The following is a 142,528-nucleotide window of genomic DNA, read 5'->3' as shown; positions in this document are numbered from 1 at the left end:
ACCAAGGTGTTTGTCAGGCAACTTTGCAAGATACAGAAACTATGTATATTAACCGCTCTGTTTTCTCTAAGTTTGTGGCTATACAATGATATGCAAAACAGAAAATCACATCTTATCCTGTTGCCCTAGCATTGACACGAATCAGATGAATATATTTCACAAAGCTTATATCCATAATAGTGTGTTGGGGGGAAAAAACCCTGAAATCAACCTCATTAGTTGAAGAGAAAGCTGGTAGTCGTCCGTAGTGACCTTAGCCTCCTGCTCTTGAGCTTTCAGAAGGACACTGAATTTTATGAGAATTGTGATAAAAATTTTGAGTCTTTTCCAAAGCGCCGTTGTTTTTGTGTGGTTGTTCACAGTGGATACAATCTCACCTAACATTAATGGGAGGCAGGTCATGAACTCAGAGGCTGGCGTTTGCAGTGCTCCCGTCTAAACAAGGCTTCAGATCCCCTCACTGTTTTGTGGAATTGCTCTTCCAAAAAGGAACATGCGTCTGCTCATAACAAATAAGCATTTATACTGGGCTCTGGCTCTGTCATTGTTACTGTCCCCGTTGGGTATGCATTGCTAAGGTCCCCAGAGCTCTCCTTCCTCCGGGCTGAAGGGGCCCAGCTCTCCCAGTGTGTCCTCACACAGGAGATGCTCCCATCCCTTCGTCATCTTCATTGCCCTTGGCTGAACTCCCTCCACCATGCCCCAGATTTCTGTAGCGTGTAGAAGCACAGGCGCTTTGCTACTGGCCGTGACAGCGGCGCAGGATTTCATGTGAATAAGCCCGAGGCCTTGTGCGGGGCAGCGGCTCCAGCAGCCGGCTCTGCTCCAGAGCTGCGGCTCCGCTTGCTGAAAGCCCTGCTTCAGGGCTGCGTCCCGCCACGGCCGTGCCCCAGCCGATCCCAGCGCCAGGAGGTATCGACTGCGGCCGTGGGGAGCCCGTGCCGGAGCAGGGGGAGCTGTGAGAGGGACGGAGCGGTCGAGAGACACTGGCAAGTGCTGCCGAGCCCCGGCCCTGCGGTGCCTGGTGGGTCTGGGGGAGTCTGGGGCAAGGGGGCATGGAGGAAGAGGAGGAGGAGGAGGAGGAGGAGGAGGAGAGGGGGGCCAGGACAGGACAGGGCAGGACAGGGCAGGGAGGTGGGGTGGCTGGAGAGGGATGGCAGATGGACAGACAGACGGGGAGAATGAGTGGGGGGCTGGGCAGGGAGTGGAGGTCGGAGAAGCTGGAGCTGAAGGGTCGGCAAGGAGCAGGAAAGGAGTCCCTGGCTCCGTGGGGAACAAGGTGTGAGCAAGACAATTTTGGCTTCTTGTTTATGAATTTCTGCTTTTTTTTACAGTTTCTATTAAGGATCATGGCATGTTTTAAAGCCTAATGCTCATATTACTTACAAAAGCTCATAAAACTGTGTATTTCTCCTTTTTAGGAAGTGGCACTTGTGTCTTATGTTTTTAATCAAAGTCTTCATTAACTAAGTCAGTATTGAGCGATGCTGTAAACGGCATTTGATGTCTTGACCTGAAGGCTGAATAATGTTGCTAAGGATCAGACTAGGAAAAAATTGAGAGTTAACTATCACTGTACAAAAATGGTAATTTAAATAACGATCCACTTTTACAGAACATGTGGTACTTTCGGATTCAAATTCTGTTGTTGACCGGCTTGTCGTGGATTCGAGGTGAATGAAAGTTATATCATGACTAATGTTGAAGGAGGTCTTTGTGTTATGAAACCTCTTTTTTTAATTTTATGGATAAATCATCATCACTTGAATGAAGATATCTGCCTTTTTGGGGAAAAAGCAGTGACTGGAAAACAAGTGCATACCTCTGACCCCCACCTAGCTTTGGCCTTCATATCTGGAAGTTCTGGGGAACTTTCTACCCTTTCTGACATTTTGGACCGTATTCTATGTTATGTTGTATTCCATTGTCATGCTTTAGCCTGGCTGGAGACCAGGTGCCCACCAAAGCTCCTTTATCCCTCCCCCTCCTCACCTGCAGAGGGGAGAGAAAACACAACTAAGGGCTCATGGGCTGAGGGAGGGACAGGGAGAGATCACTCACCAGTCACCATCATGGGCAAAACAGAGTCGAGTTGGGGAAATTAGTTCAATTTATTACCAATCAAGTCAGAGCAGGATAATGAGAAATAAAAAACAAATCTTAAAAACACCATCCCCCCACCCCTCTCTTCTTCCCGGGCTCAACTTCACTCCTCCCCCTGAGCAGCACAGGGGAACAGGGAATGGGGTTGTGGTCAGTTCATCACACGCTGTCTCTGCTGCTCCTTCCTCCTCAGGGAAGGACTTCTCCCACATCCACCTGCTCTGGTGTGGGGTCCTCTATGGGCTGCAGGTGGAGATCTGCTCCACCATAGACCTCCATGGGCTGCAGGGGGACAGTCTGCCTCCCGATGGTCTTCATCACGGGCACCTGGAGCAGCTGCTCGCCCTGCATCTTCACTGACCTTGGTGTCTGCAGAGTTGTTGCTCTCACATCATCTCACTCCTCTCTCCTGCTGCAGGATTTTTTTTCCCCCATCTGAAATACATTGTCACAGAGGCGCTGGCACCATCACTGTTGTGCTTGGCCTTGGCCAGCAGCGAGTCTGTCATGGAATCTTCCAGTAAGATACAAGAAGATGTAATTCAGCGAGCTATTTAAGCTCATAGGGCAGTTTGTAAATGTCTTTGTTTAAAGAGGAGGTTTTTGTCTTAGGCAACATGAAATAAAGATGTACAAAAGAGACGGCAGTGATATGATTAAGATTGTGCTTGGTGTGCGGAGCTGTCAAAATCTTCCGTTCCTACGGCTTCAGCCTCTTCAGTCCCTCGGCTCTTCCCCTGCTGGGGATGGTGGAGGAATGGCTCGTGGTACGAGTGTGACCAGGAAGGCCCTCAGCATGTTCTGAAACTCTCCATCCAGTTCAGACGTCCCGGTACAGACTCAGCAGCTGCTGGGAAGAGAGGGACCTGTGCCACGCATCCCACACCGGGGTGGCTCTCGGGAGCTGGAGCAGGAGCTGCTGCGTACGGAGCAGCTGAAAATGCAGCCGTGTTGTTTGAACACCCCGGCGACTTGACAGGCAAAAATTGTAGCGTAGTGGTTCTGAGTCTTTCCTAGTAGTCCTAGATTTCAGTCCCTTGACTTCGCAGCAGAAACTGCACTTGTGCCATCCGTCCTGGTGTGTGTGCTGAGGATGGCTAATAAGAGTCAGCTGAGCAGAACTGTACTACTTTCCTTCTTTAATGCAGAGAACCAAAATGAAGTTGTTAAGAATGGATTCCATACACAGCTCAAGTGCTGTCACAGAGTCCCAGGAAGGCTGAGGCTGGAATGGGCCTCAGGATGCCATCCTGTCAGGGCTGCCTGCTCCAGCAGAGAGACGGCTGGAGCTGCTGCCCCAGCATCATGTCCAGACTGCTCTTCAGTATCCCTTCTCCTGTGTCTGGGCACCAGTGGAGAGAGCCTGGCTGTGTCTACTCTGCAGCCTCCCTTCAGGCCTTTTCTTTGCGTTGATGAGATGCCCTCTGAGCCTCCTCGTTCCCAGGCTAAACAGTCCCAGCTCACTCAGCCTTTCCTCAGAGGAGAGATGCTGCAGTGCCCTAATGATCTTCACAGCCGTTTGCTGGGCTCTCTCCAGTACGTGCCTGTCTCTCTGCTTCTGGGGAACCCAGAAGCGGGCGCGGTGCTCCGGCTGTGGCATCACCAGTGCCAAGTGGAGGGGAAGGCTCACCTTCCTCACCTCAGTCCTCCTGACGCAGCCCAGGACACGGTTAGTGTTCCTTGTGGCAAGGGCGCGTTGTTGGCTCCCGGTCAGCTTGGTGCCCACCGGGACCTGCAGGGCTTCTTCTGCCAAGCTCCTTTCCAGCCAGGCAGCCCAGCCCGCCGGCTGTGCTGGAGCCTGGGCTTGTCCCTCCCCAGGTGCAGGACTTTGCGCTTCCCCTGGCTGAACTTGCTGGGGCTCCTGCCTTGGCAGGGCAGGGGCCTGGGGTGATGCCGAGAGCAGCCCCAAGCCGTGACTCCGTGCAGGAGCAGGGATTTGGGCGCCGCCGTCGCGAGGCTGCAGCGGGCAGCGCAGGCTGGTAGGAGAGCAGAGCCCCGGGCCGTGGGGCAGAGGGTGCGGTGGGGAGGGGGACGGGGCTGGGGAGATGAGCGGTGGGGCACGGGCTGGCCCTGGAGACCCCCCGGCTGGTGACGTGAGCCTGGGTCTAGAGCAGGGAGAGCCTGGTGATGGAGTCGCGGGCCGGCAGGTGCCCCAGCTGCTGGCCCGGCCCTGGGTTTGGCAGCCCCTGGGCCTGGCTCTAGCGGTGCCGGCGGAGTGGCCTCTTGCGGGGCTGGGAGGGGTGGTGGGAGCTGGCGGCCCTCCTCTTCGGGGCTCGCCGTGGCCCCGCAGGGCGCTGGTCCCTGCCCCGGCTGGGAGAGGAGGGCCCTGCCACGGCCTCCCCCGGCCCCTCGTGCGGCCCCTCCTGCTCCCCGTGGGTGGGAACGGGGGCGTTCGGGGGGCTGCTGGGACCCCCGCGAAGAGCAGCGGTGGAGGTGCTGGGGCGCTCCTCTTGGTGGGCTGCTGCTGGGCTGCCGGAGGGGGCCGGGCCGGGGGCGGGAGACCCCCTTCGGGAGGCAGCAGGACGAGGGGCCCCCGCGGGGCTGCCCTCCCGCCCCTCGGCAGCGGGGCCGCCCTCCAGGCCCAGCAGACGATGGGCCTCCCGGCTGCAGCGCTGCACGGCGGCATCGAGGAGGTGTTGCACGAATGCCGCCGCGCGGTGCTGCAGGCTGGGCTCCAGCATCCGGCCCAGGACCTCTTCGTCCAGCCCGAAGAAGCTCAGGACGGTCACGATGAGTTCCTCCAGCATGGCTGCTGCTGAAGGCTCCTCCGCAAACATCTGCCCCAGCTGCTGTTGCAGCCAGGGCAGAAAGCGCTGGAGGAGAGCCGGGTGCTCATCGAAGAGGTCCGCCCAGGTGCTGGGCTGGAGGCCACCCACTGCAACCCTGTGCACCGACTCCACCACTACTCTCTGGGGTCTGACCGGGCGAGGGGGGCTCTGGGTGGCTGGGTCCCGGGGCGCTCCTCCTGCCTGCCAGGTGCCAGCTGCTGCCAGCCCGGATGGTCTGACGACGACCTCTTTGAAGTCGTCATCCGCTTGCACCGAGTGTATGATGGACTGGGTCCCCCTCTTGCAGAGGGGGCACTCGGGCTTGCTCTCAGCCCACCGCAGGATGCAGTGGTAACAGAAGCGGTGGAGGCACGGCATCACGTAGGCGGCATCATCCCAGCTGTCCAGGCACACTGGGCAGCGGTCCCCCACCTCTGCGGCCATGCTCTCCACCCGCTGCAGTCGGCTGGGGGAGCTGGAGATGACAAAATGCTCCCTCTCACGGGCGATGCAGCAGCTGGTGTCCTGCTGGAAAAGGAAGAGAGGCCACAGTCACTGGCTGGCCTGGGGAGGGGTGGAAGAAGTGCCCAGGTCCCTCAAGAAGGAAACCCTCCCAGCTGCCCAGGGTAAGGTTTCCCCCCCAGCTCACCTCTGCTGCCACAATCGCGGCTCCTGGGTGCCCCGGCTGCCTGAGGCTGGCAAGGCTGGGGAAAATCCTTCAGCAGCTCTGGGGTCGGGTGCGGAGAGCACAGAACAACTCCCCACGCAGGACACCAGCACCAAAGCTGTGCTCAACGCTCCAGCCTCGCGAACTGCTCAGCTGGAGTGCGGGCACGAGCCAGCCGGCTGGGGCTCGGTGCCCAGGGATAGGCTGCGAGAGGCTCCTGGGCACAATCCATCGCTAGGTGACATCGGAACCATCCGTTGCTGACAACAGAACCCATCCAGAACCCAACTGACGGCGGAACCCTTCGCTCCAGGACATTCCAACAGGCCATCGCCACCCCCGACACGTGTGCTGGGGCCACAGCGATGCTGGGGCGAGCATCGTGGGTGACGCCACGGCCCACTCCGTCCCCTCACCTCTTGCCCTGGGCTCGGCATTGGTGTTTCCCGCCAGGCACCGAGGCTTCGGCCATGTCTTCCCAGGGCCCCGTCAGGTCGCTCTGGCCGGGGCAGAGTCTCCAGGCACCTATGGCAAGAGGTTCGCTGGGTAACACCTCGTGCCTCCCTGGGGGGCTGCAGGACAAAGTCCCGTTGGCTCTCCCCACACCCCAGCACTGCTGGCCAGCCCTCGGGGCTCCCCTAATTTGTCCCCTGGGGAGTCACAAGCAGCACTTGTCTTGGTCTCTTGCATTTTCTCCCGTCTCTCTCCCCTAGCCACAGGGCACAAGGGTGATCCCCTCTGCTCAGCACCCACCAGGCCTCCTCTGGGCACCAGGACCTATTTGGGGTCCCGCAGACAGGCTGACAAACCAGAGGGGCTCAGGGCAGGCAAGAAGGCTCTGTGGGGATGGGGCTGGTTCAGCACGGAGCAGAGGAGGGGTCGGGACACCTCACAGTACAGCGCAGTGGCTGTGGGGAAGGCGTCAAGGGGATGGGGACAGGCTCTTGCCAGCACTGCCCGGAGGGAGGGTGACAGACGGTGGCATCTCCTGAAACGAGAGAGATTCAGGCTGGAGATAAGGCATCAAAACCAAAATCCGTGTGAGGATCATGAAGCACTGGAGAGGGTTGCCCAGAGAGGAGGTGGGAACCCTCAGCCTGAGGTCAGCCTTCAAGTGCTGAGTGGCCACTGACAGGCGATAGAAGAGGAACATCCATTCCCGAGGGCGCCGAAAGCGGGATGACTGCCGATGAAGCACCAAGTTCACAAAAATCCAGGGCAACTGGAGAAAGGTAAAGGCGGCAGGGGGAGATGGCGACCACCACCTCCATTCAGAACCAAAAAGGCTGCACCTCCCCAGCGCGTGAGCACGTGCAGTTAAGGAAGGCAGGAGTATACCTCTACGGTGAGCTGTAACGCCACGAACCGATCGGAATGTAACGAGGAATTTCTTCTGGTTTTTGGTAAGAGTACATGGTCCGTGGGCCTCTGCTGAGCGGTGTGCTGGCTCTGTGGAGAGATCACCCAGCACCCGTACCTACACCCTATAGGCTTCTCGTACATAACACCATGTGGTTAGCGACAAAACTGGTTTAAACTGGGATACCAAGGTGTTTGTCAGGCATCTTTGCAAGATACAGAAACTATGTATATTAACCGCTCTGTTTTCTCTAAGTTTGTGGCTATACAATGATATGCAAAACAGAAAATCACATCTTATCCTGCTGCCCTAGCATTGACACGAATCAGATGAATATATTTCACAAAGCTTATATCCATAATAGTGTGTTGGGGGGAAAAAACCCTGAAATCAACCTCATTAGTTGAAGAGAAAGCTGGTAGTCGTCCGTAGTGACCTTAGCCTCCTGCTCTTGAGCTTTCAGAAGGACACTGAATTTTATGAGAATTGTGATAAAAATTTTGAGTCTTTTCCAAAGCGCCGTTGTTTTTGTGTGGTTGTTCACGGTGGATACAATCTCACCTAACATTAATGGGAGGCAGGTCATGAACTCAGAGGCTGGCGTTTGCAGTGCTCCCGTCTAAACAAGGCTTCAGATCCCCTCACTGTTTTGTGGAATTGCTCTTCCAAAAAGGAACATGCGTCTGCTCATAACAAATAAGCATTTATACTGGGCTCTGGCTCTGTCATTGTTACTGTCCCCGTTGGGTATGCATTGCTAAGGTCCCCAGAGCTCTCCTTCCTCCGGGCTGAAGGGGCCCAGCTCTCCCAGTGTGTCCTCGCACAGGAGATGCTCCCATCCCTTCGTCATCTTCATTGCCCTTGGCTGAACTCCCTCCACCATGCCCCAGATTTCTGTAGCGTGTAGAAGCACAGGCGCTTTGCTACTGGCCGTGACAGCGGCGCAGGATTTCATGTGAATAAGCCCGAGGCCTTGTGCGGGGCAGCGGCTCCAGCAGCCGGCTCTGCTCCAGAGCTGCGGCTCCGCTTGCTGAAAGCCCTGCTTCAGGGCTGCGTCCCGCCACGGCCGTGCCCCAGCCGATCCCAGCGCCAGGAGGTATCGACTGCGGCCGTGGGGAGCCCGTGCCGGAGCAGGGGGAGCTGTGAGAGGGACGGAGCGGTCGAGAGACACTGGCAAGTGCTGCCGAGCCCCGGCCCTGCGGTGCCTGGTGGGTCTGGGGGAGTCTGGGGCAAGGGGGCATGGAGGAAGAGGAGGAGGAGGAGGAGGAGGAGGAGGAGAGGGGGGCCAGGACAGGACAGGGCAGGACAGGGCAGGGAGGTGGGGTGGCTGGAGAGGGATGGCAGATGGACAGACAGACGGGGAGAATGAGTGGGGGGCTGGGCAGGGAGTGGAGGTCGGAGAAGCTGGAGCTGAAGGGTCGGCAAGGAGCAGGAAAGGAGTCCCTGGCTCCGTGGGGAACAAGGTGTGAGCAAGACAATTTTGGCTTCTTGTTTATGAATTTCTGCTTTTTTTTACAGTTTCTATTAAGGATCATGGCATGTTTTAAAGCCTATTGCTCATATTACTTACAAAAGCTCATAAAACTGTGTATTTCTCCTTTTTAGGAAGTGGCACTTGTGTCTTATGTTTTTAATCAAAGTCTTCATTAACTAAGTCAGAATTGAGCGATGCTGTAAACGGCATTTGATGTCTTGACCTGAAGGCTGAATAATGTTGCTAAGGATCAGACTAGGAAAAAATTGAGAGTTAACTATCACTGTACAAAAATGGTAATTTAAATAATGATCCACTTTTACAGAACATGTGGTACTTTCGGATTCAAATTCTGTTGTTGACCGGCTTGTCGTGGATTCGAGGTGAATGAAAGTTATATCATGACTAATGTTGAAGGAGGTCTTTGTGTTATGAAACCTCTTTTTTTAATTTATGGATAAATCATCATCACTTGAATGAAGATATCTGCCTTTTTGGGGAAAAAGCAGTGACTGGAAAACAAGTGCATACCTCTGACCCCCACCTAGCTTTGGCCTTCATATCTGGAAGTTCTGGGGAACTTTCTACCCTTTCTGACATTTTGGACCGTATTCTATGTTATGTTGTATTCCATTGTCATGCTTTAGCCTGGCTGGAGACCAGGTGCCCACCAAAGCTGCTTTATCACTCCCCCTCCTCACCTGCAGAGGGGAGAGAAAACACAACTAAGGGCTCATGGGCTGAGGGAGGGACAGGGAGAGATCACTCACCAGTCACCATCATGGGCAAAACAGAGTCGAGTTGGGGAAATTAGTTCAATTTATTACCAATCAAGTCAGAGCAGGATAATGAGAAATAAAAAACAAATCTTAAAAACACCATCCCCCCACCCCTCTCTTCTTCACGGGCTCAACTTCACTCCTCCCCCTGAGCAGCACAGGGGAACAGGGAATGGGGTTGTGGTCAGTTCATCACACGCTGTCTCTGCTGCTCCTTCCTCCTCAGGGAAGGACTTCTCCCACATCCACCTGCTCTGGTGTGGGGTCCTCTATGGGCTGCAGGTGGAGATCTGCTCCACCATAGACCTCCATGGGCTGCAGGGGGACAGTCTGCCTCCCGATGGTCTTCATCACGGGCTGCAGGTGAAAGCTCTCTTCTCTGGCACCTGGAGCAGCTGCTCGCCCTGCATCTTCACTGACCTTGGTGTCTGCAGAGTTGTTGCTCTCACATCATCTCACTCCTCTCTCCTGCTGCAGGGTTTTTTTTCCCCCATCTGAAATACATTGTCACAGAGGCGCTGGCACCATCACTGTTGTGCTTGGCCTTGGCCAGCAGCGAGTCTGTCATGGAATCTTCCAGTAAGATACAAGAAGATGTAATTCAGCGAGCTATTTAAGCTCATAGGGCAGTTTGTAAATGTCTTTGTTTAAAGAGGAGGTTTTTGTCTTAGGCAACATGAAATAAAGATGTACAAAAGAGACGGCAGTGATATGATTAAGATTGTGCTTGGTGTGCGGAGCTGTCAAAATCTTCCGTTCCTACAGCTTCAGCCTCTTCAGTCCCTCGGCTCTTCCCCTGCTGGGGATGGTGGAGGAATGGCTCGTGGTACGAGTGTGACCAGGAAGGCCCTCAGCATGTTCTGAAACTCTCCATCCAGTTCAGACGTCCCGGTACAGACTCAGCAGCTGCTGGGAAGAGAGGGACCTGTGCCACGCATCCCACACCGGGGTGGCTCTCGGGAGCTGGAGCAGGAGCTGCTGCGTACGGAGCAGCTGAAAATGCAGCCGTGTTGTTTGAACACCCCGGCGACTTGACAGGCAAAAATTGTAGCGTAGTGGTTCTGAGTCTTTCCTAGTAGTCCTAGATTTCAGTCCCTTGACTTCGCAGCAGAAACTGCACTTGTGCCATCCGTCCTGGTGTGTGTGCTGAGGATGGCTAATAAGAGTCAGCAGAGCAGAACTGTACTACTTTCCTTCTTTAATGCAGAGAACCAAAATGAAGTTGTTAGAATGGATTCCATACACAGCTCAAGTGCTGTCACAGAGTCCCAGGAAGGCTGAGGCTGGAATGGGCCTCAGGATGCCATCCTGTCAGGGCTGCCTGCTCCAGCAGAGAGACGGCTGGAGCTGCTGCCCCAGCATCATGTCCAGACTGCTCTTCAGTATCCCTTCTCCTGTGTCTGGGCACCAGTGGAGAGAGCCTGGCTGTGTCTACTCTGCAGCCTCCCTTCAGGCCTTTTCTTTGCGTTGATGAGATGCCCTCTGAGCCTCCTCGTTCCCAGGCTAAACAGTCCCAGCTCACTCAGCCTTTCCTCAGAGGAGAGATGCTGCAGTGCCCTAATGATCTTCACAGCCGTTTGCTGGGCTCTCTCCAGTACGTGCCTGTCTCTCTGCTTCTGGGGAACCCAGAAGCGGGCGCGGTGCTCCGGCTGTGGCATCACCAGTGCCAAGTGGAGGGGAAGGCTCACCTTCCTCACCTCAGTCCTCCTGACGCAGCCCAGGACACGGTTAGTGTTCCTTGTGGCAAGGGCGCGTTGTTGGCTCCCGGTCAGCTTGGTGCCCACCGGGACCTGCAGGGCTTCTTCTGCCAAGCTCCTTTCCAGCCAGGCAGCCCAGCCCGCCGGCTGTGCTGGAGCCTGGGCTTGTCCCTCCCCAGGTGCAGGACTTTGCGCTTCCCCTGGCTGAACTTGCTGGGGCTCCTGCCTTGGCAGGGCAGGGGCCTGGGGTGATGCCGAGAGCAGCCCCAAGCCGTGACTCCGTGCAGGAGCAGGGATTTGGGCGCCGCCGTCGCGAGGCTGCAGCGGGCAGCGCAGGCTGGTAGGAGAGCAGAGCCCCGGGCCGTGGGGCAGAGGGTGCGGTGGGGAGGGGGACGGGGCTGGGGAGATGAGCGGTGGGGCACGGGCTGGCCCTGGAGACCCCCCGGCTGGTGACGTGAGCCTGGGTCTAGAGCAGGGAGAGCCTGGTGATGGAGTCGCGGGCCGGCAGGTGCCCCAGCTGCTGGCCCGGCCCTGGGTTTGGCAGCCCCTGGGCCTGGCTCTAGCGGTGCCGGCGGAGTGGCCTCTTGCGGGGCTGGGAGGGGTGGTGGGAGCTGGCGGCCCTCCTCTTCGGGGCTCGCCGTGGCCCCGCAGGGCGCTGGTCCCTGCCCCGGCTGGGAGAGGAGGGCCCTGCCACGGCCTCCCCCGGCCCCTCGTGCGGCCCCTCCTGCTGCCCGTGGGTGGGAACGGGGGCGTTCGGGGGGCTGCTGGGACCCCCGCGAAGAGCAGCGGTGGAGGTGCTGGGGCGCTCCTCTTGGTGGGCTGCTGCTGGGCTGCCGGAGGGGGCCGGGCCGGGGGCGGGAGACCCCCTTCGGGAGGCAGCAGGACGAGGGGCCCCCGCGGGGCTGCCCTCCCGCCCCTCGGCAGCGGGGCCGCCCTCCAGGCCCAGCAGACGATGGGCCTCCCGGCTGCAGCGCTGCACGGCGGCATCGAGGAGGTGTTGCACGAATGCCGCCGCGCGGTGCTGCAGGCTGGGCTCCAGCAGCTGGCCCAGGACCTCTTCGTCCAGCCCGAAGAGGCTCAGCACGGTCACGATGAGTTCCTCCAGCATGGCTGCTGCTGAAGGCTCCTCCGCAAACATCTGCCCCAGCTGCTGTTGCAGCCAGGGCAGAAGGGGCTGGAGGAGAGCCGGGTGCTCATCGAAGAGGTCCGCCCAGGTGCCCGGCTGGAGGCCGCCCACTGCAGCCCTGTGCACCGACTCCACCACTACTCTCTGGGGTCTGACCGGGCGAGGGGGGCTCTGGGTGGCTGGGTCCCGGGGCGCTCCTCCTGCCTGCCAGGTGCCAGCTGCTGCCAGCCCGGATGGTCTGTTGATGACCTCTTTGAAGTCGTCATCCGCTTGCACCGAGTGTATGATGGACTGGATCCCCCTCTTGCAGATGGGGCACTCGGGCTTGCTCTCAGCCCACCGCAGGATGCAGTGGTAACAGAAGCGGTGGAGGCACGGCATCACGTAGGCGGCATCATCCCAGCTGTCCAGGCACACTGGGCAGCGGTCCCCCACCTCTGCGGCCATGCTCTCCACCCGCTGCAGTCGGCTCGGGGAGCTGGAGATGACAAAATGCTCCCTCTCACGGGCGATGCAGCAGCTGGTGTCCTGCTGGAAAAGGAAGAGAGGCCACAGTCACTGGCTGGCCTGGGGAGGGGTGGAAGAAGTGCCCAGGTCCCTCAAGAAGGAAACCCTCCCAGCTGCCCAGGGTGAGGTTTCCCCCCCAGCTCACCTCTGCTGCCACAAGCGCGGCTCCTGGGTGCCCCGGCTGCCTGAGGCTGGCAAGGCTGGGGAAAATCCTTCAGCGGCTCTGGGGTCGGGTGCGGAGAGCACAGAACAACTCCCCACGCAGGACACCAGCACCAAAGCTGTGGCTGGGGCTCGGTGCCCAGGGATAGGCTGCGAGAGGCTCCTGGGCACAATCCATTGCTAGGTGACATCGGAACCATCCGTTGCTGACAACAGAACCCATCCAGAACCCAACTGACGGCGGAACCCTTCGCTCCAGGACATTCCAACAGGCCATCGCCACCCCCGACACGTGTGCTGGGGCCACGGCGATGCTGGGGCGAGCGTCGTGGGTGACGCCATGGCCCACTCCGTCCCCTCACCTCTTGCCCTGGGCTCGGCATTGGTGTTTCCTGCCAGGCACCGAGGCTTCGGCCATGTCTTCCCAGGGCCCCGTCAGGTCGCTCTGGCCGGGGCAGAGTCTCCAGGCACCTATGGCAAGAGGTTCGCTGGGTAACACCTCGTGCCTCCCTGGGGGGCTGCAGGACAAAGTCCCGTTGGCTCTCCCGACACCCCAGCACTGCTGGCCAGCCCTCGGGGCTCCCCTAGTTTGTCCCCTGGGGAGTCACAAGCAGCACTTGTCTTGGTCTCTTGCATTTTCTCCCGTCTCTCACCCCTAGCCACAGGGCACAAGGGTGATCCCCTCTGCTCAGCACCCACCAGGCCTCCTCCGGGCACTGGGACACATTTGGGGTCCCGCAGACAGGCTGACAAACCAGAGGGGCTCAGGGCAGGCAAGGAGGCTCTGTGGGGATGGGGCTGGTTCAGCACGGAGCAGAGGAGGGGTCGGGACACCTCACAGTACAGCGCAGTGGCTTTGGGGAAGGCATCAAGGGGATGGGGACAGGCTCTTGCCAGCACTGCCCGGAGGGAGGGTGGCAGACGGTGGCATCTCCTGAAACGAGAGAGGCTCAGGCTGGAGATAAGGCGTCAAAACCAAAATCCGTGTGAGGATCATGAAGCACTGGAGAGGGTTGCCCAGAGAGGAGGTGGGAACCCTCAGCCTGAGGTCAGCCTTCAAGTGCTGAGTGGCCACAGCCCCGAGCAGCCAGGTCTGTGTTCACTGTTGACCCTGCCCTGAGCCAGTGGTTGCACAAGAGTCCTCATCCTTCCAGACCTCCTTCTGCTAGGAATGATTTTGTGGTTTGGTGAGTGGTATGACCAAGCATGGAGGGAAACATCTGAGCGTGGAAGACTCGGGACTGGCAGAAAAAGGGCCATGAGAATGGCAGGGTCGATGGCACTCGCAGTGGCACCTCATCAAGATCGCATTGACGTGCAGCTTCTGAGGACACCCAGGCAGGGACAGTCCAGGAGATGTGAAGCAGCCTCCAAAGGTTCTGTGTCTTGTCCTGTGTCTCACCTCAGGTTAATTCTCTCCAGACTGGGTGCAAATACACATTTAACTGACTTGCTGGTGACTGTGATAGCGGGCAGAAACATTTATAGCATAATAATGCTTAGGTCGTAGTGGCATTTTTTAATTTAGGCCTGGCTACTTTGTGTAAGCAATGCGTGCCTTCCTAACAATTACGGCTTGGAGAGGAGCTGACAGGCGATAGAAGAGGAACATCCATTCCCGAGGGCGCCGAAAGCGGGATGACTGCCGATGAAGCACCAAGTTCACAAAAATCCAGGGCAACTGGAGAAAGGTAAAGGCGGCAGGGGGAGATGGCGACCACCACCTCCATTCAGAACCAAAAAGGCTGCACCTCCCCAGCGCGTGAGCACGTGCAGTTAAGGAAGGCAGGAGTATACCTCTAAGGTGAGCTGTAACGCCACGAACCGATCGGAATGTAACGAGGAATTTCTTCTGGTTTTTGGTAAGAGTACATGGTCCGTGGGCCTCTGCTGAGCGGTGTGCTGGCTCTGTGGAGAGATCACCCAGCACCCGTACCTACACCCTATAGGCTTCTCGTACATAACACCATGTGGTTAGCGACAAAACTGGTCTAAACTGGGATACCAAGGTGTTTGTCAGGCAACTTTGCAAGATACAGAAACTATGTATATTAACCGCTCTGTTTTCTCTAAGTTTGTGGCTATACAATGATATGCAAAACAGAAAATCACATCTTATCCTGTTGCCCTAGCATTGACACGAATCAGATGAATATATTTCACAAAGCTTATATCCATAATAGTGTGTTTGGGGGAAAAAACCCTGAAATCAACCTCATTAGTTGAAGAGAAAGCTGGTAGTCGTCCGTAGTGACCTTAGCCTCCTGCTCTTGAGCTTTCAGAAGGACACTGAATTTTATGAGAATTGTGATAAAAATTTTGAGTCTTTTCCAAAGCGCCGTTGTTTTTGTGTGGTTGTTCACGGTGGATACAATCTCACCTAACATTAATGGGAGGCAGGTCATGAACTCAGAGGCTGGCGTTTGCAGTGCTCCCGTCTAAACAAGGCTTCAGATCCCCTCACTGTTTTGTGGAATTGCTCTTCCAAAAAGGAACATGCGTCTGCTCATAACAAATAAGCATTTATACTGGGCTCTGGCTCTGTCATTGTTACTGTCCCCGTTGGGTATGCATTGCTAAGGTCCCCAGAGCTCTCCTTCCTCCGGGCTGAAGGGGCCCAGCTCTCCCAGTGTGTCCTCGCACAGGAGATGCTCCCATCCCTTCGTCATCTTCATTGCCCTTGGCTGAACTCCCTCCACCATGCCCCAGATTTCTGTAGCGTGTAGAAGCACAGGCGCTTTGCTACTGGCCGTGACAGCGGCGCAGGATTTCATGTGAATAAGCCCGAGGCCTTGTGCGGGGCAGCGGCTCCAGCAGCCGGCTCTGCTCCAGAGCTGCGGCTCCGCTTGCTGAAAGCCCTGCTTCAGGGCTGCGTCCCGCCACGGCCGTGCCCCAGCCGATCCCAGCGCCAGGAGGTATCGACTGCGGCCGTGGGGAGCCCGTGCCGGAGCAGGGGGAGCTGGGAGAGGGACGGAGCGGTCGAGAGACACTGGCAAGTGCTGCCGAGCCCCGGCCCTGCGGTGCCTGGTGGGTCTGGGGGAGTCTCGGGCAAGGGGGCATGGAGCAGGAGGAGGAGGAGGAGGAGGAGGAGGAGGAGGAGAGGGGGGCCAGGACAGGACAGGGCAGGACAGGGCAGGGAGGTGGGGTGGCTGGAGAGGGATGGCAGATGGACAGACAGACGGGGAGAATGAGTGGGGGGCTGGGCAGGGAGTGGAGGTCGGAGAAGCTGGAGCTGAAGGGTCGGCAAGGAGCAGGAAAGGAGTCCCTGGCTCCGTGGGGAACAAGGTGTGAGCAAGACAATTTTGGCTTCTTGTTTATGAATTTCTGCTTTTTTTTACAGTTTCTATTAAGGATCATGGCATGTTTTAAAGCCTATTGCTCATATTACTTACAAAAGTTCATAAAACTGTGTATTTCTCCTTTTTAGGAAGTGGCACTTGTGTCTTATGTTTTTAATCAAAGTCTTCATTAACTAAGTCAGTATTGAGCGAGCCTGTAAACGGCATTTGATGTCTTGACCTGAAGGCTGAATAATGTTGCTAAGGATCAGACTAGGAAAAAATTGAGAATTTACTATCACTGTACAAAAATGGTAATTTAAATAACGATCCACTTTTACAGAACATGTGGTACTTTCGGATTCAAATTCTGTTGTTGACCGGCTTGTCGTGGATTCGAGGTGAATGAAAGTTATATAATGACTAATGTTGACGGAGGTCTTTGTGTTATGAAACCTCTTTTTTTAATTTTATGGATAAATCATCATCACTTGAATGAAGATATGTTTTGTTTTTATTTTATGGATAAATCATCATCACTTGAATGAAGATATCTGCCTTTTTGGGGAAAAAGCAGTGACTGGAAAACAAGTGCATACCTCTGACCCCCACCTAGCTTTGGCCTTCATATCTGGAAGTTCTGGGGAACTTTCTACCCTTTCTGACATTTTGGACCGTATTCTATGTTATGTTGTATTCCATTGTCATGCTTTAGCCTGGCTGGAGACCAGGTGCCCACCAAAGCTGCTTTATCACTCCCCCTCCTCACCTGCACAGGGGAGAGAAAACACAACTAAGGGCTCATGGGCTGAGGGAGGGACAGGGAGAGATCACTCACCAGTCACCATCATGGGCAAAACAGAGTCGAGTTGGGGAAATTAGTTCAATTTATTACCAATCAAGTCAGAGCAGGATAATGAGAAATAAAAAACAAATCTTAAAAACACCATCCCCCCACCCCTCTCTTCTTCCCGGGCTCAACTTCACTCCTGAATTCTCTAACTCCTCCCCCTGAGCAGCACAGGGGAACAGGGAATGGGTTGTGGTCAGTTCATCACACGCTGTCTCTGCTGCTCCTTCCTCCTCAGGGAAGGACTTCTCCCACATCCACCTGCTCTGGTGTGGGGTCCTCTATGGGCTGCAGGTGGAGATCTGCTCCACCATAGACCTCCATGGGCTGCAGGGGGACAGTCTGCCTCCCGATGGTCTTCATCACGGGCTGCAGGTGAAAGCTCTCTTCTCTGGCACCTGGAGCAGCTGCTCGCCCTGCATCTTCACTGACCTCGGTGTCTGCAGAGTTGTTGCTCTCACATCATCTCACTCCTCTCTCCTGCTGCAGGGTTTTTTTTCCCCCATCTGAAATACATTGTCACAGAGGCGCTGGCACCATCACTGTTGTGCTTGGCCTTGGCCAGCAGCGAGTCTGTCATGGAATCTTCCAGTAAGATACAAGAAGATGTAATTCAGCGAGCTATTTAAGCTCATAGGGCAGTTTGTAAATGTCTTTGTTTAAAGAGGAGGTTTTTGTCTTAGGCAACATGAAATAAAGATGTACAAAAGAGACGGCAGTGATATGATTAAGATTGTGCTTGGTGTGCGGAGCTGTCAAAATCTTCCGTTCCTACAGCTTCAGCCTCTTCAGTCCCTCGGCTCTTCCCCTGCTGGGGATGGTGGAGGAATGGCTCGTGGTACAAGTGTGACCAGGAAGGCCCTCAGCATGTTCTGAAACTCTCCATCCAGTTCAGACGTCCCGGTACAGACTCAGCAGCTGCTGGGAAGAGAGGGACCTGTGCCACGCATCCCACACCGGGGTGGCTCTCGGGAGCTGGAGCAGGAGCTGCTGCGTACGGAGCAGCTGAAAATGCAGCCGTGTTGTTTGAACACCCCGGCGACTTGACAGGCAAAAATTGTAGCGTAGTGGTTCTGAGTCTTTCCTAGTAGTCCTAGATTTCAGTCCCTTGACTTCGCAGCAGAAACTGCACTTGTGCCATCCGTCCTGGTGTGTGTGCTGAGGATGGCTAATAAGAGTCAGCAGAGCAGAACTGTACTACTTTCCTTCTTTAATGCAGAGAACCAAAATGAAGTTGTTAGAATGGATTCCATACACAGCTCAAGTGCTGTCACAGAGTCCCAGGAAGGCTGAGGCTGGAATGGGCCTCAGGATGCCATCCTGTCAGGGCTGCCTGCTCCAGCAGAGAGACGGCTGGAGCTGCTGCCCCAGCATCATGTCCAGACTGCTCTTCAGTATCCCTTCTCCTGTGTCTGGGCACCAGTGGAGAGAGCCTGGCTGTGTCTACTCTGCAGCCTCCCTTCAGGCCTTTTCTTTGCATTGATGAGATGCCCTCTGAGCCTCCTCATCCCCAGGCTAAACAGTCCCAGCTCACTCAGCCTTTCCTCAGAGGAGAGATGCTGCAGTGCCCTAATGATCTTCACAGCCGTTTGCTGGGCTCTCTCCAGTACGTGCCTGTCTCTCTGCTTCTGGGGAACCCAGAAGCGGGCGCGGTGCTCCGGCTGTGGCATCACCAGTGCCAAGTGGAGGGGAAGGCTCACCTTCCTCACCTCAGTCCTCCTGACGCAGCCCAGGACACGGTTAGTGTTCCTTGTGGCAAGGGCGCGTTGTTGGCTCCCGGTCAGCTTGGTGCCCACCGGGACCTGCAGGGCTTCTTCTGCCAAGCTCCTTTCCAGCCAGGCAGCCCAGCCCGCCGGCTGTGCTGGAGCCTGGGCTTGTCCCTCCCCAGGTGCAGGACTTTGCGCTTCCCCTGGCTGAACTTGCTGGGGCTCCTGCCTTGGCAGGGCAGGGGCCTGGGGTGATGCCGAGAGCAGCCCCAAGCCGTGACTCCGTGCAGGAGCAGGGATTTGGGCGCCGCCGTCGCGAGGCTGCAGCGGGCAGCGCAGGCTGGTAGGAGAGCAGAGCCCCGGGCCGTGGGGCAGAGGGTGCGGTGGGGAGGGGGACGGGGCTGGGGAGATGAGCGGTGGGGCACGGGCTGGCCCTGGAGACCCCCCGGCTGGTGACGTGAGCCTGGGTCTAGAGCAGGGAGAGCCTGGTGATGGAGTCGCGGGCCGGCAGGTGCCCCAGCTGCTGGCCCGGCCCTGGGTTTGGCAGCCCCTGGGCCTGGCTCTAGCGGTGCCGGCGGAGTGGCCTCTTGCGGGGCTGGGAGGGGTGGTGGGAGCTGGCGGCCCTCCTCTTCGGGGCTCGCCGTGGCCCCGCAGGGCGCTGGTCCCTGCCCCGGCTGGGAGAGGAGGGCCCTGCCACGGCCTCCCCCGGCCCCTCGTGCGGCCCCTCCTGCTCCCCGTGGGTGGGAACGGGGGCGTTCGGGGGGCTGCTGGGACCCCCGCGAAGAGCAGCGGTGGAGGTGCTGGGGCGCTCCTCTTGGTGGGCTGCTGCTGGGCTGCCGGAGGGGGCCGGGCCGGGGGCGGGAGACCCCCTTCGGGAGGCAGCAGGACGAGGGGCCCCCGCGGGGCTGCCCTCCCGCCCCTCGGCAGCGGGGCCGCCCTCCAGGCCCAGCAGACGATGGGCCTCCCGGCTGCAGCGCTGCACGGCGGCATCGAGGAGGTGTTGCACGAATGCCGCCGCGCGGTGCTGCAGGCTGGGCTCCAGCATCCGGCCCAGGACCTCTTCGTCCAGCCCAAAGAAGCTCAGGACGGTCACGATGAGTTCCTCCAGCATGGCTGCTGTTGAAGGCTCCTCCGCAAACATCTGCCCCAGCTCCTGTTGCAGCCAGGGCAGAAAGCGCTGGAGGAGAGCCGGGTGCTCATCGAAGAGGTCCGCCCAGGTGCTGGGCTGGAGGCCGCCCACTGCAACCCTGTGCACCGACTCCACCACTACTCTCTGGGGTCTGACCGGGCGAGGGGGGCTCTGGGTGGCTGGGTCCCAGGGTGCTCCTCCTGCCTGCCAGGTGCCAGCTGCTGCCAGCCCGGATGGTCTGACGACGACCTCTTTGAAGTCGTCATCCGCTTGCACCGAGTGTATGATGGACTGGGTCCCCCTCTTGCAGAGGGGGCACTCGGGCTTGCTCTCAGCCCACCGCAGGATGCAGTGGTAACAGAAGCGGTGGAGGCACGGCATCACGTAGGCGGCATCATCCCAGCTGTCCAGGCACACTGGGCAGCGGTCCCCCACCTCTGCGGCCATGCTCTCCACCCGCTGCAGTCGGCTCGGGGAGCTGGAGATGACAAAATGCTCCCTCTCACGGGCGATGCAGCAGCTGGTGTCCTGCTGGAAAAGGAAGAGAGGCCACAGTCACTGGCTGGCCTGGGGAGGGGTGGAAGAAGTGCCCAGGTCCCTCAAGAAGGAAACCCTCCCAGCTGCCCAGGGTGAGGTTTCCCCCCCAGCTCACCTCTGCTGCCATGAGCGCGGCTCCTGGGTGCCCCGGCTGCCTGAGGCTGGCAAGGCTGGGGAAAATCCTTCAGCGGCTCTGGGGTCGGGTGCGGAGAGCACAGAACAACTCCCCACGCAGGACACCAGCACCAAAGCTGTGCTCAACGCTCCAGCCTCGCGAACTGCTCAGCTGGAGTGCGGGCACGAGCCAGCCGGCTGGGGCTCGGTGCCCAGGGATAGGCTGCGAGAGGCTCCTGGGCACAATCCATCGCTAGGTGACATCGGAACCATCCGTTGCTGACAACAGAACCCATCCAGAACCCAACTGACGGCGGAACCCTTCGCTCCAGGACATTCCAACAGGCCATCGCCACCCCCGACACATGTGCTGGGGCCATGGCGATGCTGGGGCGAGCATCGTGGGTGACGCCACGGCCCACTCCGTCCCCTCACCTCTTGCCCTGGGCTCGGCATTGGTGTTTCCCGCCAGGCACCGAGGCTTCGGCCATGTCTTCCCAGGGCCCCGTCAGGTCGCTCTGGCCGGGGCAGAGTCTCCAGGCACCTATGGCAAGAGGTTCGCTGGGTAACACCTCGTGCCTCCCTGGGGGGCTGCAGGACAAAGTCCCGTTGGCTCTCCCCACACCCCAGCACTGCTGGCCAGCCCTCGGGGCTCCCCTAGTTTGTCCCCTGGGGAGTCACAAGCAGCACTTGTCTTGGTCTCTTGCATTTTCTCCCGTCTCTCACCCCTAGCCACAGGGCACAAGGGTGATCCCCTCTGCTCAGCACCCACCAGGCCTCCTCCGGGCACCGGGACCCATTTGGGGTCCCGCAGACAGGCTGACAAACCAGAAGGGCTCAGGGCAGGCAAGGAGGCTCTGTTGGGATGGGGCTGGTTCAGCACGGAGCAGAGGAGGGGTCGGGACACCTCACAGTACAGCGCAGTGGCTGTGGGGAAGGCATCAAGGGGATGGGGACAGGCTCTTGCCAGCACTGCCCGGAGGGAGGGTGGCAGACGGTGGCATCTCCTGAAACGAGAGAGATTCAGGCTGGAGATAAGGCATCAAAACCAAAATCCGTGTGAGGATCATGAAGCACTGGAGAGGGTTGCCCAGAGAGGAGGTGGGAACCCTCAGCCTGAGGTCAGCCTTCAAGTGCTGAGTGGCCACTGACAGGCGATAGAAGAGGAACATCCATTCCCGAGGGCGCCGAAAGCGGGATGACTGCCGATGAAGCACCAAGTTCACAAAAATCCAGGGCAACTGGAGAAAGGTAAAGGCGGCAGGGGGAGATGGCGACCACCACCTCCATTCAGAACCAAAAAGGCTGCACCTCCCCAGCGCGTGAGCACGTGCAGTTAAGGAAGGCAGGAGTATACCTCTAAGGTGAGCTGTAACGCCACGAACCGATCGGAATGTAACGAGGAATTTCTTCTGGTTTTTGGTAAGCGTACATGGTCCGTGGGCCTCTGCTGAGCGGTGTGCTGGCTCTGTGGAGAGATCACCCAGCACCCGTACCTACACCCTATAGGCTTCTCGTACATAACACCATGTGGTTAGCGACAAAACTGGTCTAAACTGGGATACCAAGGTGTTTGTCAGGCAACTTTGCAAGATACAGAAACTATGTATATTAACCGCTCTGTTTTCTCTAAGTTTGTGGCTATACAATGATATGCAAAACAGAAAATCACATCTTATCCTGCTGCCCTAGCATTGACACGAATCAGATGAATATATTTCACAAAGCTTATATCCATAATAGTGTGTTGGGGGGAAAAAACCCTGAAATCAACCTCATTAGTTGAAGAGAAAGCTGGTAGTCGTCCGTAGTGACCTTAGCCTCCTGCTCTTGAGCTTTCAGAAGGACACTGAATTTTATGAGAATTGTGATAAAAATTTTGAGTCTTTTCCAAAGCGCCGTTGTTTTTGTGTGGTTGTTCACGGTGGATACAATCTCACCTAACATTAATGGGAGGCAGGTCATGAACTCAGAGGCTGGCGTTTGCAGTGCTCCCGTCTAAACAAGGCTTCAGATCCCCTCACTGTTTTGTGGAATTGCTCTTCCAAAAAGGAACATGCGTCTGCTCATAACAAATAAGCATTTATACTGGGCTCTGGCTCTGTCATTGTTACTGTCCCCGTTGGGTATGCATTGCTAAGGTCCCCAGAGCTCTCCTTCCTCCGGGCTGAAGGGGCCCAGCTCTCCCAGTGTGTCCTCGCACAGGAGATGCTCCCATCCCTTCGTCATCTTCATTGCCCTTGGCTGAACTCCCTCCACCATGCCCCAGATTTCTGTAGCGTGTAGAAGCACAGGCGCTTTGCTACTGGCCGTGACAGCGGCGCAGGATTTCATGTGAATAAGCCCGAGGCCTTGTGCAGGGCAGCGGCTCCAGCAGCCGGCTCTGCTCCAGAGCTGCGGCTCCGCTTGCTGAAAGCCCTGCTTCAGGGCTGCGTCCCGCCACGGCCGTGCCCCAGCCAATCCCAGCGCCAGGAGGTATCGACTGCGGCCGTGGGGAGCCCGTGCCGGAGCAGGGGGAGCTGTGAGAGGGACGGAGCGGTCGAGAGACACTGGCAAGTGCTGCCGAGCCCCGGCGCTGCGGTGCCTGGTGGGTCTGGGGGAGTCTGGGGCAAGGGGGCATGGAGCAGGAGGAGGAGGAGGAGGAGGAGGAGGAGGAGGAGAGGGGGGCCAGGACAGGACAGGGCAGGACAGGGCAGGGAGGTGGGGTGGCTGGAGAGGGATGGCAGATGGACAGACAGACGGGGAGAATGAGTGGGGGGCTGGGCAGGGAGTGGAGGTCGGAGAAGCTGGAGCTGAAGGGTCGGCAAGGAGCAGGAAAGGAGTCCCTGGTTCCGTGGGGAACAAGGTGTGAGCAAGACAATTTTGGCTTCTTGTTTATGAATTTCTGCTTTTTTTTACAGTTTCTATTAAGGATCATGGCATGTTTTAAAGCCTATTGCTCATATTACTTACAAAAGCTCATAAAACTGTGTATTTCTCCTTTTTAGGAAGTGGCACTTGTGTCTTATGTTTTTAATCAAAGTCTTCATTAACTAAGTCAGAATTGAGCGATGCTGTAAACGGCATTTGATGTCTTGACCTGAAGGCTGAATAATGTTGCTAAGGATCAGACTAGGAAAAAACTGAGAGTTAACTATCACTGTACAAAAATGGTAATTTAAATAACGATCCACTTTTACAGAACATGTGGTACTTTCGGATTCAAATTCTGTTGTTGACCAGCTTGTCGTGGATTCGAGGTGAATGAAAGTTATATAATGACTAATGTTGACGGAGGTCTTTGTGTTATGAAACCTCTTTTTTTAATTTTATGGATAAATCATCATCACTTGAATGAAGATATGTTTTGTTTTTATTTTATGGATAAATCATCATCACTTGAATGAAGATATCTGCCTTTTTGGGGAAAAAGCAGTGACTGGAAAACAAGTGCATACCTCTGACCCCCACCTAGCTTTGGCCTTCATATCTGGAAGTTCTGGGGAACTTTCTACCCTTTCTGACATTTTGGACCGTATTCTATGTTATGTTGTATTCCATTGTCATGCTTTAGCCTGGCTGGAGACCAGGTGCCCACCAAAGCTACTTTATCACTCCCCCTCCTCACCTGCACAGGGGAGAGAAAACACAACTAAGGGCTCATGGGCTGAGGGAGGGACAGGGAGAGATCACTCACCAGTCACCATCATGGGCAAAACAGAGTCGACTTGGGGAAATTAGTTCAATTTATTACCAATCAAGTCAGAGCAGGATAATGAGAAATAAAAAACAAATCTTAAAAACACCATCCCCCCACCCCTCTCTTCTTCACGGGCTCAACTTCACTCCTCCCCCTGAGCAGCACAGGGGAACAGGGAATGGGGTTGTGGTCAGTTCATCACACGCTGTCTCTGCCGCTCCTTCCTCCTCAGGGAAGGACTTCTCCCACATCCACCTGCTCTGGTGTGGGGTCCTCTATGGGCTGCAGGTGGAGATCTGCTCCACCATAGACCTCCATGGGCTGCAGGGGGACAGTCTGCCTCCCGATGGTCTTCATCACGGGCTGCAGGTGAAAGCTCTCTTCTCTGGCACCTGGAGCAGCTGCTCGCCCTGCATCTTCACTGACCTCGGTGTCTGCAGAGTTGTTGCTCTCACATCATCTCACTCCTCTCTCCTGCTGCAGGGTTTTTTTTCCCCCATCTGAAATACATTGTCACAGAGGCGCTGGCACCATCACTGTTGTGCTTGGCCTTGGCCAGCAGCGAGTCTGTCATGGAATCTTCCAGTAAGATACAAGAAGATGTAATTCAGCGAGCTATTTAAGCTCATAGGGCAGTTTGTAAATGTCTTTGTTTAAAGAGGAGGTTTTTGTCTTAGGCAACATGAAATAAAGATGTACAAAAGAGACGGCAGTGATATGATTAAGATTGTGCTTGGTGTGCGGAGCTGTCAAAATCTTCCGTTCCTACAGCTTCAGCCTCTTCAGTCCCTCGGCTCTTCCCCTGCTGGGGATGGTGGAGGAATGGCTCGTGGTACAAGTGTGACCAGGAAGGCCCTCAGCATGTTCTGAAACTCTCCATCCAGTTCAGACGTCCCGGTACAGACTCAGCAGCTGCTGGGAAGAGAGGGACCTGTGCCACGCATCCCACACCGGGGTGGCTCTCGGGAGCTGGAGCAGGAGCTGCTGCGTACGGAGCAGCTGAAAATGCAGCCGTGTTGTTTGAACACCCTGGCGACTTGACAGGCAAAAATTGTAGCGTAGTGGTTCTGAGTCTTTCCTAGTAGTCCTAGATTTCAGTCCCTTGACTTCGCAGCAGAAACTGCACTTGTGCCATCCGTCCTGGTGTGTGTGCTGAGGATGGCTAATAAGAGTCAGCTGAGCAGAACTGTACTACTTTCCTTCTTTAATGCAGAGAACCAAAATGAAGTTGTTAAGAATGGATTCCATACACAGCTCAAGTACTGTCACAGAGTCCCAGGAAGGCTGAGGCTGGAATGGGCCTCAGGATGCCATCCTGTCAGGGCTGCCTGCTCCAGCAGAGAGACGGCTGGAGCTGCTGCCCCAGCATCATATCCAGACTGCTCTTCAGTATCCCTTCTCCTGTGTCTGGGCACCAGTGGAGAGAGCCTGGCTGTGTCTACTCTGCAGCCTCCCTTCAGGCCTTTTCTTTGCGTTGATGAGATGCCCTCTGAGCCTCCTCGTTCCCAGGCTAAACAGTCCCAGCTCACTCAGCCTTTCCTCAGAGGAGAGATGCTGCAGTGCCCTAATGATCTTCACAGCCGTTTGCTGGGCTCTCTCCAGTACGTGCCTGTCTCTCTGCTTCTGGGGAACCCAGAAGCGGGCGCGGTGCTCCGGCTGTGGCATCACCAGTGCCAAGTGGAGGGGAAGGCTCACCTTCCTCACCTCAGTCCTCCTGACGCAGCCCAGGACACGGTTAGTGTTCCTTGTGGCAAGGGCGCGTTGTTGGCTCCCGGTCAGCTTGGTGCCCACCGGGACCTGCAGGGCTTCTTCTGCCAAGCTCCTTTCCAGCCAGGCAGCCCAGCCCGCCGGCTGTGCTGGAGCCTGGGCTTGTCCCTCCCCAGGTGCAGGACTTTGCGCTTCCCCTGGCTGAACTTGCTGGGGCTCCTGCCTTGGCAGGGCAGGGGCCTGGGGTGATGCCGAGAGCAGCCCCAAGCCGTGACTCCGTGCAGGAGCAGGGATTTGGGCGCCGCCGTCGCGAGGCTGCAGCGGGCAGCGCAGGCTGGTAGGAGAGCAGAGCCCCGGGCCGTGGGGCAGAGGGTGCGGTGGGGAGGGGGACGGGGCTGGGGAGATGAGCGGTGGGGCACGGGCTGGCCCTGGAGACCCCCCGGCTGGTGACGTGAGCCTGGGTCTAGAGCAGGGAGAGCCTGGTGATGGAGTCGCGGGCCGGCAGGTGCCCCAGCTGCTGGCCCGGCCCTGGGTTTGGCAGCCCCTGGGCCTGGCTCTAGCGGTGCCGGCGGAGTGGCCTCTTGCGGGGCTGGGAGGGGTGGTGGGAGCTGGCGGCCCTCCTCTTCGGGGCTCGCCGTGGCCCCGCAGGGCGCTGGTCCCTGCCCCGGCTGGGAGAGGAGGGCCCTGCCACGGCCTCCCCCGGCCCCTCGTGCGGCCCCTCCTGCTCCCCGTGGGTGGGAACGGGGGCGTTCGGGGGGCTGCTGGGACCCCCGCGAAGAGCAGCGGTGGAGGTGCTGGGGCGCTCCTCTTGGTGGGCTGCTGCTGGGCTGCCGGAGGGGGCCGGGCCGGGGGCGGGAGACCCCCTTCGGGAGGCAGCAGGACGAGGGGCCCCCGCGGGGCTGCCCTCCCGCCCCTCGGCAGCGGGGCCGCCCTCCAGGCCCAGCAGACGATGGGCCTCCCGGCTGCAGCGCTGCACGGCGGCATCGAGGAGGTGTTGCACGAATGCCGCCGCGCGGTGCTGCAGGCTGGGCTCCAGCAGCTGGCCCAGGACCTCTTCGTCCAGCCCGAAGAAGCTCAGCACGGTCACGATGAGTTCCTCCAGCATGGCTGCTGCTGAAGGCTCCTCCGCAAACATCTGCCCCAGCTGCTGTTGCAGCCAGGGCAGAAGGGGCTGGAGGAGAGCCGGGTGCTCATCGAAGAGCTCCGCCCAGGTGCCAGGCTGGAGGCCGCCCACTGCAGCCCTGGGCACCGACTCCACCACTACTCTCTGGGGTCTGACCGGGCGAGGGGGGCTCTGGGTGGCTGGGTCCCAGGGCGCTCCTCCTGCCTGCCAGGTGCCAGCTGCTGCCAGCCCGGATGGTCTGACGACGACCTCTTTGAAGTCATCATCCGCTTGCACCGAGTGTATGATGGACTGGATCCCCCTCTTGCAGAGGGGGCACTCGGGCTTGCTCTCAGCCCACCGCAGGATGCAGTGGTAACAGAAGCGGTGGAGGCACGGCATCACGTAGGCGGCATCATCCCAGCTGTCCAGGCACACTGGGCAGCGGTCCCCCACCTCTGCGGCCATGCTCTCCAGCCGCTGCAGTCGGCTGGGGGAGCTGGAGATGACAAAATGCTCCCTCTCACGGGCGATGCAGCAGCTGGTGTCGTGCTGGAAAAGGAAGAGAGGCCACAGTCACTGGCTGGCCTGGGGAGGGGTGGAAGAAGTGCCCAGGTCCCTCAAGAAGGAAACCCTCCCAGCTGCCCAGGGTGAGGTTTCCCCCCCAGCTCACCTCTGCTGCCACAATCGCGGCTCCTGGGTGCCCCGGCTGCCTGAGGCTGGCAAGGCTGGGGAAAATCCTTCAGCGGCTCTGGGGTCGGGTGCGGAGAGCACAGAACAACTCCCCACGCAGGACACCAGCACCAAAGCTGTGCTCAACGCTCCAGCCTCGCGAACTGCTCAGCTGGAGTGCGGGCACGAGCCAGCCGGCTGGGGCTCGGTGCCCAGGGATAGGCTGCGAGAGGCTCCTGGGCACAATCCATCGCTAGGTGACATCGGAACCATCCGTTGCTGACAACAGAACCCATCCAGAACCCAACTGACGGCGGAACCCTTCGCTCCAGGACATTCCAACAGGCCATCGCCACCCCTGACACGTGTGCTGGGGCCACGGCGATGCTGGGGCGAGCATCGTGGGTGACGTCACGGCCCACTCCGTCCCCTCACCTCTTGCCCTGTGCTCGGCATTGGTGTTTCCCGCCAGGCACCGAGGCTTCGGCCATGTCTTCCCAGGGCCCCGTCAGGTCGCTCTGGCCGGGGCAGAGTCTCCAGGCACCTATGCCAAGAGGTTCGCTGGGTAACACCTCGTGCCTCCCTGGGGGGCTGCAGGACAAAGTCCCGTTGGCTCTTCCCACACCCCAGCACTGCTGGCCAGCCCTCGGGGCTCCCCTAATTTGTCCCCTGGGGAGTCACAAGCAGCACTTGTCTTGGTCTCTTGCATTTTCTCCCGTCTCTCTCCCCTAGCCACAGGGCACAAGGGTGATCCCCTCTGCTCAGCACCCACCAGGCCTCCTCTGGGCACCAGGACCTATTTGGGCTCCCGCAGACAGGCTGACAAACCAAAGGGGCTCAGGGCAGGCAAGGAGGCTCTGTGGGGATGGGGCTGGTTCAGCACGGAGCAGAGGAGGGGTCGGGACACGTCACAGTACAGCGCAGTGGCTGTGGGGAAGGCGTCAAGGGGATGGGGACAGGCTCTTGCCAGCACTGCCCGGAGGGAGGGTGACAGACGGTGGCATCTCCTGAAACGAGAGAGATTCAGGCTGGAGATAACGCATCAAAACCAAAATCCGTGTGAGGATCATGAAGCACTGGAGAGGGTTGCCCAGAGAGGAGGTGGGAACCCTCAGCCTGAGGTCAGCCTTCAAGTGCTGAGTGGCCACTGACAGGCGATAGAAGAGGAACATCCATTCCCGAGGGCGCCGAAAGCGGGATGACTGCCGATGAAGCACCAAGTTCACAAAAATCCAGGGCAACTGGAGAAAGGTAAAGGCGGCAGGGGGAGATGGCGACCACCACCTCCATTCAGAACCAAAAAGGCTGCACCTCCCCAGCGCGTGAGCACGTGCAGTTAAGGAAGGCAGGAGTATACCTCTAAGGTGAGCTGTAACGCCACGAACCGATCGGAATGTAACGAGGAATTTCTTCTGGTTTTTGGTAAGCGTACATGGTCCGTGGGCCTCTGCTGAGCGGTGTGCTGGCTCTGTGGAGAGATCACCCAGCACCCGTACCTACACCCTATAGGCTTCTCGTACATAACACCATGTGGTTAGCGACAAAACTGGTCTAAACTGGGATACCAAGGTGTTTGTCAGGCAACTTTGCAAGATACAGAAACTATGTATATTAACCGCTCTGTTTTCTCTAAGTTTGTGGCTATACAATGATATGCAAAACAGAAAATCACATCTTATCCTGTTGCCCTAGCATTGACACGAATCAGATGAATATATTTCACAAAGCTTATATCCATAATAGTGTGTTGGGGGGAAAAAACCCTGAAATCAACCTCATTAGTTGAAGAGAAAGCTGGTAGTCGTCCGTAGTGACCTTAGCCTCCTGCTCTTGAGCTTTCAGAAGGACACTGAATTTTATGAGAATTGTGATAAAAATTTTGAGTCTTTTCCAAAGCGCCGTTGTTTTTGTGTGGTTGTTCACGGTGGATACAATCTCACCTAACATTAATGGGAGGCAGGTCATGAACTCAGAGGCTGGCGTTTGCAGTGCTCCCGTCTAAACAAGGCTTCAGATCCCCTCACTGTTTTGTGGAATTGCTCTTCCAAAAAGGAACATGCGTCTGCTCATAACAAATAAGCATTTATACTGGGCTCTGGCTCTGTCATTGTTACTGTCCCCGTTGGGTATGCATTGCTAAGGTCCCCAGAGCTCTCCTTCCTCCGGGCTGAAGGGGCCCAGCTCTCCCAGTGTGTCCTCGCACAGGAGATGCTCCCATCCCTTCGTCATCTTCATTGCCCTTGGCTGAACTCCCTCCACCATGCCCCAGATTTCTGTAGCGTGTAGAAGCACAGGCGCTTTGCTACTGGCCGTGACAGCGGCGCAGGATTTCATGTGAATAAGCCCGAGGCCTTGTGCGGGGCAGCGGCTCCAGCAGCCGGCTCTGCTCCAGAGCTGCGGCTCCGCTTGCTGAAAGCCCTGCTTCAGGGCTGCGTCCCGCCACGGCCGTGCCCCAGCCGATCCCAGCGCCAGGAGGTATCGACTGCGGCCGTGGGGAGCCCGTGCCGGAGCAGGGGGAGCTGTGAGAGGGACGGAGCGGTCGAGAGACACTGGCAAGTGCTGCCGAGCCCCGGCGCTGCGGTGCCTGGTGGGTCTGGGGGAGTCTGGGGCAAGGGGGCATGGAGCAGGAGGAGGAGGAGGAGGAGGAGGAGGAGGAGGAGGAGAGGGGGGCCAGGACAGGACAGGGCAGGACAGGGCAGGGAGGTGGGGTGGCTGGAGAGGGATGGCAGATGGACAGACAGACGGGGAGAATGAGTGGGGGGCTGGGCAGGGAGTGGAGGTCGGAGAAGCTGGAGCTGAAGGGTCGGCAAGGAGCAGGAAAGGAGTCCCTGGCTCCGTGGGGAACAAGGTGTGAGCAAGACAATTTTGGCTTCTTGTTTATGAATTTCTGCTTTTTTTTACAGTTTCTATTAAGGATCATGGCATGTTTTAAAGCCTATTGCTCATATTACTTACAAAAGCTCATAAAACTGTGTATTTCTCCTTTTTACGCAGTAGCACTTGTGTCTTATGTTTTTAATCAAAGTCTTCATTAACTAAGTCAGTATTGAGCGATGCTGTAAACGGCATTTGATGTCTTGACCTGAAGGCTGAATAATGTTGCTAAGGATCAGACTAGGAAAAAATTGAGAATTTACTATCACTGTACAAAAATGGTAATTTAAATAACGATCCACTTTTACAGAACATGTGGTACTTTCGGATTCAAATTCTGTTGTTGACCAGCTTGTCGTGGATTCGAGGTGAATGAAAGTTATATCATGACTAATGTTGAAGGAGGTCTTTGTGTTATGAAACCTCTTTTTTTAATTTTATGGATAAATCATCATCACTTGAATGAAGATATGTTTTGTTTTTATTTTATGGATAAATCATCATCACTTGAATGAAGATATCTGCCTTTTTGGGGAAAAAGCAGTGACTGGAAAACAAGTGCATACCTCTGACCCCCACCTAGCTTTGGCCTTCATATCTGGAAGTTCTGGGGAACTTTCTACCCTTTCTGACATTTTGGACCGTATTCTATGTTATGTTGTATTCCATTGTCATGCTTTAGCCTGGCTGGAGACCAGGTGCCCACCAAAGCTGCTTTATCACTCCCCCTCCTCACCTGCACAGGGGAGAGAAAACACAACTAAGGGCTCATGGGCTGAGGGAGGGACAGGGAGAGATCACTCACCAGTCACCATCATGGGCAAAACAGAGTCGAGTTGGGGAAATTAGTTCAATTTATTACCAATCAAGTCAGAGCAGGATAATGAGAAATAAAAAACAAATCTTAAAAACACCATCCCCCCACCCCTCTCTTCTTCCCGGGCTCAACTTCACTCCTGAATTCTCTAACTCCTCCCCCTGAGCAGCACAGGGGAACAGGGAATGGGGTTGTGGTCAGTTCATCACACGCTGTCTCTGCTGCTCCTTCCTCCTCAGGGAAGGACTTCTCCCACATCCACCTGCTCTGGTGTGGGGTCCTCTATGGGCTGCAGGTGGAGATCTGCTCCACCATAGACCTCCATGGGCTGCAGGGGGACAGTCTGCCTCCCGATGGTCTTCATCACGGGCTGCAGGTGAAAGCTCTCTTCTCTGGCACCTGGAGCAGCTGCTCGCCCTGCATCTTCACTGACCTCGGTGTCTGCAGAGTTGTTGCTCTCACATCATCTCACTCCTCTCTCCTGCTGCAGGGTTTTTTTTCCCCCATCTGAAATACATTGTCACAGAGGCGCTGGCACCATCACTGTTGTGCTTGGCCTTGGCCAGCAGCGAGTCTGTCATGGAATCTTCCAGTAAGATACAAGAAGATGTAATTCAGCGAGCTATTTAAGCTCATAGGGCAGTTTGTAAATGTCTTTGTTTAAAGAGGAGGTTTTTGTCTTAGGCAACATGAAATAAAGATGTACAAAAGAGACGGCAGTGATATGATTAAGATTGTGCTTGGTGTGCGGAGCTGTCAAAATCTTCCGTTCCTACAGCTTCAGCCTCTTCAGTCCCTCGGCTCTTCCCCTGCTGGGGATGGTGGAGGAATGGCTCGTGGTACAAGTGTGACCAGGAAGGCCCTCAGCATGTTCTGAAACTCTCCATCCAGTTCAGACGTCCCGGTACAGACTCAGCAGCTGCTGGGAAGAGAGGGACCTGTGCCACGCATCCCACACCGGGGTGGCTCTCGGGAGCTGGAGCAGGAGCTGCTGCGTACGGAGCAGCTGAAAATGCAGCCGTGTTGTTTGAACACCCCGGCGACTTGACAGGCAAAAATTGTAGCGTAGTGGTTCTGAGTCTTTCCTAGTAGTCCTAGATTTCAGTCCCTTGACTTCGCAGCAGAAACTGCACTTGTGCCATCCGTCCTGGTGTGTGTGCTGAGGATGGCTAATAAGAGTCAGCAGAGCAGAACTGTACTACTTTCCTTCTTTAATGCAGAGAACCAAAATGAAGTTGTTAAGAATGGATTCCATACACAGCTCAAGTGCTGTCACAGAGTCCCAGGAAGGCTGAGGCTGGAATGGGCCTCAGGATGCCATCCTGTCAGGGCTGCCTGCTCCAGCAGAGAGACGGCTGGAGCTGCTGCCCCAGCATCATGTCCAGACTGCTCTTCAGTATCCCTTCTCCTGTGTCTGGGCACCAGTGGAGAGAGCCCAGGCTCTCTACTCTGCAGCCTCCCTTCAGGCCTTTTCTTTGCGTTGATGAGATGCCCTCTGAGCCTCCTCGTTCCCAGGCTAAACAGTCCCAGCTCACTCAGCCTTTCCTCAGAGGAGAGATGCTGCAGTGCCCTAATGATCTTCACAGCCGTTTGCTGGGCTCTCTCCAGTACGTGCCTGTCTCTCTGCTTCTGGGGAACCCAGAAGCGGGCGCGGTGCTCCGGCTGTGGCATCACCAGTGCCAAGTGGAGGGGAAGGCTCACCTTCCTCACCTCAGTCCTCCTGACGCAGCCCAGGACACGGTTAGTGTTCCTTGTGGCAAGGGCGCGTTGTTGGCTCCCGGTCAGCTTGGTGCCCACCGGGACCTGCAGGGCTTCTTCTGCCAAGCTCCTTTCCAGCCAGGCAGCCCAGCCCGCCGGCTGTGCTGGAGCCTGGGCTTGTCCCTCCCCAGGTGCAGGACTTTGCGCTTCCCCTGGCTGAACTTGCTGGGGCTCCTGCCTTGGCAGGGCAGGGGCCTGGGGTGATGCCGAGAGCAGCCCCAAGCCGTGACTCCGTGCAGGAGCAGGGATTTGGGCGCCGCCGTCGCGAGGCTGCAGCGGGCAGCGCAGGCTGGTAGGAGAGCAGAGCCCCGGGCCGTGGGGCAGAGGGTGCGGTGGGGAGGGGGACGGGGCTGGGGAGATGAGCGGTGGGGCACGGGCTGGCCCTGGAGACCCCCCGGCTGGTGACGTGAGCCTGGGTCTAGAGCAGGGAGAGCCTGGTGATGGAGTCGCGGGCCGGCAGGTGCCCCAGCTGCTGGCCCGGCCCTGGGTTTGGCAGCCCCTGGGCCTGGCTCTAGCGGTGCCGGCGGAGTGGCCTCTTGCGGGGCTGGGAGGGGTGGTGGGAGCTGGCGGCCCTCCTCTTCGGGGCTCGCCGTGGCCCCGCAGGGCGCTGGTCCCTGCCCCGGCTGGGAGAGGAGGGCCCTGCCACGGCCTCCCCCGGCCCCTCGTGCGGCCCCTCCTGCTGCCCGTGGGTGGGAACGGGGGCGTTCGGGGGGCTGCTGGGACCCCCGCGAAGAGCAGCGGTGGAGGTGCTGGGGCGCTCCTCTTGGTGGGCTGCTGCTGGGCTGCCGGAGGGGGCCGGGCCGGGGGCGGGAGACCCCCTTCGGGAGGCAGCAGGACGAGGGGCCCCCGCGGGGCTGCCCTCCCGCCCCTCGGCAGCGGGGCCGCCCTCCAGGCCCAGCAGACGATGGGCCTCCCGGCTGCAGCGCTGCACGGCGGCATCGAGGAGGTGTTGCACGAATGCCGCCGCGCGGTGCTGCAGGCTGGGCTCCAGCATCCGGCCCAGGACCTCTTCGTCCAGCCCGAAGAAGCTCAGCACGGTCACGATGAGTTCCTCCAGCATGGCTGCTGCTGAAGGCTCCTCCGCAAACATCTGCCCCAGCTGCTGTTGCAGCCAGGGCAGAAAGCGCTGGAGGAGAGCCGGGTGCTCATCGAAGAGGTCCGCCCAGGTGCCAGGCTGGAGGCCGCCCACTGCAGCCCTGTGCACCGACTCCACCACTACTCTCTGGGGTCTGACCGGGCGAGGGGGGCTCTGGGTGGCTGGGTCCCAGGGTGCTCCTCCTGCCTGCCAGGTGCCAGCTGCTGCCAGCCCGGATGGTCTGACGACGACCTCTTTGAAGTCGTCATCCGCTTGCACCGAGTGTATGATGGACTGGATCCCCCTCTTGCAGAGGGGGCACTCGGGCTTGCTCTCAGCCCACCGCAGGATGCAGTGGTAACAGAAGCGGTGGAGGCACGGCATCACGTAGGCGGCATCATCCCAGCTGTCCAGGCACACTGGGCAGCGGTCCCCCACCTCTGCGGCCATGCTCTCCACCCGCTGCAGTCGGCTCGGGGAGCTGGAGATGACAAAATGCTCCCTCTCACGGGCGATGCAGCAGCTGGTGTCCTGCTGGAAAAGGAAGAGAGGCCACAGTCACTGGCTGGCCTGGGGAGGGGTGGAAGAAGTGCCCAGGTCCCTCAAGAAGGAAACCCTCCCAGCTGCCCAGGGTGAGGTTTCCCCCCCAGCTCACCTCTGCTGCCGCGAGCGAGGCTCCTGGGTGCCCTGGCTGCCTGAGGCTGGCAAGGCTGGGGAAAATCCTTCAGCGGCTCTGGGGTCGGGTGCGGAGAGCACAGAACAACTCCCCACGCAGGACACCAGCACCAAAGCTGTGCTCAACGCTCCAGCCTCGCGAACTGCTCAGCTGGAGTGCGGGCACGAGCCAGCCGGCTGGGGCTCGGTGCCCAGGGATAGGCTGCGAGAGGCTCCTGGGCACAATCCATCGCTAGGTGACATCGGAACCATCCGTTGCTGACAACAGAACCCATCCAGAACCCAACTGACGGCGGAACCCTTCGTTCCAGGACATTCCAACAGCCCATCGCCACCCCCGACACATGTGCTGGGGCCTAATTTGTCCCCTGGGGAGTCACAAGCAGCACTTGTCTTGGTCTCTTGCATTTTCTCCCGTCTCTCTGCCCTAGCCAGAGGGCACAAGGGTGATCCCCTCTGCTCAGCACCCACCAGGCCTCCTCCGGGCACTGGGACCCATTTGGGGTCCCGCAGACAGGCTGACAAACCAGAAGGGCTCAGGGCAGGCAAGGAGGCTCTGTGGGGATGGGGCTGGTTCAGCACGGAGCAGAGGAGGGGTCGGGACACGTCACAGTACAGCGCAATGGCTGTGGGGAAGGTGTCAAGGGGATGGGGACAGGCTCTTGCCAGCACTGCCCGGAGGGAGGGTGACAGACGGTGGCATCTCCTGAAACGAGAGAGATTCAGGCTGGAGATAAGGCATCAAAACCAAAATCCGTGTGAGGATCATGAAGCACTGGAGAGGGTTGCCCAGAGAGGAGGTGGGAACCCTCAGCCTGAGGTCAGCCTTCAAGTGCTGAGTGGCCACTGACAGGCGATAGAAGAGGAACATCCATTCCCGAGGGCGCCGAAAGCGGGATGACTGCCGATGAAGCACCAAGTTCACAAAAATCCAGGGCAACTGGAGAAAGGTAAAGGCGGCAGGGGGAGATGGCGACCACCACCTCCATTCAGAACCAAAAAGGCTGCACCTCCCCAGCGCGTGAGCACGTGCAGTTAAGGAAGGCAGGAGTATACCTCTAAGGTGAGCTGTAACGCCACGAACCGATCGGAATGTAACGAGGAATTTCTTCTGGTTTTTGGTAAGCGTACATGGTCCGTGGGCCTCTGCTGAGCGGTGTGCTGGCTCTGTGGAGAGATCACCCAGCACCCGTACCTGCGCCAATGCGCAATAAAGGCAAAACCTGAGCTCGCTGTGTGTTTTGGCGTACGGCACAGCGCGTAAACGATCCCGCCTCTGGGACAACAAAAGGATTGATGTGAATGGGTGAAATCCATTTTATTTTGAAATAAACATCTCCCTCCCCTCCTTGCTTTGCAACTCACAGCATCCTTGAGATTTCTTGATGCAGTTCACAAGTTGTTGATAGGGTTCTCAACAAAGGGTTTGGGCTGGAATGCCCAGAAGGCCCCCGTGGACCCTCACCAGCTCTGCCCAGAGACCAGGGGTGCAACACAATCGAAAGAACTAAAGGATAAGATTATTTATCGTACTTCATGGCCCTTCTCCTGGCTCATGTGGATTTGGGCGGGGGCAGATTGCTGTTCAGGGTTAAAGTCATTACAGTTATGAGTGAGCACAGCGTGCTGCAGGGAGGCTGGAACAAGAGCGTGGCCTCTCATCATCCGTATGTCCCCAGCTGCTTTCCTTTCATCGGATATTCAATGTAAGTTTCCTCACGTCATCAACAACCAGAGAAAAAAGACCCTTGAGTGCATTACATTGTCAAAAGCTTCCTCTGAGTTGATCTTATATTTAAACTTCTTGTGTAACGTGGCCACAAAGCAACCAACACAGACGAACAAGGAAACAGGGGGGAGGCCAGAGCAGCCCCACGTAATGCCAGTGACCGCTCTTTGTCCCCTCCCTGGTACCCAGCAATCTCAGCAAAACACCCAACAAGGAACGCGTTCCTGCCAACATCACGGGAGTGCCTGGGATGGCGGGAGGGAGGAGCAGCTCGGGAGAGGCGACGACGCCCGAAGGGGAGATCTGAGGGCGCGGTGGCTGCGGGGGCCCTGTGAGCTCAGAGGAGAAGGAACTCCGGCCTCTGGGTTTTTCCTTTTTCTCCTCAGTTCCCCCACACTCCCTGGCAGAAGCGCTGTCGCTGGACCAGGGCTCACACCTTGTTCCCGGCGGAGCCAGGGGCTCCTTTCCTGCTCCTTCCTGACCCTTCAGCTCCAACTTCTCCTTCCTCCGTTCCCTGCCCAGACCCCCCGGTCTCCCCTCCGTCCGTCCCTCTGCGGCCACCCCACTGCCCTGCCCTGCCCCCCCTCTGCCCCTCTCTTTTCCTTTTCCTCCTCCTCCTCCCCGCTCCCCCAGGACTCCGGGGCCGGGTCCCGGGCAGCCCCGGGGAGGCGGCCATGGGGCTGCGGGGGGCGGGGCCGCGCTGGGGACGGTATCCGGGCAGGGTCAGGTAGCAGGAAGAGGCCCCCGGGGCATGCTGGGAGCTGTAGGCCTGGGGCCCGGGGCAGCCGGGTGGTTCTATTGGCTCCCGGGGCATGCCGGGAGCTGTAGGCCTGGGCCCGGGGCAGCCGGGTGGTTCTATTGGCTCCCGGGGCATGCTGGGAGCTGTAGGCCTGGGGCCCGGGGCAGCCGGGTGGTTCTATTGGCTCCCGGGGCATGCTGGGAGCTGTAGGCCTGGGGCCCGGGGCAGCCGGGTGGTTCTATTGGCTCCCGGGGCATGCCGGGAGCTGTAGGCCTGGGGCTGCCGGGCGGCCATGTTGGTGTGTGGAGGTGCAGGCCCTGCGCCAGGGGCCCGGCGGAGGAGAGGGTTGGGGTTGGCCGTGAGGGGAGCCGGGTGGCCCTCCTGCTGGCAGCCACGTCCCCCCCCCCCCCCCCCCCGTGTGCCAGAGCCCTGTGGGGAAGCAGGCGTCAGCCAGGAGAGCCACAGCCACACAGAGAAGAACAACTCCCCACAATGCTGTCCTCGGGCAGGACACGCTCTCGACCTGACTCCGGGTGCCCTCCAAACCCTGCTAGAAAACACAGCGCGCTGCTGGTACTGCCCATGTCGCCAGTCCACGACGTGAGGCAGCACGTACGAGGGAATGTAGTGTGTGTACTGTGGATGTAAGTGTGCACACGTGCGTGTGTGCACAGAGATACGCACATTGCTTTCCGTCAGGTGTCCATCGGCCCCCTTAAAAGTTGCTGTTTCTGGCAGAGGAATGTTTTTTCCTCGGTCATTTTCATCTCATCAAAAAGCACATTTTAGGACCTGCGCTCCCTGGCACGGTGGTCAGAGGACGGTGATGAACCTCGGCACAAGGGATTGGGCCAAGAGAAATGGGGAAAGGGGAGCAGGAAGGGTGTCCTCCATCTCTGCTGCCCAGAACAAGCACTGGCCATTGCAGAGACCCTCGCAGACAGATTTCCTGGAACGTCCCTGTATACGCAGGAGCCCACATCATGCTCCTTATTTCCCAAGCATTTTTTATTTTGTCTCCTGCCAAATGCATCCACTGCAACCAAGAAATTTGAGAAGCAGGTTTGCATCCATCACCAGCTCTGCTTTTTAAGCAAAAATCTTTCTCTGTTTTGATTTTCTGTAGGTAAACATCTTTTTGTACCTGAGTACAATCAGTATCTGAAGGGAACAGAAAGAGAGGATGAAAATCATCAGTTGTATCAGAACTTGGATAAAAGCTCCTAGGAACTGACAAAAAGGAGGGAGAAAAGCAGCTTCATAGAACCATTTTTTCCCCTGAAACTGACCTTTACTACAAGTTTAGTTGTGCATTGTGTTTAGTAATATCAAGCCTAGCATTCAAGCTTGAGTCTTAAGCTCCCACTGCATGCAAAATATTCCGTTTGCCATATCCACTTTCTAAATGTCTCATGGTCATTTTCAAGATGTGATAAATGTTTTAGTCCCAAGCAAGGTTTCAATTAAAGTATTCAATTTATTAGGCGAATAGAGAGGCAAGCAAACAGCGCTGTGTGCACCGGGAGTCTCTGCTCAACCAAGACGCACCCTGTACAGTTTCCGTCTCCTGTTTATATATGGTCTGTTAATACATATTCATATAGAAATATCTGGACTTTCCCATAGATTCTTCTTGTCCCTAACACATAGTCATATAGAAGGTTCTGGACTCCACACGTGCCCTATAGGCTTCTCGTACATAACACCATGTGGTTAGCAACAAAACTGGTTTAAACTGGGATACCAAGGTGTTTGTCAGGCAACTTTGCAAGATACAGAAACTATGTGTATTAACCACTCTGTTTTCTCTAAGTTTGTGGTTATACAAGGACATGCAAAACAGAAAATCACATCTTATCCTGCTGCCCTAGCATTGACACGAATCAGATGAATATATTTCACAAAGCTTATATCCATAATAGTGTGTTGGGGGGAAAAAACCCTGAAATCAACCTCATTAGTTGAAGAGAAAGCTGGTAGTCGTCCGTAGTGACCTTAGCCTCCTGCTCTTGAGCTTTCAGAAGGACACTGAATTTTATGAGAATTGTGATAAAAATTTTGAGTCTTTTCCAAAGCGCCGTTGTTTTTGTGTGGTTGTTCACGGTGGATACAATCTCACCTAACATTAATGGGAGGCAGGTCATGAACTCAGAGGCTGGCGTTTGCAGTGCTCCCGTCTAAACAAGGCTTCAGATCCCCTCACTGTTTTGTGGAATTGCTCTTCCAAAAAGGAACATGCGTCTGCTCATAACAAATAAGCATTTATACTGGGCTCTGGCTCTGTCATTGTTACTGTCCCCGTTGGGTATGCATTGCTAAGGTCCCCAGAGCTCTCCTTCCTCCGGGCTGAAGGGGCCCAGCTCTCCCAGTGTGTCCTCGCACAGGAGATGCTCCCATCCCTTCGTCATCTTCATTGCCCTTGGCTGAACTCCCTCCACCATGCCCCAGATTTCTGTAGCGTGTAGAAGCACAGGCGCTTTGCTACTGGCCGTGACAGCGGCGCAGGATTTCATGTGAATAAGCCCGAGGCCTTGTGCGGGGCAGCGGCTCCAGCAGCCGGCTCTGCTCCAGAGCTGCGGCTCCGCTTGCTGAAAGCCCTGCTTCAGGGCTGCGTCCCGCCACGGCCGTGCCCCAGCCGATCCCAGCGCCAGGAGGTATCGACTGCGGCCGTGGGGAGCCCGTGCCGGAGCAGGGGGAGCTGTGAGAGGGACGGAGCGGTCGAGAGACACTGGCAAGTGCTGCCGAGCCCCAGCGCTGCGGTGCCTGGTGGGTCTGGGGGAGTCTGGGGCAAGGGGGCATGGAGCAGGAGGAGGAGGAGGAGGAGGAGGAGGAGGAGGAGGAGAGGGGGGCCAGGACAGGACAGGGCAGGACAGGGCAGGGAGGTGGGGTGGCTGGAGAGGGATGGCAGATGGACAGACAGACGGGGAGAATGAGTGGGGGGCTGGGCAGGGAGTGGAGGTCGGAGAAGCTGGAGCTGAAGGGTCGGCAAGGAGCAGGAAAGGAGTCCCTGGCTCCGTGGGGAACAAGGTGTGAGCAAGACAATTTTGGCTTATTGTTTATGAATTTCTGCTTTTTTTTACAGTTTCTATTAAGGATCATGGCATGTTTTAAAGCCTATTGCTCATATTACTTACAAAAGCTCATAAAACTGTGTATTTCTCCTTTTTACGCAGTAGCACTTGTGTCTTATGTTTTTAATCAAAGTCTTCATTAACTAAGTCAGTATTGAGCGATGCTGTAAACGGCATTTGATGTCTTGACCTGAAGGCTGAATAATGTTGCTAAGGATCAGACTAGGAAAAAATTGAGAATTTACTATCACTGTACAAAAATGGTAATTTAAATAACGATCCACTTTTACAGAACATGTGGTACTTTCGGATTCAAATTCTGTTGTTGACCGGCTTGTCGTGGATTCGAGGTGAATGAAAGTTATATCATGACTAATGTTGAAGGAGGTCTTTGTGTTATGAAACCTCTTTTTTTAATTTTATGGATAAATCATCATCACTTGAATGAAGACATGTTTTGTTTTTATTTTATGGATAAATCATCATCACTTGAATGAAGATATCTGCCTTTTTGGGGAAAAAGCAGTGACTGGAAAACAAGTGCATACCTCTGACCCCCACCTAGCTTTGGCCTTCATATCTGGAAGTTCTGGGGAACTTTCTACCCTTTCTGACATTTTGGACCGTATTCTATGTTATGTTGTATTCCATTGTCATGCTTTAGCCTGGCTGGAGACCAGGTGCCCACCAAAGCTGCTTTATCACTCCCCCTCCTCACCTGCACAGGGGAGAGAAAACACAACTAAGGGCTCATGGGCTGAGGGAGGGACAGGGAGAGATCACTCACCAGTCACCATCATGGGCAAAACAGAGTCGAGTTGGGGAAATTAGTTCAATTTATTACCAATCAAGTCAGAGCAGGATAATGAGAAATAAAAAACAAATCTTAAAAACACCATCCCCCCACCCCTCTCTTCTTCCCGGGCTCAACTTCACTCCTGAATTCTCTAACTCCTCCCCCTGAGCAGCACAGGGGAACAGGGAATGGGGTTGTGGTCAGTTCATCACACGCTGTCTCTGCTGCTCCTTCCTCCTCAGGGAAGGACTTCTCCCACATCCACCTGCTCTGGTGTGGGGTCCTCTATGGGCTGCAGGTGGAGATCTGCTCCACCATAGACCTCCATGGGCTGCAGGGGGACAGTCTGCCTCCCGATGGTCTTCATCACGGGCTGCAGGTGAAAGCTCTCTTCTCTGGCACCTGGAGCAGCTGCTCGCCCTGCATCTTCACTGACCTCGGTGTCTGCAGAGTTGTTGCTCTCACATCATCTCACTCCTCTCTCCTGCTGCAGGGTTTTTTTTCCCCCATCTGAAATACATTGTCACAGAGGCGCTGGCACCATCACTGTTGTGCTTGGCCTTGGCCAGCAGCGAGTCTGTCATGGAATCTTCCAGTAAGATACAAGAAGATGTAATTCAGCGAGCTATTTAAGCTCATAGGGCAGTTTGTAAATGTCTTTGTTTAAAGAGGAGGTTTTTGTCTTAGGCAACATGAAATAAAGATGTACAAAAGAGACGGCAGTGATATGATTAAGATTGTGCTTGGTGTGCGGAGCTGTCAAAATCTTCCGTTCCTACAGCTTCAGCCTCTTCAGTCCCTCGGCTCTTCCCCTGCTGGGGATGGTGGAGGAATGGCTCGTGGTACAAGTGTGACCAGGAAGGCCCTCAGCATGTTCTGAAACTCTCCATCCAGTTCAGACGTCCCGGTACAGACTCAGCAGCTGCTGGGAAGAGAGGGACCTGTGCCACGCATCCCACACCGGGGTGGCTCTCGGGAGCTGGAGCAGGAGCTGCTGCGTACGGAGCAGCTGAAAATGCAGCCGTGTTGTTTGAACACCCCGGCGACTTGACAGGCAAAAATTGTAGCGTAGTGGTTCTGAGTCTTTCCTAGTAGTCCTAGATTTCAGTCCCTTGACTTCGCAGCAGAAACTGCACTTGTGCCATCCGTCCTGGTGTGTGTGCTGAGGATGGCTAATAAGAGTCAGCAGAGCAGAACTGTACTACTTTCCTTCTTTAATGCAGAGAACCAAAATGAAGTTGTTAAGAATGGATTCCATACACAGCTCAAGTACTGTCACAGAGTCCCAGGAAGGCTGAGGCTGGAATGGGCCTCAGGATGCCATCCTGTCAGGGCTGCCTGCTCCAGCAGAGAGACGGCTGGAGCTGCTGCCCCAGCATCATGTCCAGACTGCTCTTCAGTATCCCTTCTCCTGTGTCTGGGCACCAGTGGAGAGAGCCTGGCTGTGTCTACTCTGCAGCCTCCCTTCAGGCCTTTTCTTTGCGTTGATGAGATGTCCTCTGAGCCTCCTCGTTCCCAGGCTAAACAGTCCCAGCTCACTCAGCCTTTCCTCAGAGGAGAGATGCTGCAGTGCCCTAATGATCTTCACAGCCGTTTGCTGGGCTCTCTCCAGTACGTGCCTGTCTCTCTGCTTCTGGGGAACCCAGAAGCGGGCGCGGTGCTCCGGCTGTGGCATCACCAGTGCCAAGTGGAGGGGAAGGCTCACCTTCCTCACCTCAGTCCTCCTGACGCAGCCCAGGACACGGTTAGTGTTCCTTGTGGCAAGGGCGCGTTGTTGGCTCCCGGTCAGCTTGGTGCCCACCGGGACCTGCAGGGCTTCTTCTGCCAAGCTCCTTTCCAGCCAGGCAGCCCAGCCCGCCGGCTGTGCTGGAGCCTGGGCTTGTCCCTCCCCAGGTGCAGGACTTTGCGCTTCCCCTGGCTGAACTTGCTGGGGCTCCTGCCTTGGCAGGGCAGGGGCCTGGGGTGATGCCGAGAGCAGCCCCAAGCCGTGACTCCGTGCAGGAGCAGGGATTTGGGCGCCGCCGTCGCGAGGCTGCAGCGGGCAGCGCAGGCTGGTAGGAGAGCAGAGCCCCGGGCCGTGGGGCAGAGGGTGCGGTGGGGAGGGGGACGGGGCTGGGGAGATGAGCGGTGGGGCACGGGCTGGCCCTGGAGACCCCCCGGCTGGTGACGTGAGCCTGGGTCTAGAGCAGGGAGAGCCTGGTGATGGAGTCGCGGGCCGGCAGGTGCCCCAGCTGCTGGCCCGGCCCTGGGTTTGGCAGCCCCTGGGCCTGGCTCTAGCGGTGCCGGCGGAGTGGCCTCTTGCGGGGCTGGGAGGGGTGGTGGGAGCTGGCGGCCCTCCTCTTCGGGGCTCGCCGTGGCCCCGCAGGGCGCTGGTCCCTGCCCCGGCTGGGAGAGGAGGGCCCTGCCACGGCCTCCCCCGGCCCCTCGTGCGGCCCCTCCTGCTCCCCGTGGGTGGGAACGGGGGCGTTCGGGGGGCTGCTGGGACCCCCGCGAAGAGCAGCGGTGGAGGTGCTGGGACGCTCCTCTTGGTGGGCTGCTGCTGGGCTGCCGGAGGGGGCCGGGCCGGGGGCGGGAGACCCCCTTCGGGAGGCAGCAGGACGAGGGGCCCCCGCGGGGCTGCCCTCCCGCCCCTCGGCAGCGGGGCCGCCCTCCAGGCCCAGCAGACGATGGGCCTCCCGGCTGCAGCGCTGCACGGCGGCATCGAGGAGGTGTTGCACGAATGCCGCCGCGCGGTGCTGCAGGCTGGGCTCCAGCATCCGGCCCAGGACCTCTTCGTCCAGCCCGAAGAAGCTCAGGACGGTCACGATGAGTTCCTCCAGCATGGCTGCTGTTGAAGGCTCCTCCGCAAACATCTGCCCCAGCTGCTGTTGCAGCCAGGGCAGAAAGCGCTGGAGGAGAGCCGGGTGCTCATCGAAGAGGTCCGCCCAGGTGCTGGGCTGGAGGCCGCCCACTGCAACCCTGTGCACCGACTCCACCACTACTCTCTGGGGTCTGACCGGGCGAGGGGGGCTCTGGGTGGCTGGGTCCCAGGGTGCTCCTCCTGCCTGCCAGGTGCCAGCTGCTGCCAGCCCGGATGGTCTGACGACGACCTCTTTGAAGTCGTCATCCGCTTGCACCGAGTGTATGATGGACTGGATCCCCCTCTTGCAGAGGGGGCACTCGGGCTTGCTCTCAGCCCACCGCAGGATGCAGTGGTAACAGAAGCGGTGGAGGCACGGCATCACGTAGGCGGCATCATCCCAGCTGTCCAGGCACACTGGGCAGCGGTCCCCCACCTCTGCGGCCATGCTCTCCACCCGCTGCAGTCGGCTGGGGGAGCTGGAGATGACAAAATGCTCCCTCTCACGGGCGATGCAGCAGCTGGTGTCGTGCTGGAAAAGGAAGAGAGGCCACAGTCACTGGCTGGCCTGGGGAGGGGTGGAAGAAGTGCCCAGGTCCCTCAAGAAGGAAACCCTCCCAGCTGCCCAGGGTGAGGTTTCCCCCCCAGCTCACCTCTGCTGCCACAAGCGCGGCTCCTGGGTGCCCCGGCTGCCTGAGGCTGGCAAAGCTGGGGAAAATCCTTCAGCGGCTCTGGGGTCGGGTGCGGAGAGCACAGAACAACTCCCCACGCAGGACACCAGCACCAAAGCTGTGCTCAACGCTCCAGCCTCGCGAACTGCTCAGCTGGAGTGTGGGCACGAGCCAGCCGGCTGGGGCTCGGTGCCCAGGGATAGGCTGCGAGAGGCTCCTGGTCACAATCCATCGCTAGGTGACATCGGAACCATCCGTTGCTGACAACAGAACCCATCCAGAACCCAACTGACGGCGGAACCCTTCGCTCCAGGACATTCCAACAGCCCATCGCCACCCCCGACACGTGTGCTGGGGCCTAATTTGTCCCCTGGGGAGTCACAAGCAGCACTTGTCTTGGTCTCTTGCATTTTCTCCCGTCTCTCTCCCCTAGCCACAGGGCACAAGGGTGATCCCCTCTGCTCAGCACCCACCAGGCCTCCTCCGGGCACTGGGACCCATTTGGGGTCCCGCAGACAGGCTGACAAACCAGAGGGGCTCAGGGCAGGCAAGGAGGCTCTGTGGGGATGGGGCTGGTTCAGCACGGAGCAGAGGAGGGGTCGGGACACGTCACAGTACAGCGCAGTGGCTGTGGGGAAGGCGTCAAGGGGATGGGGACAGGCTCTTGCCAGCACTGCCCGGAGGGAGGGTGACAGACGGTGGCATCTCCTGAAACGAGAGAGATTCAGGCTGGAGATAAGGCATCAAAACAAAAATCCGTGTGAGGATCATGAAGCACTGGAGAGGGTTGCCCAGAGAGGAGGTGGGAACCCTCAGCCTGAGGTCAGCCTTCAAGTGCTGAGTGGCCACTGACAGGCGATAGAAGAGGAACATCCATTCCCGAGGGCGCCGAAAGCGGGATGACTGCCGATGAAGCACCAAGTTCACAAAAATCCAGGGCAACTGGAGAAAGGTAAAGGCGGCAGGGGGAGATGGCGACCACCACCTCCATTCAGAACCAAAAAGGCTGCACCTCCCCAGCGCGTGAGCACGTGCAGTTAAGGAAGGCAGGAGTATACCTCTAAGGTGAGCTGTAACGCCACGAACCGATCGGAATGTAACGAGGAATTTCTTCTGGTTTTTGGTAAGAGTACATGGTCCGTGGGCCTCTGCTGAGCGGTGTGCTGGCTCTGTGGAGAGATCACCCAGCACCCGTACCTGCGCCAATGCGCAATAAAGGCAAAACCTGAGCTCGCTGTGTGTTTTGGCGTACGGCACAGCGCGTAAACGATCCCGCCTCTGGGACAACAAAAGGATTGATGTGAATGGGTGAAATCCATTTTATTTTGAAATAAACATCTCCCTCCCCTCCTTGCTTTGCAACTCACAGCATCCTTGAGATTTCTTGATGCAGTTCACAAGTTGTTGATAGGGTTCTCAACAAAGGGTTTGGGCTGGAATGCCCAGAAGGCCCCCGTGGACCCTCACCAGCTCTGCCCAGAGACCAGGGGTGCAACACAATCGAAAGAACTAAAGGATAAGATTATTTATCGTACTTCATGGCCCTTCTCCTGGCTCATGTGGATTTGGGCGGGGGCAGATTGCTGTTCAGGGTTAAAGTCATTACAGTTATGAGTGAGCACAGCGTGCTGCAGGGAGGCTGGAACAAGAGCGTGGCCTCTCATCATCCGTATGTCCCCAGCTGCTTTCCTTTCATCGGATATTCAATGTAAGTTTCCTCACGTCATCAACAACCAGAGAAAAAAGACCCTTGAGTGCATTACATTGTCAAAAGCTTCCTCTGAGTTGATCTTATATTTAAACTTCTTGTGTAACGTGGCCACAAAGCAACCAACACAGACGAACAAGGAAACAGGGGGGAGGCCAGAGCAGCCCCACGTAATGCCAGTGACCGCTCTTTGTCCCCTCCCTGGTACCCAGCAATCTCAGCAAAACACCCAACAAGGAACGCGTTCCTGCCAACATCACGGGAGTGCCTGGGATGGCGGGAGGGAGGAGCAGCTCGGGAGAGGCGACGACGCCCGAAGGGGAGATCTGAGGGCGCGGTGGCTGCGGGGGCCCTGTGAGCTCAGAGGAGAAGGAACTCCGGCCTCTGGGTTTTTCCTTTTTCTCCTCAGTTCCCCCACACTCCCTGGCAGAAGCGCTGTCGCTGGACCAGGGCTCACACCTTGTTCCCGGCGGAGCCAGGGGCTCCTTTCCTGCTCCTTCCTGACCCTTCAGCTCCAACTTCTCCTTCCTCCGTTCCCTGCCCAGACCCCCCGGTCTCCCCTCCGTCCGTCCCTCTGCGGCCACCCCACTGCCCTGCCCTGCCCCCCCTCTGCCCCTCTCTTTTCCTTTTCCTCCTCCTCCTCCCCGCTCCCCCAGGACTCCGGGGCCGGGTCCCGGGCAGCCCCGGGGAGGCGGCCATGGGGCTGCGGGGGGCGGGGCCGCGCTGGGGACGGTATCCGGGCAGGGTCAGGTAGCAGGAAGAGGCCCCCGGGGCATGCTGGGAGCTGTAGGCCTGGGGCCCGGGGCAGCCGGGTGGTTCTATTGGCTCCCGGGGCATGCCGGGAGCTGTAGGCCTGGGCCCGGGGCAGCCGGGTGGTTCTATTGGCTCCCGGGGCATGCCGGGAGCTGTAGGCCTGGGGCTGCCGGGCGGCCATGTTGGTGTGTGGAGGTGCAGGCCCTGCGCCAGGGGCCCGGCGGAGGAGAGGGTTGGGGTTGGCCGTGAGGGGAGCCGGGTGGCCCTCCTGCTGGCAGCCACGTGTCCCCCCCCCCCCCCCCGTGTGCCAGAGCCCTGTGGGGAAGCAGGCGTCAGCCAGGAGAGCCACAGCCACACAGAGAAGAACAACTCCCCACAATGCTGTCCTCGGGCAGGACACGCTCTCGACCTGACTCCGGGTGCCCTCCAAACCCTGCTAGAAAACACAGCGCGCTGCTGGTACTGCCCATGTCGCCAGTCCACGACGTGAGGCAGCACGTACGAGGGAATGTAGTGTGTGTACTGTGGATGTAAGTGTGCACACGTGCGTGTGTGCACAGAGATACGCACATTGCTTTCCGTCAGGTGTCCATCGGCCCCCTTAAAAGTTGCTGTTTCTGGCAGAGGAATGTTTTTTCCTCGGTCATTTTCATCTCATCAAAAAGCACATTTTAGGACCTGCGCTCCCTGGCACGGTGGTCAGAGGACGGTGATGAACCTCGGCACAAGGGATTGGGCCAAGAGAAATGGGGAAAGGGGAGCAGGAAGGGTGTCCTCCATCTCTGCTGCCCAGAACAAGCACTGGCCATTGCAGAGACCCTCGCAGACAGATTTCCTGGAACGTCCCTGTGTACGCAGGAGCCCACATCATGCTCCTTATTTCCCAAGCATTTTTTATTTTGTCTCCTGCCAAATGCATCCACTGCAACCAAGAAATTTGAGAAGCAGGTTTGCATCCATCACCAGCTCTGCTTTTTAAGCAAAAATCTTTCTCTGTTTTGATTTTCTGTAGGTAAACATCTTTTTGTACCTGAGTACAATCAGTATCTGAAGGGAACAGAAAGAGAGGATGAAAATCATCAGTTGTATCAGAACTTGGATAAAAGCTCCTAGGAACTGACAAAAAGGAGGGAGAAAAGCAGCTTCATAGAACCATTTTTTCCCCTGAAACTGACCTTTACTACAAGTTTAGTTGTGCATTGTGTTTAGTAATATCAAGCCTAGCATTCAAGCTTGAGTCTTAAGCTCCCACTGCATGCAAAATATTCCGTTTGCCATATCCACTTTCTAAATGTCTCATGGTCATTTTCAAGATGTGATAAATGTTTTAGTCCCAAGCAAGGTTTCAATTAAAGTATTCAATTTATTAGGCGAATAGAGAGGCAAGCAAACAGCGCTGTGTGCACCGGGAGTCTCTGCTCAACCAAGACGCACCCTGTACAGTTTCCGTCTCCTGTTTATATATGGTCTGTTAATACATATTCATATAGAAATTTCTGGACTTTCCCATAGATTCTTCTTGTCCCTAACACATAGTCATATAGAAGGTTCTGGACTCCACACGTGCCCTATAGGCTTCTCGTACATAACACCATGTGGTTAGCAACAAAACTGGTTTAAACTGGGATACCAAGGTGTTTGTCAGGCAACTTTGCAAGATACAGAAACTATGTGTATTAACCGCTCTGTTTTCTCTAAGTTTGTGGTTATACAAGGACATGCAAAACAGAAAATCACATCTTATCCTGCTGCCCTAGGATTGACACGAATCAGATGAATATATTTCACAAAGCTTATATCCATAATAGTGTGTTGGGGGGAAAAAACCCTGAAATCAACCTCATTAGTTGAAGTGAAAGCTGGTAGTCATCTGTAGTGACCATAGCCTCCTGCTCTTGAGCTTTCAGAAGGACATTGAATTTTATGAGAATTGTGATAAAAATTTTGAGTCTTTTCCAAAGCGCCGTTGTTTTTGTGTGGTTGTTCATGGAGGATCCATCTCACCTAACATTAATGACTGCAGTTTTCTGCATCTCGATGACCTAAACTCAGTGGACAGAAATGTGGGTCTCTGTGCATCAAGTCCATATCTATCCCTACAGATGTCTGGAGTCACTGGATTCATGTGAAAGAAATCCTGTTTCTCCCCACGGAGGAGGCTGGGAGGCAGGTCATGAACTCAGAGGCTGGGGTTTGCAGTGCTCCCGTCTAAACAAGGCTTCAGATCACAGCATCACAGAATGTTTGGGGTTGGAAGGGACCTCTGCGGGTCATCCAGTCCAACACCCCTGCCGAAGCAGGGTCACCTACAGCAGGCCGCAGAGGACCTTGTCCAGGCGGGTCTTGAATATCTCCAGAGAAGGAGACTCCACAACCTCCCTGGGCAGCCTGTGCCAGGGCTCCATCACCCTCAGAGTGAAGAAGTTCTTCCTCATGTTCAGACGGAACTTCCTGTGCTTCAGTTTGTGCCCATTGCCCCTTGTCCTGTCGCTGGGCACCACTGAAAAAGAGTCAGGCCCCATCCTCCTGACACCCACCCTTTATGATATTTATAGGCATTTATAAGGTCCCCTCTCAGCCTTCTCCAGGCTGAACAAGCCCAGCTCCCTCAGCCTCTCCTCGTAGGAGAGATGCTCCAGTCCCCTCACCATCCTCATAGCCCTCCTCTGATCTCTCTCCAGTAGCTCCTCATCTTTCTTGAACTGGGGAGCCCAGAACCGGACGCAGTACTCCAGATGGGGCCTCACCAGGGCACAGTAGAGGGGGAGGAGAACCTCCCTCGACCTGCTGGCCACACCCTTCTTGATGCACCCCAGGATCCCATTGGCTTTCTTGGCAGCCAGGGCACACTGCTGGCTCATGGTTAACCTGTCGTCCACCAGCACAGCCAGGTCCCTCTCCGCAGAGCTGCTCTCCAGCAGGTCCGCCCCAAGCCTGGGACCCCCCGGCTCCCGCAACAAAGACCCCGCCCCTCCCGCGGCCCCGCCCACCCCGCTATACCTTTGCCTACCAGGCCTCGCCCCTCTGTGGGACGAGCCTATCGGGCGTGACCTCTGACAGCTGTTGCCCCGCCCCTTTCTCCTGCCGCCGCTAACGGAAGCGCCCGGAGGCTGAGCGCTCACCCGCCCCCCCCCCCCCCCCCCCCCCCCCCCGGCAGCATGTGGGGAGCCGGCCCGGGGGGGGCGGCCGACGCGGTGAGTGCCGGCGGGAGGGGAACGGGGCAGGCGGCCGCTCCTTTCCCGTTCGTTCCCTCCTCGGCCCGTCTCCCGGCTGCGCGCGTCCCGCAGGCCGCTGCCGGGCCGGGCCGGGCCGGGCCGGGGGGGAGGCGGCCGAGGGTGGTATCTCTGGGGTCCCGTCCCCCCCCGGCGCTGCCGCTGCGCTGAGACCCGCCGCGTCCTCGAGCTCTGACGGGATCGGCTCCGGTAGCGGGTCCAGGGGCTGTTGTGCCTTCTCGCCTTCCCGCCCCGGCCGAGGGTCCCGCTGGGGGGCCGCCTGCTCCGAGGCGGAGCCGGGGGGTCCCTGGAAGCAAAGCACGGACGGAGCGGGCGGAACGGCCCGCCCGGCTGCTGCTGGGGTTCTTTGCCCTGGGGGCGGTGAGGGGCTGGAGCCGGGCTGTCCCATCCCTGAAGGGTTCAGCCGGGCTGGGTGGGGCTGTGAGCACCCCGACCTGCTGGAAGGTGTCCCTGCCCCTGGCTGGGGGGTCGGACTGGGTGGTCTGCGGAGTTCCCTGCCAGCCCAACGCAGTCTGCGGTTCTGCCCGCTCTAAAGCACGTTTATCATTCGAACTTACAAGTACTGCTGGAAAAATGAGGCAGTGCGTTGCCAGTGGTAGTAAAGCCGTTCAGGCACGGCACAACATGCAACGAGCGTTCGTTCTGTTCAGGAGGATGTTTCTGCTGTCACTGTGTTTATTTTGAGCTGTTCTAGTAACTCCTGGACCAGTAGAAACAGTGCTAGTAATGGAACTGGAGAGCCCTGCTGCTAGCAGCAGCACTGCTAGTAAACTTCGTGTTGCTGCACCTTTGGTAGTTGACGTCCCGTCACCCTGAAAAGCCCGCTGAGATTTTTCCGCTCGCTGTGCATTCCTTCAGAGTTTTTGGACAAAAAGCTAAGCGCTCCTTACAAATGGCGTGGGTTTGATTCTGAATTCGTCAGTCAGTTGAGTAGTTTCCTTTTAAGCGTTTTGGATTTGTGTCGCCTTTGAGAACAGCTCTCTTGTGTTTTATGGCTTCGTGCGTTTGTGTCTTTGGGTCATTCTTCCATACTTCTAAGCGTGGTGGAATCTGCCTGCTTACCCTAGGCTTTGTGACTGGGCTAATACACGTGGGCTGAGCATTTTTGAAAGCTATGGGAATAACTTGTCTCCTCAGTAAATGGTTTATTTCTGGAGGTTGTGGTGTCCCCAGAGGAGTGCAAGTGTGTTGACGGGGCACAGGTGAACGTGCCTTCTCTGTTTGTAATCTTTGATTCTGCGGTTCTTTGTCTTAGTTTTTTTACCTTTTTTCTAAGACCTTCTGATTCGTTCACTGGTGGTGAACACCTAGTAGGTGTTTTCATCAAGCTGTCAGATGTAACCCCAGCACCTCATTCCCGGGTGGTATGTAACTCAAAGCCTGTTGTAGATGTGAAGGGCCTTGCTCATATGAGCGTCAGTATGAAACTTGGCTCCTGCCTCTGAGCTGATAAAGCCGATAGCTCTTGCCTTTACTGACACGCTTACAGGCATGTGAGAGAGTTTTGAAAGTGTTGAACTAACTTAACAGATAATACTGGATAAGTAGCAAATGGAGAATTTGTCTCCAAAAAAGAGAAAACAAACCTGCCCTCTGTCTGCCAGGTTGTTTTTTTTTTAAAGTATTGCAAATTCACTTAATTTTGCTTTTTTATTAATTTCTCAAATAATGCAATTTTGAAAATAGCATCAAAACTTTTTTTTTGTGTATGTGTGTGAATGCTTCAGGAAATGCTTCAGAGAACATCAGAAGACTTTTTTCCAAAGATGGAAAGTTCAGCTGAAGAGATGGATACCTCTGATAGCCAGTGGGGCTGGTTTTATTTGGCCGAGTGTGGTAAATGGCATATGTTTCAGGTAAATACCTGTGAAGTTATTCAGCTGTGATGGATTCCAAACATCAAGCTACCTATTGCAGAATTTGTCTAAACGTGCTTTTTCATTTATTTTGAAGACTGATTCAAACAGTCATTGCTCTGTTAGCAGCGAAGATATTGAAAGGAGCTTCCGAGCAAACCCACATGGTTCTGTTTCTTTTACTACTGCAAAATTTAACTACACGCTAGACTTTTCAGGTATGTATCTTTTCACAGAGTAAATTTAAGTAACAGAAGGTGCCAGATAGACCAATTAATTTGTTCATTCAGCAAATTATTGTCCTTGTATCTAGTGCAAAAACTTGTGACTGGAAATGTCTTTTTACTGGAAGGTACATAGGACCTGTTTTTAGAAGCAGCTGCCCCGTTACATTTTCTAGTGTAGTTTCTTAATGAAGTAGCATGTCTTGTTCAGTAGCAGTCCATCATGTTACTGCCTCTTATCTCAGTGGTATGTACCGTACACCTATGGGACTGGGAATTTTGAACCTTGTTTCTTTAGCGTGCAACTGCTTGTAAGCTTGAAAAAACTGTTCCATTCAGAGTCTATGTAAGACACACTGATATGAAGGAAGCTTTCTGCAAAATACTGGCATCAAAGTGATTTTATAATTCAGCAGGTAGTTGAAGCCATTTCTGGTGTCAGAACAACAAGGAACAGGCAAAAAGTTTTTCTGGTAGATTGGAAAGATCTCACTTATGCCATGCTGGTAAATTGCAGAATGTTATAGGATTCTAATATATGTAGCTAATTATAAATGTTTGGGGTTTTTTTTAAGCTTTTCCATCCATTGATTATTTTCTGATTAAATCACAAAACAGCTATATGCATAAATAGAAGCCTCTTCCAAATCAAAGAACATAATAGTGTTTGAAATATAGAAAGTGGGGACTGACCAACACAGCGAGGTACCGGGAGTAAAGTTGTATGTAACAATACCAGGAATTTTATGTTTACCTGTGTTGAAATGTCTGTTTATAAAAATCTTTGTTTTGCATCCGGAGTAAAAACACGAAATGCAAATGCTAAACAACAATTTTTATGTTATTGTTTGTAGGTCGTGATGTCTTGCATTAAGGGTAGTACTAATGTGCTTTGTCATCCTAGTTTTAGAGTCAGTGGAAGTTTTGCCAATGACTTAATGGGGCTGAATGTTAGATGGGTATTTTAACAGTAAACATTTTGTTTGTGTAATATTTGCACATTTTGCCAACTCGTGTAAATGACAATTATTCTGAGGCCAGTATTTAGAAATATTTATGGAAAATGCTGATTTGTTAATTGTTGAAATTGGAATTCCTATTAAGCAAATTTGGGGGTAGTAACATTACTTAAAAAAAAGGACACTTAAATGTTTCATATGCTATAGATGAATTCCACAAACTTTCATCCTAACTCTTGTTTTATGCTCAGCAATGAAACAAACCAACCTAACCACCCTTAAGCAACGTCCAATAAAGCGAGCTCCCTTTTCTGTCAGTGCTTTCAGGTAAGGAAATGAAAGGAAGGCTCCTTATTTTTATTTTATTCCTGATTCTTCTAAGTAAAATGAAACAAAAATATGTTTTATATTTATTGTTTATATACATTTAATTTTTGCATCAGCCAATTTGAGAGGTGAGCCAAGGTGGGAGAGCTAGTCAAGTGAAGAAGGAAGAGATTTCAGAAGAGAAGAGTGACAAAAGAGTTTTTATTTTGGTTTGTATCTTTTTTTTTTTTTTTCTGAGAATGTAAGGAACTTACAATGGGAGACGCAAGGCATACTGAATATTGATATCCTTTGGCAAGGTTCTTAAACCTGTGCCTGACTTTAGCCATTGGAGTCCCTTGCTGTAAATGCCCATTGAATCAGAATTGCTGTGGAGAGGCAGTAGCAAAAAATGGAGTGGTTTGTTCCATTGTAATAATAACTTCATAAATTATTTAGAAGTATTATTGTAACAGCAGAAAAGATAGAGTTCTGTTTTCTTGCATGTATGTTTTAATCATTTACTCTAAAATGATTTAAAATTACGATAAATTGGATCATAACGACCAGATTGTTTCAGGAGTCCAACTGTGTTAGATTAGTCACTAGATGTGAAGCTGTGCTGATGTAAATCTGATACTCACTGAACAATGAGCTGATCTATGCAGTGATAGTACCACAGATAAAATTGACGATATGGAATATGTGGGGGGTTTATGCAAATAGTTTTGTAGAAGTAATTTTAGTTCTGACTTGTAGTTTGGTTATACTTTCAAAAATAAATTTGTCATTTGTAATAAGAAATTTAGCAGCAATCTTTTTACACTGACATTCAAGAAGGCCTGTTTTTTTTGAAGTGTCAGCTGTTTTTTCATGGATATTTGCTGAAGAATGCATGCAATAATGTGGCAATTCACTTTGGGTTTTTTGTTTCTTTAATGATTGCGTTCAGTACTCTCTTTCCATATGATGAAACAATTCTTTGCTTTCAGGAGTTTGCTTCTTTTAGTCCTGGTTTTAAGGCTTAAAAGGCTCCTGTGTATGTGGTGTATATGCTTAAAACACACTTTTTTTGAGGGCTTGGTTTTGGTGTTTTAAAAACAGATGCAACTATGGTTTTCAAGTGTGCGTTTCTAACATGATGCTTTTAAATACCTCAGATGAGGGCTCAGTTCCCAGAGGCTTACACTTGTCATAATTCCTGATAGTTTGGAATGTTCAGGCTGTATCTACACTCTCACGTTTCTACATTAGCATTGCTTTCCTGATGTTGTGGACCTTTCTGACCATCTTTTCTGATTTATCTTTGTATCTTGCTGGGTAGATGGTGTATTAAAACTGTTCATTACTGTGGTTTATTTGTAATAAGCTAAGCCAGAATTTGAATACAAAATAAGACCTCTTGCCTTTGACCTTACCTGCTGACAACAGCCTTTGTTCGAATTAAAACCCGCAGTAATTTTGTGGAAGTTTTATTTTTTTGCATACTGTATTGTTCGGAGCAGGAGTTTGACAGGATGAAAATGCCTCATGTCTTTGATGTGATGTGTTTTTACCTTTTTTTGTTTGAAGTTTCATCTGTGAAAATGAGGCTATCCCTATGCCTTCACACTGGGAGAATGTAAATACTGAGGAGCCATATCAGGTAAGAGTTGGTAGGCAAGCTGGTCAAAAACATGTGATAATGAAATAATGCCTTGAATGGAAATCGTACTAACCTCTGTTTTTCCAGCTTATTCCCTTGCAAAAGAAAACAAATGAATATAATGAAGTTTCTAGTCTCTTTGGAAAAACAATGGATAGCCACCGAATTAAAAGAATTAAGAGAATACAAAATCTAGACTTGTGGGAGTTTTTTTGCAGGTGAGATTATTTCTAAAACCAACAGTCTTAGGATTGTTAATGGAGCAAATCTTGAAGGCATGCAGCAGAAAATTGTTATTAATGAAAATATGTCTTTTAATTTTTAAAACTTTTCTTATTTGTCATTCCTCTATTCAGAATTCCATTTTCAAGACTGTAGCTTCTACAGCTACAGAAATGTAATTCTTGTAGAAATGCATTAGATGTACCTGTAGCACAGATAAGACCAATGCATTGAAGATGTTGAGGATGTCCATGTAGTAGATGCCTATGATACTTACAGTGAAGTAAGGAGAACAAAAATAGGCTTTGTGTAAAATAAATCTTGACAGGCTTATATTATTTTAATTTTTAGTGAACAAAGCAAATCAATATTTGTGGCTTGTTTAATTTCTCAACTTCTTGAAATCTAGGACCGAGTTAAGTGTCCAATTAGCACATATTCATGTAATTTCTTTAAGTTTAATGTGCTACAAAAGCTTTTTCTAAGTTCTCTGCTTTTCCCTCTTCATATTGTGCTGGCCTGGAAGAAGTAGGAAGTGCCGGGTTGTGTTTCCACTTACTTCGAAGTATGAATCTTAAGCAGTTGTATTTGACAGAAGGTATTTGTGTAGCCTCTGAGAAGGAGTACGTATCAGAATCAGTTTTAAAGATGTATTACGTTAGTAAAACCAACTGAACTAAGTTAAATAGTGAGGAAATGTACATTAAGAATTTGCATAAGATATGATTTTTTGAAAGAAAGGTAATTTATCGTTAATGTAAAACTGTATCATGAGTATGTATAAGGAAATGAATTTAAGTTCTTGGTTAAGAGAGTTAGCCTTCCCTTAATTGCAAATCTATTTAGTTATATTTACCTGTTTAAGTATTAAGGCTTATTTGCTTGGCGTTGTGTTTCAGCATCTGCCTTTCTACAAATAAGTTTCTGTAGAGGTGTATTTATACCATTTTAACACCGATCTTAATTTTTGAGAATAGCAAGCAGACTTCAAAGTAAGTGTCCTTTGTGTCTCCAGTGTAGGTGGCAGAGGGGGGCAGGGGAAGACCTTTTTTGCTTAGCTTAGGAGCTGATGTCACTTGGAGAGCGTATCAGTTTTGCTGGCTGGGCAGTGAGTAGAAGTAATGGTTTAAGAACTCTGAATCTATGGATGCTGTGCTAGAATATTCTCAAGGTAGGAAACTGAGAATAGGAATTAGAATTTCATACTTCAGGACAATTACAGTATCGCCATATAACTAACTACAAAAAAAGGTACTTTTAGTACCTGTACAGTATAAAAGTATAATACAGATTAAAAAAATTTCAGTTTGAAAAATTTATTCCTGTGTCAAAAAAATACCAGTAATAATGAAAATTGCTAGAAGAAGTGTATGCAATTGAGGCTTAGCTGATTTTCTGCTGAGGGTAAAATAAAACCTTGGAGTAGATGGGCTTGCACGTGCTGGTGGAGAAATTACTGCCTGGTAGTATATTACAAAGAAGTAGGTATTCCAGCATTTCAGTTTCACTAAAAGTTCTTTTGCTGTCCCATGTGGGAAAGTGAAAGTAACAGAAGATGAATCTGAGTCTAGCATATTTTGGTTTATGCATCGCAGTTTGGAGCTGTAGAGGAGAACAGCAAGTAGAAAGTGGTGTTTGGTCAGTGAGATTGCTGACCATCTTCAGAAACAGCTTGTGTTCTTGAGTGTGTCCAAAGAGCATGTCTCTGGGCTTTCAGTTTTGCTTTAGGTTTCTCCTTTGCTGAGTGAACTGGCTCTATGAGAGCCTTCCGAGTGGTGGATCAACTTAGTTTCGTTTTACTGGATTAGCTTGTCCCTGCTGGTGGAAAGTGCTAAGGCAATGTTTTTTAGAATGGTTGGGACTCCTTGATTTCTGTTCCAAATCAACAAAAAGTCCTGCTGTGGCATTTCTGCATTCTGTAGAACCACCTTCCCAGTGTGCTCAGTATATTCCACTACTTACAAGGAACAATTGCCACTTAAACTTTTGTGGTTTTGAGAAAGTGTTTTGTTTCGTTGATAAGATCAGTGATTAAATTTGAATATTGCTTGAATCATTATTTGCATCATTGTAGGGGTCAAAACACGTTTGCCTGCTATAATAGTTCACATATTAATGACTATTTAAATTGGTTGCATGGAATCGACTGGTCAGAGATAGCAGAGGACTGTTACAGAGCATTTTTGGACAGTTGATTATTCACCTTTTCCAGAAATTTGTTCTGTTCCTCCTATTTCAAAAGAAGTTCCTCTAGGCTACCTTTACACGTTGTCAGAGATCAGCAGCTGCCAGTAGAGGGCTGCTGACTGAAAAATTTGAGCTGTTCAGCATTACTAGCCCTTAGCTCGGAGGTGTTGCCTCACACGGGTAGTTTTCTCAAGATGCAGAGGATCTTGTCTCTCGGGTTTTGTTGAATTGCTAAGGGAGTGGAACTTGAGTGTTTGGAACCTTTCTGCCTCTGACACAAAGCGTCACCAGTGAGATTATTAGTGAAACCTCCCAGATGTCCTTGAGATTCTACTGACGTGCTTCTGATCTGGAAGGCAGTTGTAGGGCAAAAAAAGACACAGAAAAATTAAGTTGCCAAGACATAGGTTTTGCACTAAATGGAGGAAGGAAAAAAAAAAAGCTGAACAATAAAACAGAATAAATGTATCTTTCAAGTTAAGTGCTGCAAGATTTTAACTTCTGGGCAATTTACTTATTTATAAATAATGCATAATTACAATGTAATGCCATTAGTATGATAACGAATCTTTGCTGCCTGTTTCTTTCCCTGGACTTTCTCAAACTACATCTGAACCGTAGGCCCTGAAAAAGCTTCCTCAATTCAAGTGTGCACTCCAGTTATAAGCAGATCGCTTAATTCGATAAGCCTAAGTATGTTCCTGATAAGTATGTAGCACAGTGCCCCATGCACTGTGGCTTTTATAGGAAGAAAATTGAGGAACGTAGACAAGAACAAGGCTATGATGCACTCCGACTTGTCTTTGTCTGGACAGTCAAGGGATCTTAACTATGAACAGCTCGGTGATTTAGACACAGCTCTAGAGTCAACTTCTTCATGGATCTTAGGAAAACCCAGCTGACAGAAAGTCAGTTAAAAAAGATTGATGGAAAATATATCTGTTCTTTAACTGAAGGTGTGGTATGGCCTTCTGCCCATGAAGACTATAATATAGGTTCACCTGTAGTATAAGGGGTTTTTTTCCAAATTCTCAACTGATGTAACCCTGTCAATGCATGACTTCTCTCTTTTAGAAATTACGTGAACCATCAGTTCTGAAAATCATTATGGAATTATCATGTTGAAGTAGTTTTACATAAAAATGTAGGTAATTTTATTTTTAGTATTTTTGTGGGTTTACATGGGTAGTGATACTGTATAATCCACTAACTTTGTTATCCCTCCCAACCTACTATTTAAGTAGGTGGAGGGATCAAACTGGGAGAAAAATGCCTTTCTTTTAAAAATATATCTGCAGAAAATGACCACGCTGAAACTAATGCCAAATGTACAATGTTGATAAAATTGTTGTAAAAGCCCTTTTTTCCTAATCTTGGATTACTTCTGAAAATAGTCCACAGCATCCAGAAGTGTGTGATTTCTAAACATGTACCTTAAGAGTTCTTATCTGTTTACAAGCCAGAATCATCTAGACGCTTGTGAAAGTGGAGCCTATGGAGTGTTTTAGGTCTGTCCCCTCTGCTGTCTTTTCAGAATACTAACTTAATTTGATTGTACAGATGTCTGTAATGCTGTATTGTATGTTCTCTGTAGGAAAAAAGCTCAGCTAAAGAAGAAAAGAGGTGTCCCAACTATTAACGAGCAGATGTTATTTCATGGCACCAGTAATGAATTTGTAGAAGCGATATGCATTCATAACTTTGACTGGAGAATAAATGGGATGCATGCTGCTGTATATGGAAAAGGTAAGTATTTTTTGTCACGTAAAGCAGTTTGGTAATCTAACAGTTCAGCACTGTGAAGTGTTCCCTATAGTATGTTCTGTGCTATGTACTCCCTGTGTTTATCCAGGAGCTGTTTAACACAGCTCCACTTTTACATCAGGTGTGATTAAGAAAGTTAGGATGCAGTAAGGAATGTAATTATCACAACTGGCTGGTAGGCCCAGGGAGCATGGGGAAGGGGTGCCCAGCAAAGCAGTGTTGATCACAAGACAATCTACCTACTAAAACATTCCCACTAGTAATACTTTGTCATGTTGCTATAATCTAACAATTTATTAAAAAAAAATCGGATTGCTAATGAACATAAAAGAACAGACATCTTTCATCATCCTAATACATATATCCATGCGCTAGTAGTTAAGCTGTCATAAGAATGTCATCAGACTTTTTTTTTTTTTTTATTTGAAAGGGACCTATTTCGCAAGAGATGCATCGTATTCCAGTCGTTTCTGCAAAGAGGACATGAAGCACGGAGATACTTTTCAGATTCATGGTGTGAATCTGCAGCCTCATCTGCATAGACCAGATAAAGTCATGTTCCTAGCTCGTGTATTAACTGGTGACTATATAAATGGTGATTCAAAATACATGAGGCCTCCTTCAAAAGATGGAAGTTTTGTGAACTTGTATGACAGCTGTGTGGATAATACCTGGAACCCAAAGATCTTTGTTATCTTTGATGCCAACCAGATCTACCCCGAGTACTTAATAGAATTTTGTTAAGTCTAAAAGGAACTGAACTGAATATTGTTTGTGTCTTTTTTGATACTTTTGTTCCCTTTGTAAAGACAACAACACAAAAACATGAAGCGTGAAAGGAGAGAGGTGAAAGAAAAGCTAGCATTTGTCTGTGGAGGGGGGAAGATACTAAACATCTAAGAGAGACTGTCCAACTGTTTTCAAAAAACTGTAGACTTTACTAATGCGTTTTTCAAATGTAGAGACTATTACAAATTTGAAATTGCTTAGTGAGCCTTAAATACATTGGTCATTGGTAAGTTTTCAAAGGCAACATTTGTGTTCTGATTTTTTAAAATATATTACAAGTATTTATTCATGTGGTAGAAATATGTCTGTAATATAGTATGCATATGATAAAGCTAATATTTTATAAAGATTGTCTGTAGAACATAAAAACCGAAAACCACCACCACCAAAAAAACCAGGGGGCTTGGCTACATGTGGGTGCAAGTCTGTGTTCCGTAGTGCACGTTGCTTTGTGTTTGGAGGCCTCTTAGTCTGGATTCTAAACCTACGAAAAATCCAACTGCAGAAAACTGATGGAGGAGCTAGAAAGTTCACCAAAGCTGTGGTGTTTAACTTTAGGTTCATTCTACTGCAGGGTTCAATTATATACTTGCAAAGCTTTAATCGTGTGCTTGCAAGATTACAAAACTCTTGCACTACAATTTGAGCTTTGGTTTTGATGAAAATGATGCCCAGAAGCTCTTGTGGTTGTTAATTGTTTGGTGTGTAACTGTTGAGCTCAGTGTTGGGATATCAGCAGTGCCATACACCTTTCTGAGTTATTAATTCTATAGAATTTTTGCCTTCTTGTTATGGTATACATGTGCATACACTTATATTCGTGCAGCTGTGCTGCTGTGATTCTTGCCCAGTCAGGGTTTAAGAAGCACTCAGTGCTCATGTACTTGCTGTTACTGAAGACAAAGTTTAGATTACTGGAAATAACAAAATTTCAGAAGATGCCATCCTTTAATTTTTGAACATTTTCATAGAAAGCTTTCAGTAAGTTGTGTAGATCAGGTTTTAATAACTGATGTAGTTGTAAAGTGAAGGTATATTTGTCACCTGTAGAAAGAGCAAAAGAGACAGTATCTGTGTAAAGAACAAACCTGAGTACCTAAATACACGAAGAGCCTGAAGAAGGGGCTGTTACAGTGAAATGCACTGCAAAGTTAAGCAATTTGCTGCGAAATTGTCCCCCTAATGTTTTTCTTTGTTAAAGGACCTAAGGAGCACTAAGGGACAAGATCTAAGTGGAAGCCTTTCCGGGCTGCTTTGGCTATGACCAGTAACAAATCCCTGTAGAAATAGTATAGAATCATGGCAGATGTAGAGTGATCTGTACTGGTCTGTCATGGAATGGTTAATGGACTTTTTGAATCAAAGGCTATGTTTGAAATGTATTGTATTTAAAAGGCACTGCAGCTGGCAGGACCAAGTCCACTCAAAATCATACTAAACCTATGGAACTGGAAGCAGAATATGACTCCTTATCTCGCATTGTAACCGAGGACACAAACATCTCTTCCTTCTCCTTAATGCTGTTATCTTTGCCTGTCAGTGGATCTTGCACAAGTTGGGTGTCTGTGTGATAATTTCATGACAGCTTTTCCTTCTGCTTCTGTTCCTAAACCATTTAGGGCTAAGATGCATTTCCTTTATTTTAGTGCAACAGGAAATACGACCTCCGGTCCCGGTTGGGAACTCTGGGTTCTACTGTTATAGGCATGATTTGTGTTTGATTCACTCCTGTGCTAGCTGTGGAAAAGGCACACTGTTTCCTGCGTTGTATAAAATATTTAATAGCAAATCATGCAGGGAATTTGTGTATGACTGACTCCTTTTTATTCTCATACAGTATTCCACAGAACATATATTTTTTTGAAACTAACAAATACATGTGCTGTTGTTCCTTTGATTTGCTCTTTTATTTCTTCTGAGGTCTGAACTGACCTTTTTAGTTAAGAAAACTGCAGTTTATTTTTTAGTGTCTCATGGACACAAAATGACATAATCAAGACTGATCTCAGTGACTTTTCCAGTTGTTTGTGTGGTGGTGTCTTGTTTACTACTTAACTCACTTAAATTGAAGAATTTCAATTTCTGACGAATCTTCATCTTGCCAAATCACTGTGCAATTGTAGTTTCAGCTCTTGTTTTAATGTACTGTTCTGCTTACTGGTGTCCATTTTTGTGCTGAGTCTTGATACTGAAGGTATCTGTAAAGTAGCCATCCTTTTGCTGGCAAGACAGAGTTTATTATTGCAGGCGAAGTCCAGAACTCTACAAGCAGCCAATACAAGAAATGATTTGACTTAATAAAAGGAACCGTGAGGGAGGAAAATAATTTCTTCGATTACGGGGTGTTAAAGATGATGCCGTGAAAAGCCGGAACTGAAGACTCAATAGTCGGCAGACTATTAAGCGGGGATTCCTTATTACGGCGCTGGGCACACGGGGGATCTCTCCTCCAAACGTGTGCACCGAAAGGACACACTTACTAGGTATTTATGCTATGTTAACGTACACATTCATTACATTTGCAGGAAATGCTTATCATAGTTTTACCGAGAACTCATTAGTGTATGGTAATGTCCGTCGCGCATGTTTGTTTGGCGTCTCTCAGTGATTGGCGGGGTCTTCAGATTATCCTGCAGCCTCCTTATCTCTGTAGTTTGTGTATCTGTTCTCCCAAGGCCCAGCTGCCTACAGGGATTATTCAGGAGTCCCTTATCTTGCAACCGTCCCAATTCTTCACAAAGAACCAAGACTTGTTTTGGTTGTGCAATGATTCTGACCACCTGAAGTGATAACATCCCCTACATGTTACATTTGTTATATTCACAGTTTTCAAAGAAATGAAAACAGATTTGGTCTGATTCTGGGGAAGGAAACCTGCTATTTGCTGTTCCTATTTCATGTAGTGAAACTTTACGCTCCATGTTCTTTTTACGCCTGCGCAAGAGAGCATGTCATTCTCTTACGTGTCTTGATCTGAGGTAAAGCTTTCTTAGTTCATTATTCTTGTGGCAGAATGTTTTCACACGGGCACAGCACTTCAGTATGAGCTCATCTTGTTTCCATATCATACTGGCCTCCTGTGCTACCTTTGCTTTTTAGAATGGGCGCGTACTCAGTTATTGCTGAACAGATCTCATTTCATCCAAAGCAGCTGGGGAGAGTGTCTTCATTCCAGTTCATTTACAGGGGCAGTTTGTACAAACTTTTGTTTTTAAGTTAAAGTCTGCAGAAACAAAAGGATATAGCTTTATTTTTTAATAGATGTCCCAGTACCCTTACAGATGTGAGATACATAATGTAGCAGCTGGAGTTAGTAACTTAAATTTAAGGAGTACACTGGATGCCAGTTCAGCTGGTGGTTTAAGGACAACTTTAATTCTTTTTAAACTATTATCAGCACACAAGATCATAGCAGGAAGGGAAGTGAGTTTGTGCACTCTGCATAGTTGGAGATCACTTTCGGGGAGAAGACTCATCAGTAATTGGTGTGCTTCTCTGTGGCCTGTAGGGACTGTACGTCTGGTGAGCACATGGCAGTCTCAAAATTCCTTTGACCTGTATGTGCGTCAGTGTTGTCACTGTGATTGTTATTAGGTGCTGTCCAAAACAGTAGGCTCCCAGAACAGCATAGGTCTGCTCCAGTATAGCCACCTACTCTTCACAAGTCACCAAGAAAGTATGGGGACTGACAGATGGAATACTTCGTAATGTGTTTGCTTCTCCTGTGCTTTACTTGCTTTTCTCCACTGACACAGCCCTGCAGAGTTAGGTGAGAGAGTTTAGAGGCATAATCTCTGAGCAGCCAAAATAAGAGTGTGGTTGCTTAGCTGTATTTTTTTGGTTTGTTTTTTTGTTTAACAGACAGAATCCCCTCACACTGCTGATGAATTCACTGACTTGATTTCTGGCACTTAGAGAGCAGAAAAGCCTATATCAGCAAGCCACACTAGAGGTCAGAGTTTTTTTTGTAAACACCACGAGTTGCATAGCAAATTGACTGGAGGACCCTGGCCTGGAGCCCAGGCTCCCCTCGTCCCCCACTAGTCCAGCTTAAAGTTTGTTGGTGGATACGCACGTGCAGCCCAGGCACACCAGAACTGGGGAGGACACAGACTCTCCCCCTCTGCAGCACCGCCTCGCTGCAGCACATGTTCACAGGGGACAGGGAGTGAGCATACACACAGAGATGCTCTAAGAAAAGATAGAAGAAGATACAAGCAGCTAGGACGGGCTGCAGGGATCAGGCACAGTGCTCAGCCAGACACGCATGCTGATGAGCCCCGTTTCACAGCCGACCGGGCCCTCTTACACCCCTTTCTGTCTACCCACTGTTGTTCCCCCCTGCTTTCCTTTCTCATCCCCCGCCCCAGGGGTCTGTACAGCTCTGTGGGTTCCTGCACCCCTCGCAGTCCGGGGTCCCCTGCTGTGGAACACTGCCAGTTGCAAAGTCCAGGCTGATCTTCCTGGAAGTGGCACCTGTGGTTTCTCGATAGCCCATCAGTCAGTGTGAGTGCTGAGGTTCGTTTCTTGCCATTGCCTCCTTTGTCAGGTCTGTGTCTCTGTGTATGTTGTTTCTGAATGCCTCCTTTTCCCGTTACTTTCCCAACTGACAGGTCCCCAGTCAGAGAATCTCGCTGGAATAAACTTCCTTGCACTCTCACATGCCCTTATCAATTGATGTGACTGACCAGGTTTGGTTCTTATCGCTGCCTCCCGTGTCATGTCCGTCAGGTTTGTGTCCCTGTATGTTCTTGCTCGTGGCTTCCTCCTTTTCTTACTGTCCCTGTTGCATTGGAAAAGGCCCTCGACCAGATACCCTTAAAGGAGCACCACTCTCCTTCCACATACCTTTACAAATAATTGTGCCACATAACATGTCCTGCAGTTCTGGTCCCATGTTTATCTCAACTTGGAGATTTAGTTGGAGAGGTCACATTTCATTCCTCTGGTAATGAGTGCATGTGGTAGGATCATTTGCACTGAGTTTTCACCTTGATGCCTGGACAAGAGACAGCCAAGCTGAGCACAAAGACTGGAAGCTTGCAAGTTCTTTTGAGTGAATCTTTTAATTTTAAAGGGCCCACTTGAATGTACGGAAGTAGAGTGTTTGGTGTATAGTTCAATAAGCAAGAAAAAAATTGCAGTGTAATGAATAGAGGGCGTACAGTATGGGAAAAGCCTAAAGAAAATAAACTCTGCCCATTCAGATATTAATCAGTTCCATGAAATACCATAAAATGAGTTTTTCTTCTTTGTGTGCTTTGAGCTGTTATGAGCTTGATACATCTGTCGTGTTAAGGATGGCAAACCAGCTGGTCCTGGCTGTTCACACACTTCTTTGCACACATTTAAAGATTAATTTACAGCTACTATTTTTGGAGTCTTTTGCAAAAGAGATTGTGACTCCACTGCTAGAAACAACAGTCTTAAGCTATGCTCTTCTCAGCTGTTGACTTCATTAACTAGATATGTCATTAATTTCTGTGTTTATATTTTGCCTGCCTGTTGCCTTAGAATGTCTTTGAGGTTTCTTGGTTTCAGTATGTTCCTTTGTAGAAAAACATATTTTGCAGTCAGAGGGATGAAAGAAGAATAAGAAAGGATAAATGTATCGGCGTTTGGGGAAGCTGCTTGGTCCGTGTGCTGAGAGTGTGCCTATCAGGAAAGCAGACAGGGGAAATGACACGATGTTTCCTATCTGAAACCCAGCACAGTTAGATCAGTTTCCGTTTTCAGTCTGCTAGCCAGTAAATGCCCAATTTTACTTCAAGGGAATGAAATCATATTGACAGCAAAAGGAACAATCTTCTATGTTTCTTCTCTTTACTCAGGTTCTCCACTGACAGGGTTTTCTTCCCTTTGACTACGTGATATGTAAACCAATAACCGGGGGCAAGTATCTGACTCAAGTCCTGGTTTCATGAATGATACAAGGCAACACAACACCTTAGCCTGCCCACCTGCCTGCTTCTGCTCCCATGCTCTGCTTGCATTCATGTTGTCATAAAGTCAACCAGACCAAAGATCTGGATCTTTGTTAAAAACTAATTTGGGGTGGGAAAGATGGTTCGGCTTAGTTACAGTGCCATTCAGTTTTCTTTTCTGGTCTATAACCCTACCGCATAAATAACATATGGCTCCAGCCTAGCTATCTACCGTTGACAAGACACAAAGGAAAATGGGAGAAAAATGTCAGGAAAAAATGTAACAGGAATGACAGACCTGTGTCTTTGGAAGCAGCACCAAGTTATTGTGCATTGTGCATAAACTAATGTCAGCTGTAACGAAAATTTGCCACCTCAAACTTTGTCAGAAAGCTGTCAAGCTAAAGCAGGCAGAGAAGACTTGAAGGGCAACAGCTGTATTCATCTGTGAGTACACGAATACTGTTGTAGTCACAGGAGGGTTTTTTAATTTAAGGAAGGAGTCCTTAAGAGAAGGATCATCTAATTACCTAAAACATACACAGAGAAAGACCACATTAGCTACAATAGCCTTGTATAGGGCTTAAGCATAGGAGTTGGAGCAGTAGTTATAAAACAAGCTTGTCCTTCAACCTAATTCTTCACCTTTCTGTGCCTGGCTTCCCATTTCATCCCTTTTACGTTTACAACAGCTTGCAGCTGAGCTTGACTAGCACCCCCAGATGCCCCTTGTAATATACTAATGAAGTGTATTTCCCAACTGAAAAGAGCTGGTGCAAATTAGGCTTTCAAAGGATGATTGGATATTGGCTACATTGTGCTATTTTCTATGTATTAACCAATGGGATTATGTTTAAAAGACTTTTTTCTATAAAAGGGCCGACTGACACAAATACTTTCATTATATATTTTGTGTTAATACAACTGTTGACAATACTGTATCCCTGACAAAACATTGTCAGCCAATTACTGGATGTATACGAGAGTGACTTAAATAGCAGCTCCAGACTGGATTTTTAAAATGTTTTTTACTTTTTTTTTTTTTTAGTATAAGAAAGCTGACCCAAAGCAATGGGATAAGACAAGGAGTAGAGATGAGTGAAATACTGCATGTGTGTGCATGTATACTGGGGCTGGGGAGTAGAAGAAAGAAGGGGAGAGAACATAAAAATAATACTGCTTTAAATTTGTCCTTTAAAATTTTTAAAACTCGTGATAGTGATCTGCCTGAATGTTCAGCAACCTCACATATGCCCAGTGGGACAGAGTACTGGATGGAGAGTCACCTGACCTGTAGTCAGATTTTCATCTTTTGGCACTTTGTGATGAGGGCAGACTTACAGAAGCGGTACATAAATGCTACAGAACTGTCAGAAATGAGAGCTGTAGCTACAGCACCTTTTCTAAGCACTGTTGTAAGGAGCATGGGGATAGCGAAGTATTGCTGTCTGCTGTAAGCATAACTGGCTTCTTGTGGGGCCAACATGGAATTCCTGGAATATCCCCACACCAGTGACACTGCATACATCTTGTCTTTGCATCTCTCCCACGACAAGTGTGTGATATCAATTTTACTGTACTTAACTGATCACTCTAGTATGGTGAAAGGAGGAAAAATGTTCTGTGTTACTGAATCGGAGGAAGCTGTGTTACTGCTCTGAATCTTTCGGCTCTATGAAGCAACTGATTTCTGAACAGGAACTGTCTTCTGTTGCAATAGATCTCCATTTTTCTTGGCCTTTAGCTGCTATGGTGGTAAATACGACTGATTTCCAATTTCACAATATGAACTTTCTCTGTCTCTTTGGAAAAAAACAGGTTTCTATCATCAAGCATGCTCATAAGGTGGTGACTTTCTAAAAGTTTTCCTTTGATGCACAAAATCCTTCCCTGCCCAGTATTCAACACTCTATGTATAAGAATTGCATTAGAGAAGACAATATAGTTCTCTTTATAATAACTGTTCATTTAAACTGAAAAGCTCGGAGTGGAAGAGGTGTGACTAACAGAGCTTTCAGCTATCGGCGCACTTCTGCTGCTTCTCGGCTGGAATCTGTGTGGCACTTCATCACAGATTGCCAGGTTGTGGACAAAAATACACAGTTTACCCCCTCAGCATAACTGCAGGGGGAACTGTAAGGCAGTATATAATGAATGCTGGATTTGATCCAGGATACCTTTCCCTTAGGAGAGTAGATCAAGATTTTTAATGGCAGTGTGTTTTTAAGACTGGTTTATGGTTCAGCAAACTGTGGAATACTGAGTAAAAGTAGAACTGTATCACAGCAGAGACTGAGAGGAGAAGTCCATCTACTCTACAGCTGGGTGCACATCCTCGCAGTGAAACTTTCCAACACAGCGTTTTTCTTTCAAAATAAAAATTAAATGCTAATCCTTTTCAGTTTGAGAAATAGGACGAGTCTGTAAAATGTGATAGGAAAAAAATCAACATGAAGAACTGATTTGACTGTTCCCTTGGGAATTGTTGTGGTTTTTAATATTTCAGAAATGGGTTTGCTTAGCCCCGAGGGAGAGGGATTGGAAGAGCGTGATAGACATGAGCATGCACAAAGACTGTACTTTCGGTATCAAGGGGGAAGAAATAGGTCACTGTAGATTAGATCGCTAATTTGGTTTCCTTTAAAGCCACACAAAGTAGAAAGTGCTGAGCTGCAACTGGGAAGAATGGATACTATTTCCTGAGGGACAGGGCAAATAAGCAATGTAGATCTTAAGTCTTCTTGCTTTGTAAACTCTTGACTTGCACAAATACACCTGTTAACTCATGCTTTATTATTGAGCTGATGTTGCCTTACGGGAAGAAGTGCCAATTTATACAATAGCTCTAATTAATCATGTGCCAGTGCTGGGCTACCTGTGGTTTAAAAAAATGTGTAATGCAGGTTATATGGAAGGAAATACTTTTCTTGTTAATTTTTAAAATTTATTATACATTCTGCTGAAGAATGGTCAATCCCAGCATCCAGAAAGTCAAGCAAAAGTGGCAAGATGCCAGCATGGGTGGAGAAGGAGCTTCTGACTGAACTCAGACATGAGAAGGAAGCACACAAGAGGTGGCAGCACGGAGAGGTGACCTGCGAGGAGGAATACAGCAACGCTGTCTTGAGCGAGCACACACAGGGTTAGGAAGGCCAAAACTGACGCTGAGTTGAGTGTGGTGAGGGATTTGAAGGGCAACAAAAAGGTTTTACACAGGTGTATCAGTAACGAATCAAAAAAACCAAACACCAAAACAAACCTGAAACAATTAGGGAAGCACTGGGCCTGTTGCTGAACGGGACAGGGGACCTGACGACAAGGGGCAGGGAAAAGGCTGAGACACTCAACGCCTCAGGGGGAAGGTCTGCCGTCGGGATTCCCCGGGCCCTGAGACAAGGGGCAAAGTCTGGCACAGTGAAGAGTCTCCCAGCGTAGAGTCGGATCAGGTGGCTGGCGCGGGGTCCTGTGGCTGGGGTGCTGTGACGGACGGTTGTCGGCTCTGCAGGAGGGACAGGCAGGGCAGGTGAGGCTGGGCGGTGGCATTGTGTGTAAGGGAGGGTTGGGTCGTGTGGTGCTTGCAGTTGGCGATGACACAGTTGAGACTCTGGGTAAGGATGAAGGAGAAAGCAGGTAAAGCAGATGTTGTTGCGGGAGTCTGCTATTGACCACCCAGCCAGGACACTGAAGGGATAGCCCTAGCTCAACTGCCCTTGTCTTCATGCGTGACTTAAACTTCCCCGATGACAACTGGGAATATCATACAGAGGACATAAATAGGTCCAGGAAATTCCTGAAGCACACTGAAGATCACTTCTTGGTGCAGGTACTAAGGGAGATGACTAGGAAAGGTGCCCTCCTAGATCTGTTGTTTGTCAACAGTGGGGGTCTCGTGGGTGAAGTGGTGGCTGTCTTGGTCACAGTGACCACGAAGTAGTTGAGTTTCAAATCGTTGGTGATAGGAGAAAAACTGCCAGCAAAACTTTGGCCCTAGATATGGGGAGAGCTGAAGGAGCTAGTTAGTAAGATCCCCTGGGAATCTGCTTTGGAAGGTATTGGGCTTCATGAATCCTGGTCAAAAGCCATCTCTTCAGAGCGCAATTCTAAAGTGTGAGAAGTCGAGGCCGGCTTGGCTGAGCAGGGATATCCTTCTAGGATTCAGGTGGAAAAGGAAACTATATGCACACTGGAAGCAAGGACGGGTGACACGGTAGCACTACAGAGATGTGGAGTGCCACTGTAGGGAGAAAATTCATGTGGCCAAAGCTCAATTAGAGTTCAAGCTGGCCAGCACCGTGAAGGACAACAAAAAAGGCTTTTTTAAATATGTTAATAGCAAAAGAAGAATCGGAGATGACATTGGTCTGTTGCTTGACGAGGTCAGTCACCTCACAAATAGGGACGTAGACAAAGCGGAGACATTTAGTGCCTTCTTTGCCCCTGTCTTCAACACCAGTGATGGGCACTGGGCCCTCTGGAGCCCAGGGCTGAAAGACTGTGACTGGAGAGTGATGAGCTTGCTGATGATACTAAACTAGGAGAAGCTGTGGGCTCCCTCAAGGGTAGAGAGGCCTTACACAGAGAACTGGATAGACTCAAGCTGGACAATCACCAACCACATGAAACAGAACAAGAACAAGCACCAGGTTCTCCACCAGGGACAGGATAGTCCTGGTTACACACACAAATTGGGGGATGAGAGGCTGGAGAGCAGCCCTGTAGAAAGAGATCTGGGGCTCTGCGTTGATGGCAAGTTGAGTATGAGTCAACAGTGTGCCCTGGCATCTGTGAGTCAACTGTGTCCTGGAGTGCATCAACCACAGCATAGCTAGCCAGTCGAGGGAGGTGATTGTCCCACTCTGCATTGCAATGGTGTGGCCCCACCTCGATTACCATGTGCAGTTTTGGGTGCCTCAATACATGAAGGACATCAAATTGTTAAGAGTGTGTCTGGAGGATAGCAACCAAGACCGTGAAAGGCCTCGAGCAAGACTTATGAGGAGTGGCTGAGGTCACTTGGCTTGTTCAGCTTGGAGAGGAGAAGGCTGAGGGGGGACCTCCTCGCAGTCTACAGCTTTGTCCAGGTGGGCAGCGGAGGGGGAGGTGCTGATCTCCTCTGTCTGGGGACCAGTGACAGAACACAAGGAAATGGAGTGAAGCTGCATCAGGGCAGGTTCAGCATGAACATTAGGAAAAGGTTCCTCACTGAGAGGGTGGTCAGCCACTGGAACAGGCGCCCCAGGAACTGGTCTTGGCACTGAGCCTGTCCGAGCTCAAGGAGTGTCTGGACGATGCTTTTAGTCATATGGTTTAGGAGTGGGGAGTTGGACTTAATGATCGCTATGGGTCCCTTCCAACTTGAGATATTCTATGATTCTAAGTCTATGGAACCTGATGGGATACATCCCTGAGAAGACAGGGAGCTGGCCAGTGTCATTGCAAGGTGACTCACAAAGAGGAGGAGTGTTTCTGGCAGGTTTGAGGAAGGTGATCCTTCCCCTCTACTCAGCACTCAGACCACATCTGGAGTGTTGTGTGCAGTTCTGGGCTTCCCAGTACAAGACATGGACGTACTGGAGTGAATCCAGCAAACAGCCACTAAAATGATTAAGGGATTGAAATACCTGAGGAGAGACTGAGAGAGCTGGGACCGTTTAGCCTCAAGAAGAGAAGGCTCGGGGGTGATTTTATCCATGTACAAAACTGGGGAATAAAGAAGACAAAGCTAGACTCTCTTCAGTACTGCCAAGGTAAAGAACAAGAGGCAACGGACACAAACTGAAATACAGGAAATTCCACCTAAGCATAAGAAAAAAAATGTTTTTTACTGTTTGCATGGTCAAACACTAGAACAGATTGCCCAGAGAGGTTGTGGAGTCTCCATTTTTCAAGATTTTAAAAATTCAATTGTACACAGCCCTGGGCAGCCTGCTCCAGCTGACTCTGCCAGGGGCAGAGCAAAGGGTTGGAATAGAGGATAGCCAGATTAATTCCATGATTAAAGTTTGATTTTTAGACAAATCTTACCTTTTTTTTTTTTTTTGCAATGTAGCACGATCAAAATTATACTGTTGCAGGTGACATAAGCATGAAGACAAACACATATTTCCTTTCGTATGGCAAGTGAGATGATTCTAGAGCAGGTCAAGCTGGAAGACCTCCAGTTTCCTAGCTGCCAGTTAATACAATTTCTATTTTATCAGCAAATTTCCTGCACCATGTTTATGACTCCAGTTTCTGTCATTTTCCTCTTACCCCTGAGCATAAAAAAAGGAAAACATGATTTTGAATGTCACTATGAAGTTCCCTCAGGGTGATGCAATTTCATGGGCAATTAAAAGCTGCATTGGTGTGGAAAGCCAAAAATAGGCCTGTTATTAACAGCCTAAATGTAGAAGAAAATGACCCCTTCTATCCCAACAGTATGATGGCTCTCCTGCCCGAAATAAACACGCATCACCATAAATAAACTGTGAAATACAGCCCATTTTATTTAAAGGGTGGGGTTTTTATTTTTATATTGCACTTGGCATTTCCTGACTTTTGAGCTGCAAGCTATCTTCTGCCTACCACCTGCTTCTGTTGGTAGTTCTGGCATTTGTATAACCCAGTGGTAGAGACTGTCATCCAGTTTCTAACTCATTTACATTAAACACAGCAGTCAGAAGGATTCTAGCTCTCAACAATATGTTTTGCACCCTGCTATTTTTCAAAATCTCTTGGTTTTAGTCCTTGAAGAAAATCAAGTGAGTTTGTACCTAGACTTCATAGAGGACAACTTTGGACCCGTATAAAAGGGTGGAATTTGTTAAGTATTCTCTTTACTGCTGTAATTTAAGCCTGTGCTAAGAAGCAGATTCGTGCAGATGCATCTGTATTCTTGGGCTCTTTTTTCTCTTTGCAGTTAGCGTCAAAGTCTCTGACATCACAGTATATGAGTTTACTGCTTTTCACTCCGCTTACTCCAGGAGGGAGATACAGAAATGGAATTGATGCCGGCTTTTCACAAAGAACAAGCTTGTGTCAGGGTCTTTGTCTCTGCCCTCATCAGCTAGGGAACTGAGCACATAGGAAGGTATATGATCAGAAACTGCTGAAAGAAATCACAGCAGTACGTGAGTGCAATGTTGAAAGAACCTGAAAGGTTTCTTCAAGGCCCCAGGGGCTGAATTTCCACGGTAGTATACATGAATCCGACGTTCCAATCCCACCAAATTCCAATGTGATAAATTTACCCTATAGCTATATGTCAAAGTAGTCCATTCCTTGTGTGGGTCTTCAGGGGTTTGATGACTGCAGCGAGGGGTTGATAGTCCTCTGAAAGACACGGGTAGTTGCTCCTTATTCTTGCTACTCTTCCAGTCTGCGAATACTTTGATCCAAGTCCAGTATTCTTCCCAGTTTTGCTAAAAAGATATGAAAAAAAAGAAAAAAAAAAGATTTATTTTAAAGCAGAGGACATGAAAAGGATAGGTGTCATGGTGCAGGTTTCGCCTGTCAGGTGACACTCACTTACTGAGTCAGGACACTCACTCAATTAGTTGGAAATAATAAATACTCAGTTTCTTCTTTTGGCTGATGTGATTAAATCCAGCAGCTCCCAAGACTACTATTCACAAGAAGTAAAAGTGAAGATTTCTTTGTTTGGGAGCCCTAGACAAGACAGTTAAATTCAAACTGCAGATTTAACCCAAATTTTCAAACAATACCAGGCTAAATAATTGAAATTGTGAATTAGAATAGTTTCTGCTAAGCCCTATTTTCTAGTTGACATGTGTCTGAATGGGTACTGCAATATAGCAGTGGTCCTGTGCTGTTGTATGTCTTGCTTCTTGCTCCACTGTTTGTTCTTCCTAATGAGGAGCTAGAATCCGTAACTTTTTGCTATGAGAGAGAAGGAAAACAGAGAGTAATAGCCCATTTCTAGCTGGCTCTGTAAGGCTCTACTCCATAGTATTCACAGATGTATGTAAATACAGCGTCAGCTGACTAGACAAGACCTAGACAACCTCAGTAACAAGTTCTTCTATCATTCAGTAGGCCCCAAAACTTTCTTATAGAAAGTCTAAACTGCATCACAGTAAATGGTAAGGAAGAAAATGGAATGATTTGTTGCAACAAGGTGCCTAACCAGTGCCCAGTTTTAAGATACATTCTCTGGGGCCTTAATGTATTCATGTTACTACTAAGTTTGCAAATGCTACTTCAGCAAGCTTTTTTTCCCCATGCATGTGACAAATTCTCTTTGCTTTTCTGGAATTTTCCTCAGTCTTATATAATCCTGAATTCAGGATGTTTCTTGGAAATATTTCTATGTTGTTTCTCATCCCGTCTTCCCAGAATTGTTTTAGTATGGAATGTTGAGGAGCCCTTTTCAACATGGGAAGAAGTTAACTATCTATATGCTGTCTTCAGTTTCTCCACAAGCTTCTGAATTCTGTCTAGTACCTGATGGCTGACAGTGTGCCTTCATTTCTCTGAAAGAATATGGTAAGAAACATTGTCCACACCTTCAAAAGAAATGTAATTCCATCTTTTACCCGCTATCTTACTAACACAGCAAAAAGTTAAATAAAGAAGTTAGTCAAGTCAGCATGTGCAGAGTATTATAGCTATTCCACATGCTGATAATTTCACGGTAACTACCTGTGTGCCTATCTTAGCCCACAGTACATATAAAGCAGCTGCCATGGTAAGCAAGTTTCAAATATTTACTTTATGAATTAGCGTGGATGTGAGCAGGAACTGTCAAGTAGCACTTTAATGTACTGTAAATCCACGTTCAAGCTTGCCTTGTGGAAACTTGTACAGGCCTATAGCCAAGGAATCGTAATAATCAGTGAAGTAAAATTTCTCTTTGCAAAAGCTATCCTAATTAAGCTCAGTCACCTAATCATCAACTCAGCATTTAATAACTGTTTTAAACTATTACTTGTAGTGCTTTGTAAGTAGGTATATCAGGCACATGTGCCTGTATTCTGCAAACCACCTCGCATTCCCCTTACAGACGCAAGAATTGCTGTTTACCATTGGGCTCCGGTATGATAGCTCGCTTTAAGGAGATAAGCCTGAAGGGCTGCGGGCTGTTCTGGAAAGATGGGGTGGGAAGGCAAGTAGGAGGACTCATGCGCTGCGAAAAGGAGTGCCTTGGCTGCGTGGAGCTTTACCTTGGGACAGCTGACAAACCCATGGAGAGTGCAGGTGAGGACCACAGAACAGACCGGTGCAGCTGATGGCATAGTACTTATTGCCCAGAGAGGTGGTGGATGCCCCGTCCCTGGAAACGTTCAAGGCCAGGTTGGATGGAGCTCTGAGCAACCTGGTCTAGTTGGAGATATCCCTGCTCACTGTGAGGGGGCTGGGTTAGATGACCTCTAAAGGTCCCTTCCAACCCAAAGCGCTCTATGATTCTGTGACAGTAGGTGTCTGCTACTGGCCCAGAATCATAGAATCATAGTTTGGAAAAGACCTCCAAGATCAAGTTCAACCATCCGCCCAACACCACCATTCCTACTGAACCATATCCCGAAGTGCCACACCTACACGTTTTTTGAACACCTCCAGGGATGGGGACTCCACCACTTCCCTGGGCAGCCTGTTCCAGTGTCTGACCACTCTTTCACTAAAGAAATTTTTCCTAATATGCAGCCTAAACCTCCCCTGATGCAACTTGAGGCTGTTGCCTCTCGTCCTAGCGCTGGTTACCTGGGAGAAGAGCCCAGCACCTGCCTGACTACAGCCTCCTTCCAGGCTGCAGACGAAGCCTTCTTCAGGCACCATGCCCTGCGAGCTCTTCTGCGGCTGGGAGACCGTACAGTGGTGACATGGAGGTGTTTTTTGTTCTCTTCCTGGGGAACTACTCAGAGAACCCAGTCCCCGGCGCGGACATTTACACGTTTTTCACAACACGCCTTAGGCCGAGCGCAACCTCCACATCAGACGCGGGGTCAGCTCTGCCTCCCGGGGTCGCCTCCCGCGGGTGCGCGGCTGGGCCGGGGGCAGCCCGACCCCGGGAGGCACGCCCGGCCCCAGCTGCTTCCCGCACCCTCGGGTCTGGCTGCGGCCGCGCTTCCCTGCCCGCTCCCCAGGGATCACAAACCCGGGGCAGCCGCCGGGCCGCCGGCAGCACCGACCGAGGGAGGCCGCGCCCCGGCCGCTTCTCATCCCGACCCGACCCGCCGAGCCGGTCCGGCCGCCGGCGAGCTGCGAGCGGGCTCCCCGCGCCGCGGCCGCCTCCCGGGGCGGCGGGGCTGGGCCGGCCGGGCTCCCCGTCCCGCCCCCGGGGCGCAGCCCGCCTCGCCCGGTTATGCCACCGGCGCTCCAAACCCAAGTTTACAAAACCGTTTCGCCCTCTCTACGGTCGTGCTTACCCCCCGGCGCCGGGGCGGGCGGAGGAGAGCCGCACCGGCCCTCGCACCGCGCCGGGAGGTGAGTGCGGCCGGGGGAGGCGGGAGAAGGACGGGGACCGCGCTCGGCCGGGCCGCTCTGCGGGAGGGCACCCGCGGCCGCCGCTTCGCCCTCCCCGGCGGAGCCCCGCTCCCCGCCCGCCGCCAGCGCCGCTTCCCGCCGCGGCCCGGCCCCGGTGCCTCCGGCAGCGGCGGGGGCTGCGGGGAGGGAGCTCGGTGACGCTCGGCGGGGCAGCGGGACCGCGCCGGCAGCCCCGGGGCCTTTCGCTAACCCTGAACTCGCTCCCGGGCTGGAAGGGAGCGGGGCGGGGGGTGCCAGGCCGGCTGCTCCTGCCCCCGCCTCCTTCTGCCCCCGCCTCCGGGCGCGGAAGGGTTTGTGGGGGGCGGCTGCCCTCAGGGTGGGCACCGGCCCACCGAGCGCCCGGCGGAGACGAAGGCAGGGCTGCGAAAATGGCTCTTGCGTTCCCCTGCGGTTGGTCTTACGCTGCTGCGGCACTCGTGTGGTGCCTGACAGGTTTCTGTCCTTGATACTGAACGCTGGCGATGGCTGTGACAGCTGTAAAAGAAACTTAATGCTACCAGGGTAATAGATTCATTCGCGTATACCAACAGAACAGATGGTGGCTGCACGTAGTGAAACCTGGGTAGTGTCACAACTGGGAGAGTGGTGAAATCCCTCTGGGACCCTTTGACTAATTTTCATACTTTTCTGTTTCCTTAGTTGCAACTTTGTGGTTTTCAACAGTAGTTTCCAGGTTGGTTTTGCTTTTGTTCGTAGATGGCATTTATGAATTAATCTGATGCACTGGTAGAAGTCTGTGGTTGTCTGTGGAATGTCCTGAGGACTCCGATAGCTGGTCCCCAAATTTATCGTCAGAGACTTCCCTGTTGTGCGACGCGGAAGGTAACCATTACAGCCAAAAGAGTGAAAATTCTCAGTCTTCTCTATACTAAATTCTCATCTTTCTTGGCATCAAGAAAAGAAATCAAAGGCCAGTGTTTGAAGTGTGAAGAGCAGATGTATTCCTGTGGAAGGATCAGGCAGCAAATGAGATACAGGGCAACAGTGGTTTGCAGTCTCCTGGTCTGCCAGTTCTTGGAGACTGAAGTTCACTGCTGCTGAAGTGAAGGAGGTGTGTTTGAGTCTGTGTGAAACACCTCTCCCTGCTTTTCCTCCTATCTTGTGATGGACTAGAAAAGGAGCGTAAAGAAAGCAGCAGAAATTAATGCACTGAAGAGCGTTACTCTGCAAGCTTTTCTTGTGGTTTCTTCAGCCCACAGGATGCATTTGTTGTAGCATGTGTCGCTTCTAACGTACCTCTCTCCTTTCCTCCTGTTTCTGTTTGCTGACAAGTGATACGCTGTCATGATTTTGTAGATGGGTAAATGGTGGCCATATGGAGGGGTAAAGAATGTAGTGGTCTGCCCAGATTCCATCATTTCCTAATTTGCAGTGTAAGTATAAATGAATGTACAATTCTACATAGAAGAGGGGAGTAACACGTCTTTAGGGTTTTATTTCTCTTGTTAAAAATGCAGATTTGATCAGTTTAAGTTAAGCCTGGTGTAAAAACATAATTGATTCCACTGTCCATGACTTATCCATGCAGGAGCACCACAATGCCTGGGTCAAGAAACTGACTGAAACTCAGTTATAGAGCTCTCTCCAGACAAAGATCTAACCAGGTCAGGCCTAGACTTTTCCGTCTAAATCTGATTTATTTTTTATCCTAAGAGAACACACACAAAAAAATGATGACAAGTATTTGTCTGCATTTCTAGGCACCACTGCCCTTTTCTGGGGTAGTTCTTCCCCACATTTAGTAAGCTGAATCACCACAAGGTCAGATAAGCGAGGTATGGGATGGCTTACTGGGAGTCTTGTCCAATCTGTCTCATTAGTCACTATCAGATTTATCGTGTGTCATGTCTCAGTCTAATTTGACTTCCTTCTTATGCTCTCCTTCTGCTGTGCCTCTGTATCGTGTGTTAGTTCTGTTGTGCCCCAGACTACCCCTTGCTCTGGTACCTTGTTTTTGCCAGACGGAAACGATGAAGTAGCTATACTTGTTGCACAGTGGGAAGTCACCGCACTGGTGAGCTGTGGCCAGGAGATGTGCCCCACTGGGGAGCCTGTGACCTCCAGAGAGTCACACCAGAAGATATTCTCCCTACCTGCAGTATCATGCAATAACGCCTTCTTCCTCATGTGACTCATCCCTTAGTGTCACAGAGCGGGTGCCAAGAAAGGTGATGGGTCTTGCTGGGGAACTTCCATTTGTTAGAGAGCAGCGTAAATAAAGGCAAGAATCCTGCACAGCTGCGAGAACAACTTCCTGACCAGTTGACTGGCAGAGAATGTGGAAGTTGCATTTCTATTTGAAAGCAGTGGTGAACTATAATCGAGTTAAGAATCTGTAATGATGCTTTTTGGATTGTGTTGCTAGAGTTTTTTGTGGAACTAAATGGGATGAGGTACACCAAGCCTACTAAACAAATACAGATAAGTGGATTTGTTTATATGTGTTTCCCAGACCTTGGAAGTGAGCCATGCAGAAGAGATAGCACAAAGGTTATCTTGCACTGCATATAGGAAAATATGACACTTCTTGTATCGTTTTTTATCATTACTTCTTGCAATGGAAAAACAGTGGACTAGAAAATCAAATATTTCCGTGCCTCACTCACATGGTCTTGTCCCATACAAACTGTCCCACTGACTCAGGTGAAGGTGGTTTCCAAGAGCAGGTTTATAGTTTTAGAAATTCTGATAATTTTGAAAACAAGAATTCTTGCAAACCCAACTGCCAGCCAAGTGCCAAATAACTAAGGAGACACTCGGAACATGCCTCTTGGGTCTTCTAGTGCAATCAGCATTACCTCGAGTCTGCTAAGGTCAGTGGCAGAGTAGACTGAAATTTTCCACTAATATATTTTCATTTAAAATGAATTTTTATTTGAAGAGAATATTTAATTGCATCTCAAAATCCTTTCATTTAGGTTAAATATGTGACATTCCTTGACAAACTAGACAGAGTATATTTTAGATTTCAAGCCAAATTTTTGTTGGTTTTCAGGCAGATAAAAGGTTTTGATTTTTTTTTTCCAGAAGTTACATTTTTAGCAAGGACTTTTGGAGGAGGAGGAATATTTCAAGGGTTTTTTTTGTGAAATGGCATACTTTAAAGATGTTCTTGTCAACCAGATTTCACCAGCTGGAAGTAGCTCCATTTAGCAGTGAGTCATGAGGAAAACCTGAAAGATAAGACAATTGAAAGGAGCATATACTGCTTTACTTATCCGGGCCTTTACTTCGGGGGGGGGGGGGGGGGGGGGTTCGGTCTGTTTCCAGTGCAAATAATTTGTCCACAAATGGAACGGGTCATATGAATTGGCAGTACCTGTTACCAGAACATCATGTTACAGGTTACACCATTTACTAATATAATGCTGTTATTAATATAGTTATTTGCATTTCATTTCAGTGCTTGGGACAACACAATAAATCATGCAGTCAGATGGAGTCAGCTTGGTTTTGACTTCACCATTCTTGGAATGTGTTGCATATGTTGTAAGGTGCTCCTTCTTAACGATAGGTTTTACTTCTCTGAACAAACATTTTATATTTTGGAAAGAAGTCAAAATAATGGTGAAATAGTTCCCTTTAGTTCTGTAATAGTTCTGATACAAGTTCTAGAACTGCGTCACTACAGTTTACGTGCAAACATTTATAAAACCTAATGCTGCAGCCACAAATGTTAGCCAGAGTTGTTGCCCAAAAATACATAACTGGCCAAATTGTACTTGTATGCAGCAAGGGTTTATTGGTAAGTTAGAGAGATACAGACAGAATTTGTGGGGAAAACACACACCTAGATACACATACACACTTCTGTCACCATCCTGCTCAGGTGTTATGTAGGTCAATGGTTTCTTGAAGACTCAAGATTCTTGCAACCAGGAGGCAGGCAAGGAACAAGAGGGAGGGAGAACAGGTCTTCTTGGAGACCGTGTCCTTGAATAAGGCAGGAGGAGCAGATGAAGGGAGAGAAGGAGAGCGTGGGTTGTTGAAGCATGCAGAGACTACAGGCAGGGTGCTCTCCCAGCCCTGGTGATCCAACAGGGATTTCCATGATGATTGTTGCCCCTAAATTAGGTGTCTTTTTATAAGAAGTTTGCATTTCTGGACAGTTCTTAGCTTTTCATTTCTTAAACATGTTAAAAAGGAAGCATCCAAAGCAATGAAGCAAGAGAAAAAGATGCATTTCCACTGAAGTCCTAACTACTTGGAGAAGCTTTACTTCTCAAGGAGCCTAGCAGTACTAAGCAGGTCCATTTAACTTCACCCTGCCTTTTCAGTATGGATCCCTAAGAACTGCTAATATTTAGGCAATAAAAAACAGAGAAGATAGTGCTGGAAGGAAAGTGAGAGGTTCTGTGATTGTTGTTGCTTGCACATTAGTAATTTTTCATTAGTGTTTCCATATTGAAGGAGTGGGATGGCGAATAAATGAATCTGGCTGGTTCCTTTGCTTACCTCTGTTACCTCTGGACATCTGAATTTAGACACATGGATAGTTTTGTTTGTTATTTCTATAGAGGCCAGCGAGAAGCCAGGTAGGTGATTTTCTTCTTCATCTGTGTGGGAAGCTAGCCTTTGGGAGAGGCAAATTTTCTTACAAACCCAGTGGAAACTAGTTGCTTGGATGACGATGTTAAAAAAAAAAGTTTAATGAGGAAATGATACAGGCTGAGAGAGTTGGGGCTGTTCAGCCTGGAGAAGAGAAGGCGCTGGGGAGACCTTATAGCAGCCTTCCAGTACCTGAAGGGGGGGCTACAAGAAAGCTGGAGAGGGACTTTTGACAACGGCACGGAGTGATGGGACAAGGGATAGTAGCTTCAAACTGAAAGAGGGTAGATTTAGATTAGATATAAGGAAGAAATTTTTTACTGTGAGGGTGGTGAGGCACTGGCACAGGTTGCCCAGAGAAAGTGTGGATGCCCCCTCCCTGGCAGTGTTCAGGGCCAGGCTGGATGGGGCTTTGGCCAACCTGGTCAAGTGGAAGGTGTCCCTGCCTGTGGCAGGGAGGTTGGAATTGGATGATCTTTAAGGTCCTTCCAGCCCAAGCCATTCTGTGATCACCAGTCAGAGAGTTGGGCTCCTGCATCATTGTGTAGAGAAGCGATGTAGTTTGGTGTTTTTCCAATATTTGGATTTGTGGCTGCATGTAGGGACAAAAGCCGAGTGAGGAATGAGTGGTCTCTCTCCAAAGACTTTGGTAGCCTGTTCTGGAGTCATTAATGGTGTCACTTTAAGCATCTTTTCTGGTGTTTCTGCTGTTTCCCAGTTGATATTGTGGAGACTGTGCTTCTATTCTACGGCCTGGGGTTTTTTCCTCCTTTATTTTTAGGTATGGTTTTTTCCTTAACCAGTCATCTTCCGAAAACGAGGAATTTCATTCATATAATTACAATAGATTTATAACCCACATAATCTTTTCTCAGGTCTTTTCCCTCCTTGGTTTCTGCTTGTCTCCTTTACCTTGAAATAAATTGGAAGTAATTTTATGGAAATCTAAAAACTTGCTGTGGTATAAATGAAGCTTTGAGCTTGCATGCCGAGTATCAAAGTAGGTGATCCTAATCTTTAAAAGCTACAGTCAGGGCTGGTTGGAGAGTTTCTATTAAGACTGACCGTAAACAGAATTTGGTTCTCCCACACAAATCTCCTCACAGGAAAGGAATTTCTGCACAATTTAAATTTTTCCCTTTTTTAGGCCAGTGGATGCAGGATTCCTTTGTTGTCTGCCTTTGCTGCTCCCCTGAAATTATTTTCTTGACACATTTCTTTCAGACTATTCTGTCATGGTCCCTTATAGGAACTCTGACCTGCCTCAGATCTCTCCCTCCACAGCTAAACTCCCCACACCCGCCCCATGGTGCACTGTCTCCTAAGATGAAGAATCATGAGAGATAGTGTGCATCATGAGAGGAGTTACCTAGCCAGTGAATTCAGGCTGTGTGGAAGAAAAGAGGCTTTTGTGACACACTTCAGTGCCTTTCAGAAGCAAAAGCATGAGACTTGCATATTTTTACCTGAAAAGACAAAGTTGGAGGAATGAAAGTCCCCATTTTTCTTCTAGTTTAGTCCAGGTGTTCATATGATTAGGTCAGGCTTTATAATCATAGAATCATAGAATCATTAAGGTTGGAAAAGACCTCGAAGATCATCAAGTCCAACCGTCAACCCAACACCACCATGCCTGCTAAACCATGTCCTGAAGTGCCATATATACACCTTTTTTGAACACCTCCAGATATGGTGACTCCACCACTTCCCTGGGCAGCCTGTTCCAACACCTGACCACTCTTTCAGTCAAGAAATTTTTCCTAATATCCAACATAAACCTCCCCTGACGCAACATGAGGCCATTGCCTCTTATCCTATCACTAGGTACTTGGGAGAAGACACCAACACCCGCCTCACTACAACCTCCTGTCAGGTAGCTGTAGAGAGCAATAAGGTCCTCCCTCAGCCTCCTCTTCTCCAAACTAAACAGCCCCAACTCCCTCAGCCGCTCCTCACAGGACTTGTTCTCTAGATCCGTCACCAGCCTCATTGCCCTTCTCTGGACACACTCAAGCACCTCAATGTCCTTCTTGTAGTGAGGGGCCCAACACTGAACACAGCACTCAAGGTGCAGCCTCACCAGTGCCAAGTACAGGGGCAAGATCACCTCCCTACTCCTGCTGGCCACACCATTCCTGATACAAGCCAGGATGCCGTTGGCTTGCTTGGCCGCCTGGGCCGCTGCTGGCTCATGTTCAGCTGGCTGTCGACCAGTACCCTCAGGTCCTTTTCCTCCAGGCAGCTTTCCAGCCACTCTTCCCCAGGCCTGTAGCGTTGTGTGGGGTTGTTGTGACCCAAGTGCAGGACCTGGCACTTGGCCTTGTTGAACCTCATACAGTTGGCCTTGGCCCATCGATCCAGTCTGTCCAGATCCCTCTGCAGAGCCTTCCTACCCTCAAGCAGATCAACACTCCCACCCAACTTGGTGTCATCTGCAAACTTACTGAGGGAGCACTCAATCCCCTCATCCAGATCATTGATAAAGATGTTAAAGACTGGACCCAAAGCTGAGCCCTGGGGATGACCAAATAATGCCTCCATAAGAGCTTAAAGAGTAATTGTCATAGTCATAATAGAGGAAAAAAAAAAAAAAGATTTTTTTTGGGCGCACAACTTTGCATCTCTGTTAGTTGTTTTAAGTGTGGGACGTGATTTTTTACCTTGAATGGTCATCAAATCTTTAAAAAATGGGTAAAAGTAACATTGAGGTCCGCTGACCTATTAATCTTTCTCAAGCAATGATGACCTATACCATTATTCGCAGATTTGTGTTTGGTCTGGTCTTCCATGATGACAGTTGCACTACCTTTGCAGTCAGTGGTTCAGCGCTCTGCTTTCTTTATCATTGCATGTTTTTTTCATGTCCAGCTTGTCTGTGATGTTGCAGCACAAATGTGTTACTTCTTGTGTATTCCGTTATGTGCACAAAGAGTATTTTTCTCCAGTCCTCTATCTACAAAACTTCTATGTGCTTGAGGATGGTTATTGTGCTCTCTTTGGCCTTAGCAGTCCCATTGTTCTGTTGTAGGTCCTGCTTTTTTTAATTCTTGATTTTTCTCTGATGTATTTCCTTGATGGACCACTTGGCCTTAACTGAGCTAAAGAAACTAGAACTTTCCAGATCAAATCGAAAGGATTCTACATCAGGGTTCACTGTCTAACTGGATGATCACTTGTCCAAGGGCAGGGCACAGTGGTAGGGAGCAGAATGACTTCTTTCAGCAGGCTTCTGCCAACTTAAAATAATTGTGGTGGTACATTTTAGCAGCTTGAGAAGCTTTTCAACATAATGCTAATAGACAACAAACTCTGACATGAAGTTAGTTCTGAAGAGGTCCCTGTTCACGTGTCGGACGTAATACAGAACAGCTGCAGTGTGTGTTAACAATAATTTGGTTGTACATATCTGGTACCAAAAGCATGCAATCTAATTTTTATTTTCCAGTATTTGTAAAACATAAATGTTATCTCTCATAAGAGTATTTCGCATAAATCTGTGGTGACCTCAGTGTTAAGTAAGCTTATTACACTTTTCTGCTGATGATTTGTGAAGTGTGATGCAGAAAGTTTGTGCCTAAACACAGATGCTAAAAAAATATTTTACTGAAACTAGAAACTCAGAGACATTAATGCAGGTAAAACAGCTTTTAAAGTTTTTAACTACTGCAGTTAGGGAGAGTGGGGTTGTCACAAGTTATGACTTATGAAACCTGTGGATCAACAGTGTTCTGTACCTCTAGGAGTTTGGTGAGTTACAGTAGACCTGACAGGAAAATCATGATAACAATGTCATTTGAAATACTATCATCAGTGATCTGCCTTTTGCAGAGCAGTGTAAAAATACCTCACGATTAATCACCTGTAAAAGCCTCATAAAGCCCACATCCTTGTTTAGTATTATTTGAAGCTGTGCTTGTTTGCATCAGCTCATGATATGACCTGTTTTGCATAGTGAAGTGTTTGTAGCTAAAAGAATGGAAATCAAGGCTGTTAATAGAACAGAATAGTCTTTTGAATTTGTAAACCATTTGATTGGTGAAGGAGATGAGTGAGTGAATGGAACTACCTACGTTATTTAAAACTGGCCTTGGAATAATTATATTGCTGATCCAGTAATGTGGGGCAAATTGCAGTTTTAATCTTTCATCTTATTACCAGCATTTGCAAAGTATCAGGACACTCTAGGAATTATGATGAACTGTACCAGCTTTGGAAGCTGCCATAAGGATCAAGAATTTTAGTGTGCGCTCTCATTTCATTTTCTGCTATATTCAAGGTGCTTGCTGTGTAGCAAGTTTTTATGATGTGTATGAAAGGTGGGGCAGCTTGTAAGAAGGTGAGGCTCCTGTGATGCACGTAATTTCATTTTGTGGTATGGAAGTATTTAGAAAGCACAGTGACGTTTTCTGAATCATACCTGTACTGTTTGCCTAATGTAAACAGCTTTATCAAGTTGTATGCAGTGCCTTTTTGTTCCATCATTTAAAATCTGTTTTCATATTTCTATTCCTTCACATACAATTGACTATCTATTACTTGCATGGTTGTTTTTTTTTTTCTTAAGGAAGTCTGATGAACTGTGCAGAAACCACAGGCACTACTGTCATGGTTAGCTTGGCCTGTTGCTGCAGCTGGGGACTTTTGAGAAATTGCTGAGATGTGAAAAAGAAAAAAAAAATGCATTACATCCCATACGCTTGGAGTCTGGGTCAGACCTTTAGGCTGCACTTGTCTCCACTGATTTTTGGTATTTTTAAACCTGTTTTTAAGTTAGTGTCGCTGCAAAGTTGAAACTGATGGCCTGATTTTGATTGCCTCATACACTGGTGTCAGCCAAGAATGAGCTGTATTGAAGTAAGGGAAATTTAGGTGTGTACAAGCGGTATGAAAGGAGAATCTTGTCCAGACTGTTATGCCACTGTAGTCGGAATGTGGCTTGCAGTGGCGTTTGCATCTAATCCACTTGTGGGTGGCTATACAGAGTCAGAGCAAAGATTCATCTAGCTCATACACTTCTTTTGAGACTAATATTGGAAACATCGGGAAAGGGGCTGAGAACCGGGGCAGTCAGGGAACCATCTTTTCCCCTGTACATCCTCCCAGCTACTGATGGTTGGTCGGACTTTCTGAGCTAGAAATTTTTCCTCGCAAGAGGAGCACAGCTGTTCCTGCAGCTGTAAGAGCCAAATGCCCCCTCATTACGTCTGACCGGTGTCCCCTGTGCCACCATTTCCTACCCCTGTTGAGTTCCCGGGGGGGCCCGGCAGGGGACGGGGCCCGGCAGTTTGACTGCAGGCGGCGGGGCAGGTGGGATGGCGGGTCGGCAGGTCCCGGGGTTCGCGCATCACCCCTCGCTGCCCTGCGGTAAAACCGGAGCGAGACCCATTCTGAGAAGGCGTTTCCCGAGGCGGGGTGGTGTCGGATGTAGCTGCCCTGTGCCTTCTCTCGGGATGGTTTTTCTCCAGCGGCAGCTCGTAGCTCTGCTGCAGGAAGGGTTTTGGCAGCGGAGTTCTGTGGTCATTAAGCCAAAATTATTTCCGCTTTGGTGAGTATTTGAGCGGCAGCCCTGGGATGGTCAGAGTCGCAAAAGGGAGCAAGGGGAAGAGAGGAAAAGTTGCCTCTGTTGGGAGATTTTTGCTGTGTGGTTTCCGAGGAAGTGGGTGATTTGCTCGTCCAAGTCCGGGCCTGGTGTGAAGTCGATGGCCTGTTCACAGTGCTTTTGTGCGTACGTGTGACATGGGAAGGGCAGCGGCCTGGCCCATAGCTGCTGGAGAAATCACTTTGTCGTGGAGAGCCACTGCAAGCTGCAGGCGTGACAATCTGTCCATCTCAGGAGTTCTTGGAAGATGCTGTGTTTGAAGAGGTATAAAGGTCTGAACTCAACCGTAGAATAACGCAGACTCTGGCTGAGTCGCTCTGTTTCTGTGATCAGAGCCTCTTCTCCTTAAGAAGCCGAGTAGACGAGCTAAAGTTCTTGTTTCCTCAGATTCTACCGTCACATCCGTGCAATGCCAAGGCCTGTACTCTGACGACAAGGTGTTTTTCGGAGTCAAATAATTGTCACTCGCTTCTCCTGGAGTTGTTCCAGACTGTGCCAGTCATGCAGGATCAGAATCAGGCTGTGATCCTTTGTAATAGTCAAATGCATCTCAAAATACTTCCCTCTGTTAAAAATTATCAGACTAATTTGTGGCTACTTTAGGTAGACCTATTTAGAAAAACAGAAATACATATTCAAGATGCAGATACGAGGTCAAGTTGTTGCATGTCATCTGAGCCCTGGTAACTACCTCAGAGAAACAGACTGTTTCTCTACCTGGTTAACCCGCGTGATAATGAGTTGAGATCATACAGGGAGTCTTACAGACACCGGGTGAGGCATGACAACCCGTGATTAGCAAATAGTGCCTCTGAGCCCATAGGCTTGTGGGAAAGTCTCCTCCTTCTGTATTGGTGGTGGGTGTCGTACAGTTGTACAGGTTTGGAGAGGGAAAACTATTTATGTCTGACATCCTAGAAAGAATTTAATATAAAATTATAGCCAGATATGAATATATACAAGTATTTTCATGCACAGGGTATAATCCAAATTTTCACAGGGTCTCTTCAGAATGTGATTAACTTGTGAAGTCTTCCCACCAAGTTCACGAGCAGTTAGTTCTCCTTCACAGGTGAAAGCCAAAGCCCCTAAGGAGTAAGGATGAATCTGAGGAAATGTTTCAGGATTCTGTAATCCGTTATCTTTCTCTTAATTCTCCTTCATTGATTTAAACACCATGATCCATCAGGTTCCATCAGTCATCAATCACCTAGCGTTTTATAGCTGTCATGTGAACTGTATTCCAAAGCACTGGATGCAATTTGTGATATGTGGTATTAAGATGATCAGAGTCAAAAGGACACCGGTTGAATACTTGTAGTGACTTTAAATTACTTTACCTGTATTTTCTTGTTCACATTAATTGATTGTCTTGTCTAAATTTCTTGTTGAAGTGGCCAATTTTGCTTAAAGATTCATTTTCAGAGATAGTTTTGTATTCTCCTTCCCTCAGACTCCCCACTCCTCATTCATCGTCCCATTTGCAGTGTCTTTAGTGCAGCCCATCAAGGGTACACATCTCTAAAAAACTTTTTCTTCTTCTAAACTTTAGTGCCAAATTAAAGAGATGGTTGCTAAGAGACTGTGGAAAACTTCATTAAGAGGGGCTGATTTGCTCTTTTCCTTACCTTCCATGCACAGGTTTCAGATCAGGATTTGTGCGTAAATGGGATAGCAACATCCCGAAATATTCCTGTGCTGAGATTGTGACAATGGACAGAATACAAGAAGACTGTGCCAGTCCTGTGGCACCAGGAGACGCAGAGAGGAGCAGGACTGGAGAACAAGACCCAGGACTAACTATGTTGGGAAAAGCACACGAGTTCTTTCAGATTTGTGATCTGGAAGGCAAAGGCTTCATCACTCGTCAAGACATGCAGGTAAAACAAAATCGGCTATGTGAAATGCACAATGACAGAAGCTTCTAATGCCCTTAATGAGTTGAGACTGATTAATTTAGAGTTAAAAACTGTAACACCCTCCTTATAACTTAAAAGAAATGTGTGGGATTTAAAAAAATCTCTTTGAAGTCCTACAAAATGCTTACATTTGTTTCCACAGACAAAGCAATAAAAAATTGGAAAATCAAAGTAAATGACATTTTAAAAATGCCCCAGGAATTTAATTCCATTCTGACTGAGAAAGTTGAAACTCTTGTAAAATCATTACTTTGCGATTTGCCACAACATCATGAATATATTCAGTCCACCACTTCTATCCTTCTGTTTTTTCAGCAAATTATGTAAATAAAATCTTTCACTTTGGTTTCACCTCCCAGACAAAGGTGAACTCTCAGCTGGATCACATATATGTATAGGATGTAGAGATCAAGAGTGTTTTAGCATTATTAGGTGTTCACAATAATCTTACCAAATTGTTCTTAAATTGTTGGAGGGGCCAAAATCAGATTTGCTGAAAATGTTGATGAAAAGAACCAACTGTGTAACAAAATCTTTTGAAAATGAGATTGGGTGCTCGTTGCAGAAATGAGAAGATGATTTGAACCAGTATGTGGCAGAAAACAAGCATGTACTCATGCTTGATGTGAAAGCATAATTTCATTGTGTTAATCCATTTCTACTTCAGTACTTATGGATGAAATAGAATTAGGGAGCGGAAGCATTGAATATAAAATTTAGAAACTTCCATATCCTCAGAAACAAAGACGTGTCTGCATGTAGGAAAAGGCAAGTGGAACACTTTTAACTACGTATGTTGGAAAAGCGAAAACCTCATAGTAAATTGCTCAGATTACTAGCTCTCAGGAGCTTTCTGTGCAGTTGTGTGTTGCTGAGTTTTGTGATGACCTGTGCTAATTCTGCAAAGTTGAGGAAAGATGGGAGTGCAGATGCTTGCTGTGCCGTAGGCTTTACCAATATGCATTACCTCACTGAAGTAACTGATTGCAAACAAATAAATATGTTGTTAGGGATAATTTTGGTAAATCCAGACCCACAGAGAATTTCATGGATTGTAATTTTATTGTCTTTCCAAAAACTGAATGGTATATATTTTCGTATAGTGGAAGACCCATATGTGTATATATGCATATATAAAAAGTTTTAATATCTGGTTTTGCAAGGAACGTAAAAAAAAAGTTTATGTTTGATTCTAGCTTTTATGCTTAGAGTGATGATAAATTTGTACTTCAGGTTCTAAAACAGACGTTGCAAAAGAGGCAGTAGTAAAAGTGTTGCAAAGAACAGATAAAGTACATTTCCTCTATTTCATCAGGAGTATTTGTTTACCATATCTGACAGCTTCAGTGTGTCTGTGTCTGGTTCTGTTTCATTTAAATACCAAAGTAAGGGTGCTCAGAACACTTGAGAAGATGTTTCTTTTTGTTTACTTTTATTTCCTGCTGATCAAATAAAAAATAATATTACAAATACAGACCTTTTGAAGTTCTGTATTATCCTAATTCCACTCAACACATCAGTAAATCGAGAGTAATTCAGCTGAAATCAATGCATTTCCGTTGACAAGAAACTGGGGTGAGACCCATCTCCTCCATTTGGCTTTAAAGTAATTTAGTGACAGTGAATAAAAATTATAAACCAAAGTCTTTTACCTTAATTCCAGCACTTCAGAAACCCTGATTCTTTGAAGCCAGTGATAGCTTTCTCACTGTCCCGTCTTCCTTGCAATTCAGTAGTGGATTAATAGAGATTTATTTGGACACCAGTGACAGTAACCTACAATGTTTTCTGATGGATTTGGTACCCATTATTTTATTAATATACAAAATAATGCTGTTTTATACTGAACAACTGTACATTAGACATATACCATTGCAATTATTTGTTATGCTTGATTAGAATGACTAGTTAGCTAGAATCCCTGTATTGCAAATGAGTTTGAAATCAGTACAGCTGATTTTGATTACACTTTTCGTGATGTTTGCTCTCTGTAGCACATATCAATAAAGTAAAGCATTTTTTTTTCCTTAAAAGGTATGAAATGTTGATCATTTTGCATCCTGCTGTGTGTTAGTTCAGTACTAATTACCGTTAATGAAGCATTGCTTCAAACACAAGATGCTAACATTAAGTTTTTTAATCTTTAGTCATGTGATATGAGGCATGATTTTCAACAGAGCGCACTGAGTATCTGAAAAGTGCTAAGTATCTAAAATACAATTAACTTCAGTGGAACAGATCTTGCAAACAAAGTTTTCTGATGTGTCTATAATACAGTAATTATATTAAAGGTTTACTCCTCCCTGATTACATCATGCTGTTTATTTTGAGATTACCTTAAAACTGGTTGTTCAGAATTTTTCATTCCATTTCAAAATATCAAATGTGCTCAACTTTCAGACAAACAAGAGGTTTACTGAAATTGCAAGAAAGCAGATTCTGCCTGAGACTTGAAACCACAGCTTTGCACTTTCAGCCTTCGGGTTATCATGGATAACAAGAATTAGCGTTGCAAAATGTGTTGTTTTGATGCATATAGCAGAGTTGGGTTAAGATCTTGCTTGTAGGTATTTGACCTGTGTCTTTTTATTTAGCAGAGTAGAAGCTTGTATTTTCAGGTAAGTAAGCATGGACGTCATGAAAGCACAGAGCACACTGGGTGGAAGTGCAGATAATTTCCCTTTAAACTCCAGTGGTATCTTTGGATAAGTTTTCTTTCTTTTTTTTTTTTTAATTTTTAAGCGCCTCATATTGAAAAGATCTAGGTTTTTTTTTACAGTAAGCCCAAAATGAGCAAAGAAACAAAAACACACATATGAGAACAGAAATAACATTTTGTTTTCCTAACAAAAAAAAAAAAAAATTTTTTTTTTCAAATAAAGCCAAGAGGTTAGGAAAACATCAGTTTAATCTCAGTAACAATAGTAAGTGTGGCCCCAGTTCATCAAAATCAGTTAACTATCCTCAGGGAATTGAACGGAGCAAAATGTTGGTACATTCTTTCAAATCTCCTATTTTCATATTTTTTTTCAAGAAAATGCAAGGAATTGTGGTGTTTTCTACTGCAAAATCAGTATAATTCAGTTCAGAATTTGAACCCTGCAATAGGGCACTCCAACTGTGGTTGGAGAAGCACGTATTCATCAGTCGGGTTTTCAGCAAGACCCACAAGTAGTTGTAGTGGAATAGCTGGTGGGTCTGTGCTTATGGCGTGGTCAGAAAAGGACAGCTAGCTCTCAAGAAGCGCTCCTTCAGCAGGTCCAGAAGATCTGGCGGTAGGAGTACAGTTTGTTTTTCTGAGTGTAAGAAGAGTGATTTGTCTGAAGCACCACCTCTCTCATCACTGTCATGTAGGCTGTAAAAATTTTACAAGAGAAGCTAATTTTAAGAAATTTCCCTTTAGATCTAAGAGATTAAATTCTAAAGCTTTGGGAAGATGGGTGTGTTTAAGTGAGAAACTGATAATAAATCAGGTGTATCGCTGATGAAGTAACTTGTTTAGACTGACTGTACATCAAGTTCTCTTAGTTTTTTGGAAGCAGGCAGCAATGCACGATTAATCCTGCCCAGAAATCCCTTTGGGACTATTCACAGAATCACAGAATAGTAGGGGTTGGAAGGGACCTCTGTGGGTCATCTAGTCCAACCCCCCCGCCGAAGCAGGGTCACCTACAGCAGGCTGCACAGGACCTTGTCCAGGCGGGTCTTGAATATCTCCAGAGAAGGAGACTCCACAACCTCCCTGGGCAGCCTGTTCCAGTGCTCCGTCACCCTCAGAGAGAAGAAGTTCCTCCTCATGTTCAGACGGAACTTCCTGTGCCTCAGTTTGTGCCCATTACCCCTTGTCCTGTCACTGGGCACCACTGAAAAGAGCTTGGCCCCATCCTCCTGACACCCACCCTTCAGATATTTGTAGGCATTTATAAGGTCCCCTCGCAGCCTTCTCTTCTTCAGGCTGAACAAGCCCAGTTCCCTCAACCTCTCCTCGTAGTGGAGATGCTCCAGTCCCCTCACCATCCTTGTAGCCCTCCGCTGGACTCTCTCCAGTAGCTCCTCATCTTTCTTGAACTGGGGAGCCCAGAACTGGACACAGTACTCCAGATGAGGCCTCACCAGGGCAGTGTAGAGGGGAAGGAGAACCTCCCTTGTCCTGCTGGCCACACTCTTCTTGATGCAACCCAGGATCCCATTGGCCCCCTTGGCAGCCAGGGCACACTGCTGGCTCATAGTCAACCTGTCGTCCACCAGGACACCCAGGTCCCTCTCCGCAGAGCTGCTCTCCAGCAGGTCCACCCCAAGCCTGTACTGGTGCATGAGGTTGTTCCTCCCCAGGTGCAGGACCCTGCACTTGCCCTTGTTGAACCTCATCAGGTTCCTCTCTGCCCAGCTCCCCAGCCTATCCAGGTCACGCTGAATGGCAGCACAGCCTTCTGGTGTATCTACCACACCTCCCAGTTTGGTGTCGTCAGCAAACTTGCTGAGGGTACATTCTAACTCTTCATCCAGGTCGTTGATGAAGAAGTTAAACAAGACTGGGCCCAGTACTGACCCCTGAGGGACACCACTTGTCACCAGCCTCCAACTAGACTCAGCGCCGCTGATGACAACCCTCTGAGTTCTGCCATTCAGCCAGTTCTCTATCCACTTCACCGACCACTCATCCAGCCCACACTTCCTCAGCTTCCCCAGGAGGATATCATGGGAGACTGTGTCGAAAGCCTTGCTGAAGTCAAGGTAGATAACATCCACAGCTCTCCCTTCCAGATAGTTCTGTGCTTTAGAAGCCCCATTACTTTCTCTTCTGAAGATCACCTTGGAATTCCTTTTACTGCTCTTCCCCTCAACTCATACAGGTTTATAACGTATACCCTAAATCCTTTGTCGCAGCCAGGGAGGTTCTGGTGAATGCACTCAGCCAGTTCTTGCCTTGGCTGTGTGGCCTGCGATACTGAATAGTGGGGTCTGTTGTTCTTCGATTGCAGGAGAGACTTTCTTTGGCCCCACGTTCTTTCCACACAGTGGAACAAATTAGCACTTTTGTCCTGATGAACTTTATCCACTTATTAGCTTGCAATTTTAATATCTTGTAGATACAATAGGAGTTCAGGGAAGGGATTAAAATATTAACTAATAAAGCGGAGGACTTCATCAGTGTATATTTACATTGCTTCCCAAGCTGAGGAAAGGTTTTACTCTTCGTAGTGCTGTCTCCCAGTGGAAATCCTTGTTACTGTAGTTGTTTGCCACTCCATTTTCCTCCTATTTCTGGAAATCTATCTATACTCTTAAAAGAATTACAGTAAAACCGTTAGGGCCAGATTTAAAGATTTTTTTTTTCTTTTATGGCTGTCTTTAGATTCTCAGGAGAAACGAAGTGATTTTATGGAGCTGATTTCATGAAGTTTTGTCTTTTTTGGTGTGACATGCTGCATTTCAGAAGTGGACAGTCATGAACTACATTTAACTTGTTACAGGAGCAGCAGGTTTGCTCCTTGGACCGCGCAGCTTTCTTAGCTTTGTTTGATTTATGTATTTATTTACACATTTTTAAAGCAGCTTTAATTGGGACAGTATGCCCTCTGTAATGTTCTTGTTCAGAGAGTCTCTTGCGTGCCATTGTAACGTGGAAGGACCTAGGTGTACAGTTCTGCTGGCAGGTTTATCCAGTTGCATGATAATCAAGGCATTTCACCGAGATAATTGAGCCATTTCACCACGATGCTGAGACTCCACCTCAAGTTCTGCCTCTTCCCTGTGTGACTGGACTCGGTGTCACAAGGACATTGTTCTCACTGCTTTGTTGTAAAGGATTCATAAAGGCAAATAATGAACTCATAAGAGCAAATCTCCCTTAGTTGGTGTTGTTTTACTCTGTGACGTATTTGAATTTTCACTCTGGGAAACAGACAGACCTGTCCTTCTGTATTAAGGATGCTCCGCAGAATCTAGTCTTCTCATCCTGTCATACTGGGTTAAGTTGCTGCATGTTTTGTCATTCCAGAGACTGCATCCTGAGTTACCTCTTACCCTGGAAGAGCTTGAAAAGGTTTTTGTTACATTGGATGCTGATGGCAATGGCTCACTTACCCTAAAGGAGTTCACCACAGGATTCAGTGAGTTTGGAAAATGTCTCCTGTATAGAGCTTTATTCATATTCTATACTCCACATCAATAAAGAAGCATTTTATCTTGACAGTAGACTTAATGATGCACACAGGGAGCCAGACTATTCCCTAGATACAGCAGATATATGTAGCAGATGAAGAAGTGGTCAAATTACGTCTATAAATAGATAAAGAGCTCTAGGGTCTTTCTCTCCTGTCTAAGATGGCAAGCCATAGCACAATATGAGACATATGATGTAACCATCTGAATTACACCTGGTTTAAGCCATGGAGTAGATCTATGAACAAATCTTGGAAAATTTACCATTGGGGGAAACATAAAATCTTGTGTTTTATTTCATATCAGGTTATAAGACCTGAGAAATAATTATCTCTGACATTTATGTAAGGCAATGTTGGAAATGCATTAATACTTCTGTCCTTACAGCTGTGAGAATGCTTTCTACAACAGTTAATTCTTCAAGTGATGTTACTTTGTTTCAAAACAAAACAGGATGAGGCAATAATTATTACTGCATGATGGGAGCTGATAAGTGCTTTGTGGCTGCCTGCTTTGCAACAGCACTTTTACTGTCATGTTGTCTGTTTTCGCGAAAGGGTTGTTTTCTCCCCAGCTGTGAGGTTGCAGATAAGATGACAATGTTAGTTAGTGAGACTGTGTTTGGTTGTGTACGCAGAATCAATTTTGTCCTTAAATTTTAGCTCTGCTGACTATAAGCATCAGGTTTAAGCATTTTCTCTAGAAAACTGAATCTTCTCTGTTTGTGAATTGTAACATTAAATCTCCATTTAAATACTATGTATAGGCCCAGCAAATAGGACCTTTGTTTTTGTTTGCAAATCATCAATCATTCGAAATTTTAATTTTCTCATGTCTCATCTCTCCCGTTTTAGAGCTAGATCAAGTATCTTAATAAAGAGTATGCTTTAATCTGCAAATTGCCATTATTTAAATAATTAAGTAGTACTGCTTTACTTTTCATAAGTAAATGATACATATTTCTTAGTTAAATGAAGATTATTTTCATAAGTAGTCTGCTTTTCTGTTAAGGGAGGTTCTAAGTGGCTGCCATCTCCAGCAGCTCCAGAGCCTGGGAATTCCTCCTGCCCAGCTGCTGGAGCCCAGTCCAGAGACGCAGACGGATGTGGCCGCTGCTTTCCTGTTTGCAGTTTCAACTGGTAGCGAAGTTAAACGCGTATCCCAGAGACACCCACACGGGCGCGCATGCAGACACACAGAGGACATGGAAGCAGCAGGCTACACAGGCTGCCTTCAACAGCACCTATGTGTAGGATTCACATAAAACATGCAGACAGGCAGTGTAAAGCATGCTACATTTTAGCCTCCTATACAAGATTTGACAGGTATTTTCTAGGGATCCAGGCTAGGTAGTCACACATTTAGCTAGGTAATGATGCTGGCGTTCCTAGTAGAAGCAGAAGCTGTAGTAGATAAAGGCTGCGTTAGAAAACTAGAGAATGGAGAAAGTGTAGTGTCTGGATAAAACTTGTACTGCACCAGTTAGTGTGGGAGAATCCTGTTCATATTTTGAAATGGTGGCAAGTCTGAAATTTACTGTAACTTCTATTTGCAACATATTCTATTGTCTCTGTTGTCAACATGCTCTGCTGGGTGCTGTGAGGAAAAATGCAAGATAGAGTTGATAAAACCATAAAACCACAACAGTATTTCTGTTTTCTTGGGTCTTTGGTAACTTCTGTCCTAGAATTTAGAATATAACCAAAGATCCTCTGCGGAAAATCACAATACCCCTTTTGCCTAGATTCCTTAAGAATCCTGACTTGCAGATGTTCAAATAAAATAGCTGGTCCATTTAGAATTTTATGGAATGTATCTGGTCTTCCCCAACTGAGCATGAGTGTATTGATTATTCATGTGGCAATTTCACTTCTGCATCCTCACTGTTCAACTACTGTACTTCTTTCTTCCTTTCTTTTTGTGGATGTAGCTAAAAAGCCTGTAGCTGTTTGTTTTAGTATTCTTTGCAGGTCTCAGTATTTTTGGCTCTCTTGTCTATATATATACACCCTTTTTCTAAGATAGTTTTAAGCTTCACTTTTTAAAATTACTTAAACCCTTCAGACCAGTTGATTTCAGTAATACTTATTCTTGCTTAACCTCATGTTTAATTGAAACGGAATCAACTCATTTGTCAGTCCATGGTTATTTCTTATAACCAATTCTTCTATAGTGTTCTCAACATTTACTACAGCAAATACAAGGTAACATCATGTGTTGTTGGCTAGTGAAAAATTGTTGAGAAAGTCTCATGATTTTCATGAAAGTCTCTCATGACTATGATGTGATGCCTATTCAATAGGCAGGAATATCTGCATCATAGAATCACAGAATGGTTGATGTTGAAGGGACCTCTGGAGGTCATCTGGTCCCAACCCCCTTGCTCAAGCAGGGCTACCTCAAGCCAGTTGCCCAGGGCTATGTTCAGATGGCTTTTGAATATCTCCAAAGAGGGAGAGTCCGCAAGCTCCCTGGGGAACCTGTGCCAGTGTTTGGTTACTCTTACAGTAGAGAAGTGTTTCCTGATATTCAGATCGAACCTCCTGTGTTTCAGTTTGTGTCCATTGCCTCTTGTCCTGTCTTAGGCACCACAGAAAAGAGCCTGGCTCTGTCCTCTTTGTAGTCTCCCTTTAACGTGTATTTATATACATTGATTGTATCCCTGAGCCTTCTCTTCTCCAGGCTAAACCGTCCCAGCTCTCTCAACCTTTCCTCACATGAGAGATGCTCCAGTCCCTTAATCGTCTTTGTGGCCCTGTGTTGGACTCTCTCCTGTATGTCCATGTGTCTCTTGTACTGAGGAGTCCAGAACTGGACACAGAACTCCCCAGTGATGAATAAAGGGGGAGGATCACTTTCCTGAACCTGCTGCAAATACTCTGTCTAATGCCGCTGAGGATACCATTAGCCTTCTTTGCAGCAAGGCCACATTGCTGCGTCCTCTTCAACCTGGTGCCCACCAGGATTCCCAAGTCCTTTTCTGCCAAGTTGCTTTCCAGCTGGATGGCCCCCATCATATACTGGTGCATGGGTTTGTTCCTCCCCAGGTGCAGGACCTTGCACTTCCCTTTCTTGAACTTCATGAGGTTCCTGTCAGCCTATTTCTCCAGACCATTGAGGTCATTCTGGATGGCCACACAACCATCCAGAAGGTGTATCAGCCATCTCACATTGGAGAATTTTGTGGAGAACTGTCTCCCGTGGGAGGGACCTCACACTGGAGAAGGGGAAGAGTGTGAGGAGGAAGGAGCAGTGGAGACAATGTGTGATAAAATGACCGCAGCCCCCATTCCCCGTCCCTCTGTGCTGCTCAGGGCAGGAGGAGGTAGAGAATACAGGAGTGCAGTTAAGCCCGGGAAGAAGGAACGAGTGGGGGGAAAGTGTTTTATTTCTCATTATCCTACTCTGATTTGACTGGTAATAAATTAAACTGATTTCCCCAAGTCGAGTCTGTTTTGCCCATGACAGTAATTGGTGAGTGATCTCTCCCTGTCCTTATCCTGACCCACGAGCCTTTCATCATACTTTTTTCTCCCCTGTTCAATTGAGGAGGGGGAGCGATAGAGCGGCTTTGATGGGCACCTGGCATCCAGACAGGCTAAATCACGACACCATCCTTGCTTCTGCTCTCTGTGTGCTCTCTTTTTGCATTTGAGTTTTTCCAGGAGCTCCTTGTTCATCCATGCAGGCCTCTTGGCATTTTTGCCTGGCTTATTATTCACTGGAATGGACCTCTCTTGAGCTTGGAGGAGATGATCCTTGAATATTAACCATCTCTCTTGGGTCCCTCTTTCGTCTAGGGACTTATCCCAAGAGACTCTTCCAAGCAGATATTTGAAGACTTTCCTGAAGTCCAGGGTTATAAGCTTGCTTTTCACCCTCTTCCCTGCTCTCCTTATCCTGAACTTTACCATCTCATGGTCACTGCAGCCAAGGCTTTCTTTTGTCTTTCACATCCCCGGTGAGACCCTCCTTGTTAGTGGGTACGAGCACCACTCCTCTGTCACTTAGAGGAAGATGTTATCATCAGTGCACTCCAGGAACCTCCTGGTTTGCTTATGTCCTGCTGCACTGTCACTCCAACAGATATCAGTGTGGTTGAAGTCCCCTGTGAGGATCAGGGCCTGCGAACGTGATGCTGTTCCTGTCTATCTGTAGAAGGCCTCATCCTTCCTGGTCGGGTGGCCTATAGCAGACACCCACTATACTGTCCCTTTTGCCTGTCCTCTCTTTAATCCAAACCCATAAGTTCTCCATCAGCTTCTCTTCTATCCCCACATAGAGCTCCATGCATTCCAGCCACTCTCTCGCAACTGCCCCTCCTCATCTTCTCTTCCTGTCCTTCCTAAAGAGCCCGTATCTCTCCTTTGCAACACTCCAGTCATGGGAGCCATCCCACCACATCTCCATGATCCCGTCTTTCTGTTATTAATAGAAATATCCTACATAGGTGGAAGAAGCTGCTGTAAGGACCAAGTTTAGAGGAACTAAAATGCATTTGAGTCAAATGGAGGGAGATAAGTGTTAATAAAATATAGCTTTCTATATGCAGTTTATACAGGAACCTGAGGTGTGCCTTTGGTCATGCACTAAAAAAGAATGTTAAAATAGGAGGTACATTTTATTAGTAGCTGTGCTGTGGTTATTTTAAATTCCTAACATCTGTTTAAGCATATCATGAAATAAGGCCACAACATTTATAAAGTGCTTGTTGCTGCAATTTATGTCTTTTATTTATGGAGGTCTGAATTTTTTCAGTATGTTTGTGAATTTTGAGGTGAATGATCTACTGAAGGTTAGACATTGAACTGGGGACAAAGGCAGGCATGGAACTTGGAGATCCTCTTGCCATGCCTCATCCTTTTGTTATTTCATTATACTCGCTTTTCTTGTAAACAAGTGTAGGTGTTTCCCTCACTAATTTTATTTACTGTAATATTTCATCTTTAGTATATTGCTCTTCAGTGACATTACTTCTTATAGTAAGTTCTGCAGATGCTAACGTGTGTAATTTCTGTTTCTTAGGCCAGTTTCTTTTGGGGCAGATCGCTTGGAATAATGAGATGATACAGCAATCAGAAGGTGAAACAGCTTGCCCACTTAAATGCAAAGAGACCATGAGTGAGGATGAGGATGAAGAATTCCAGTTCTCAAATCTGATGGATCGGCTTGGAGCTAAAAAGGTTTTGGATGAGTGAGTCTTCGCAGCAATAGTAATAGATTATATGATCTTTTACGATTCTCAGTTTGATTTTAATAGAATCCAAGATGAATGATGAGAGCCAAGGCTGCTCAGTAACACAGTGATTCTTTAAAAATTAATTTTCTTGTCAGAGATGATAAAATGCCATTCAACCAAAATTTCCAAGAGCAAAGCTATCGTACTCCAGGCATATGAAACGTCACCCACCTTTTTTATCCTTATCTTCATTTTGTCCTTTAAATATAGCACTCTGCTGGCTAGGTTCAGGCTTACAATGCGCATGGAAGAGAATGAGTCAGGAATGAACAAATAAAAATTGTTCAGGAGAATTTTGTCGAAGTATTAAAAACCCCATTATCATTCACAGTAGAACATCTTTTTTCCAGTATCTGCTGAACGGATTTGGAATCAAAATACTCTCTTCGTAAATCTTTAATTCAAAATTTTCAAGATGTCATGTTCCGATTTTCGTAGTCATCCCGCCGTGGAATTAAAATGGGTTGAAAATGAAAGAAGACAGTACGAATGCAATTTGTTAACTTGTCTAAGTAACTTAGGAGACTGAGTCTCATTCATTTCTCATGAGGAAGTGTTTTTTAATAGCTTTCCCACTGCCCCCTCCCTACTAGATTCATGGGAACTTCTAATAGAAGTGATGGGATGGTACAGTGTATCTCATCTGTCTCCTTTCTTGTCCATTCCTATTCAGATGAAGTGTTTGGCAAGGCACCCACTAAACAAGCAGTTCCTCTGCAGATTCTCTGCAGTCATGCACGGCCAGACTTTACCTTGCATTTTTTTGAATAAATGCAATTTCCATCATTTCCCAGTCACTTCATCCTTTTCAAATCTGGCACTGTTTAAGTAGCCCTTGTTTTTAATAAGCCTTGTGTTCTGACTAGTGATGCCCTGAAGCCTCCATCCACTAGGATGCTGTGAACATTTATTGCAGCCTGGGAAATATTCTTTCTTAATGAATCCTTGATGATCTCTTCTTTCAGTGAGGGTGATGTGAAGCAGCTTTGGTTGCAGCTGAGAAAAGACGAACCTGATTTACTTTCCAATTTTGAAGAGTTCCTCGTCAGAATTTTTTCCCAGCTCCAAGAAGCGGATAATGAAAAGAACAAGTTGGAATGTGCTCTAAAAAAGTTAGTACTTCTCAGTAAAAGTATTTATAATGCAGAACTGGCTGAAGTTAGCTTTTCTTTTCCAGTTAACAGATTTTGTTGACTGAGATTCTTTTGGAGATATCTATTATTGTATTGCAGTTTTAAGACAATATTAAGCAATTCACTTCTGATTAATCAGTTTGATGCCAGAGGACATTTATTTACCAGTAAATCTGGAAAATTGTCTCTGTGCTTTGCAAACATTGTGTACAGAAAAGCTATAAATCTGGATCAACTCACCAGAGAAATGAGATGTTTAAGATGTTATAGCACTGATATCAGTGAAAATGTAAGTTAACAAATATATATATGTATAAAACAAACATATGAAATACAGTAAACAATATGTAATGATTTTATATATTAAAGCATATATAATGTGGGTATATAAACTAATATATAAAACACACATATAAAACCAAATATATAAGAACTAAAAATTCATAGATCATCCTTTAATATGTAGCTATCTAGGGGGGAAAAATTGTGATGATGAATCTAAAGAGAATGCAAAAGGATGCTGATAGTTGAAGTTCCCCTGTATTTTATTATAAAGAGTCACTTTGGAATTTCAGATTCTTACAGACTGAGTAATAAAGGCAAATATATTGTTGAGCATTTACTTGATTTGTTCAGCTCTCTTCTGGATATTCTGAGAATGTGACAAGGCTTCTGAAGAAAGAAAAAAACTGCAAACCTATGGTGATTAAATACAATTGGTTTATATTGGCAGCAGCATTTTCATCGAAGTCTACAAGTGTGGTTTTAGCCTTCAGCTGGCTAGTTAGTTGGAAACAGCATAGAGATAGTTGTGCTGCCTATTTTAGACTAGAGATTATTAACAACCATATGTTGTGAGGAGTGTGGGTTTTCTTTTTGTCAGACTCTTGTCAGTGTTTTTCGGGAACTGAATGAAAAAGTTTGTCTGTTTAATAGCTGTGGTCAGCACAGAGGTGCATGGAGAATACGTTAGCATTACCTGTCTTTTTTGGCCGACATGGAATCTCTACCTTAAAAATGTGTTGGATTTTAATGCCTTTGTAGTAAAAACAGGTTTTAGCTAATTTCTTCTTTCTTTTGCTCCTGATAACACCTCTAATTTCAGTACACAGATCCTCGTTTTGTTTGTAATCAATAGCTGGAAGGAGTCAGAACTATCAGAGGAGTAACGTTGTCTTTGGTAACGGTGGGGATGAAGAACCTGTTTTATTTTAAACTATGTACAAATAGCAGCAAAGCTCAAGACAAGACCATATAGAGGGGGCAAATTTATTTTTTTTATACCCACATAATTATTAGCACTAAGATGCATGAGCCTGCATAGACTGGCCAGGATTTACTGTGGGGTCACAGAAGATAAGGGATGCTGGTTATTGAGGTCCTATCTTGTCTCATGGGGTTCTTACTGATTAGTGACAATAGTACCCTTTGGAGGCTGAGAGTGAATGGGATCTTTCATCTTTCCTTCCTGACTCACCTCTGTGAGTCATTAGGCAATAATGCATTATACTCTCAGCCTTTTGTCTCTTTCTTGGGTGTAGCCTGTACTTTTGTCTTAAGTTGTTCCTTTTTTTCTAACCTGGATGCCCAGAGATGCTTCCTGTGCATGTGATGGGATCTTTATGCCCTGCTACTCTATGCTGTCAACCCATGCCATTCTTCTATACCGTTTTTGTCATTTCTTCTGGAGCTTTCACACGTGCCTATTTTCATTCATGAACCTGAATCCCGTGGTCTAAGAGAGCCAGGGCTTTCCTCCTGTCCTGATTCAATAGATACAGTATGCTGCTGCTGTTACTGCTTGTAGGTCCAGCCAGTAGTAAGGCTGAACGTATATTCTCAGTACACACACACACAGGTACACCACACACAGGCGGCTGTGCAGGCTAGTACTGATTAGAAAGCAGTGCCTCTGCTGGCACTAAACACAAGCAGCGTTCACACAAACGTGCAGGGTGACAGCCTGATCCTGTTTCTCCCATCCAGTTTATCAGGAGTGATTTTTATTAGTGAAAACATACACACATGCAGCCCTCCCCTGCACTTACTTTCTTCAGAAAGAAACCTGCATTCACCTGATCCTTCAAATATTGGGGTGGACTTCAGCCTACCTAACGTACCTGCCTGCACCCTGGGCCCCTTATCCATTCTCTGCCTCAGACCTTGGGTCTTTCCAGATATGGGTCTGCTACTCACTGGCTGGTTCAGCTGGGTTGAAGTGTGCTACCATAATGTGTTCATTTGCTTACTCATTAACAATCACAGATCCTTCAGATACTAGCATGAGTTTTTTTAAGTCTATCTAATGCCCGTGCTGAGACCTAGTCCCTTTACATCCAGTCATCAGCTCAGATCTTGAGTTTTTCCAGATGGAGATCTCCTCCTCCTTGCTGGCTAGTTCATCTTGAAGGATGCTTCGGTGGAAGAAGAGGAGAATCAGCATCTCAGAAGACTGGTGCTCATAGTGCACAAATCACTGTATTTTTTTAAGGGGAGAGAAGAAGCATTACAACAAACTGTATGAACAGCAATTCTGAAACCCAAGCAATTTGCGTTGCAGCTACATGAACGGGCAGAAATTAAAGCCTTGTGAGTGTGTTGATCCTGAGCTGATCATCTGAACTTAGTGAACTCACATTACATTCCATTACGGCAGAAATTAAAGCCTTGTGAGTGTGTTGATCCTGAGCTGATCATCTGAACTTAGTGAACTCACATTACATTCCATTACGGAATATGCTCAACAACAGCAGTGTTTCCCTTTCATCTCCATCTCTGTTTATTCTACAGCATTACTGGAAAGAGAAAGATCACATCATCAAATAATGCTGAAATTATACAATTATGCATTGAGTGAATCTGGATGGTATGATCGCAGGGAATAGAAATTTTAATAAAAACATTTTGCATTTTTCACGTAAAAATGATATGCCCTTATGGCTTTTATTATTTTGTCCTGACTGCATGTGGGAAATATTTGCCAGCTAATGTATTGGATTTTTTTTTTTCTGCTGCTTGTTAGTTACATTACTTATAATTGTGTTACACTTTTGATTACAACAGGATATTATTTTATCGTTCTGTTTAATTTGATCAGAGTTAGGAATGGTAAACCGTGAATGAAATGCCTGGAGAGTATTCAGCCTGCAGAAATGGCAAATGCTTATGTGCCAGACCAGCTAAAAAGATTCCTACATCCAGAGGTGCCTCCTGGATGCAGTCTTGATGGTGCTGCCATAGCCTCTGCTTCCAAACACATAGGAGGAAAGAAATAATCTAAATCAGCAGCTTAATAATACAGGACTAAAGTTATTCTCCCTGTCACACAGAAGCAAAGAAAATCTTTATGATTCCCATGGAAACACTGAATGCTGTGCAATGTGCTCTGCCTGTGCAAAGTTACAGGGTTTTTCAGTACATAGTCAATCCAGCCCCGATCAAAGCGACGTTATATTGCATGGATACAGTGTTTTTAAATATGATCTTAGCATCTCTGCCATACCTTTCTAAATAATTGTTATTTCTTTATGAATTTGTGTAATTCCATTGACGAGTGCTAAGTTCTTACGAAGCATTTTCTTAGTTTTAAGAAAATAAAATCTGGGATCAGAACATGACCTGACTTTACACTGTCAGGGGTGAAAGGCAGTAAAAAGGGCTTGTGGATTTTCTGGGACTCTCTGTTTGAAGCATTGCAGTCATGTGAAGAGGCCCTTGTTTGGGCTGCTTTTCCCACCTTATCAGAGTTTACAAAAGTCTAAGGACAGCAATCGTCTTCCTCAAATTGCTGTAGCTTGATATTTGTTTATTGCTCAAGTAAGTCCTGAGAAAATGCCCTTCCCCCCTCCTTTTTTACCTGTGACTGAAAATGCAAGCTGGCAATGTCAAGTGTTCTGATGTTTGAAGGGGGGAAAGAAAGACTTGTTTCTGGTGTTTCTCACTCCTCTTAGCTTAGGTATTTTTTTCGAAGTTTCTTTCCGGTTTGCTTGGCTTTAACTGAGAAGAGAATCAAGCCTTTAATAAGCGAAAACATAGAAGATGTAAAGCATTAGGTACCAAAAAACCCAGTAGATACCCAAATTACAAAAATTAACAGCTTTTTATTCTACTGTATATTCCTTGTGTCGCTCTTACTGATGTGAATGCCCTAGGAGATGATGTACTTTATTTATAACAGATGCATTCTGCAGATTGCTCAAGGAACAGCTCTAGCAAGAGGAATGTGGGGGAATATACAGTAGTGTCATATAATGGCCCTATTAATCTCTATTAAAAATCTTTCTAGGATTTCCCTTTAGTTTCATGCAAAGTGATTTTTGCTTTTCAGTTTCTGGATTAATGAAAATAGAATAAAATAGAAGCAGAACAGAGCAGCTGTCTTGTTCCCTTTCAACAGTAAATTTTTTTCTGTCTAAACTAAAGCATCTGCTCAATGTAATCCTTCATGTATCGTGTATTGCAGTGATATTAATTGCAATATTCTATTGGAAAAAGTGAGCTTTGTAAGACCTTCTTTTTTCCTACAGCCAGATACACTTGTGCACAGCATATTTATTTTTGTTCCTCAGCTGGGCTTTTCAAATTCATTTCAGCAAAGCTATTAGTGGGGCAGTAAGTCAGCTTTCGAGAAGGACATTCAAGAAGTCCATTCTAGCTGAAACGTCTTAGACATGATAGAAGGACCTCATTCAGTGGTCTTGAATGGTGAACAATGCAGTCCAGAGTAAAAAAAAAATGAAGTTGCAGTAAAAATACTTTTAACTGCCAAACTTAGGCTCTGATATTCTTAGTATTGTCACTAGGACGCTCTGTTCCTTAAACCAAAGATTTAGTATTCATTAAAACTGCATAACGAACAGCTGCTTTATATGGCAACATCAAATGTATAGCTTTATTAGCCTTTGAGCTGTTGAAGCTTTCCTTCCATGAAAAAAAAAAAAAAAAAGATATTTAAACTGTGACCTGTCCTGCACCAAAATTCTTCTTGTCTTAACCCTAGAACATTCTCTAGAGCCTTGTGTTAAGGCAGAAGTGTGGGGCTTAGCTTGCAATGTGAGCTGTGACTTGAAATAATGCTACAAAGACCCACTCAGTATACTTTTATCTCTTATTAGGAAAATTGCTGCTTATGATGAAGAAATTCAACATCTCTATGAGGAAATGGAACAGCAAATCAAAAAGGAGAAAGAGCAGTTTCTCTTGAAAGTGAGTGTCTGTGTTATTGTGGGTATGGATTCTGCTCCCACTTCCAGTGGTTTTATACTCATTCTGGGTGTGAAATGAAGGCCCACAAGATGTGTTTCACAACAGAATGAGAAAAAACATGATTTGCCTCACTGCTACTTTTGTACTGATCCAGGCTCTGCAGCTTCAAACTAAGTGACTTGTTGGATGAGAGGAGCATCGATGTCCTGTGCTCAGTGGTTGGCGTACAGTAGCAGCTGGCATTCTTCTGAAGTCAGCTGAACTACAGCCTCGTATAATCGATGCTCTTATAGGTCCAGCTTCTGCTCACAATTAGGAAAAATGCTCTTTGAAGTAGTTCAGAGCTAATCCTGTTGAGTTCTGCAGTCTCTGCTTTTGAGGAGGGGACAAGTTCTCACTGAAGAGCAAGAAGAGATAAATCAAGTGATGGTAATTTCTGAAACCACCACAGCTATTTGCAGAATAAACATAGGTCAGATTCTTTTGTTCCTGCCATGGTGCTTCCAGAATGCCTGACAATTAATTCCCTTTTCTTACAAAGTCTCAGTTAAATCTTTTCCACTGCTTGAATATTCTGTTCTTTGTCTTTTTCTGTCCTGTTTTTTCCCTCCCAAAACAAGGAAACTAACAAGAACTCCCAGTATGCTCCAGGAAAGAGACATCATAGAATCTTTTAGGGGGAAGGCACCTATGCTGCTCCTAATTTTCAAACCAGATCAGGTTGCTCAGGCACTTGTCCAACTGAGTTTCGAGTATGTAAATGATGGAGATTCCACAGCTTCTCTGGGTGGCCTGGGACAAGCAATCATGAGCTACTGGCTCATGCCTTTTTGTTGTCTTGAAAGCAGTCATATAAATGGAACTAAGGTATGGTTTCAAAAAATACATGGTACCCAAAATGTTTCCAAAACTAGTGAATATCCATCAATTATTGCCTCCATTCTCAGTCAAATATGATACCTAAAAATCCTTTGATGATCCAAATCTATGAGCTATTTTTTTGTTTACTGACGTGGAGTGTGTTAGAGCAAAAAGAGACTTAATCAGCAGTTGAAGGAATTGGTCTTTTCTCTTGCCTCACAAGGCAGTGAACCTGACTCATAAATTTCAAGTTTTTTCCATTCCAAGCTGAGAGCAGTTTTTAGTGGTGGATGAGATGAACCCATTATATAAAGTTAGTATAATCAGCTGGAGGATAAAAAGTATTTGCAGCTTTGCCTGACAGCAGTTGTTGTGGAAGAAATGGTTTATATGCTCTTAATAGCCCACAACTGAAGTTGTATTGAAAATCCTAAAATAACAAAGACTTTTCCATAAGCAATGATTGTTGGATCTCCTAATTAGTTGTATATTTGAGGTGAAGCCATTTGTTTCAAGCTTTTTCATTAAAGCTTCCCACTGAAGCTATTTACAGTTTAGTCAGCATTCATACTAATGGTTGTCAGATACCCAAGAAGTATTGTTTCTTGGCATGACTAATTTGGGATTTGGGCAGATCTGACTATTAAATTCTTTCTCTAATGTAAAGTCTCACAAAGGCTTTACAGCCTGGAGAGATGCATTGATGCCATATAAAAGGGGAGTTATTATGGCTTGAATGAAGAGCGGCTCTTGAAGGATACATTTAAAAAAATTGGTAAGATGCAAATAAGGACAAATTGTAGCTATTTACAATACTTAATACCCTGCTGACTGAAGGTTGTACAAAAGGGGCAGTTAGTCTGTCTTTTTCGCTTGGATATATATTCCTCCACATAAGGAGGCAGTTAACAGGCATTTGATTACCCCATTATGTGTGCTGCTGAAGGGGAAGAGCGTGTAGGAACCACTGCTGTCTTGAGGGAATTTTTATTTTTGTTCAGAGGAATTTTCCTGGGGACCTTAGAGAGCAGAAGCCTGTTGTGGAGGAATAGGACAGATTCTCAGCTGATGTGAACTGCTGGAACCTGGTTTTACGTGGGGGAGGTCTGACAATTTGTCTCAGCTGAGAAGTGTGTGAAGGAGCAATCCCAAATAGGACTGGAGTTCCCAGTGATTGCAGGATACTTAGATGGTGGGCAGACTGATATAATTGCTAAGTGAATGGCAGAGCCTGAAGCCCAGATCAGCAGTGGAACACCTGTGACAAATTGTTAGTGATGGATTTTAAAGGCAGCAGGTATTGTTTCTTTTACTTCAACCTGAGTTGCTGTGCTGTGTGTCAAGTGGCCTGTATCTCCCATATCAATCCTGATATCTTGTGTGTGAGTTACAGTATGACTCCAGAATAATTTAAATTTGTCCAGGTTGTTTCCATCAGTCCATTCTCATCACTTCTCTGGGTCAGCAGTTGTCTGGTTCAGGAAAACAAATATGCAAAAAGCTCTTTGCTTCTTTGCTGCTTTTTTTCTGCTTGTTTAGCTCTCTGCAACAGCTCACGGCTGCCACAGGTGAGCATGAATGCTAGCGTATAGGAGGTTGAGGGTATGTGGAGCTGGAAATGGGAGGATGCATTCTAGCTTCCTTGATTTAGATTGGCTAAGCTCCTAGAGCTCGTGCCTAAGACAGAATGCTTCTGCCTCCACTTTGTAGACTTGATGCCTGCTCAAGCGCAGTCAGTGCATCTTGTAGTGGCTGCAGTCGTTGAAGTTGCTGGGCTACACCAGCTTACAGAAGCTCAGAGTCTCAATTCATGAGTGATGCTATCCCTAAACTGACTTCTATCAGTAGCTCGTTATGTTCACTGTGAAAACCTTGCCTGTTATTTTCGTGCCTGATTCTTTAGGTCTCCTCTTGCTGATGAAATTGTGCTGTTCTGTTAATCCATTTCCTCTCTGAATTTTGCAGGACACGGAGAGGTTTAAGTCCTACAGTCAAGAGCTGGAGTGCAAGCTCACAACAAAAGAACAAGAACTGGAACAATTGGTTCAAAAACAGAAAAGGGTATTAACAGATATCCTTCACAGTTAAAAAATAGATAATCTTTATTTGTTCATGTGATTTTCTTTAGGTACTATTTTAGGTCCCAAAAATGCAAGTTGGTGTGATGTGGTTCTGCCAAACTGTGACCCTCTGTTGCTTTTGTGTCATGAGTGTAGATACTAAACGCATTTAAAAGTGGATTTGTGACTGCTAGACTTCTCCGCGTGTGCTTAGGAAAAACGTTACCCTCTTTTTCTAAAGTAGTTTTCCTTTTATATGGTAAAATGAAAAAAAAATGCTGCAGATATTCTCCCCAGGTACAAGGTTAATTTTCTGAAAAAGTAGCAGAATTCACTGTCTTCAGTATGCTAGGAACCAGCTTCATGCCCAGCCAGCCCAAGAGCAGAGAACAGTGATCTGGGTCTCATAGTCTACACCTTTTCTCAAAGCTGATACCAACTATTCCTTTACTTCTTGGATACTTGCATAATTCGGCAGTATGAACTTGAAATTCTCCCTCCTGAACAACCTGCTCCTGATATATCTCTCTGCAGTAACAGTTTTATAGCAGTGCATGGTTCGCTTGCGTGGTAACAGCTTGTCAAATTCCCATAATAAAGCCTGATGTGTTTTACTTCTTAAAACACATGGCCTGCTTGGGGAAGCAGAGCATTTCTGCATGTGTAAACTTGCTGTAAAGTGTCTCCAAGGTCAGTGCATGAAAGGCTGGAGATAGGGAAAGGGGGTAGCACTGGAATTTAAAGGGCTGGCATGGAAAATCAACTCCCTCTGTAGAATATGAATATAAAATACATGTAAAATTTCTTTTCTTGCCAGCAGTGCTTGGCAGTGCCAGTCCTGGGAAGTGGGAGAGATGTAAGAGGGGAAGGGAAGGAAGAGGAAAAAGAAGTTTGAGGGCAGTTTCCTAGTTCTGTGTAGTTTTTGGCTCCTCTTCTGAGGAGTGAATCCAGGTGCTGCTGAAACTGATGGGAATTGTAGGATTGTACTTGAGTAAGAGGGGAGACAAACCTCTAGCTTACTATGATTATGCAAGTTTAGCTGATGAGCATATAGGACTGAACTAAAAGGTCATTACATAATTGAAATCAACTTCCTGATGTTAATTACCTTTGTTCAGTACCACTGTGAATCAGAATAGATGTGATCTTATGCAGGCTATGTAGCACATTGCAGTACTATAGTGAAATAATCTATAATTTGAAGATATCTGTGGGGGCACACTTATCAGGCATTTTTAGTCTGAAGCTAACTGCACAAGTATAAGAAATTTATCATAATTTTGTAATTATTATATTTTAAGTCTTCTTTTTTGGTTGAGGTTTTTTTTTTGCTTTAAAGTTGTGTTTAAAACTTAATTATCAACCAGTAGTTCTGTAAAACCCTTTTTCTGTTGTTTTCTATAATATCTGTGTTTAAATTTGGTGTAAAAACCACAGACACTATCCAAAGGCCTACACTCAGTTTTAAGCCTGGTCTAATCCGGTAATACAGGCAGCACTATCAGGAAGTTTTATGATTATTGTCTACATTGCCCATCTTGGAGAGCATAAAACAATGTCTGTGTTATTTTTATTAGTATTATTTTAATCTAATTTTATGTTTTCCTTTTCTATTCATTACATTGCCTATTATTAATAGTATCAGTGTGTTGTCTATTTTATTTGTAATTTCTATTATTTATTATTTTCCCTCTCCCTTATGAATTTGCATGAGTCTCAAAAAGGGTGCTTTTGAAGGACAGGATCTTCATACCACCATAAAAATTAAACTATCCCATTTTATTTTTATGAAAAGGAATTTGTGTTGGACAAATGTAATTCACTACTTCTAATGATGTGATGAGTGAGGTAATTTTAATCAGATGATTGATGGCATTTGAAACTTTTGTCATTCAATCAGATGATTGGTACCCATTGTCAATCTCATATTAAATACTTGATTATTTTTTCTGGTATAGCAGCCTATATATATATAGCCTATTTATCTGAATGCCTAACTCAGTGTAGTTAGAGACAGTATTTTGTACATACGTTTTTCTAATTCCTAATGATTATTTCTGAGAGTGACTCTCATCTTTACTCAGATCTGTTTTTATAATACTATAACTCCACTCATTTTCTGGTACTACTCTTCATTCACCTAGATATCAATGTGTGCTAGGTTTGCTTCCCCCTGTCTAATGTTTGCCTTCTCCAGAGTGCTCTGTCACTTTAACCTCCTTCTCTTGCATGGAAATATACTTTGATAATTAATTCTGTTCTTGCAGATGGTAATGGTAGCTTGGTTTCATTCCAAATTCCATGCATGATTATATGAGAGAACCTCTTGGGAGTAATGCAAATGCTTTTTTCCAGACTTCATTAATAAGTCTTCTTCCCTTCCCTTTCCTTCCCCCTTTCCTCTTTCCTTTCCTCCTTTCCTTTCACAATGTGATTATTCCTGTGTTGGAAATTATTATCAAAAATATGAAAGGGAACTTCCAGAGAAGAGGAGTTCAGTGTTGTTTCTGCCATTTAGCCAGAGGGAGTCTCCCTTCTGTGTGTATTCTGCCTGGGGTGACTGAAATACTGATCAGATTCCACATTGACTGGCCTTCTGAAGGCCGAGATTCCTTTGGCTAGGCCATTTTGCTGAGTACCATGATCTTGAATGGTGAGCTTGCTCTACATGGCTTAGATAAAGCACAAAGTAGCCTCAATAGTGTTCCTCAAGGGATGTGTGATGGCATGTTTCAGAAGGAGGCACTGAGGACAGAGGATGTCCAGCATAACGTCCAGGGCACAGAATCTTGTATGAGTGGAAGAAAGTATGTGTGGACCAGGTAAAATGCAGGAGAGTTACTGGGCTTCTCACGTAAAATGATGGGTTCTGTGCTGCTGACAGCCATTGAAGAGCATGATCTTGGGATTCTGAGTGAGAGATCCATGAGAACATGGATCGGTAGCACTCAAAAATGCAAATCAAGTGATAGGGTTGTTAAGAAAGGCATAAAGAACAAAATAATCTCCAGCCTTGTAACACTGTATAAATGTTTCATCTTTCACATGCACCTGAAATAAATAAGAAAAAAAAAAAAAGAGAAAAAGATACAAAAAGGATGCTGAGCTAAAAAAAGGGAATGCATCGAGAGTGCTTAATGTGTGTGTCTTTGAGGGACAGCAATAGCTGTCCTTAGCAACAGTTTGTTTGTACTGGACAATCCCAGTTCTTTACTCGATTTCTAAACTTGGGATTTTTTCCTCCAATTTTTGTCAGTTGGCTACTGTGTCTCTGCTTGACCTGTAGTAAGTGGTTAATCCTCTCTGCTCGCAAGATTTTCTTAAACAAGACTGTGGGCCATCCGTCTTTCCCAATCAATTTTCATCTACTTGATGACCGTGGGAGCCAATTTGCAGCTCCATTAATCAGCTAGAGCCTAGAGGGTCTATGCCGTTCTATACCAGCTGAGCATCCACCTAAAGAGTTATTGCACTGTACTGGGATTTTTTTAAATTAATACTTTAAAAGTAGTGTTTGGCATCACTTAAAGTATTGTACAGATACAGGGAAAGGAAGGAGCTCTGTATTGCGTGAAATAACCCTTTCTCCTCTTATTGCATCCTGGGGTTTAGATAATATAAGCATCTGCTGTTGATCATAGTTTCAACGTAATTGTTTTTCTCACAAGAGTAAGCACCAGGATTTACAGCGATTATTTCTAACACCAGTACCTATGATTCTGGGAGCTGTTGATGGTTACCATTGTAGTTACATTTCCAGGCCAGTCTCTGTGGAAGTTTTCAGATGACCATAGTATTCTGTAAGTGGTATTTCTGCTTGCCATTTGTTGCTCTTGAGTTTATTGAAAGTTCATCTTTGTGTGATCACTTTTTGCTTCTCCCAAAACCACTCCTCTGGATAAGAAAGTCTTGTCTTCTAGTACCTGAAGCATCTGGTCTTTTATTTAAAATAGATAGCTTCATTCTGTCAAGGAATGGAAGCAATACTGAGGAACTGAAGTGATCTGTCAATGTAAACCAGCATTGCTCAGCAGTGATGTGGTGCCCAGCTGGTCAGTGTTCCATACAGACCATGAGCCTGCCGAGGCTGCAGTTCAGCAAATACATTAAGCTGGAGTTGCTGCTGAGATAAGTGCTCCCACTCTGCTCTTGTTCCTGACCTTTCACAATCCCAGCTAGAAAGTATTTTCTGCTTTTGTTTTGAATGTGGGCCTGAAGGTTGCATTCAAAGCCAAGACTAGAGCAACAGCAGTGTTGGGGAGTGTGAACAGACTGGCACAGCTGAGTAAGGACAGGTTTTGGTTTGGGTGAGCTCTGCTTGTTGTGCAAAAACAAGTGAATAAAAAAGCTTTAATTCACACTTCTTGCCAGATTTAGCTGAGATGGCAGAAAGGTTACTGCTTGTTGGTATTACTGGGGATGGGAAGGTTTGTCAGCTACCAGATTTAAATCTAACAGTTTTGAGGCAGAACTCTGAATCACTCTGTGTAGGCCTTGTCATTGTGGGAAATTGTCTAAAATAGCAGTTGTGAATATCAACGAAGTACTGCTAATCTGCTTAGTAAACACCTTTTTTGTGGTTTTTCCTGGTGCATTTTTGGACTGAATTTTAATGAAATTCAATCATAAAGTGGAATGGCTTTGGTTTTATGTAATATAATTATGTCTGTACACAGAGCAGTGGAAGAGCACCATACGTGTTTTATTCGTATGTTGGCTTTGGTATAAATAGTTTCCCTGTTCAACTAACCTCTAAGACTTTAACTGAAAGCCTCAAAACCGAGATGCCTCAGTTACTTATAATACTTTCTGTTCCCTTTCCTTCCATCCCAGCTAGAGCAGCAATGTACAGAACTTCTGAATGGCAAAGAAGAAACCAAAGTAGAGAACACCAAGCTGAAGCTGACTAACCGGGAGCTGCTGAGAGACCTGGAGAAAACGTCTCGCGAACTAAGCCTGGCTCAACAACAGTTACAGGTGCTTCAGGAGGAGGCATCAAGACTACATGAGGAGAAGGAAATGTAAGTCTCCAGCTGCAGTGGTTCTGTGCATTTGCTTAGCATGGTGGTGAGACTCCTTCTCGGGGTATTCAGTGCTGTGATTTAAGTCTGTGTCGTAAGCAGAAACCGCTAGCAAAGCCAAGTGCAGTTCTAGTCATTTTTCCCTAATAATTCAGTGTGTTTTCTGTACCACACCTGTCTTCTACAGAATCTTTTGCTACTTCTTTAAAATACCAGTATTCTCCAACCCCCACCCAATTGTTGAGGGTGATTGGAATTAAAAAATCTATTTAATTGGTTGAAAGGTATGTGTTTGCCTTGAAATACCTGTAGAATTCCCTACAGAAATTACCATTGTGGCACATGATGCTCCATCCTCCTCAAAGCTAAGTCTATCTGAAACTTGTTTCTCAGAATGTACTCTGGCTACAAGACAGCTAGGATGTGCTTCTTTTCTTCATCAAAACCGATCTAGGACATAATTTCTGATCAAGGAGCCTGGCCAGCACGACAAAATGTAATTTATGCAGCTAAATCACAATTCACACAAGGCTTTATGGCGATCCAGAACCATCATTTTGGGGTTTCCAGTTCAAATGTTTTGGGTTTCAGATTCTGACTCTGAATTAAAACATATTTTTCAAAAAGAAATATTTACAATTCATATTTTGAGGGATAGAAATGGCCTTTAAGTGACAGATCAATCTACCTGTCTTGCTCCAGTCTTCTGCACAAAGCAGAAGTTACATTACCCTGAAGCTGTAATTGGCAGAAATGGTCACTGAAGTCCATTTAGTTTAAAAAAAATGTTCAGGGATCTGTAAAACCCTCTTGTTGCCAATGGAGAGCACATGGATGCCAGACTGTGATGCATGTCTTGTCAAACGCTATACATTTCAGCAATGAAATACGTAACTCAGAGCTGTGGCTATTTGGCACATTTCAGAATAGAGCAGAATATTAGATCAAATGTCATATTCTTTTTAGGTTAAGCTTTGTGCTAAACTCTACTTAGTTATTACTAGTTTAATTTTTCTTTAGGGTATAAATAATGAATCTTGCTGATAAATGACTGTTAAAGAACAGCCACTGCATTCAGAACACTATTTTTAGGCTTGCATGTTTGCTGTGTGTTTTGGAAGTAGACGGTAGAAATATTCCTCCTCAAGGTGGTTTGTTTCCTCTTTGAGGCCTCTCATTTCAGATCCCGAGCAAAGACTGTGGAATGATCTGGTTTTAAAGCTACAGAGGAGATCTGCTGAATAATACTACTGCATTTACAAAACACTTTGGATTCAATAGTGTTTTATGGAATTAGAGCTCAGCCCTACTCAGCTGCACCTGCAGTGTTGCTTTAAACATCTGTATCAGTCTGGTAAGACCTGAGCTGCCGAAGCAGGTGTAATGTTCAGACTGTGCACAGGAAGAACTTGAGGCTTCAGTGAAAGGCAAAAAACTTTTAAGGCCAGACACCAAGTTGTATTAAGTCAAAGTAAATGATGTAAATCTAGTGTAAAAATCTGAGACACTGTGTCCTGTGTTTAAGGCTGCATAACTGTTAAAGTCAGTAACTGAGAAGAAATTGTAGGGAATGTAGATGTGTGAGCCTGACGCGGTTCCAGCAGCAAGATAAACTCTGATTTTGGATAAAATGTTACATGGTCTTTAATGGCCATGAGTGAGAAGGATTTCAGCAGTATGTCTTCTCTGAATGATGCAAGTGCCAGTATCAGCATATATAAAGCTCACTGGATGAAGAAATTATAAAGCTATACTTTTTTTTAAAAAAAGAACCTCTACTCCTTCCTCTGCTAACTCAAACTACTGTGGTATTTACACTGAATAAACTTTTTAAAAAATTTGTAATCATTTATGCAGATTAAAGTCTACAGATTTGGAGAAGCTGGAGTCTCAAATGTGGATACTCCTAGGGGGAAGCATTTTAGCAGTGTTGCTACCATGGTTAGAACATTTTATTTATTTTTTTTCATCGCAGGGAGGTGTACCGAGTGACAGAAACCTTACAGAGGGAGAAGTCAGGACTCCTGAAGCAGCTGGATTTTTTAAGGTAATGCAGACCTTACATTGAAGAGTTTCTTGTGTCATTCTAAAGAGGTACATTAAAGGATGAAGTTTTGCTGGGATATGTACTGGGTGTAGGTGTACAGGTGTTGGCAGCGGAGGGAACCCACACTAGAGCAAGGGAAAAGTGTGAGGAGGAAGGAGCAGCGGAGAGGAGCTGTTGTGGACTGACCACAACCCCCCATTCCCCACCCCCCCCATGCCGCTTGGGGTTGGAAAGGAGGTAGAAGAGTCGAGAGCGCAGGAGCGAAGTTGTGCCTGGGGAGAAGGTGATTTTAGTTTGTTTCTCATCATCCTACAGCTGAGTCCTTTTTGTCTGTGATGACAGCTGGTAAGCAGTCTTCCTGTCTTTATCTTGACCCACAAGCTTTTCCATCTTATTTTCTTCCCCTGTCCTATTGAGGAGGGGGAGTGAGAGAGCAGCTGGGTGCGCATCCGGCAGCCAGCCAAGGTCAACCTGCCACAGGATAATGATACAAAAGATATCAAAAATGGTTACTAAAGACAATATGTCTTTTGTAAGCCCCGTTCTTGCGCACAGCAGAAGGCAGTACACCGGAAAGATTTGCTTTGTTTTGGCAATTTGATATTGTAGGACAATCTCCGTTCCAATAGTCACATGTGAAACAAAACAATGGTGAACTGTTCTGAGCTGGTTCTGTGGAAGAAGCCTGGCCACAGGAGACGTGAAGCTTACTGAAAGACTCTCTTGTTTCTAAAGTGGTAGGAGTACAGCCAAAATGAAGATTCTTTCACTAAAATGTTTATTTGTAAAATTACAGTAAAATATAGCTAACTAATTTTCTCTGTAACATTTCTGTGTTGATAGACTCCAGAGTTTGGAGTTGTGTTCAGGCAGCTGTAACCCTCTTTTTAGTGTGCAGCAATGTTAGTTTTTGTTTGCTCAATGGTAAGTTTGCGTGGCCTGTAGATTGTACTTGCCCATAGGCCTTCATTCACTGCATTTCCTTCAGGAGACCTCGTTTTAAAGTTACCCAAAAAGCTCCTGTGCTGGAGGAAAGGCTCTTACCTTGCAGTGTGTTTCCCACCGGCCACTCCATGTGGTGTGATCTTGCCTGCTGCTGCTTACGGGGCAGTCAGCAGAAACAGCAGAGGTTGTTTCTATGCACCAAGGCTGTAACGGCTGCTCAGTCTCTCTGTGGCCAGGCCAGCAATTGGTGGAGACCATGAATGATGTGCTAAGCAGGTGAGTTGTCAGAGCTGGCTGATTGCCTGGAGTCTCCATTTCTTGACATTTTCATCTCTTCTGCATAAGGAATGGAAGATGGATGTTTTCCTAGGGAGACTTTTGCATGGCAGCCACAGCTGTAGCCCTCGGAGGGACATAACTGGCCTTCACAGCTGTCACCAGATGAATAGAGATGGTGTTCATTACACCCTCTCCACATTAAGAAGTCATCTTTCTGGTGAAAAGCTTTAAACATTCTAATTTAGAGAACCTGTTTCTATGTGTTTAGGCATTTGTTTTGATAAACTACAGAATGAGGGCCAGATGCCAGCTGGCTTTAATCAGCGTAATCCTACTGGAGGTTCAGTGGCCCAGACAGGGAACTGGCTGTGGTGAGAATATAAATAAAGAATGATCAAAGGTGGAGATACGCCAAATTAAAGTGCATTTGTCTTGTCTTTTACCCTGCCAACTGTCCAGTCTGTCTGTTAGTGTTGAGTAGAGAAGTCAGCAGTTCTAAATACTTGGCCTCAGTGTTTCTTTTATTTTTGTTCTCTTTGCAGGGAGAGGAACAAACATCTCAAAGATGAACGTGACATATTTTTACAGGTAAATGACTATTATTTTCAAACCCAGTGTTGAGCAAACACATATCAGAACAGCCTCAAAAGAAGGGGATCAGAAGGCAGTGCAGGGGACAGACTCTTGTGCTACTTAAATCTTACCCCTTTCTTAATTTATATAATCTTTTTCTCACTTGAGAATAAGATTTTTAAATTTGCTGAACATTTTTAAGAACTACATTTTTAGAATTATAAAGCTGGAGCTACCTTGAAGGAGTTGAATGTATTTTATAATAAGCTAAGAATGCCATCATGAGAGGACAAAATAACCTAAAAATTGAATAATTGGATTGTATTAATCTATTCAGTCAAGAGTAGCTAATATCTTGAAATGTTTATACAACAGTACAATATCTGAGTAGCTGAATCATTACCTGAATAGTTACTGGTACTGAGTAAGAGCAGATCACATTAGCTTTTTATCCAGTGTCAGAGAATGGGCCGCTAAGAAGTTCCAGAAGTATGCTGGCCTAAGGAGACTAAGGCCACTTAGTTTCCATTTTTTTGTGTTCTTATTCCTACAAGAAGCTGCTAGTGTAAATCACCATTTATCTACTGACTTCTTTTCATGACATTGTGCTATTTTATTGTGATTCACTTAATTTACAAAGAAGATGAATTCTTGCAGGATCTGGAGTTTCCGTGTTCTGATTCTTTATCAATCAGGGTTTTGAAGCATTTATACCTCTAGGATTTTTCCTCATTTTTTTCTTTCATATTCGTTGCATTATTTAAGCATTAGGAATGAAGGCAGTTAACCATAGTGAACAACAGGAGTAAATTAGTAAGAAGTATTCTGTATTTCTGCAGAAATGCAAAACAAGTGTTCCAAAAGCCAGCTGGAAGCAAAGATCAGGGTCTGTCATTGGGAAATACATAGAGGGCAAGATACTGCCTCTCAGGTAAGAACTTTTTTTCATATGTTCCCTATTTGAGTACAATGAAGCTTATAGAAATATGATGTGGAGTGTTTTCTTTCTGATAACTTTGGACTTCTCAAAGCATGTATTTCTAAAGTGTCTGTCGCTATAAGATTACTGTGCTCTTTAAGAAATTTGGAAATAAACAGGCAAATTTTCATGTAAAACAAGTGTACTGTTTGCAAAGGCAAGAGACTTCCCCATTGTGGATGGGTATATACTGCGAGGCACAAAAGCATGCCCATTACCCTATGTTGATGTGGTACCATGTCCTTGGTAACTCCCTGAAAGAGTATACCTCCTCCCCCCTCATTGTAGAGGACAGCAGTCCTGTTGTAAAGTATGGGATGTGGAACTAGTAAAACCTGGAGAATTTAATTCTAACCTGTGTGGTTGTAAACTTGAAATCAACAGGAACAAGATGGTAATCTCAGTGAAACGCTAGCATGTTTCCTTTGGGACAATGGGAGCTGGAAAGACTAGGATTTCACTTTGAAATAGCAGCTAAGACAATGTCCCTGCAGGCACAGGGTCATGAAGTGTAAGGAGGGAAAACTTTCAGAGACACAGTTTATTAAGTTCAGTACTGAGGAGTGGAGCATAATTGGCAAAAGCAATTATGGCACAAAAATCGTAGAAAAATTTAGGTGGGAAGGACCTCTGATGTCTCTAGTCCAATCTTCTGCTCAAACAGGGATAACTCCAAAACTATATAAGATTGCTGACAGAGGGCCTTGTTTGGTTGATTTTTTGAACATCTGGATGGAGGTCCCACAGCCTCTTTGGGCACCTGTTCCCTTGCTGCACCAGTCTTATGAAGAAATTTTGTTCCCTGTATCAAGTCAGCGTTTCTCTTATTGCAGCTTGCATCTCTGGTCATTGCACACATCTGAGAAGACTCTGGATCTGTTTTGTCTACACTCCCCCTTCTGTTGAATCCCCACTTAGCCTTTTTTGATCCATAGTAAAAAAAACCCATCTCCCTCCTACCTGCTAAAGAGAGAATTAGATTACACATAGATAGGGTCTGGGTTGGGGGGTTGTTTTATTCTTCCAGAATAGAGTAAGGAGGGGAGTAGGAAATCACACTAGAGAAATTTACTTTAGCTGTTCCATGAGGTTAGAAATGAGGCTAATCTTATGTTTTGTATTCTGGTTCAGGTTTTCACTGTAAGTTATTAGCTTTCCACATGATGTTTATAATTTATCAAGCACACTATATATGTATACAACATGTAGGAATCCAGGTCCAATAGATTTTTTGTGACATACCTCCTTTTTTTCTCTGTCTAGCAATTCATTTGAAGAAGAAGATGTTTTCAATAACTCAAAAGGAAGGAATTCTGCTGGACTGAATGGAATTCTCTCTGTAGAGCCTGATACTGCAGCGACTGGAGGAGTGTCTAAAGCGTCGCGTCTCCAAAGAATAATATCAATTGAGGAAGATCACCTACCCCAGCTTCTTGACAGGCTAGCTGAGAAGCAGCTGAACGCATGGACTGAAGAAGATGAGAATGCTTCTTCGGAGGAGGAAATGGTGAAGAAAAATGCAGAGCAATCGATGGAACACTCACCATCATCCTCTAGAGAGCAGCCTGTAGGGAAGGAAACACTGTCAAATGTAAGGGGGCAAAGGAGACCTCACCTTTAGAATTGTGTGCAGTTCTGGGCCCCACAATTTAAGAAGGGTAGGAAGATACTTGAATGCGTCCAAAGGAGGGCAACAGAGCTGGTGGAAGGGCTGGAAGGCATGGGCATGGCCTGTGAGGGGTGGCCAAGGACTCTGGGTCTGTCCAGTTTGGAGAAAAGGAGGCTGAGGGCAACCTCACTGCTCTCTGCGGCTTCCCAAGGAGGGGACGTGGAGAGGGAGGTGCTGATCCAGTGCCAGGACTCGTGGGAATGGTTCAGAGCTGCACCAGATGAGGTTTAGACTGGACATCAGGAAGCATTTCTTTACCGAGAGGATAGTCAAGCAACTGGAACAGGCTTCCCTCTCTGGAGATATTCAAGACCCACCTAGACGCGGTCCTGTGCAGCCTGCTGTAGGTGACCCTGCTTTGGCAGGGGGGTTGGACTAGATGACCCACAGAGGTCCCTTCCAACCCCTACCATTCCGTGATTCTGTGATTCCTAGAGAGGTGGTTGATGCCCCAAGCCTGTCAGTGTTGAAGAGGCATTTGGACAAAGTCCTTAATAACATGCTTTGACTTTTGGTGAGCCCTGAAGTGGTCAGGCAGTTGGACTAGGCAATCGTTGCAGGCCCCTTCCAACTGGAACTATTTATTCTATTCTGTTCTGTTTTGTTCTGTTCTGTTCTGAAGGACCTTGGAAAACAAGAAATGGTGTTGAAGGGTAATGTGTTGTTCTTGGAATCTGAAATTTAGTTTTCTGTTTTTAAGTTAAAGCATGACAAATTAAGCCATTGCATGAAGAGGGAGATGGAAATATACTGCAAATAAATGTTGAAGGTGCAAAGAAGGGAAACTCAATCTAAAGTAGTAATTGCAGACAATGTGTGCGTAGACTTATGTCACTGTTTAGGAAAAGTGAAGTGAAGCCTTGTAATAGATGGCACGAGAAGATCCACTGAAAGGTAGCAATTGTCGTAAAAAAGAAGCAACTCTTTTTTTGAGAAGTTGGGGATTTGTTTTGCCCAAAAGTGACATTTCTCATATTCTGACACTTTTGAGTCAGCTTTGGTAGCTGTTACACTATCTGAAAAATAACAAGAGCAAATATCTTTACTTTTTAATTTAATTAGCAAATTGAAATCCAGATTTTTTTTTTCAGCTTTAGCTTGCGTGTGCATGTTAACAATGAATTCACCATGCAGTAATAATGCTTAAAACAGTACGCTGGAAGTTACATTTCTTTGGAGTCTAAAGTCCTTCTTGCACTGCTGTTGCTTCAGAGCTAGCTGTGCTTGTTTTCTAATTTTAGTATCACTGTTAAGTATTACTCATTTTTAGATTCTTGAAGCACATATTAAAAAGATTAAAGTATATGAAAAATAGGTATGCATGGTCATAATTATATAGTCCTTTTAGAAGAAGCAAGCATATCTTAAAAATTATTATAGAAATATGCCATGGTTACATAATAACTTCTAAGTGGTACATTTAAAAAATAAAGTCTAGGGCACAGAACAGAACTTCATCCTTTGAAATGATTTAATACAGTGCATACTTTTTACTTGCTGTATGACTTTTTTTTGTGTCACATTTTCAAAGTATGGCATCATTGGACTTTAGGACAGCAAAAGCCAAGTAGGTCATCAGGTCCAGCTAGGACAAACCTGTCCTGCCTGCTCTGTTTCAGCAGTCATGCCACTTGAAAATACATCCTCTCAGCTGGGTAGGAGCTGTACGTTTCCTCAAATATTTTTTCTTCCCCCCCCCCCCCCCCCCCCAAAAAAAAAAAAAAAAAAACAAAAACAAAACAATTGAGAGCAAGCAGGGAAGGGAGAGAAGAAATCGTAAAATGTCTCCTGCCTGGTTGCTGGAAACATTTTATTTCATTTTCTCAATAAACATTGTGAGGGTAAACATGAATTTCATTTCCAAAGGTCACTTAGAACTGGGAATTCGTTTTCTTTTTCTTTTGAAACATCAGTGCCTAACCAAACCCTTAGTTTGGGTTGCTTTTTTGCTTGGTTTTTAAATTTTAGTTTAAAAAAAGCACAGCTGAATACTCTTTTCTGATAAAATCCCTGTCCATGTGGCACTGAAATACGTGCATGGTCCTTCATGGTCCTCTTGGCCTGCTGACTAGGCCTGCCATTGACTATTCAGCTGATGGCATTCCATTGCTTAGGGCAGTCTCTAGGCTGTCTAAGTGTCTGACCCCTGCCACTTTGAGTAATGCTTCGTCTTCTTCCATACACCAGCTGATGAATTTCTCATACAACTTTGCGTTTCCTAAATGGTGGCTCTTGGGATGACCACTTTTTGACCATGAGATTTAGACATCAGAAGTGATCTTGTTCCATACAGTGCTCGCGCAGTGATTCCCTCTCCTGACAGCATGCCTGGGCTAGGAGGAGTGGTACTCAATTAGTAAGTGTTCTCAGGGTAGCTCTGCATATAATCCTCAACTGGAGCTGAAGAAAACTTCAGAAAAACATAACTCCCTGCTTGCTGCATCATGAGTTATGAATTTTGAGTCTCAGGGTCATATGTCAACTAGACTGGCTTCTGCAGCCTGTCCTTCTCTCCCCTCATGTCTTGCTGCTCAAAGGATCTGCAGTATAAAGAAGTGTAGGATCTAGAAATAGTTGTGCAAAGGAGGCAGAATGATTCCATACAGTTGTTACATATGTAGCGCACCCGGATATGAAGTCTTGCCATTCTCTGTTTTACACTAGGAAGATGAAGGATCTGAGACAACCTGTATTTTTCAATTCATTGCCATTTGTGTTCTTGTAGTCTACATGGCTTCCTATTACTGCTTTCCGTGATCTCATTGCTTACTGTGCTGACCTCAGGCTCCTAGCTGCTGGCATTAAGCCTTGCTATTCACCATACATTCACAGTCATTTAGATGCTAATCCTTAATGGCCTACTGCATCTCACAGGCAAGTAGAACCAATGTATATTTTTTCACCTTTTAGACATGAAAAAGTCCATTTCCATCTTCTGGAAGGTGGCTTCTGAAAGTGTCTAAGACTGCAGCAGTACGTGAGGCCAGCAACTGCTCTTTTGTTGGCAATCAGATCGAACATTTTTCTGAGTGGCTATGAAGATGAAGCTGCAGTTAGCGTGAGCAGAAGTGTGATTGGGAAAACACCTGAAGTAACCATAATGGAAATTAAAGCAAGATTTTCTGTCCACAACCTCTGCCTGATATGCAATTCCTCTCCCCTCTATTCTTTCAATATGGAATATGAACCACTACGTTTATACCTGCCATCTTCCACATTTGTGTTAAATTGCACAAAAGATAGATATGTTACTTGAGCTGGCTACAGTTTATATGAAGGCCACTCAAAAGACACAGTGGTGGAAGACTTTTTCAGACTGCATTGTAAACTAGAGTAAATTTACATTCCACTGCTGTTCCATGATCCCATCAGCACTTTGTTGAAGCAGACTATTAAGTAGCTCATCCCTTAGTATAGTGTTCAGATGCAGTTTTAGAATCAAGTTTGATTATTAAGGTTATTTTCGTGAGTGGACTTGATAACATCTCAATGCAAAATGACTGCCTATTATGTTGGGAGTTGAGCTGAAGACCACTGGTGTCTTTGAGTCTTAGTGCTACAGAGATGTCTATGATTACCGGGCACAAGATACTTCAGGTCATGTGGTCCATGTATTTAGTTATTTTTCTCAGAAGCACTGTGAAACTGATACCAAGCTGATGATTGTATGTTAACTTGTTTTATTCCCCAGAGCAGGCAGACTAATAAGCTGGGAATGTTTTTCAGCAGAACTGAGTGTGAAGAGTGTGGCCAGTAGGTCAAGGGAGGTTCTCCTTCCCCTCTACTGTGCCCTGGTGAGGCCTCATCTGGAGTACTGTGTCCAGTTCTGGGCTCCCCAGTTCAAGAAAGATGAGGAGCTACTGGAGAGAGTCCAGCGGAGGGCTACAAGGATGGTGAGGGGACTGGAACATCTCTCCTATGAGGAGAGGTTGAGGGAGCTGGGCTTGTTTAGCCTGAAGAAGAGAAGGCTGCGAGGGGACCTAATAAATGCTTACAAATATCTGAAGGGTGGGTGTCAGGAGGATGGGGCCAGACTCTTTTCAGTAGTGCCCAGTGACAGGACAAGGGGCAATGGGCACAAACTGAAGCATAGGGAGCTCCAGCTGAAGACGAGGAAGAACTTCTTCCCGCTGAGGGTGACAGAGCCCTGGAACAGGCTGCCCAGGCAGGTTGTGGAGTCTCCTTCTCTGGAGATATTCAAGACCCGCCTGGACAAGGTCCTGTGCAGCCTGCTGTAGGTGACCCTGCTTCGGCAGGAGGGTTGGACTGCGTGACCCACAGAGGTCCCTTCCAACCCCGAACATTCTGTGATTCTGTGATCAGTGAGAGAACTGAAAATGTGCTTTATATAGATGCATGTGTATTACTAGCAGCCTATAGTTGCAGTGGAGTTTGGGATTTTAATAGAAAAGGAGAAGTGAACAATGAGGTAAGAAATCTCTGTATAGTTGTCATGGGCTATTACCCCAGCTCGTGAAAGAGATGTGTGTTTTTGTGCCCAAAATTTACAGCAGTGAATGAATTTTTTTCACACTAAGGAAAACAGCAGCGCAAGTTTGTATTTATTTTTTTCCCCATCAAGTGCAGCTCTGTAGTGTTTCTGCTTCTTTCTGTAAGGCTTCAGTATATTTGCGGAAAACATTTCCAAGGTCAGACTTCAATGGCCCATTCAAAGGACTGTCGGGCAGGGAGTTCAGTTCTGATATCTTCTTGAAGTCAGCAGTCTCAGAGATTCTGCACCTCAAATGCCTGGCAGAAGGCCTTTCCCTCCCTGCCCTTTCCTCCTCTCCTAACACCCTCCACCCAAACTTATGCCAGGAGCATCCATGATCTTGCTCATCTTCTGCAGCATCAAGAACAAACTTGCTATGTCCCTCTTCTTCCCCCACCTTTGCACTAAAGAAGAGAAGAGGCCAACTGGGGCACCCCCTGCAAACCAGCTGGTGCTACAGTGTTCTTCCCTCAGCAACTCCTGACCTACATACAAAGGTCTTGGGAATAATGACCTACTTGACAGAGTATATAAATACTCTCTCCAGCATCCACTTAGCCTGCAGTAAACAGGACGTGGACAGGCAGAACAAATTGTTCTTCTTTCTGCTTAAAGAACTAAATGACAGAAACATAGCTGAATGTTTAGAGCCTGATGCACTGGGTCGAATTCTCTGTCTTTCACTTTCCCCAATGCTTCTGCCTGTCATGTTAAACAGATGTAGAAGTGCAGCAATTCCATGGAAGCTCTTGGCTCCACAGTAGTGGTAGAGAGAAGACTCTGGTAATAGACACCATAAGCCAAAAACCCATGACTTTGCTTCTGTTATCTCGGTGACAATGTGCTGTTTCCTTTGTGTCATTGGTAGAGGATGAAAATACTGAGCAGAGCTGTGTGAAGCTTTTTGTGTTTTGATTTGCAGGGATGAACATAAACCGTTTTCTTCTGGCAATTTCATGCACTTTTCAATGCAATCTTATGTCAAGCTTCATATTCAGTATATTTGCAGAGCTCAGTCCAAATCATTGCACTTCAAATGATCTGGGATGATGCATGGCAAATATTTGAAATGCTGAGTTATTTTAGGAAACAGAATATTGCTTTATGAGTAATGGGGAACACGATAGGATAAAATCTCTTATTTTTGCCATCTCAGTTAGCCTTCAAGACAAGGCAAATTGGAGAGGCAACAGGATTTATAGAGCAGTTGGAGACTAATGTTTGCTCTTACTTGAAGGAGGAGAGAATAAACTCTGTCCCAGACCGCTTATTCAAGATTATTTTTGTGGGCAATTCGAGTGTTGGAAAGACTTCATTCTTAAGGCGATTTTGTGAAGATCGTTTTTTCCCAGGCACAGCTGCTACTGTAGGTAAGTTTAAGAAACATTATTACTGTTATTATTTTTTTCCCAACAGTACTTAGCAGCTTCTACTGAGATCAGGCCCCTGTTATAAAACAGAAACATACAGATGTTGTAAAAGCTATTGACCAAAAGGAGAGTAGGACATGCAGAGTGAGTTCTCCTAAACTGGGAAGCAGATAATTGATGGAGAGGTTTCAGAGTAAATTCCATAGTGAGATCCTGGCAGCACTGAAATATATCAGAAAAAAATCCTGTTGATTTCAGTGAAGCTAGAATTTCCTTGTAGAACTCGCTGTTCTGAAACTGATCTCTTGTCCTCTGGACTGCACTGCACTGCACTAGCCATCCCACCTCCATACCCCATCTCTCTCCCTCCAAGTAATCTGATTTTGTTTTAAAGAGAAAGTAGAATATCTGAATTGTGTTTGAAGATTTATCATTATGCTAAGTGTCAAAGAAATATGTTGGACCAGTGTTTTCAAAGCCAAATGTTTCAAAGCCTATGTTGTACTGGCATTGCCTGAAGTTCTAAACCAAACTTTCAAAAGTCAGACACATAATCAAAGTACAAAAACTTAAGTGTAGGTTATTGCAATGCAGCTGAGTTACAGTAAATTACCAGATTCATTATACTTAGCCTTATTCTGCAACATATGTGAAATAAAACTTGTTCACAATAAAACGTGTTTAAATTAATGGATTTGTCTTGCATTTATGACAATCTAAGAACATTCAGGTGAGCAGTTGCTGTAGCTGCCTTGACTTACAGGGTAGATAAAGACACCTGAGTTTAAATTTCTACTGGTATGTGGAGTGTCTAAGTTCACACTGGAGTCAGGGAAGATCTAAGGTCTTAGCATAGGTATTTAAATTCATTTTGGCACTACAAAGTATTTCACCAGGCCTTCAGCTGCTGCTTTGGGAGAGAGCAGGTCTCCTGGGTGTCCTGCCAGATTGAAACAGACATTCTGAATACCAAACAGCATCTCAGATAGCACTTGATGGCTGTAAGCAAACAGCTGAATTCTACCCCACCATCTCCAGATCAATCCAGTCAGAGGAGCCTATGGACCAGTTAATCTGACCCTTGATGCCTACTCCAGGGTGAGTTTAGTAATTTCCTGGACTCCTGGTTCTTCATTGACTAGATCTTCGTTACCTGTAATGGGAGCTTAGACACCTATACGCAGCTGTCTACATTAAAGAATCTGGTGCTATATCCTATCCATGTTGTCTTGTGAATGGCTGATACGCTTCTCTAGACTCTGAGGTCTTACACAGTGTGTGCAATTGCCTGGAGCTTCCAGAGCAAAAGCACAGGAATATGTCTGACCTTTTCATCTTTTGACTGGTCATCCAGTGTTCTTCCATTCAACGTCAAGAAAGTATTTGTCACAGGCCCCAAAGAAATTGTTGATGACCTACTGAGGTCATCCCTTCCAACCTAAATTATTCTATGATTCTGTGATTCTATGATAAAATCCAGTGTGATACAAGAAAATGCAGGTTGTCATTAGGAGGAGGCAGTGCCTGATTAATATTTAAGACTCTAATTATTGTTATAAATACCCAGAAGATACTTATATCATCACAGGTTAGGGAAATTGGGAGAGGATTAATTTAAAAGTTTAGATAAATTAATTTTTGTCTCACTTCCATTTAGCCGCATAAAAATTAGGGGAGCAACCTAACTGTAGTCAGTTCATGTTCTATATTCTGAAGAGGGAAGGAGGTTCTCTACAAATTCAGTCCATCTGTCTTCAGCATTTATTTTAGGTTCCACTGTCCCCTTAGTGTGGTGCCTTGTGTTTTTCCACTAGCTGTAGAAGGTGCCTATGTGGCTAGCTCAGACGAAACACTGACGTTTCAGACAACTGAAGTTACACAGCATGAATTCCAGGTTAAATGGCTTAGACAGCTGTGGGCTGTCGAATTCACCCTTGACTCACGTAGCCTGTTTTGGCAAGTTACTGATCTTACAGCTTTTTACAAAAATCAACTACTCTGTTAACATTCAGTATTTTATTACTGAAGAAGTTCTGGCAAATAAGAGCTCTTCTTGTTCTCTTGTAGTTAGAGATTACGTACATAATTTTTAATGTAGTATCTGTCTTGTTACCTTTCTGGAATTGTTGCTATTTGCTGGATCAGGTTTTCAAAGATCAAACTGAGCATATAAAGAGACAACCTACCTTGTGTTTCTGTTATAGGTGTGGATTACAATGTGAAAACCGTCACAGTAGATAATACCCAGGTAGCCCTGCAACTCTGGGACACTGCTGGCCAGGAACGGTGAGAAGCATTCTGTGGTGGTTTAACCCTGGTAGTCAGCTAAGCACCACACAGCTGCTCGCTGACTTCCCCCATCCAGTGGGGTGGGGGAGGAAATCAGAAGGGTGAAAGTGAGAAAACTCGTTGTTTGAAATAAAAACAGCTTAACAGTTAAAAAACCCCCACCAAACCTGCCACCAACAAAAAATCAAGAAAGAGGAAAAGAAACAAAAACAAGTAATGCAAATACCTCAGTTGCTTACCACCAAATGATCAATACCCAGGCAGTCCCTGTGCAACTGCAGCCTCAGCCAACCTCTCTTCACCCCGCCATTTAATGGCTGAGCACAGCATCATACGGTATGGAATATCCACTTGGTCAGTTGGGGTCAGCCATCCCAGGTCTGTTCCCCTCCCAGCTTCTTGTGCACCCCGAGCCTACTCACTGGTGGGCAGTCTTAGATGCAGAAAAAATCTTGACGCTGTGTAAACACCGCTGAGCAGGACCTAAAACAGTGCGTTACCAACACTGGTTTCATCACAAATCCAAAACATAGCCCCGTACAAGCGAGTATGATGAAATTTAACTCTATCCCAGCCAAAACCAATACACATTCTAAGGTTTTGCTTCCTTGAATCATCTGTTTGAAGATTAATAAGCATGGACCTAATCCTGCTTCTCAGAAGAGGAGCAAATATAGGAGTATTCCTAATAGAGACAGTGAATTCACAGTTTAGATCCTTCCCTAGCAGCAAGAACATGCATTTGGTGCTAAATGTCCATTGAAAAACTGTCAATCTGTAAAAGACATTCTTATTAAAGCTCTTAAAAGTTTAGTACTACACAATTTCTCTAGGAGGAAGGCTGATTTTAAAATGTACCTAGAATTATTTCTATAGCAGAAAATGCCTTAATAGGTAAAAAAAAGAGGGGTTTTTTTTTTTCACCAAAACAGTCCCATGGTAGTTGAAGATCTCCAAATTTTTGTTATTTTTCAGTGACAATTACCTTCGCCATCGCCTCACCTGTTGTGTAGTTTTCTTTTACTAAAAGCAAGGATGATAATGATGATCTACGTTTTCTACAGGAAGCTTGGGCAAAAAGCCCCAAACGGAAAACTAGCTAGCTTTAGGAAGAGCACTTTGTGAGGGGGAAATTTCTGCTCCAAGCTTAAAATGTAAGAGGATGGGAGAAAGTGAGATATGCAGCTGGTTATCCAGACTAACCCAGAATCAATTAAAGAAGATCAGGGGAACTTTTCCAAACGCTTTCTTTCAAAAAAATATTTTTTTGCGAAGAATTTATTTGTGGTTGCAGTAATTTGTGGTAGTAGTGTCCTCTGTGAGTCTTCTGCTGAATGTGACAAGGGGTCTGATGATTCAGGAAGAATGGATTTGCTTACTAGAATTCATAATAAGCCCCACCTTTCAAAGAGGATCTGCAGTGAAGATCAGTATTGCAGCTTCTCCCTTGTCTAGTTTATGGAATTTCAGAATACATATGTAAACAAAGTTAACAGGGGTTTAACCCGTACTAAGACTAGATGACTAGAAGAAAGTATATGACAACATCTTCCTTTGGGGCGGGGGGATTAACAATACAATTTTACTTACGTTGTCAGATTGCTGCTTCTGTTGAACAGAGCTATAAACAGGTTCTTACTTGTAGGTACCGAAGTATTACCAAGCAGTTTTTCAGAAAAGCTGATGGTGTTATTGTGATGTATGACATAACAGCAAAAGACACATTCACAGCTGTCAAACACTGGCTGATAAGCATCGAGGTAACATGATATAACTTTAAATCTAAACTCTGGTGTGATTGTTTTCTGCCTTCTTCTGGAGAGGGAGTGTTAGCAGGGCAAAGCACAGAGAGCAGCATGTTCCTTAACGTTGTCAGAATTACCTTTTTATTTGTGATTTTGGTCTGCACAGTAACCAGTAAAGCTGTTTTTAGAGTCTCTCTGTCTATGGAAATAACCACAGTTCCAGGGTTTTAAGGACTTAAAAAGTGTGGTGGGGAAAGCCCAGCATGGAGCCCTCTGATTTCTCGGAAAGGTTAACTAGCTGCGGACTCCCATTGGATCACCACTAGCACTGGGCCGTGCTTGAATCAGTGATGATGGTCTGATGGTCATGGATCATCACTAGTAGTTTGACAACCAAGTATGTAGTTCACAGGAAACAGACTGTGTTGTGAACATAAGCCATAAACTTACAGCTATAGTATCTGCATTAGTGCTATAAAACTCTCGTGGCAGACAGTTCAGTTTCCTGGGGGTCACCCTTTCAACCACATGAAAACAAAATCATAGCCCGTGCTGCCGAGTGGCTTCAGTTAATTAAAAATTCTCTGTTTTGCTCTTGGTATACCTCTGTAGGTCATAGACAACATGTTGAGAGTGCAAGCATCTGAATTTGCTTGTGGCCAAAATAAAAAACAGAAATCAAACTGAAGCTGCTGCCATGAAGGACTGCGTCGCTAGAGAGAACAAAGTGTGACTGCCTATTTGCTCACTTTGCAGAGCGTTGCTACTGGAAAAGTAGGGGACAAATTTGTATGTGAAGATCATTTAGTCCGATATTACCGGGCATGTGTTCCAGTATAACACAGTTTTCCGTAATGGCCAATGGGTGGCTTTGCAAGTTGAAACTAGGACTCGTTCATTCAAATGTTTCCAAACAGGCATAGTTATTCCGCATCTGAGTAGCTCTACTGAAGTAATAGTAGCATGTATTGTGTAAGAACAGGCCCTTAGTAAATATATGATCTTCACAAATCAGCGATTGGTAAAATCTAGAGCAGAATTCCAGGCTTTGATCCAGAACAATCAAATATTGTCATCAAAATCCTTTTCCAAGCCGGAATAGTTCACTCACCTTTACTGACTAATTTTGTTTGCTACAAACTATTGCTAAGTTGAAGACATAGGGCCAAGTCCATTTACTTGCTGCAGCATTCAGTGCACTTTATGAATGTAATCATTGTGATAATTCTAACCATTTTCAGAATGGATTCTGATTCTTGCCTACTGTATATATTTTTGGGGGGCCTATTCTGTGTATCTCTCCACTACTTGAGGTAATTTATAATAATTGTACCCAGATGTTGTCATTATTTTCCTGTGCATTTAATGAGAAAAGCAGTGGCTATGAACATGCAATGTCAGAGCCTGTGTAGTATGGTTGTTTTCTCTCTCCCGTTTTAATACAGAGTCTGATGAGCTTCTGTGCTGTTATTAAAAATTGTCAAGGTAGTGCAATCTCTAGCATTCTTTCTCATGCTTTTTATCCAACTTTAATTCCTGACATGTTTTTAAGTAAAGTGGCAAATACCTGGCTCATACGTGATGTCTTAAATGTCTTGTTGCAGTGTGACATTTGTTAGTTTTTATCCTCTTGATCCGTGATTTTTTAAATATAATGCCTCAGTTGATATTTATTCTTTGTTCTGCAGGAGACAACTGGGGAAAATGTACCTGTGCTTTTGTTGGGTAATAAAACTGATAATGAAAAGGAACGTGAAGTCCCGATGGGAATGGGAGAGCATCTTGCAAAGGTACTGTATGTAGAGGGGAACTCCTTACAGAACTTAAAGGTGAAGGTTTTAATATGGAGTCTGAATGTGTTTAAATTCATAGAAACACAGATTAATTTTAATCACATGAGTATTTTTAAGGATTAGGAACCCCATCACACTCATCAGTTCAGCTCTCAGTGATGTAAGTGCTGATAATTATAGTAGTTATAAAACTCTAGATGAGAAAAAACAAAAAGTGATTAGTGCAAAGAATATTTAAGAATTCACTCTCATTGTCTCTCCTCTCTCACCTCTCTTTCATTTTCTCTGTTCTCTCTTTCTCTCTGTATTTTTCCTCCCTTCTCTTTTCTCTCTTTCTTCTCTTTTCTGTGTGGATGGATTCTTAACAGAGAGATAATTTGGGGACCTTTTCTCCCTCCTACCTCCTGTAAACCACAGAAGACCATCTGTTACTCCTATGGTAGGAGTAGAAAACATGTTTACTTTTAGTAACTTTCCATCAAAGAGATAAAATAAGTAGAGTTAACAGTCTGCATCTACCACAGCACTGGTGATCCATGGGCCATAATTTAAGCATTAAGGGACTGCAAATAGCAGATCCTTGTTTATATTCCTATGTACCGTGCCCGTCAATTTTTGTTTTGAACCTCTCTATACAATGCATATAATTTGAACACCAATGCCACCAAAATATTCATTTATTTACAAGTCAGTCATCCCAATATTCCTGAGAAATTAACTGAGCTGGTAGGAATTTACCTAAATTAAACAACATGCTGGATTTCATGTACGTGCTTGTTTCTCCTTTGAAAATACATTTACAGCTCGGCTTGCTGGTAACCAAAGAGGGCATTTTCAAAATGTGAAATGCAGCTGAATTGTTCTTGGGTTATAGGAAAGATTGCTGCTAGGCACCTCTCCGTAATGGAAGTACTTAAGGCCAGATCTCTTTTTATCTTATTTTGATTATTCATACAGCCTTTTACAAGCATACCTCCATATTCAGGTTCTTGTCCATTATTTTGTTTTTAAAGGGGAGCAATATCAGCCTTGAATGTCATCCCTCAAAGGTTCTCCCATTAGGAAATCTGCTTTATTTTCTTGTATGCATGGAAATGCAGATAGTTTTGAGACCCTGGAAGTTAGGAGGGACGCCAGGGCGTAACACTGAATCCTTCTGTGAAAAAACAAATGACACATACATGCTAAGTGGACAGAGTAGGTGTCTTACGTGTCATTTAGCTCTCTTAAAAAATTGTACTGGTAAAGCAAAGATGAATCATTCTAATATATAGAACTCACAGCCCACCAGGCCATTAATTCTAACATGTCATACAAGAAAATAATATGTTTTGTGTAAGTAAAACAAAGTAAGTTGTCAAATTAAAGATGGTTATAATCAAATGAATGGATCTGAATGACTCATTTAAATGTTTGAATGCAATGCCTGAGGTAGTGCAGGGAAGGAATGATTAATGACAATGGATTAGTTGAAAAGCAGTGCAGATATAATTAAATTATAACAATTTGCTTGCTGAGCTAATAATAACAATGAATTTTAATGAAATATTAATTCTTGCTAAATAACCATGTAATTCCTATAAAGTCAAGTACCACTGTCTCTATTAGTGAATGTAATTCAGTTACTTAATTTCTGAATAATCCTATGAATTATTCACAAATGACCCAAAATACACGGGACTAGATGCAGAGCTGATACAAATACGTGTAGCCATATTTGGTGAAAACGACCCTGAATCTGTTCTCATGCAGACAAAGAACCAGAGTAGCCTGTTGTCCCTGAAGTTCAAGAGCTTTTATGGACTGTTTCAAGGTCTCACAAAATGGAATCATTTTTTTCTATAGTCAGAGAGGATTGTGTGCTTTCAGAGCGCCTTCCAGCCCAGCTGTATTAACTCTTGCTTTGCTTCAGTCCCTCATCTTAGACGTGTACTACAAATTTTGTCAGAAAGCCAAGGGCTCCCGTTATAATGCACATGCCACTTCGCTGGTTTGCAAGGCAGGCAGCGCAGTTCGTTGTCCGAGGGAAGTATGATAGCCTGGAGGGAGCCCTTCCAATCCATTGTCGTTTGAGAATATTGGTAGTTGCAGAGTGTGTGTGATACCCCGGGAAAGGGGGAACAGAATGAGGACAGGGATTCTGGAAGGCATCACAGGGACTGACAAGGCTGCGATGAAGCTGATCTGCAGTTGGATGAATTAGAGAGTAAGCAGCCTGATGGTAAGGAGAATTTCACAGTATTAACTTTGCAGGGAGAAACAGCAGACACAAACCAAAATGTTCACATGGAGTACATGAATGACCTGATAGAAAAGATCTAAAACTCTATTGATAGAGCTACTGAGAGTGTAAAGGAAAAGAGAGAGAATGAAAAAAGAAAAGGAAAAAAAGGCAAGTCTGCTTGACTTTTTTAGCAAAGGATCCAGAAGGAAAACTCCGTTTAACAAGTTTCTGTTTAGCTTAGCTTGATCCACTGATCAAGGGTTTGCATGAGCACAATAACAGTACAGAGGATATTGAGATCATATTGTGAGCATCCAGGAACAGCCAATGTTCTATTTCAGTGCATTAGTGTAACCACTGCGAATTATTTACATAAAATGGCTTATAATATAGGTGCTGCTCAGGCATTCGGGCAGCATGATTTTATTTTGGCCCTGCACAGACTTCCTGAATGATCTTAAATGGGTCAATAAATTCTTCTCTCTCTCTGTTCCTCAACTATAAACTAAGATAATAATGCCTTTGTCTGCCTTGACTTTACAGACTATGTGTGCTTCCTGGGATGAGGACTGTTACTGTGTGTTCATACACTGTCTCCTTTATCAACCTGTCAGTGCCATTGTTATACAAATCCTGCTAATGAGGGAGCTATTCTTCTCAGAGTGATACTGTTTTACAGGACAGAAATTGCCCAGCTCCCGCTGGTAATCATTCATTTTCCTCCCTGTTCTTTAGATGTCTGCTGATTTGTGTGTAACTTTTTAAAAAGAAGTAATTGCCAGTGGTCTCCCAGGTTTAATAGCTGACTGCTAGATGGAGGTGGATGGCACTTCCTGGCTTATGAATTATATGTGTCCTGCTTTCTGCTGCTTTGTTCTCAATGTGTATGATACCAAGTGAAGTTTCCTCCCTGATTCAAAGGAACGACACTTTTCATTTCCAGGCTGACTTCCCCTCCAGAGAAGGACCTGTTTGCCAGACAGACAGAAATAAGCAATTAATGTCAAATGAATTTAAATTGTTCTCTTTCACCAATAAGAATTTGCCCTGCCCGTGGAATCTGTTGAATAATCCATTCAGATTCATGCCAGCATAAATGATGCCATCACTAAGAGCACTCCTCTAGCAAAATTCTGTTTTATGTGGGGAAGATGGAGAAGCAGTATGACTCTCTGCTTGACTGACGTAAAGTAGCTAGATACTGACCACAGCAGGTGTTCTGTTAGAATTCTGATCCGCTGAGCAAAAAAAAAAAAGAGTGTAAATCTTATTTCAAAATTCTGTTTGTGTAGCTAGGAAGAAATTTGAGCCAGTCAAATTTTGTCTTAAAACTTCTCTAAGGAAAGCAAGAGAACCATAGGGTTACATCATTGTAAATAATGTACAGAACGCTGTTTAAAAGAAAAGAATCAATAGAATATCCATCCAACACTGACATTGCCTGATTTCTTCCTTTCTCTGCCCTTCCGTGCTTATCTGGCCACCTAGAAATTATTACAAGTGGTTCAATCCTGATGTTCATTAGAACAAACCATATAACCATTGGCAACATAGTCAAAACTGACATTTGATAACATTGAAGCATTTTTGAGAGCTGCTAACATAAACTGCCAGATTTATGAAACTTCTTTTCCCCACTTTTTGTCTTTGAAATTTCATGAAGATGATAAAAATTTCAAAAAGCTGTGCAATTGTGGAAGCAGGGTATATTTAAAAAAGACAAACCAAAGCTGAAATACTTGGTCATTTTAATGGGAACTTTTGAAAACTGAATTGTGTCTTATGAAGGGTGGTTAAATAAGTACAAATGCAGTAACCACAATTAATGGCAAACAAGTGAAAATATGCAGACATGTGATTGTAATTTCCTAAGCTACTGATTTACTTAATTGAATTTTAAGCTACTGTCATCAATAGCAATGAGACACATAGAAAAGTGGAAAATGAATAGAAAGTTGAAATCTGGATAGGTAAAAGGGCATGTAGTAATACCACAGAGGCAATGTAGGCAAGCTTCAGTGTAATACCTTGTGAAAGTAGTCAGATGTCTATTTTGGAGAGGATAATCTGTCTTTCCCTCTCAAACTTCTCTTGCTATCACAGCTGTCAGGTCAGGCTTTTGTGCAGATGATCTCTTGCATTTGCTTTTCTTGTGATAAGGCTCCACCTGAAGTGCTGACAATGGCTGCAGGGCTTGATCATTTATCTATTGTTCTTAATTGCAAAGCTCCTGGGGGCTACAAAACCAAAGGTGCAGGCTGATTGCAAAAGAAGGTGCAGAGAAATTTTTCACAAATACAAAAAATGAAATACAATTAATTTGATGTTATTTTTTGATGAGGTTTTTAACTGGTCATTTGCTGGAACTGGTCATTTGGTCTTAAACTGTTGAATACAGAAACACTGCTGCCGAAGCTTTCCAAGATTAAAAAAAAAAAAGTCACTGGAATTATCTTCACCTGCTTTGTCAGGCACTCAGCGATGTACTAATTGTCTCATCATCACAGGGAAAGTTCACAAGACTGCAGCGCCTTACAAGGCATGTTTGCGTTGAAGCCTTTGAGGGATGAAGCTATTACAGTGAAAGCCACTGTATAGAACAAATACCTGCTAAGAAAAGCATATAGTTGTTTTTAGGGAGGCACACTTGGACTTCTTTTCTTTTGTTACTCTTTACTGTTAGCTTTAGAATTAAACCCTAATTTTTCCTAAGATGATCTGTTTTATTTTAATTAAAAATTTATTAAATTTATTTTAAATTTATTAAATTTATTAAAATTTGCATATTTCAGTATATCTACGTTGCTTTTTTTAAAGCTGGAGTGAGACATTGTGGAATATTAATTGAAATGGTCTTTCTGTTTGCTTCTAGGATTACAATTTAATTTTCTATGAATGCAGTGCATATTCTGGGTACAATACCAAAAACTCTGTGCTCCACTTAGCTAGGTAAGAAGAAAAGACAATATATGAATTCTACATGTGCCTGACTTCCCCATCACTGATGACAGAGTGAATTCTGTTTGCTAAATTAGTTTGATAGGAACTTATGGTGCTGAAATATTTGTTCCTTTTAAACTGGTCTCTAGCCAGACCCCATTGTTCCAACTGAGCAGTTGCTCAGGTTCAAAACGAGACCTGTGTAAGCTAGCGAAGCTCTGTGTAGACCCAGAAACATCCAAATTGTTCCTGGGAAAGCTAAGGGCCTGGGATGTCATGATAGTTCTTGGAGGTTTGGAGAAATATGTTTGGAAATGGATGTTGCTGAGTCCTTGCAGCAGAACAGTGGATGTGCTTTTTTTTTCCCCTCTGCTTATTACAGCTCAAATTCTGCTGTCTGCCTGGGGGCTGGGAGAGAGGGACAGGTGCGTTTTTGAAGTTACAGAAAGGCTAGTGGGTAAAAATATAGGTAAATTTGTCCCCTCTGAACTGCTTACAGAGATGAAAACACTGGCGATGAATTGGCAGATCATTAGTATTGTTCCTGAAGTTAGTGAAATGTTGTGAATATGTCAGGTAATTGATAAATGTATAGGCAGCCAGATGTAGTTTTGTTTTGATCCAGCCTCAAAAATAACAAATGAAAGTCACTGTTTTGAGTCTCTGTAATATACAATAAATGCTAACAATCAGCACTAATTACACCTTTCTAACTAAAAGAACAAAGGTGGTTTTGTGATGGAGCCACCATAATTGTACTTATTTGTTTGTTTGTTAGTTCACAAAATTCTGTCATTTGCTGGTAATCTCTAGACAATTTTATAGGCTTGGAGGGAATGTTTTTTGTTTTGGTCTCTTAGGGGTATTATTGACTTTTTTTCTCAAAGGTATTGTTTCTTTCTCCCAGGATTTTAAAGGAACACGAAGATAAAGTGAAAGAGAAAACCGTTCAACTTCAATCTGATACGAATAAAAAGTCTTGCTGTATCAGGCGATGAAATGCTGGGGCATGTTTACACAAGTCATACATTGATACAACACTACATGGCACCATCAGATTTGCTTTACCTTCCAAATATTTCATCTGCTAAGTTCTGAGTGTAGGTATAAGTGGATGTTAAAATCCTTGTATGCTCTGATCTTCACTTTTACCAATATTGTAAAGTTAATTGACAATGTATGTCAGGCAATAACAGTCTTTTATTCTATTTGACTCCTAACACCGAGTCTTGCTTTGTGATCAGGCTTGTAGAAGCTGCTACATTATTATTAATAATAAGAAATAATTTTATGGGAAGAAAACTTCTTGGAATGTAAGTAAATTCTTACTGGTGTGGATGACATCTTCTGGATACCTCTGTTTATTTCAGTACTATTTAGATGGTGATTTTGTTCTGACCGTTGTTACAGCTTTTTAAAAATTTAAATAGGTAGCTGTTTGGTTGTTTAAAAGCAACACAGCAGCAATTGCAGTCTAAGGTGATATTTTAAAGCTTCATGTGAAATAAACGTGGACAAAGAATTGAAGAACTATGAAGATTTTCATAAGTAGCAGTAATTCCTTTATACTACACATTGTTGCATAAAGGTGCTTGATAAGAAACCATTCCTCCCACTGAGATGTGATGAATTAGGTGTGTTCAGACAGGTCACTGAATTATCACACAGGCTTGCCTGAGCTACTGCCAAATAAGCTGGCATGTTTTCTGGGGAGGTGGTGCTACGAAGATATCTATCTTAGTGTCCAGAAAGAGTAAAGCCATGGTAGTGCAGTGCTTTACGCTGGCGAGCTAGCATTGCACTCGGAGCAAACCAGCCTGTGCTCTCCACCATATTTGACATGGCTGTATTGCTTTGTGTTGCAGAGCTTGTTTGGCTATGATGTCCTACAGAAGTCCCAAAGCCATCTGTGGCCAGCTTGAAAATTCAAATCAATTCACTGTCATTAGTACTGGTTGAAAACACATACCTACACAGGAAGCTCATTTCACTGGTGTAGCTGGTTGTAGTACAAAGCATATTATGGCCAACTCAACAGCATTTTGTCTCCAAAAGTCTGTCACAGAAGGTTTCATGCCAGATGTTGGAGCCAGAATTTTCAGAAATAGTAGATCCTATTTTGAGGAAGATTTTGAGAAGCTTTCCGGCATTTAAGGAGTGAAAAATCCTACCAAAATCCAGTAAGTTATTGCTCTATTTAGCAACGTTAAGAAAAAAATCCTCCTCACGTACAAAAATACATGACTGGTTTTTCAAAAGCATCTGCCACACATAATTTCCCTTTGGTTTAACCAGGGCCTGATAGCACTGAGACACAGTGTTTGAGAAATCAAACGCCCAGGGACATGTTTTAGAAAATCATGGCCCATCCTGGATCATAAGAAACCCAAATGTCATAATTAATTTTGCAAGCCTGTGTGGAATATAAATGAAAATAAGGAACTTGAGAGTGGATCAGCCAACCAGCACATGATTAACAATTATTCCTGTTGGTATTTGTCTTCACTGCATCCAGCTATTGGGGTAAGCATTCAACAATGATTATTCATGATGGTGAGCTTGTTGGGAAAGTGGAGCCTATGGCATAATTACTTGCATTAAAATTTCTAGCAAAACTGTAGATTTTATTATATGAGACTGTTACAGTCATTACGTTTTCAATCCATTTTCTAAATGTTTAAAGTTATTTTTCATTTGAATAATGAATCAGTTAAAACTAAAGATAAAAGTTAAGCAATAGCTCAGTAAGTAACTATTTTGGGATGAAAACTTCATCAGTAATTAATTGTGCTCTTGCGATTTTGGTCTGATTAAAGGTATTTATCTGATGCCAAGAACTATACAATAAAGGTTTGCAGACTTTCCCCTACAGCAATTCCTATATCCATACCAGCACTCAAATGCCCTTTCCTATGAGTTGGGATCCAAATATCACCCCTTCCCCTATGAAGCAGAATAACCAGGATTTTCCTTGTACCAGGAATGATGGATGGACCAAGTAGCCCAGGATGAGCTGATGCTTAGGGGTTTTTCCCTTGTTGATTCCCAGGAGTCTGCTCATCCAAATGAAAAAAACTCCCCTTGCTTCCAATGAGGTGCTTAAGAACACCCAGAACCCAAAAGAAGCAAAAAGAGCATCCATTAGTGAAAATCAGTAGGCTTTCTGTTCACTTCCCAGGGTTGCTTCTTGAAGTCCATTACTGGTTGTGGAGGGATGAGTCACCTTATTGACTGTTGCATGTTACCCATCACAGAAGTCTTCTCAGAATTGAATCATCTGTGTTCGGTCCTGGCTGAACTAATGCAAACCCCTAATCTAAACATCAACAAAACCAACTGTTTATCCCAATTTCAACTAGGGAAGAAGTGTCATTGGTGTAAATATTGGCTTTGCTAATTGACTTTGAATGATCTGTTCCCCTGCAGTAGGGTGTTTCCTACTCCATCAATATCAGACCTGGCAATATTTCCTCCAACCTCTGTCAGCCTCAGGAAGACAGTTTGAAGGCTTAATTTCAGCTTTACTATGACTGACTCTACCCTGCAAAACTCCAAATTTGGATCCTTGATTTTTCGTTCCCTGAAGTTCAGCTTGATTTGGGAGGAAAGTGACACATGAGGTGGATCTTCTTTTACAGGATCGTTTTCATCTGGACATCTTTTAGAGTGCACTGAGAACTGGCTAGTAGGAGATACACAACCTGGGGACAGACAATGCTAAGGAGCAGGTGAAGCCTGGGACAAAGGGGCTTTCTTTTTCTTCACCTACTAGAGCCAAATGCGGTGCAGTCTAAGACCCAGGCGCTGTCTCCCATCTCCGACTGATAGCTGTGGCTGCTGCTGTTCCTTCTTGCAAGTCCAGCCAAAACCCCATCGGAGTACGTGTTGCAAAGATGCAGCTACACACACAACACTAACGTCATCAGCCACGCAGAGAGCAGTGTCTTCACTGCTCATCACCCACATACACAAACAGCATTCCGATAAATATGAACACATAGCCCAATCCTTCTCTTCCTTTCCAGCTGATCAAGATAGAAGTTTGCTGATGAAAATATACATGTACACAACACCTATGACTTGTGGTGCTTTCTCTCCCCCTCTGCTCTCCCTCTCTCCCCAGGATCATGCAGACATTTGGTAAAAACAAGGTTTAATAAAAAGATGGACAGCCTGCAGTTGTGGAGTGCTGGGCTCCACCAGATAAACGCTGATCAGCAGCTTACTTGCACACCACTGGCCCCTTTTATTTTACCTTCTCTTGATTTTTTTCCCATGCTGGTTCTTCCTCTGTCCACCTTGACCCCCTCCCTTTCTCTACCCTTCATATCCCTAAGAAACAACTTGCCCCTATTTGCTTTTTCCCAATTAGTCCCCGTTTTGCTACATCTGTACCCATACACATTTTATATTTCTTCTACCATTATCTAGGTCACCTTGGCTTTACACGGTATTATTGTTATAGTTACTTAGGTGCTGCTGGCCTTGCAAGTTTCCACTCCCAAAAAAGTCCCTAGTGTTCCCTTCCAAGTGTCTGTGAAGTTAGTCATGGAGTTATCGTATAACTCCCGCTTAACCACCTATGAAGCCCGGCCATTTCTCACAGTGCTATCTGTAACTATTACCAGCTTCTCACTCTGTTGTTCCTCATGTCCAGAGTTTCCTATGGTCTGTTTGGTTAGCTAAATCTCAGGCCAGGTCCTAGTTATCTGTCTGCACACCTTAACAAACAACAATTAACCTTAACAAACAACCATTATTTGTTGATTACTGCTCACAGAATACAGGTATGACTGGCATGCTACAAGACACTACTTCTGGACAGATTCTGTTGGCGAGATGGTCATCAGACCAGTTTGGGAATTGTAGCTTCCAGTGTTCCTTGATACTACTGTATCATTGTATTGCTGGGTTGCT

The 142,528-nt window shown here is 46.9% G+C and overlaps 2 protein-coding genes across 2 annotated transcripts; both read left to right on the top strand.

Moving 5' to 3' along the window:
• Nucleotides 1–50,022: 50,022 nt before the first annotated feature.
• PARP11 (poly(ADP-ribose) polymerase family member 11) lies at nt 50,023–60,351 on the top strand. The gene is made up of 8 exons (XM_075440931.1): nt 50,023–50,116; nt 51,883–52,011; nt 52,109–52,229; nt 53,446–53,521; nt 55,073–55,145; nt 55,233–55,363; nt 59,149–59,300; nt 59,749–60,351. The coding sequence occupies exons 1-8, from the start codon at nt 50,081–50,083 to the stop codon at nt 60,060–60,062; spliced, it is 1,032 nt and encodes a 343-aa protein (XP_075297046.1). The 5' UTR covers nt 50,023–50,080; the 3' UTR covers nt 60,063–60,351.
• A 16,008-nt stretch (nt 60,352–76,359) lies between these two features.
• Nucleotides 76,360–138,863, top strand: CRACR2A (calcium release activated channel regulator 2A). Its single transcript, XM_075413160.1, has 18 exons — nt 76,360–76,456; nt 88,305–88,543; nt 94,584–94,695; nt 99,773–99,941; nt 100,952–101,098; nt 106,234–106,324; nt 109,151–109,246; nt 114,079–114,266; nt 116,242–116,313; nt 118,080–118,125; nt 118,950–119,041; nt 120,353–120,680; nt 126,488–126,620; nt 128,825–128,906; nt 130,555–130,669; nt 132,343–132,444; nt 137,544–137,620; nt 138,519–138,863. Exons 2-18 carry the CDS (start codon nt 88,376–88,378, stop codon nt 138,607–138,609), a joined length of 2,109 nt encoding a protein of 702 aa, XP_075269275.1. The 5' UTR covers nt 76,360–76,456; nt 88,305–88,375; the 3' UTR covers nt 138,610–138,863.
• The last annotated feature ends 3,665 nt before the right edge of the window (nt 138,864–142,528 follow it).

Source organism: Opisthocomus hoazin, chromosome 1 (assembly GCF_030867145.1).
Source record: "Opisthocomus hoazin isolate bOpiHoa1 chromosome 1, bOpiHoa1.hap1, whole genome shotgun sequence".
Taxonomy (NCBI): Eukaryota; Metazoa; Chordata; class Aves; order Opisthocomiformes; family Opisthocomidae; genus Opisthocomus; species Opisthocomus hoazin.
The sequence above is the reverse complement of the archived record's forward strand: the minus strand, read 5'-3'. Positions and strand labels throughout refer to the sequence as shown.

What these genes read in the sequence shown, in the direction of transcription:
- PARP11 (XM_075440931.1), top strand. Translation starts at nt 50,081, where the DNA reads ATGTGGGGAGCCGGCCCGGGGGGGGCGGCCGACGCG. An exon ending in CTACACGCTAGACTTTTCAG is followed by an intron (nt 52,230 to 53,445) that starts GTATGTATCTTT and finishes TTTTATGCTCAG; the next exon opens with CAATGAAACAAACCAACCTA. An exon ending in ATACTGAGGAGCCATATCAG is followed by an intron (nt 55,146 to 55,232) that starts GTAAGAGTTGGT and finishes CTGTTTTTCCAG; the next exon opens with CTTATTCCCTTGCAAAAGAA.
- CRACR2A (XM_075413160.1), top strand. Translation starts at nt 88,376, where the DNA reads ATGGACAGAATACAAGAAGACTGTGCCAGTCCTGTGGCACCAGGAGAC. An exon ending in CTACATGAGGAGAAGGAAAT is followed by an intron (nt 114,267 to 116,241) that starts GTAAGTCTCCAG and finishes TTTTCATCGCAG; the next exon opens with GGAGGTGTACCGAGTGACAG. An exon ending in GGCAAGATACTGCCTCTCAG is followed by an intron (nt 119,042 to 120,352) that starts GTAAGAACTTTT and finishes TTCTCTGTCTAG; the next exon opens with CAATTCATTTGAAGAAGAAG.